This window comes from Haliotis rubra, unplaced genomic scaffold (assembly GCF_003918875.1).
Source record: "Haliotis rubra isolate DU_JTF1 unplaced genomic scaffold, ASM391887v1 Scf186, whole genome shotgun sequence".
NCBI classification, from domain to species: Eukaryota; Metazoa; Mollusca; class Gastropoda; order Lepetellida; family Haliotidae; genus Haliotis; species Haliotis rubra.
The window spans coordinates 1,388,602-1,506,956 of record NW_025765847.1 but is presented as its reverse complement, the minus strand read 5'-3'; the positions used below and the strand labels follow the sequence as shown (position 1 = coordinate 1,506,956).

Below are 118,355 nucleotides of genomic sequence, written 5' to 3'. Positions count from 1 at the left end.
CATGGGTATAAAACAGTACACATTGCAGTCGCCCGAGAGAGTTGTCCCCCTTACATTATAGACTAAACATCGACTATATTTCAAGATCAAACACACTTCAGTCTAAATTATAACCCTATGTTAGTTCTCGCTAGATCAGGACATAGATCTGAGGACGTCCCATGATGGGTCACGTCTGAACGCCCAACCAACCAACCAATAGTGCTATAGTGGCATTTGCAGGTGATCTACGTATTAATTCATATTGGCAGATGTTTCTGACATTTTAAGCCTCGGCATGTATTTATGAGGTACTTTTAATCAGTTATTTTTTTGCAATTGCCTTCTTTATTTCTGCATTTCTCTGTTACAGAGCTGAAAAATGCACCAAGCTGCAAATAGTTAATAAATAAATTGTTTTACTAACAGGAAATGGCAGATCTGTATGCGATAAAACGAAACATATACACCATTCACACATATATTAAGACTATACATTTAAAACACGAAAGATTAAAGCACGGAAATTGAAACGGATACATTGTATATGATACACACACACACACACACACACACACACACACACACACACACACATATATATATAATAACAAAAGTCCATTTATATTGCGAATTCATCCATGCACATGCATGCTCAAAGCGCTGATATTACCCCTGGTCAACGAGTACAGAACACTCCATGTGGAGAATACAACCAGTCGCCTGTCAGGCCTCAAGGTTCAAATTCAGAGGACCATCTAATCACACTAGGGACACACACACACACACACACACACACACACACACACACACACACACATGAAAGAACAAAGAGATTTTATTTCTCATAAAACAGTGTGTGGAGGCGAGTTTGCTTCAGTGATAAATCACGATTTTTTTCTTCACTGGCGAGATTTAAGACGGCGCATGTTTACTGTCGGAGAATTGAACGTTTTGCCCAGAATTGAACGTTTTGCCCAGAATTGAACGTTTTGCCCAGAATTGAACGTTTTGCCCAGAATTGAACGTTTTGCCCAGAATTCGACAGGTTGACAGATTCTAACGTTTGGAGTCAATACTAACGAATTTTCTTGTCCACGTAATTGATATGGCCTTAGCATAATTGAACGCATTTAATCATACCAAGACCGCCATCCTTCATTGGTTTGAGCATAATAACTCTTCTTATTCTATCAGATATTTCTTTCCATACGATTTTTAAAGTATCTGATTAACATCTTTGAGAAAACATCCTGAGGGATTAGGGAGTGTTTAGAATATGTAGTTGTACTTAGATATTGTAAGAAACCCGTGAAGGTCCGGGTTAGAATTGGTCTTCAGTAACCCATGCTTGTCGTACGAGGCGACTAACGGGATCGGGTGGCCAGGCTCGCTGGCTTGGTTAACACATGACATCGGTTCCCAATTGCGCAGATCGATGCTCATGCTGTTGATCACTGGATTGTCTGGTCCAGACTCGATTATTTACAGACCGCCGCCATATAGCTGGAATATTGCTGAGTGTGGCGTAAAACTAAACTCACTCACTAACTAGATATTATAAGGGATTGATAAATATCAATCTTACCAAGTGGATTGATGCGTCTATACAGCCATCGTCTAATATTTGCTTAATTGCAAACAATTCTCGATGAAAAGTTACTTTCTGGTTTCAAGTATTCTACTTTAGCTAAACATTAGATATAGCAACTCTTAATTAAAATTTAAATACATCTATTTGAGTTCTGCATATTTAATCGATGATGGCAAAATACATTTTTTAATCATTTCAGCAGTGTGTGCAAATAAGGAAAATGAGAAAAATCAAAATGAACGAACAACACGTTCCCAAACATTTAGAAACAATCTATATCTGTTTGTATAAGCCAATGAACGCAGATGACTGAGTGACTTTCTATACAGCTGAGGGATCATCTGAAGCGGCCGTAAAACTCCCATACTCTTAGTGCCTCATCACTGCCTCAACAGTGAAAGAGAGGAAGGTCGAAGGGTTCGATCCCGCGTCATACCAAAAGATGTTATGGTCTGTTGACTGCTGAGTACGCAATGGTGAACTAGTGGCACCCATGTGATCTAAAAATGGACTCTTCTAGTTGAAGTAGTTGAAGGACAAAACGATTATTTTTATTTCTGTTACTTATCATTTTCTGATCACAATGAAATGATAATTTATTTATCTTATATCACATCATATCATCACATCATCTTCTAGTTGAAGTAGTTGAAGGACAAAACGATTTTTTTTATTTCTGTTACTTATCATCTTCTGATCACAATGAAATGATAATTTATTTATCTTATATCACATCACATCATCTTCTAGTTGAAGTGGTTAAAGGACAAAAAGAAAGCGAGTAAACAGTCTGATATATGTGTCACGGGATTTGCTGGGAAGTAGGGAGAAGGCAACTGGATAGATCTGGTCCTGTACAAGGCAGTGCAAAACATACACTTGGGTCCAGAGACTAGGGCACACATAACATGTTCCATCCATGTACACTGTTTCGGCCACAGCAAGGATATCCATCATCTCTGCGGTTCGATCCCCGACCGCGTCATACCAAAAGACGTTATAATATGGTACTTGTTGGTCCCTGCTTGGCGCTCGGCATTAATGGGACAACAAGGACTGGTCGGCTCGGAGTCAGTATAATGTGTCTGAGTGGGGTATTCATGCTTCACTGCGGCATGGTATCTCAGTGTGCTAGCATTATAAAACCAGCTTCAGTCTGGGCTAGTACAAGTAGCCGCACATACACATACACACGCATGCACGTCGTCATATGAGCGAAATATTCTCAAGCACGACGTTAAACCCAATTTCACCTCACCTCACCTGTCCACATTCACTTCATCCTGGCGTGTGATGACAAGGTCCAGGGTGTGGCCCCGGGTGTGTAGCCATCGTCACATGCTGAACCGGATTATGTGATTGTAGCAGCCCCAGGAATGTCGTTGCACCATCTTTGTCTCGCATTTCATCAACATGATAGTTAAAATCTCCACAAACAAGTATTTTGCCAGGGAGGTTGATGGCTGTATCCAGTGATTTCGAAAATTAATCGAAACATAAAGGTGTTTTGTTTGGCGGTCTGTATACTGTAAATATGTTGAGAGTCTCTGTATTGGTTGTAATCTTTAGAGCCAAAGGTTCACAAGTGCTCTGACTGTTTGGTACTTGTGCTTTAGTACATTTGATACTGTCTCTATGAATAGCAGGAACCCCATTAAACCCAGGATTAAATTGAATTAGGTGTCATTTTGCTAATTGAGATGTGATCCGTTGGGTCATCTTTTAACCCGGTTTCTGTTAATACCAACATATCAAATGTTTCTATCATGTTTTTAGTTCTAGTGAAATAGAGGTGTAATCTCCATGAATGGATGAATACTGTGTGTTTGTGAAAAGGGTAAACAACAACACATTTATTCAATCATTGTTGATACGACTTAAGAAAAATATATTTCAACGTTTGATGACAAAGTTTTCATCTTAACAGTGCTACAGGGAGACTATTTAAATTCGAAGAAAGAATATTATTTTGAGAAACAGTAAATACATCGTGTAATCGTCATGGAGAAAGATCAACAACATACATTCTTTGAACTGTACAACGTGTTCCGGGAACTGTCTACTAGCGTCAACATCCGGGTCGTGTAGAGCCTGTACACACTGCTTATACCTGTGTTGTTTGTTGACAGGTGTGGCTACAGTCTCAACGTGGAGGCTCGTGCAGGACGCCGGAGATGGCGCCAGTTTCATCACATTATTACCACACCGCTGATTTACAAACGCTTACTTTCCTAAAGATGTACCTTTGGAGGCCTCACAAAAGGAATCACGTTAATTCTTGTGTAAACTTCCTGATTCAAGACTGGTTTTCTCTTCTGAGTCTACTGACAAAATATTGACATCTCCCCGGACACTCACAAAGTATGCAATTACTTGCCTCTGTTACGATGTACATGCTTAAACAATCAAGGCAAAGTAAACAGTCAAGGAGTTAAGAAAGATATATTTATTGAAAAGGGAGTTAACATAAATGAATAATTTTTTCAACTCTCTCAAAGCCTCTTAGGATCTCTCTGAGTATCCGTGGGTGTTCCAAGTGTTACAGTCGTAACTATATCGGGTGGCTTGGCTCGGTCACTTGATAGTATTCCCTTTCCTCGTATCACGTATTCAGTTTAAATGCCGCCATCAAATGGCTGGATGCGGCATTACATCAAACGAAGAAACACGAGATACTCCTTCTACAGGCTTCTGTAGGCTGAGGTGAAGCCGATGGATAGCGCAAACATCGGTGTTAACGTGTTATGCATGTTCTGGATGCATGGTTCACTGTTGGTTTCTTACAGTCTTTAGTTCGGTCCCCGTAACTTGTATCAACTGTCGGCAACTGAAAGTATACACCAACGTTTGGTTACCGTGGCGAAGCAGGAGACGAGCAGCAACTCGATGGCAAAGGACTTCATTTGGATTTGCAGTGTTGCAACGACTGCTAGTAACGTTTCCATAACATTTGCAAAGTTTGTGTCAAATCCAACTTCAAGTGCATATATACTTTCTTTTGCCAGAACAGTTTATAACCAAACATGTGCTTTCCCATATGCTGTATTTAAGTGTTATAAAATTTATGTCAAGTATATGTGAAGAGTCGAATAGCGGCCCTCTGTGCCGGAGCTCCCGATTCATGTCGAGGGCGGATGCAGATTTGTGGAAAGGGAGGGGTGCATTTGGGGATTTAGGAATTCACGATGAGCTATAGACAATATTCTCGACAATATATCACCAAATAAGATGCAATGCTGTTACCGAATGTAGAGATGTGTAGTACGTTTCACAAATATAGGGTTGCAAGGCTGCTCGACACCTCTGACAATAGAGGTGATGACAAATACACAGGGCTTCTCTTTGGACAACTTGATAGGTTAATAGGCTACACAAGCCTTCCTCTTTGACACTGGCGTGGGGCGTGACAGGTAACACAAGTTTTCCAAAACTGTGACAACTTGGGGCATGGCAGGTAAGACAAGTCTACCCTTGGACAACTTGGGGCACGAAAATTATACAAGTCTTTCCCTTGGACAACTTCGGGTATGATAGGTTACACAAGCCCTCCTCTATGACAACGTGGGGCGTGACAGGTAACATAAGCCTTCCTCTAGGACAACTTGGCGCACGAAAATTATACAAGTCTTTCCCTTGGACAACTTGGGGCGTGACAGGTAACGGAAGTCTGTCCCTTGGACGACTTGGGGCGTGACAGGTAACACAAGTCTTTCCCTTGGTTTTACAAGTGCGCCTTACTTGAGGTTGATTGAGGTTGGGGCTGTATAAACTAGGGGTTAAAGGCATGGACGTAATCATTGGGAATCATTTGCAAGAGGAATCATTCTTTGATACTGTTGTTTGTCTAACACTTTGGGAAGAACTGAAAATCATGAAAAAGAAAACCAGTTATTGTTCCTCCCTGTGTTGTTACTCGTACAAGGTTAGACCAAATCTTTCAGAACACCATTCCAGGTATGCTTTAGCTGACACTTTCATTGATCATTCTCTTGACCTGTTAAAATTTTAGTGAGAGGGTACTCAATTTCTGACATTTTAGATGTTGAGGAACCAGTTCTGGGCAGTGGGAAGTTGGTTAAATTCGTATTGAAAACATTGTCCTGAGTTTGGCTCATGAAACTCCTTTAGCAGGTCATCTTGGTGTGAACACAATTTTTGTCCTGTTTCTGTTGGCCTTATTTGCGGCATGGATTTTGCAAAATCTGTCATGGGTATGAAATGGTCGGCAAACCAAATCAGCAAATACCAGTCACACTATTAAAACCTATTCCGCCTTTTGAAGAGCCTCTCACAAGGATCATCACTGGTTGTCCATTGCAGAAAACTAAGTCAGGAAAACCAGTACGTGCGCACTATTATGTGCGCTTCAACAAGGTTACCAGGGCTATTACTCAGGTTTTTATCAAGGCTGTGGGGAAATCCTTCACTATGTTCTGTTGGCCTTTAGAATTCTTAACTTGGATCGTAGCCAATGTGTTAAGAATGGGCTAAAGAAGTTGCGAGAATAGCTAGCCTGTTTATTAAGACTATTCGGAAAGATCAAGGTTCCAGTTTCAGTGGTATTCGAACAGCCTATGCATCAGTTAGGCATAACACAGGTTAAGTCTATAAATGTAGTCCATATCATAATGAATTTCGGGGAGTTGAAAAAAAGATTTCCTACGATTCTTAAGAATATAAGAACTTGCGTTTTTAGACGTAAAAGGATCGGAATGAAGGCGTTCATTTTTTGTGAGAGAGTCAGTTCATAGGTCCTTAGGTTCGAGTCCTCTTGACCATTTTCTCGGCCATACTGTTCGTGGACATTTAAAGCACTTGAAGCTGCAATGGCTATATGAGAAGGCGGGAATGGATTTGTTGGACTATGTTTCGTCATTTTAGACCGTGCTTTTGAAAACCTGTGAAGTTCCTCGGAATAATTTGAAAGGAACCCAGAATAAGATGGGATTTTGAAGCATATCTTATTGAGAAGAAAGTCAGTGCTATTGACTGTCTTGTGCTAACACCAGACTGTGGTACAATGACACAAGTCTGTCATATCAATATGATTAGAAAGAATCATGAACGAAATGACAATGTACCTGTTCAGTGTGTTGCCAATGTTGTTCCTGTAGATAATGTATCAGAGTGTGAAACAGATGAGATATTAGTGAAGTTTCATGATGATGACTATGTCATAGGCCAAGGTCGGGGCCTAGATTTCCGAAGCTCTCTTAGCGCTAAGATAGTCGTAAGTGCCATGCATCTAGCCCCTGGTACAGCAAGTTCAAGCCAAGGCGGAATCACACTCCCCCCAAAGACGAAAGAACTTTCTGGGAATAGTTGTTTACTACCGTAAGTTTGGTCAAGATTTCTCACTTGTGGCAACCCCTCCCACTTATTTCTCACTTGTGGCAACCCCTCCCACTTATTTCTCACTTGTGGCAATCCCTCCCACTTATTTCTCACTTGTGGCAATCCCTCCCACTTATTTCTCACTTGTGGCAATCCCTCCCACTTATTTCTCACTTGTGGCAATCCCTCCCACTTATTTCTCACTTGTGGCAATCCCTCCCACTTATTTCTCACTTGTGGCAATCCCTCCCACTTATTTCTCACTTGTGGCAATCCCTCCCACTTATTTCTCACTTGTGGCAATCCCTCCCACTTATTTCTCACTTGTGGCAATCCCTCCCACTTATTTCTCACTTGTGGCAATCCCTCCCACTTATTTCTCACTTGTGGCAATCCCTCCCACTTATTTCTCACTTGTGGCAATCCCTCCCACTTATTTCTCACTTGTGGCAATCCCTCCCACTTATTTCTCACTTGTGGCAACCCCTCCCACTTATTTCTCACTTGTGGCAACCCCTCCCACTTATTTCTCACTTGTGGCAATCCCTCCCACTTATTTCTCACTTGTGGCAATCCCTCCCACTTATTTCTTACTTGTGGCAATCCCTCCCACTTATTTCTCACTTGTGGCAATCCCTCCCACTTATTTCTCACTTGTGGCAACCCTTCCCCCTTTTTTTCACTTGTGGCACCCCTCCCACTTGTTTCTCACTTGTGGCAATCCCTCCCACTTATTTCTCACTTGTGGCAATCCCTCCCACTTATTTCTCACTTGTGGCAATCCCTCCCACTTATTTCTCACTTGTGGCAACCCTTCCCCCTTTTTTTCACTTGTGGCACCCCTCCCACTTGTTTCTCACTTGTGGCAATCCCTCCCACTTATTTCTGACTTGTGGCAATTCCTCCCACTTATTTCTCACTTGTGGCAATCCTCCCACTTATTTGCTTGGCAAAAGAAAGAAATTTGATTGGGACAGCAATTGTAATTTACAAACATTGTGAGTCTGTTTTCTTTAAGAATTGGAAGTTGTTAAAGTAACATGCTGCAACAGTAGGAACAGTATCAGAATGAATCAAGGTTGGCAGATGGTGTACAAGGTGACTCAAATCCGCCTTCGAGAGTACATTTTACACCACTGTCACCTTGAAACCGAAATATGTCCTGTGTCTGGTCAGTCATCCATATCTATACGGGCAAGCTACATAAGGACCTTGACATTACCCACCCCGGATATACTTCCGGTAAAGCAAGATACGGATGATCATGTTGATGTCACACAATTCGTGAGTACAGTCTTTATTTATAGACTCTTCCACTGGTCAGCAGGAACTGTACTAGTTGTGATATCAAACAAAACTACTAAATCTGAATCTAATATTTGTTTTAATTTACCTTTTATTACCTTTACAATATCTTACATTCCTAAGTTTCTATTACACTAAACCTCTGTCAAACAATCTAACACCCAAATGGTTACCACTAACGAACTATCTCAAGGCTTGCTGCCTTATCAACATATCGAAACGAACTAACTACAATTTCCCTTCGAACTCCACACGTGGCGAAAACGCATGCTTTTTGCATGCTCGAGCTTTCCGCGAAGTAAGTTGTTGTCAGGTGTGTTTTCGCGAACTGTTCGTATGTACATAAACTGAAACCTAATAACCTGTCTGGTTAACAGTAGTGAATAAATCAGTACAACGAATGAACAATACATTTATGTGGACAATCCTTTTGTCCATCCACTCTGTTCGGACCAGATCGTGTAACAGATACGCGTCTCCACTTTAACACTTACAGACAATTTAGTATGTGAATCTCGCTCAACGAGCCCACGCAGCTGAAGTCGGTAGCGCCGGTATGACGTACGTAAGAGATATGAGATGACATCGACGATAGTGTCGAGCATGTTCCGGGATTCCAGTTATTCATACAATAATCTTGTGACGTCATGTTTACTTTACACGTGACGTTATATCTGAGCCCGCGTGAAGTCAGGTCTACTTCATAAGTGACGTTATATCTGCTGCCCACGTGTCGTCATGTCAACTTTCAATGTGACGTTATATCTAACATGTTATATTTGGGATTAAAAATGGCATTGTGTATTTCATGACGTTATATCTGTTGCCCACGTGTCGTCATGTCAACTTTCAATGTGACGTTATATCTGCTGCCCACATGACGTCATGTTTACTTCACACGTGACGTTATATCTGCTGCCCATGTGACGTCATGTTTACTTCACACGTGACGTTATATCTGCTGCCCGCGTGATATATCTGCTGCCCACGTGACGTCATGTTTACTTTACACGTGACGTTATATCTGAGCCCGCGTGAAGTCAGGTCTACTTCATAAGTGACGTTATATCTGCTGCCCACATGACGTCATGTCTACTTCACACGTTACGTTATATCTGCTGCCCACGTGACGTCATGTCTACTTCACACGTGACGTTATATCTGCTGCCCACGAGACGTCATGTTTACTTCACACGTTACGTTATATCTGCTGCCCACGTGACGTCATGTCTACTTCACACGTGACGTTATATCTGCTGCCCACATGTCGTCATGTTTACTTTACACGTGTTGTTTCCCACGTGACGTTACATCTGCATCCCTTGCAAGGAGGTTACATCTGCAAGTGTAAATGTAACGATATCATGAAAGATTTCAATTTAGACTTATTTTATTGGGAAGTTGTCGTTTAATGAGTGGTACGGCTATGATGACGCTTTCAAAATAGCACATTATTATGTTGAATAATTTAGGAGAAAAGAGTTACCTTTATAATGTCCCGGTCCAGTTGTCTGATGGACCAGCGTGAGATTCGAAATTGGGTGAAATCAAAGATCTTATTGATAGATTTGTTGCTGACGATCTGATTGTCATCTAGCAAACGTTGTACCCATTTATTTCATTCTCAATGGGGTTTTTTTTAACCCGACACACATCTGCAGTGAGTGAGTTTAGTTTTACGCCACTTTTAGCAATATTCCAGCAATGTCACGGCGGGGGACAATAGAAATGATCGTGACGAGCGAACGCTTTAACCACAAGGCTACCTCACAGCCCCGCACTCCTCTGTAACAGGCACAATGACGAGAAAGTTAACATTCAGTTAACCAGCTTATAGAGGGTCGGACCCATGTTTCACTTCAGTCGTCTCAAACATACGCTGGAAACTAAGTAGTCAAGTTATATTTCCCATCAATGTAGCGCAGAACTGAGTCGCTTTTCACTTTTGGGGAGACACTTCAGAACGGTGTCCTGCCGAGAAACCGAGTGTCAAAATCGGGGTGAATCTGGGGTTCGAATCCACATTTTGAATGTACAGGGGGTCGCTACCGCCGGGCAGTAGGTGGACAGTGTGAAGTTCGGAGTGGTTGTCACCTGTACACAAGTTTGGCGGTGATGGTTCTCCAGAGAACGGCTCGTGATTTGTCAGTGTTCTATACTCCCAAAGATACCCTGCTGTCGATCGCAGCACTAAATGTTTCACTCCCCTCGGCGTGCCACAGGAAGCCCGGTTTGTAATAGGTGCATTTATGTGCGTGCATCCTTGTTGATTTCACACGCTGAATCATAGACTAGGCAATTTGCAATCCATTGGCACTTGCCTTTTACATAACTCTCGACCTTTCATGGAACTTACGTGGTTTGTCTGAGTTAATGTAGTGAGATAATGGATCAGTTTCACGGGGAGAGTGTTTTGGACAGATCGTGTGGCAGTGGCATCACTCGTGTGAAGACGGATCATTCCTCCACCGTGTGTGTAGTCAGTCATGTACGGATACCTGTTGTCGTATGGGTCCATTTTACCGCATCTAGTATTGTAAACCTGTAGTAGCCTACTACTATCACCTATACTACTGCAACAGGGGCGGTGGGGAAGCCTAGTAGCGACGCAGAGCCATACTCACTCACTCACTCACCCACTCCTGCAACAACTACCCTACCATTAAGATCATCACTACAACTACTACCACCACCTACTACTACAAGCATCACCATCGCGACCACACCCACAGCCACCCCTCTACTACCACTGCTGCTACTGCTGGTGTTGGATTTACAACTACGACCACAGCGTTGACCACTGCTTCAACTGCCGTGACCCAAAAACTACTCGTCTACAACTCCCTCCATGACAACCGTTTGAACTAATTCGGCATACGATCACAAATACGGTGTCAATCGCTTTCAAGAATATCTACACCACAGGGGCGTGTCACGCTTAGATTACTAGGAATTACTAGCTACCCTAGATTACTAGGAATTTGTAGGGTCTATATACCTATATGTCTTTCTAACGCTGTTTCTAAGCGTGACACGCCCCTGTGATCTACACCGTCTTCATATCAAAATTTGCGTAGATCATTGTTACGCAATAAATCACTAAACGGCAAATCCTTAATATTGTATCAACCAGGGACGCTTACTTGGAGAGTTGCGTCTGACGTACTGTTCAAAACCCTACAATTATTACCTTGATACTTAGAACATAATTTGCCCTCGTAAATATATAATAGTAGACTACATGAGTGTGTTATATTGTAGCGGTAGAAGGGTGGAGTTGTATGCGATCATGCTTCAGTTCACCACGCTCGGCATATAATAGCTTACTGTCCCAAGGTAAAGTGCACTTCTCTCACTTCTTAGTGCGACAAGTGTTTGTTGATAATACTTCAACGATAGTATATATTCCTTAATACATCTTTTAACACGAGACCGATACGAATACATTTCTGATATATATTAGGGGAGAAATCAACCAAAGTTATGGTAATGAATTGGGGAACTCAATGTATTATTATTTTTCATATTGCATTCTATCGATTAGGTAATCAAACGCAGCAAGCTTTTTTATCCGAAGCTATTTCAGCACCTAAATCTGTATTCGTATTTAGTGCAGTAATGATTTTAAAACCAACCCATCAAAGGGAGACAATAATCCAGACATTTGATAGAAACCCGCCTCCGATGTTCAGTGATTATGGTGATTATTTTCTCCCTAGTATGATGATGATCGGAATAGGTATGTGATAACTGTTTCCTGGATTGTAACATTTGTTTGATGGCATGTTCCTTATTTTTTGCAGGCATGCCGTTATATGCATTGTGCGAGGCACGCTGATTTATTAGAGCAAAAAATGACTTCGACATTACATGTTGCAGGGACATGATTCTTCTCTCTGCGTGTTCGCCGTTACCTTGTTTTGTAGGTCAGATTTGGCACTCACAAAACTGTGAATACTTTCCGCTACGGTCGGATTATTAGCTGTTTAGTTTTTAAGAATTGGCAAGAATTCGGTATGCAATTTCGTCAGAATTGTCATTGTATCGGAATAAAATCAATATACTTTCATCAAACCGATTTATGACATTGCAATATTCCATGCCGAGACCAGACGTGGAGCAAGCGAGGATCCTACTCACATTTATAAAGAAAGTCGAAATAATGACACAGAACATAACTGACCACAGCTGCTTCACGGGAGGTTAACAAATAGCTCAGATCCAGTCTTAATGGTAATAACATTTTCAAGACTTTTATCAACTCTTACAAATGTCGAATGTCCCAGGTTATGCTGCTCCTGTCCAAGTCAAAATGACATAAGTGAGTCGAGTGTAGAAATGTCAATGGTTGATTTGGGAATATGGAACATAGTGGACAAGAACTGATGGACCATAACTCATGCCTGTTCAGTATAGCCATTGTGGACACAGAATTATCTGTGTAACCTGACAAATCAGATGTGTACTGAGCCCTAAGAACATAATGAACATAGACAGATTTACATACGAGGTGAAACAATCAAGGAAGTAATTTCCCTGTCTGCATATTGATATTCACATCATTGCAACAAGTCATTTTTCAGTCCAAAAATATATATAGTGAAACAAATTCATTGTTTACCCAATGGTACCTGTTTCAAATGCAAACAAATATGATGTCCTCATTTGTTTTACTGAAGATATAAATCTTCCTTGTCAGATGTTATTAGTCTCTCAGCCAACTCAGTTGAAATCACTTGATTGATGATTGGTTCATTACAGCCATTCAATCATCCACAATAAGGTTAAAATCATTTATCATGTTTTCCTGTGATGGTTGTTAATGCATGTAGTTCTTTGTTTTTTATGATGCAAATTGCACTTAAAATTATTATTTCCATTAATTGTGACACCACTAATTTTGATTGTGCTAAAACCTTTGTGTTACTTGACCATAACCTTTCTCCTAGCATCCCTGTGTGTTGTGGTGCCATGCAAAACTCATCTGAATTGAACAGGACATACACTTCATGCTAGTTGTTAAGTTGCAGAGTGTTTTAATGATGGTGTATACATGTTTTTGAATGTTATTTAACATGATCTGTGATGTGTTTTGTTTTTTATCTAATGTATTCTGACGGGAAATCCAGCAACAAGTCTGAAATCCCAGCCTAGGATTTGTTTGGACCAGTAAGCTTAACAAATAATGGTCTACATGATAGCACTGCTGAAAATAATGTGATGAGCCATGTGCAGGCATATGCACTCAGAGGGTTGGACACAAACTGAACTCAACAGAGTGGGGGTCAGTTATAGTTTGGATGACATGCAGACAAAACAGTTTGTTGTTATTGCAGACAGTGACGGAAGCAGTGGTATGAATTGTCTGTATTTACACTCAGTGAAGAAGACCCAAAGAGACTCTCTGTGTCAGTATAGAAGCATGAGATAAATACTTATAGATTAATTCTGATGGGTACAGGATACTACAGTTGACCATGTGTCCAGGACTGGTACTAACATTGGAAGAGGATATTCCTAATATCAGGGCTGTGACATGCAGTACCATTACACGTGTACCACTACTCATGTACCACCACATATATGCTACTATACACGTACCACAACACATGTACCACCACACACGTTCCACCACACTTGCACTACATTACATGTACCACCACATATATGCTACTATACACGTACCACAACACATGTACCACCACACACGTTCCACCACACTTGCACTACATTACATGTACCACCACATATATGCTACTATACACGTACCACAACACATGTACCACCACACACGTTCCACCACACTTGCACTACATTACATGTACCACCACATATTACATGTCTACCGCTACACGTGTAACAGCATTCTATAGTATGTACAATAGCTGTTCAGCTTTCATTATTGCTGCACTTGAGTAAAAAAAATCTTACAGAATTAATTAGCTGTGTATTCCCATGGTTACTGATGATAATGTACTTTGGTATGTAGATTAAATTTGAACTTGAAGGGTTGAACAGTTTCAAAATGTTAATGAACATTTAGTATGCCTCAAGTGACACGAGCGGCATAAGTGTTCAAACACAAGTTGGTAAGGTTTTCACCCGACAAATATGTGCTGTTGCTTAGTTCCTCTTCACTTAAGTCAAATGCTGATGCCATGTTTTCACATGTATATATAAATATTGTGTAATGTCTGTGCCAGAGGTGACTATTTTCACTATTGCAGTTGTAGCCCACACTGATGCCTTACTATTGTGAAAGTACTAAATCTACAAATATTTGTGTTAATTTGAGATTCTGTTTCTTTCAATCTGTGTAGACATGAATGTGTAGCTTCAAGTCGGCTGTGTGCCCCCTGATTGTTAGGTCCTACTCTCCATTGTTTGTTCTCCATCACTTCCAGGAATGAAGTCTGTTAGTTTAACAGGTTTAATAATCAAACAGTTAATTGCTACAAATCATAATCACAAGTTTGCACGAATAATTAAATACCAATAAATCATAACCTGCATATGCCTATTGCATGCATGATTGGTGTAAATCAGTGAGTCGTGGTTATCTACACTATGATCACGGCAGGAATAATGATCAGCTCATGGTGAATCACTGGCAGCTTTATATAATGAATAGTCCGTGCCAAGTCCTCTGGAGTCAACTGGCCTGATCATGGCTCTTCACATCAGTTTCATTAGATATTAGTGTTCCCATTTGGAATATTATTGACTGAGCTATCCACGACCGAACAGAATTTTATTTAACACAGGCATAATACTTTCAACTGGCTAAAGTTGGATCTTGGAAAGAGGACATGGTACTAGTACTATATTATTTCAAACAGACTTAACGGCAGATAACAGTTTGTTTGGTCCTTGCCACTTTGCTGTATATTTTAGTTGTGTAACAAACTATAATTAGTGCTCCCTTTGCGCGTTCATTCTAACAGTACTGGATTATTATGTCAAAGTTGTCTTCATATATGTGTGTTCGTAGAAGGAACAGGTTTAATCAAAACAAAATGAGATCGGTTTGACCGTCTGATCGTTACGAGAGCATATTCTGGTGATGTGAGCGACATTTATCAATCACCCCAGCTCATACTGTGGCACGCAATATGGTTCCATGATGGTTATCCAGCTAGGACGTGGGCTGTGTTATCTATATGGTAATATAAGCAGGAGCTGCAATATTGGGGAGAGGTGGGGTGGCCCAGTGTTCATGTTAGATTCATTGTTTCATGTGAGACGGAACTCCTGTCATGTCTTGATCTCTCGTCGTGGACAGTCCGTGGATACATGTTGTTTGTGTCCCGGTGACTGTAGTTACTCTGTCAGGTTTTTATGGCCATGATTCCCCGCAGGTTCGTAACAATTAACTTCGTATACTTACGTAGCTTCTGAAATGAGAAATGGATTGGAACAAGTAGAAAATAATAGTTATTTTCAAGTTTATGTGTAGCTGTCATGGTTACCAATGTATCGGTTCTGAGAATGCTACAATTTAAAATGGTCTAGAGATAAGTTATGTTCACTTGAATTCCTTTGAAAGAGTGGGGAGGTACTAGGAAACATCTAAATGTCGAACAACTGTGTATGATTTTGTATGTAGGTCAATTATCTTACAAGAATAAACACGGTACGTGCTGCTTACTAATATTACCCTCACAAGATCATATTCATTATGCTCATTCAGGCATGCAGGTGTAGATTGTATAACAGCTGGCAGATGGATATATAAAGCTTACATCAAGGACAAAAAACAGGTGTAGAGTCAGGCGTTTACCTCACCAGGTGAGTGTTTTAAACAAATGCATGTTTGTATTCAACTGTAGTCGGATAACTGATGAGCCACTGTGTTGTACATGTCTTGCATATCTTATATTGTGACACGTTAATTGTACAGCAGTGGTCTTTTTTAGAAAGCAGCAAGGCTCAAAACCATGATGTTAGGATTTATAGATGTAGTATATTATCAGATTCTCCACCCTCCCAGCCACACCCTCCCATTCTCCACCCCCAATCCCCATCCTTTCTGGTGTGGTGCCTGCAGGGTCTACAATGCCACTAGTGAATGCCATGTTTTATCAACACAACCATCTTATTTTTCATCAGTAATTCCCAACTTACGTTTTTGTGGCATTTTAAAAGTTGAGAAGTACAATATTGACTAATCGTTGTCCACTGAACTGTTGTCCCATAGGAAATCGTTTCCTGCTTGACAATGGTACAAGAATCTTTATCGAAACATTGCACTCACAAAATAAAAGAAGTTGTTATCCATAAGGTTTGTCAATATTCATGTTTGCGGTGATTCAATTCAGATTCAATGTTGATAAGCTGTCACCATGAATATGTAAAAATGGTTTTACGGGTGCTGTGGTTATTCAAGCGACAATCGTTATATGTGTCACTCGACCACAGCCAGTCTGACCGCCAACTTTCTCAATGTCAAGTGAAGAAGTCAAATTCCTAACCAAATCTTCCTGAAGATCTATGTACAGTAAGTGTTCATGTGTTAATATTGAGAAGTGTTATCATCACAGACAGGGTGTGCTGGACAGGGTAAGTGCAAGCATTGAGAAATCACGAGTCTGTTCACTGTTAGTTGTATGATCATGTAAAATGAGACCATCATCAGACACCACCCTGTCATAAATTCATTTCCCTTTTTAGGACATAGTGAGTTGATTTTAGATATGAAATGAAAGTTATCTGAGTGGTAACTATCATCCCGCTAGAGGTACACAGTGTCATGATCCTACCATTCTGTTTACTATACACATATATATGACATATAACTAGTTTTACATACCTATATGGCAGTATCTTGGAATAGAGTACATGTTCCAAGTATAAAGTATATTAACCCTCAACCTTTGTTTTTGCCATGCAGATACAGAATGTTACAAGACCACTGTTAGAGTTTGCTAACTGTGTGATGAAGACTTTAGCACCACACACAGATGAAGAGGTTTATCGGAATACCACTGGTCGTTTAGTGTTCACTCAAACTGCTTTAGTGGGATAAGGGGAAAACTATTGGATATTTTGGATTTTTTTTTGTAGAGCAGACTGTCATATTAATCATGTTAACAATGGTCATTATGATAAAAATGTTAAAAGTTGCAGTTTAACTTAAGCTTCAGGTATATCAATGATCTAATATTGTTCAACAACCATCAAATAGCCAACTCCCTTCCAATGATTTACCTACCTGAACTCAGACCGCCTCAACTGTTTCCTGTTCAGATCTATGCATTATGATTCAGAGTGGCAAAAAACTCTCCACTAAGCTGTATGACAAAGGGGATGATTTCAACTCTCCTATAGTCAACTAAACTTCATGTCAAGCAGAATTTCAACAGCTCCAGCCTTTGGTGTGTTAATCACAACTTTCGAGGTACATCCGAGCGTGCTCTTTTCACCAGGGTTTCAATGAATGTCATACTGTTCTTGCTCAGAAGTTGTTTGATCAAGGATACAACATTTCAGCTTTCAAGATGTTTTATGGTAGATATGGGGAGGAAATTTCAAATTTTGATGCATCAGTGACAAAAATGATGTCCAATGCAATTCCCGATTTTGACTTATAAGTTATAACATACATATCAGATCTTTTTCAGGCGAACAGTTGACAAGCCTTTGCATATGTTTATGACAGGTGCCACCGGTGGGGCAGGATACGCTCACCTTTTCGTGAACACCTGGTATCATTACTATTTGATAGTGATTCATAAACACCTGCTCAGTCATCATATCTCATAGTGTCAATCACTGGATTGTCTGGTCCAGATTTGATTGTTTTCAGACAGAGACTGAGTCGTACAGCTGTAATACTGCTGAATGCATCGTCAAACAAACACATACTGATGATGTGGTCAAACTTGTACAATCAACTTTTAGGAGAGATTTATGAAAGTGGAAAGGGTTGCTCTGATTCCATCCACAATTAAGACATTTCCTCATAAATAAGGACCCCAGTTTTGATTGGATTAACTTGGGATCCTTTGATCCAAGTTGTGTGTAAGAGAGACCATTTCTCAGGTGTGTAGGAGCGTGTCACCGTAAGGCATCAGCTGGTCTGTGCAGACTTGGTCTTCTCCATTGATCTTCATGGTTTCATGATGCGAGTTATGAGAGTATTTCATTTATATAAATATGTGACACATTTACTTGCTCAGATTGCACACTGTCTATACATAAATGTTTTAGAAATACAAGTCATGTCTTGAGCCATATGCAATGTACATTGTTTGGCACTTTTCCCATGGTGGATATTGGGACCGCATGGTAATTGGTATTACTAGTGTACTGAAATACGCTTTTCAAACAATATGTATTGCAGTAATCTTTTCTGCCTAGTTGATGTGCATTGAGTGATCGATATAATGAGCAGCAGCCATGTTGTCGAGGTTTGATGACACACACTCAACCATTTTACCAAGAGGCGAAGCCTGTTCACCAAACCCATGTAGTCACCTTATACTAGAAGAACATGTTGCTGGAGACCTAGAACTTAAAATAGCCACTGAGAGACCGTCATAGGTTGGTGGAGGCCATGAAGTTGGAATCTCCACTGAGAGACCGTCATCATAGGTTGGTGGAGACCAATAAGTTGGAATCTCCACTGAGAGACCGTCATAGGTTGGTGGAGGCCATGAAGTTGGAATCTCCACTGAGAGACCATCACAGGTTGGTGGAGGCCATGAAGTTGGAATCTCCACTGAGAGACCATCACAGGTTGGTGGAGACCAATAAGTTGGAATCTCCACTGAGAGACCGTCATAGGTTGGTGGAGGCCATGAAGTTGGAATCTCCACTGAGAGACCGTCATAGGTTGGTGGAGGCCATGAAGTTGGAATCTCCACTGAGAGACCATCACAGGTTGGTGGAGGCCATGAAGTTGGAATCTCCACTGAGAGACCATCACAGGTTGGTGGAGACCAATAAGTTGGAATCTCCACTGAGAGACCGGGCATAGGTTGGTGGAGGCCATGAAGTTGGAATCTCCACTGAGAGACCATCACAGGTTGGTGGAGGCCATGAAGTTGGAATCTCCACTGAGAGACCATCACAGGTTGGTGGAGACCAATAAGTTGGAATCTCCACTGAGAGACCGTCATAGGTTGGTGGAGACCATGAAGTTGGAATCTCCACTGAGAGACCATCACAGGTTGGTGGAGACCAATAAGTTGGAATCTCCACTGAGAGACCGTCATAGGTTGGTGGAGGCCATGAAGTTGGAATCTCCACAGAGAGACCATCATAGGTTGGTGGAGACCAATAAGTTGGAATCTCCACTGAGAGACCATCATAGGTTGGTGGAGACCAATAAGTTGGAATCTCCACTGAGAGACCATCATAGGTTGGTGGAGACCAATAAGTTGGAATCTCCACAGAGAGACCATCATAGGTTGGTGGAGACCAATAAGTTGGAATCTCCACTGAGAGACCATCATAGGTTGGTGGAGACCAATAAGTTGGAATCTCCACTGAGAGACCATCACAGGTTGGTGGAGACCAATAAGTTGGAATCTCCACTGAGAGACCATCATAGGCCATGAAGTTGGAATCTCCACAGAGAGACCATCATAGGTTGGTGGAGACCAATAAGTTGGAATCTCCACTGAGAGACCATCATAGGTTGGTGGAGACCAATAAGTTGGAATCTCCACTGAGAGACCATCATAGGTTGGTGGAGACCAATAAGTTGGAATCTCCACAGAGAGACCATCATAGGTTGGTGGAGACCAATAAGTTGGAATTTCCACAGAGAGACCATCATAGGTTGGTGGAGACCAATAAGTTGGAATCTCCACTGAGAGACCATCATAGGTTGGTGGAGACCAATAAGTTGGAATCTCCACTGAGAGACCATCATGGGTTGGTGGAGGCCATGAAGTTGGAATCTCCACTGAGAGATCATCATAGGTTGGTGGAGACCAATAAGTTGGAATCTCCACAGAGAGACCATCATGGGTTGGTGGAGACCAATAAGTTGGAATCTCCACTGAGACCATCATAGGTTGGTGGAGACCAATAAGTTGGAATCTCCACTGAGACCATAGGTTGGTGGAGACCTATTCAAACCCAGTGTAACAGCAGGGCTATTGAACTAGCTGAGAGCAGCATGAAAGCAGATCACATAGTGGACACACACCTGATGTTTCAGTGGCCACCAGTTCACTGTGTGTAGCCAGTACATGTCAGTATTGCATGTCGTGTAGATACAGGATGTAAGTACAGAATGGTCATTTATCTCAATCAGTTAGACACAATGTTCATAAATGATTATTGTTACATGTATACCAGTTGTGCCACAATCCAGTTTGAAACTATGCAAGGATAATGTATACTATGCATGGTTCCGAAAATTCCACGAGCAAGAGAGGATATTAATACAGTTAGCCAGGGATGGAAATAACCCATTGCCCAACGTCCGAGTCCAGTATTGTTTTCTGTCGGGCAAGCTAATTTGTATATAACGTTGTACCGGTGTCCAGTTGACTTTCCAATGTTAATTATGTTGTTTATTTAAAAGATCAACAAGAAAATAGGCCGGTATAGTGGAAAAATTATCAGGGCAAGTGATTTTATACGTGCCACTGTACCAGAGTACACTAGCAATTTTAAAGTTATTTCCACCCCTGTTAGCATAGATGGGAAATTATTACATTGTTTTTGTTGTATAGTCAATATTGTAAACATTTCTCTCCACAACAAGGAAGATTTTCTAACTTCCTCCACTGATCAATCAAGAGGTTTATAGTAAGTTTCAAATTCCATGTATCAGACATTTATGGTTGTGCAACACATTTACATTTCTTCTTTACTGTTCAGCCACAGGGGATCTGGAATTTGGGTCATTATAGTCGAAAGCCCAAGACTTGTAATATGTCTGCGCATATGGCCATCCATATACTCTTACACTAATAAAAACTGTTGACTGAAAATTTGAAATAATGCCAATATACAGGTTTGTGCTGGTAGACACTAGAGTTGGCACAAACTGCAGTCCTGTAACAAGGTCTTGGTGGTTTCATGTGTTATATAATGCAGATTGTAGTCGCCACGCTTTGGTAAACAGGGATTTGGTTTGAAACCGGTCGCTCACACTGTCACAGAGGAAGGTTATTGTAATTCAGCCAGTGTGGACTTGGGAGTAGAACAGCTCTCAGTTACCCATGAATGTCCTGATACACCTACAAGACGTATATGTGTCACAAGATGTCATGGTGTGATACCTCACTAGGTACTAAATTTAGACTGTTTTTGCATTCTGTTAGGCCATGCATACTCAAGGTTACGTTATCAACATTGATTAGCTGATTAAGGCTTGTTCAAATAGAATCATGATTTAGTCATTTGTATTAGTGGCCGACAGTGAGGTAAAGCGTGTCTCATGAGGAGTTACCTGGACTGGTTATTGAGAAACTTTATGTACACTAGGGTTTCTTAATCCTGATGCAGAGCTTGAACATGGGTTTAGCATAAGGGTCGGTGTATCAGATGAGAGTTTGTGATGCCTGGATACATTGGTGAATCATGTAATCACTGTCAGTGTCAAGGGGTTGTGTAGGATTACTGCTTTCATTGTCGGGCATTGAAACAACTTGCACTCAACTAGTTAATACGGTTTGAGTTCAGGTAAGCGTGATAAGACTACACCAGTTTTTTCATTATCTTAATATACTAAGCACTAAAAAAAACTGCATACAATTTTATCATCATAATTTTACCATAATGGTCAGGTTCTTTTGTCGCTTGTAAATATCATATATCTAGTGTAAATGTTCTTGATCTATTCTGACACAAATTACAGGAAGTCATTTTGTTGAACAAATCATGAAAATATGTGACATTGTTGAATACATATTGAAATTTACCAAATAATTATACAGTTTGATGTCAGGCCTTTAGTTATCGTACCCAGTTTGTTGTCAGGCCTTTGGTTATCATATACAGTTTGATGTCAGGCCTTTGGTTATCATACCCAGTTTGTTGTCAGGCCTTTAGTTATCATACACAGTTTGTTGTCAGGCCTTTGGTTATCATACACAGTTTGATGTCAGGCCTTTGGTTATCATACACAGTTTGTTGTCAGGCCTTTAGTTATCATACACAGTTTGATGTCAGGCCTTTGGTTATCATACCCAGTTTGTTGTCAGGCCTTTAGTTATCATACACAGTTTGTTGTCAGGCCTTTGGTTATCATACACAGTTTGATGTCAGGCCTTTGGTTATCATACACAGTTTGATGTCAAGCCATTGGTTATCATACACAGTTTGTTGTCAAGCCTTTGGTTATCATACACAGTTTGTTGTCAAGCCTTTGGTTATCATACACAATTTGATGTCAGTCCTTTGGTTATCATATACAGTTTGTTGTCAAGCCTTTGGTTATCATACACAGTTTGTTGTCAAGCCTTTGGTTATCATACACAGTTTGATGTCAGGCCTTTGGTTATCATATACAGTTTGTTGTCAAACCTTTGGTTATCATACACAGTTTGTTGTCAAGCCTTTGGTTATCATACACAGTTTGATGTCAAGCCATTGGTTATCATACACAGTTTGTTGTCAAGTCTTTGGTTATCATACACAGTTTGATGTCAAGCCTTTGGTTATCATACACAGTTTGATGTCTAGTCTTTGGTTATCATACACAGTTTGATGTCTAGTCATTGGTTATCATACACAGTTTGATGTCAGGCCTTTAGTTATCATACACAGTTTGATGTCAGGCCTTTGGTTATCATACACAGTTTGATGTCAGGCCTTTAGTTATCGTACACAGTTTGATGTCAGGCCTTTAGTTATCATACACAGTTTGATGTCAGGCCTTTAGTTATCATACCCATTTTGATGTCTAGTCTTTGGTTATCATACACAGTTTGATGTCAGGCCTTTAGTTATCATACACAGTTTGATGTCTAGTCTTTGGTTATCATACCTTTTAGTTATCATACACAGTTTGATGTCAGGCCTTTGGTTATCATACACAGTTTGATGTCAGGCCTTTAGTTATCGTACCTTTAGATTCATCAGTACAGGCCTTTAGTTATCATACACAGATGTCAGGCCTTTAGTCTACCCATTTTGATGTTATCATACACATACCCATTTTGATGTCTAGTCTTTGGTTATCATACACAGTTTGATGTCAGGCCTTTAGTTATCGTACACAGTTTGTTGTCAAGCCTTTGGTTATCGTACACAGTTTGTTGTCAAGCCATTGGTTGTCATACACAGTTTGAAGTCTGAGCCTTGACAGTGTTTTGGTAACAGGTCCTTTTCAACTGCTTGGAGCAAGTTATGACAGAAACTCATGCATATTTAATGATAATGTCACAAAGGGCTTGGAATCAGTGCTGTTGCACAAGGGTATGCCATGATGTTCCCTATGTCCTGCTGTGTGCTTCATTGGACAGTGAAAGGATCATCCTTGATTTCACAAAGGCAGTAAAACTCCTCCATTGTCAGTGTTATTTGCAAGGCGTGTGAGTTGAATATTAACAATATACCTTTTGAATAAGGAATGCTACAACTGATTTAGTTTTCCCCACCGTTTGTGTATTAATATTTTAGCAAGAGTATTTTTAACTAGAAATAAGTTGCAGGTGTAGGAATCATTTCTGAGCCCATGCAGTTAGATATGAATGGGTGACCTGTGTCCAATCACCGGTGCCCAAACTGGGTACCAAATGCAGTGTTGTCAAGGGAAGGGAGAACACCTCCAATGGTTTTATGGGTCCTCATGCAGAAAAATTTGGAACACGTTAAATGAAATAAGGACGTCTGAGGCCGTGATTGTGGTCATTTATTTTCTGAAGTTATTGTGGCTTTATGGCAGTGATTGCTTGAAGTTGTTTTTCTGCTTTCTTGCTGATTCTCCATCTTGATTACATAAGCCTCCCTAGAGAAGAGGACATTGGATGCAACTGGAGAACCGAGACTGTTACTAGGAAATTCCATTTATTTGAATACAAATTCATTACCATGAGCATGTTGCACCCCAAATACCACGTTAAATCTGGATTTTGAAACACAATTCAATCATCTAATTACAAACTTTGCTTATAAACTGTATATCTTGATTTATGTTTTTAATCTATTATATTAAATTTATTCTAAGTGTCCTTCAGTAGTGTTTACAGCACTGTGCCGTCTTTTGGTGCCTGTGTATTTGGGATGGAGTTGCTGGAGAAGGGATAGGGGTGAAACTTAAGCCACATGGTGCAGGGACAAGTATCTCTCTGCGATGGGTCACACTGGGCCACTTTCACATGTACACATAATCTGTGCAGTACGACACATGTAACACAAGCACATGTGAGCCAAGTGGCTCTAGGTCATCATGTTCGAACCACTGCGGTATTTAGATAATCAGGCTGTCAGGTGAATGCTTTTTGTTGGATGCTTGTATCAGACCTGGGAATTTCTTCACACCAGTTGCTGTCCCTGTAAGTTTCACAAAGTCGCCTGTGCATGCACATCTTTGTTAGCCTACTGTATTGTTTATGTATGTTTGTCTGGTGATGCTAATTACTGCGACCATATGGAGACCTTGGAGACTTGACCCTGTCCTAAAATGTCATCACACCGTGGCAGGGAGTTGTTGTCAATTAATCACAGAAATGAGAAGTACTAATTTGGAGGGAAAAGTCATTTTTCTGTGTATTTATTTTTGTAAATTTCAAAATAGAGCTATTTTAAATTTATATGCAGTGTAATTATGACGTCTATATAAAACAGATGTCATAATTCTCTTAGTTGTCAATGTTTCTAGTTTTGTCAGCCCAATACTCTTAGGTGCTCACCTGAGTGGACGACATTTAAGACCTTCATCTATTCAGCAATTCATCCCACATGAAACAGACAGCCATGATGTAACTGGAATAATGTTTAAAGCGGCATTAAATCTAACTTACTTGCTCATGGCACACAAAGATAATATTTGGTGGCCCTGTCATGAAAGTAAATATAGTTGTGATATGTCAGTACAGGCCAGTCATGCAGGTGCTCCCTATACCAGTACAGGCCAGTCATGCAGGTGCTCCTTGTACCAGTACAGGCCAGTCATGCAGGTGCTCCCTATACCAGTACAGGCCAGTCATGCAGGTGCTCCTTGTACCAGTACAGGCCAGTCATGCAGGTGCTCCTTATACCAGGCAGTACAGGCCATTCATGCAGGTGCTCCCTAGTCCAGTGCAGGCCAGTCATGCAGGTGCTCCCTATACCCAGTTATACCAGGTGCTCCTTACAGGAAAGTCATGCAGGTGCTCCTTGTACCAGTACAGGCCATTCATGCAGGTGCTCCCTATACCAGTACAGGCCAGTCATGCAGGTGCTCCCTATACCAGTACAGGCCAGTCATGCAGGTGCTCCTTGTACCAGTACAGGCCAGTCATGCAGGTGCTCCTTATACCAGTACAGGAAAGTCATGCAGGTGCTCCCTATACCAGTACAGGCAAGTCATGCAGGTATTCCCTATACCAGTAAAGGCCAGTCATGCAGGTACTCCTTGTACCAGTACAGGCCAGTCATGCAGGTGCTCCTTGTACCAGTACAGGCAGGTCATGCAGGTGCTCCTTGTACCAGTACAGGCCAGTCATGCAGGTGCTCCCTATACCAGTACAGGCAAGTCATGCAGGTGTTCCCTATACCAGTACAGGCCAGTCATGCAGGTGCTCCCTATATCAGTACAGGCCAGTCATGCAGGTGCTCCCTATACCAGTACAGGCAAGTCATGCAGGTGCTCCCTTGTACCAGTACAGGCCAGTCATGCTCTCTATACCAGTACAGGCAAGTCATGCACGTGCTCCCTATACCAGTACAGGCAAGTCATGCTCTCTATACCAGTACAGGCCATTCATGCAGGTGCTCCCTATACCAGTACAGGCCAGTCATGCAGGTGCTCCTTGTACCAGTACAGGCCAGTCATGCAGGTGCTCCTTGTACCAGTACAGGCAAGTCATGCAGGTGCTCCCTGTACCAGTACAGGCCAGTCATGCAGGTGCTCCCTATACCAGTACAGGCCAGTCATGCAGGTGCTCTCTGTACCAGTACAGACGAGTCATTAGGGCTTAACAGCATAAACGTCAGTGATTTTGTCAAGGCAGCCAGGAAGAATTACTTTACCCAGTGATTACCCTGATGACTTCTGTAATGACAGATGACATGTTAATACTTTCACCTAGGATTACCATGATTACTAGGGTGAAGACTGATCACAGCAATTAGCAACAATAACGCTTATAAACAGGCATGTCATGAATACTCAGATAACTGGTTTGATTAGCATTTCTAACCAGTTAAAAAAATTGCAAACCAGTATTCATTATCCTAATTTAATATCATTTATATATAATAATCATTTGCAGTTACATTCATGAAAGTATTAACATTGTCTGGTACGGATGAAATATTGTTCAATGACCCAGTAAACAACAAACCTAGAGTTTACTACAGCAGTGTAAGACACATATTCCCACGGGTGTTATTGGACCAAGGTTTAAGTCCACACATGTGTGTGTGTATGAAGCAGTTTTCTTATGTTCCCAGCCGTCATAACATCAAACCAAGTATGACCCCCATAACCATAAACTCCAGTGTGTCAGACATGAGTAAGTGAGTTGAACTCCCCCTAGCAGTATATATATATATGTATGTCTGCCAATATTTGAGGAAAGTGAAGTTTGTTTGGTGTGAAACACCGCTCTCAGCAATTCCAGCTGTATGGCGGCTGTCTGTAATTAATCGTGTCTGGATGCAACAATCCAGTGATCAGCAGTATGAGCACCGATTTACACAATTGGGATACAATGACATTTGTCAACCAAGTCAGTGACCACCCAATCGCGATAGTTGCCTCGACAAGCATGTATTGATGAAGACCAATTCTAACCCAGATCTTCATGGGTGAAAGTTATGTAGGTCTTTGATATTCACTATTTGCATATGCAGATAACCATTCCTAATAATGGTTTACATCCTTGTTTCAGATAAGATAACCAGATAACCATCCCAAATGATGGTTTACAGCCTTGTTTCAAATATGATAACCAGATAACCATCCCTGATGTCTGCTTACTTCTTTGTTTCAGATATGATAACCAGATAACCATCCCTGATAATGGTTTACTTCCTTGTTCAGGTATGATAACCTGATAACCATCCCTAATAATGGTTTACTGCCTTGTTTCACATACGATAACCATCCCTAATAATGGTTTACTGCCTTGTTTCACATACGATAACCATCCCTAATAATGGTTTACTGCCTTGTTTCAGATATGATAACCATCCCTAATAATGGTTTACTGCCTTGTTTCAGATATGATAACCATCCCTAATAATGGTTTACTGCCTTGTTTCAGATATGATAACCATCCCTAATAATGGTTTACTGCCTTGTTTCAGATATGATAACCATCCCTAATAATGGTTTACTGCCTTGTTTCAGATATGATAACCATCCCTAATAATGGTTTACTGCCTTGTTTCACATACGATAACCATCCCTAATAATGGTTTACTGCCTTGTTTCAGATATGATAACCAGATAGACCTGGAGGTTACCCATTGTACCGAGTCTGTAAAGATGGGTTGATTGTTCCTGTCAGCGTTCTTGGAGTGTTTGCAGGTAAGAGCTCCAGCCACTGTTGCTGTAATAGGCATCATTATTCTGCAATTACCATCTTTACCCAGGAATTGACCTGGCTTCTTGCCACGTTTGGGACTCCAAGGCACCAACACAGAGGGCCCAAAATGTTTCAGGCTTCACTTGATTTTCTAGAATGTTTAGTAATTTTACTGATACGATCTTATTGTATACACATTCAGGAGCTGTCTGACGAAGAGAACTGGGGATTTTAATGTTAGATGTTAGAAAGTGAACTACTGTCAGTCTGAACTTTGAGTGTACCGTATATGACCGTCTATAAGACGACCCCATGGATAAGACAACCCCCAAACTTGACCCTTAAAATCAGTGTCAAAATGGTATGTTTCGTGCATAAGTCGATCCCCCGCGATGGGGTCCTAATCACGGCAAACACAGACCACAGACAACTGGCAGTTACCAATAATTATAACTTTGGTCCACATTATTCAAAGAATTCACTGTCATATATATTGTGTCTACTCACGGATCGAAACGAAGTGTAGTTGACAGAAAATGCATAATATATTTTGCTTCTCTAAATATCATATTTATTGTAGCAACAAACTGGCTTGCTTATTTTACCCCATTCAACAATCACGAACTGATTACCGCCTCGTTTTCCATTGACTGCTAGTTTACAGTAACATCGGTAAAAATGTGTGAATTTAAATGGCGTCCGTATTTTACCCCATTCCATGTGCGTACCACGTTCATGAGGGTCCGTATAACCTTAGTGTTGATTATATATATTTTACATAAAAACTGTAAATAAAATTACACAATGCTAGGATATATTTTTGGGGGTTAAATAATAGTATTCTGTATTATATTTTACTGACGACTGCGTCAGAATTCATCCCGTTATATTATTGTGCATGTTTGATCTTGTTCGCCGAGAAACGTGTGCAAAAATGCAGCTGATTGCTATTTCCGGCTCAAATACACACGGTAATCTTAATTAATTTATAGAGCAAAAACTGTAACTAAAATTACACAATGCTAGGATATATTTCTTTGGGTTAAATAATGGTATTCTGTATTATATTTTACTGATGATTGCGTCAGAATTCGTCCCGTTACATTATTGTGCATGTTTGAACTTGTTCGCCGGGAAACATGTGCACAGCTGATTGCTATTTCCGGCTTTGTGTACGAGACAAATACGCACGGTAATCTTAGTCCCTGCAAATAATACAATGCCCAGCAAAAACAACTTATACTAGTAACTTAAAAGGTTAATAATCTTGTCTAGTGATGTTTAATTGCAAATTTGACGTCTCTACTGACAAAGTCGTCTTCTGTTGTTTGTTCACACGAAGTGATACGATGTTGTTTTCTTACCCCTGGAAAAAAGTTTGACGAAAGTGTAACCCATGGATAAGACGACCCCCTTCTACAGACTGCTTTTTTTGGTCCTCAAACTTCGGCTTATAGAGACGGTCATATACGGTATTTCTCAACATTATTTTATAGAGATGTCATTTGTATTTTCTATGAAATCTACAGTTTAGATAAACTGAAATATTCAAGTAGCATTACCCTTTTGTAATTGAAATTGTTGGCATCCATTTTGAAAAGAGGAAAGTGCTGACCTGCGTTATGTAACAAACAAATACAAATCAGATGTGTTGTCAGCTATATTTCCCAAGTAGGAGTAATGAGGCAGATTTATTCCATTCAAGACAAAACAAGTTGATGTGTAGAAACTGGATTGGATATCTGGCTCTTTACAGAGAAGTGTGGTGAGGTAGCCTAATTGTTGAAGCTTTAGTTCGGCACGACGGCGTCCCCTGCCGTGATATTGCTGGAATATTGCTAAAAGCAGCGTAAAACTATACTTACTCACTACAAAAAAGGGATAAATTTGGCCATCTATTTGAAACGATCACTTCTGATATTTCTTTTCTTTTCTTGTGTTTCAGTTTACATTAAAGGTATTTCTTCAAACCTTTTCATAAACCTGATAAACCTTTTTCATGGTTTAGATGTAAAAAAAATTATGTTAATGTTTGTAAGTGAAAAGAGTCCATGTCACACTGCCTTTTGCCTTTGAATATATGCTGATGTATCAGCTGTCCAGAAAGGGAGCCATTGTGTTCAACCTGGTGGAGTGCATAATGCTTGCTTGTGTTATTGAATAGATTGAAAGGATATGGGTAACACTGAGAAAGCCGGCATTAAGTGGAATGTGTTATGCCTTTTGTAGAGACCTAGCCGAACACATGTAATGTATCACATAAGCAGCCAGTTGTTAGTTACTTGTTTGGACTGTGATTGACAGTTTGAGTCTGGGTTAAGAAATGCATTGGTAAAAAATGCAATGCCAAAAGATTACTTATTTCATCAAGATCATACTGTCATATAAATTACTTATTATGCAAAGATATTGCTGTCATACAAATTACTCATTATACAAAGATATTTACCCCCCGCCGTGCGTTTAGCACGAAGCGGGGATATAGTATTAGGCTCTGTCCTTCTGTCCGTACGGACGAATTGGAATATCTTAAGAACCGTTCTCTAAATTCTTTTTATATTTGGTACCTAGGTTCATCACAGTATAAGAAAGGTCCAAATCAGGTTTGGTGTCCTTGACCTTCATTTCAAGGTCACAAGGGGACTTTAATGTTTTGGCCTGTTAAACTATCTCAAGAACCGTTGACTGGATTTTGTTCATATTCAATACCAAGCTTTATCTAGGGAAGGCGCAGGGCCCTGTCGATTTTGGTGACCTTCACATAATTTTCAAGGTCATGGCGACACTTTGAAGATTTCAGCATGTAAACCTGCATGTTAAGCTATCTCAAGAACTGTTCACTGGATTTCTTCATATTTGAAACCAAGCTTTATCTAGGGAAGGCGCAGGGCCCAGTCAATTTTGGTGACCTTCACTTAATTTTCAAGGTCACAGAGACACTTTGAAGATTTCAGCATGTTAAATTGCATGTTAAGATAGTCAGCAAGATATTGCAATAAATATTAATTGCATTTTCTTCATATTTGACACCATGCTTCATCCAGGGAAGGCCCAGGGCCCAGTCAATTTTGGTGACCTGCACATAATTTTCAGGGTCAAGACGACACTTTGAAGATTTCAGCTTGTTAACCTGAATTGTCAGCAAGATATTTCAAAAACGGTTCACTGGATTTTCTTCATAGACTTTCAAGACTTCTCTTGAATGTTTTTCAATAAGCAATTTCTTTAGTACTATTTGTGCATATTTCATACACTATGACATTCATGTCAAGATCAAAGTCAGTCTTGAAAACGTGTGTGTTTGAACAACTAAAGAGCCTGATATCAAGAGAGGTTGACTGGTCATGTTTTTGTTGACATTTAACTTCATCTTAAACTTTCATCACTCTATAAGTTTGATTTGATAATTTGCGTCGGGGGATTATGTCACCTTATTGAGAATGCTTGTTCGAACTGCTTCAGTTCAAGATTCTCATCACTGGGCAAGAAAACATGATGGGGTCACATTAGTTACCTCCACTGTACACAGCAATAGTTGCCTTGAAGTTATTGAGGGTTTGAATCCTCCTGTTGAAACTGTCAACCATCTTTGCAGCATCTTAATGACATGAAACAAAAGGAAATATTTTGTTTCTACCTATTAGAAATATCATATTAATTGATCCATATTTTAAGCAAGGTAAACCTTGTGTGTATGTCAAGGGTGCATATGTTTAAAGTATGCCAGATATTAATAAGTTATAGTTTGCGGAGACCTTCACGCTAGTTGAAAGTTGTTGATTGCATCTTCTTCTTCCTACCCACAGAATACCTTTAAGGGAGCTTTGGTCTTCTAGGGAGGAGAAAGTCGGGACATTTTGATAGAAAATGTTGTCATCCATAAAAACTAGAGAAATGTAATTTATATCTAAAATCATAGGTAAAGAAATACGCTGTTTGATGGATAACCTCAACATCCTGAAACTGTTCAGTTCCCTAGAAAATCATGTGGCCAGTTCCCCAAAACAGAAAGATAAATGTACTTGCCATAAGCATAAAAGAACAGAAAAGTACTGTTTGGGTAGATTCCTTTGTGTGTCTGGTTGCTGTGGTGATGAAGGTCCCCTGACTGTAAGTTGTACAGCCTGACTTTGATACTTCTAATAGCCCAGATTCCAGAATCCACATGCAAGATATTGATAGTATTGATGTGACAGGTCAAACACTTCACATTGATTGAGTGGCGACGCAGCTTAAATAAACCTCCTGATACCTTGATGGGTTCTCATGATCACTTGTCCAGTATATGGTCAGTCTCAAGATGTATTGATTTTGGTGGTCAGTGGCTGACTGAGATATTTGCAAGATCAGTGACTTACATATTGAGAAGACTTGTGGCAGCTGCTCTGGCACGGTCTGTGTTAGATTGAACAAGCCTGGCAATGGATTTGGATGAGGAGATGTAATGTTCCTGAATAGCAAATTTAGGACAGGTGATTAATTTGACATTCAATGCTGAGACTAGGGTTATTGTGGATGAGTAGAGCTCGTACAGCAAGAGTAACAGGAATGTGGGAGTTGTGAGTTTTTCAGTGTTATAGTTCCTAAAACATACTGGGGACCTATCGAAATAATTTCCATCTTTTTATCAATTAGTTTTAACGTACATGATGGCAACCAGGATTTAACTTTTGACAAAGAACTTTCCATGTTTTGTCGAACAAATACTTAACTGTCAGTTACCTGGTTATCAGATTGAAATTGTCAAATGCTAGCTGCTGCTGACATTTAAGGTTCCCAAACGGAAGGTGAAGAAGATTGTGCTAAGAATGCAACCTTGCATGGTAACATGGGGCATTGTTCTGATCAGTCACTGGCTTGTCTGGTCTGTACTCAATAGTTCAGTAACTTAGAAAAGTCTGCACTCATACAGCTGAGTATATTGTGTGGAATGTTGACCAACGAACAAACTTGGTGACGCCTGAAGCAATGTTGAAACAAACCATTTCAGACAAGTTCTAAGTTTTTGCAGCTAAGCACAAGGTTTATTATCCCCGCAACTTCGTGTTGGTTTTGATAAAACCATGTAATGTATAGAGCAGTGTACAATCACTGTACAGTCTTTGAACAATCTGGGCACAAGGAAAGGTTTGTTGATCCTACAGGTAATTGTGTGGTGGAGATTAGCCTTGAAGACATCTGTGACATGGGAACAGTAAATCTACTCCAGGTTGCACATGATCAATACCTGACCGTCGCCTGCTTATGTAGGTTCATTTGTCATCGTGAAGTTTTCAGGACAAACATGGTAAGATTCCTTGTTGGACTTGTCTGTTTTGGAGAGGGGAGAGAAACGTATCAGTATGTGCCCAAATCCTTGGAGTAGTAGTTAACCTGGACATGGCTCCTAGCTTCATTTACAGCTGATGTCAGAGTTGTACTGAATATTAGTGGCTGAACTTACTGGACCTTACAGAACTTATAGACTTTTAAATGACTCAGTCTTTGTTAGAGAGACTTAAGCCACAGACTGCTGTACATTACACGTTATTGGGCAGCCTCGGCCGTAGTATATGTATGCTGGGAATTGATCGTTATTTATATTCAAGATAATATTCTCAAAGCTTGAAAGTTTGAGTGTAACTTTCCGATATTGGTGCATGTGCACCTAATCAATTCTCAGTAGTTTTTGGTCAGTAATGGTCATGTGACATCTCACTGCTTCCTTGCCCAGGATAATTAATATCTCATGACCTCATCCATTGCTCTGGACTTCATGGAACCCAACAATTATGGCATCTGCTGAATGGTCTGACTTCAATGAAGTTTCTCTTTAGTGTGAAATGAATTAATTTTTTAATAGTAAATGAGGTAATAATTTCTAATTCCTTTTAAGGCATGAAAAGTAAAGTAACAGTTTCAAATTCCAAACTTGCTGACACTGATAAACATCAAAGATCTCCCTGTTTGTTCCCACATCAAGCTGTTATTGAAACACTATTTATAGAAGTTTAACTCAGTTCCACAAGGCCAAACTGAAACTGTTGTGGTCTCATCATCAGGTCTGTGGTCTGCTATTAATCATGTTATGGGTCTTTAAGTCTACGTTCACCAGATCTTTGATCATACTGGTTTTGTCTGAAATGTGAACTGATGAGCTGGATCACTAGATCAATATGAACGTAGATCTGAAGCAGTGTCAGAAAATTGTTGATATGTTACAATTCAGAGAGTTCTCCCTGTTTGGAAGAAAGTGGGTTTTTTTCACTGGAAAAGACCAAGCTACAACAATCAAACAGAGCATCGCCTCTTGTAGTCATCCAGACAATCACCAGCTTTTGTGTTTCGGTTACTGCTTAAGGTTAGTATGATCTTACCTCTAGAAACTGTAATAAACATTAATCAATACTTGTTGAGAGACATTCAGGGTTGTTTTGACACTTGTGCAGAGAGTCTTATCAGACCAGCTATAGGAGACATAGTCATACAAGTATTACAACTTACAACACAACAAGTGTCCCTCACAGGCTGTCAACATCACAACATTATTGGTAAGTGTGTAGAGTGCAAGATACCCTCAGAAAAGAATAAGGGATGAAAATGTTTACAACCACTTAAACCCTCATTAATGTGGGTTCAAGATCAGAGGCTTTATAGCAGGTAGTACTACGTGTGTAGTTGAGAACACTGTCACAACAGTCGAGTCTGGTAGACGATGTTACTGGTTTGAGGCTATCAAAACAAGGAAGTGGGTGATAAACAAAGTCACCGTAAATTTATTTCTGCCTCTTCTGTTGGCCCACATTCAAAGTGTTAACTTGTTATGGTCTACTTGCTGTCGAACTGGTATTAAGAAATGTGGTCACACAATAGTACATTCTGGTATGCAATTAAGTTGAATCTCCATAATAGTAGTGCACTTTACCATCCATGCATAGACAATCATAGGGGTAGTGACCTGAAATGTTGACACGTTGTTCCTGGTTGTAACCCAGCTATGGTGGGAAGTTTGCTTCCTGTGACAAAACTTGTAGGTAACTCCTCGAAAGTAGTTGTTTTTCATAGTTATCTGTTTGTTGCTGTAGTAGCATGCTGGATGTAAGAAATGACAGGCTCTCTGTCAAATTTTAATGCACTTGTCAGTAGAAAACAGGTATAAGAGGTCAAGAAGTATTTACAATTGTGCCCTGTACTAACCAGCCACTGAAATATACAACCTGCACAATATTAACACAGGTTTATAGACATGCTCAGAGGCTGATATTCACAACCATGCAGCTCGTGTCAGTAGGAATTCACATATTGGAATTGTAGATTTCTCGCTTCACATCAACAAGTCTTACATGTCATGGCTTGTAGATTCGGACTTGTGTTTTACTGATATCAAGATAAGTAAACAGGGTTTTATGCCTTGTAAATTAGTTTTTTCTTTTAAGACTTCCAAGCTGTGTGTTCCATTTCTGGTGTCCCCTGCCGTGATATTGCTGGAATATTGCTAAAAGCGATGTAAAACGATACTCACTCACTCACTCCAAGCTGTGTTAAAATATCTTTTAGTTTCAGAATGCGTTAACTTTCAAAAATTCTGTTTTGAACTAAATAATGATTTTTTTCCCCATTTGCCTTCAAAAGTCACTGGGGCGGTGGGGTAGCCTAGTGGTTAAAGCATTCGCTTGTCACGCCGAAGGTCCGGGTTCGATTCCCCACATGTGTACAATGTGTGAAGCCTACTTTTGGTGTCCCCTGCCATGATATTGCTGGAATATTGTTAAAAGCAGCGTAAAACCAAAGTCACTCACTCACACACTCCAAAGTCACTGAGTTTAGAATTATTGATAAATTCCTGTTTACGTTTGGCTGTTGGGGTACACGTAGACTAACAACTAGTCTCTGAAATGAACATATTTTACAGAAAAATAACTTGCCACATATTCTAGACTTGCATAGGCTTTCGTGGATATATTTGCTTCAGGGTCTGTAAGACAGATTAGTTTACATGTACCTGTTGATTGAAATTGAAACACAAGAGCCTTCAAGAACAATTTTCAAGGGTCCAAGTCCCCACCTCCCCTCATCATTTCAAACACTCGTATACATGTACTGTATACAACTTTGGTCAAGTTGAAGGGGACATTGAGATCCTTCATACTATTCCCTGCTCAAACTTGACACTGAGAGTGGTCCTTGTCATAACCCTAATGTTGAATATGAGCAACTGAGGGGATTCAAGTGTTACTTCACCAGCAAATACATACAGGCCCCCTGACCTGCTGTGTACACATTGATGGCAATTGTGATGGCGTTTCATGGAACAGAAGATATTTTATCTGTATAAATAGTCTAATTTCAACATACACTGATACACTACGTTATTAGAGGAGTCTTTAACTGTGAAGAGGTTAAACAGGTTGAGGGACATCATTGATAATCAGTCTTGGTATTCATTTAAATTTAGATAATATGTTCCCCACTGGTAAGCTACTCCTGGAACATTTTCCAGTTCTGGAGTGATAACAAATAAGTACACCACTAAAATGGTTTAAGTTCTACTTTCCCTTGGAAAACCTGTAATATTAGTCAGTAACTCAGGTTAGAGGGGTAGTCCCAAGCTACAACTTTCTTTTGCTTCGTAAGATTTATCCTCATGCATTTCAATATCCACCATAAATATCTGTTCCTAATCCTGGATTAAGCAAGTTGAGTCATGATTGTGTTTGATTTACAAGGTATGACCACACTAGCAGAGGCATCCTCGCGATAAGTGTTCAGCCCTTATCAGTTGTACACAGTCACGATGAGCTAGGGGACCGACCCGGTGTAGATCATGGTTCAGCATGTAAACATGTACCAGTAGTAAACAGGACAAATTGTTCACTCAAGGATCTCATTTGTTTTGCATATGACAATATCCCACTTTACATGGCATGTCATCATATCAGGATGGTAGCTGCACTGTATGAACTTAGCCTTCAACTGTCAGTGTCCTGTATGTGGGAGGTGTATATGGCCTTCTGAGTGTTTGATTGATTGGATTATTCCAGTCATTTGGTTTTGTGTTTACAAGAAGAAATTTGTACCTTCTCTGCCAAGATGTCCTGCAGGTGATAGTCCATTGCACAAGTGGTGAGGTGGAAATAAGGTGATGTTTATGGTTGTTTATTGGGCATTAAATAAGCTGTGGACTGACGTTGTTTGTTGTTTGTACCGGTAGAGTTCAGTACGGAAAGAATATATCTCTCCGGTATGACGCAGGTTGGTCTCTACTGCACTCCATCTTGACGGCCACTTATGTATGTTGGTTGTAGATATCTGCATGTGTGTATGTACTGTACGAGTGAACATTTACCATCTGGTATGGTTCCAGAGATTCGAATGCTAGCCCAACAGCAATTTGAAGGCTATAATTTATCATATATTTACATTGCACAGCAATGTTAACCTGTTGCAGACCTAAAGATAGAAGCGTCCGTTCACAAGGATATGTCTCTAGTCCTGCTACAAAGTTCCCATTGACCTAAAGATAGAAGCGTCCGTTCACAAGGAAATGCCTCTAGTCCTGCTACAAAGTTCCCATTGACCTAAAGATAGAAGCGTCCGTTCACAAGGAAATGCCTCTAGTCCTGCTACAAAGTTGCCATTGACCTAAAGATAGAAGTGTCTGTTCACAAGGAAATGTCACTAATCCTGCTACAAAGTTGCCATTTACCTAAAGATAAAAGTGTCTGTTCACAAGGAAATTTCACTAATCCTGCTACAAAGTTGCCATTTACCTAAAGATAGAAGTGTCCGTTCACAAGGAAATTTCACTAATCCTGCTACAAAGTCGCCATTTACCTAAAGATAGAAGCCTCCGTTCACAAGGAAATTTCACTAGTCCTGCTACAAAGTTGCCATTTACCAAAGATAGAAGTGTCTGTTCACAAGGAAATGTCTCTAGTCCTGCTACAAAGTTGCCATTTACCTAAAGATAGAAGTGTCTGTTCACAAGGAAATGTCTCTAGTCCTGCTACAAAGTTGCCATTAACCAAAGATAGAAGTGTCCGTTCACAAGGTAATGTCACTAGTTTTGACTGTTCCTGGTCTGGGACTGGCAGAGGGGACTAGCAGACTTAATGTGGAAGAGTTTTAAGAGTTAAGCGAAGTATGGTGATGTGACATCAAGGTACAAGTATGAGGCAGAGATAGAAAATGATGCTTGTCTAATGTCATTGACAAACTGCCCAGTAGGTAAAGTTTTATGTTGGCCAGTTGAAATGTGCAATGTCTAACAAGTTTGCCATATTTTACAATTACAAGGAGTAGTGGACTAAACGTATTGGTGTCTTCAATGTGGACTAGCAGTCTTATGTTAATTTCGGACATTGAGTTTGCTTGATGTTGAAGTCTTATCATGGTGTTGGCATGGTATGAACAAATAGAACTCCAGTGTACAAGAATTGGTTCCATATGTTGCTATGTTAGATGCTTGTTTAGAGGAGATAATGTTGTGACAGTGTGAATGTAACATGGTTTAGACGCTATATTACACCACTATGACACTCTATGTTACATCTTGCTATAAACCTGACGATATGGTGCTTGTTTGTGTCCTGGTGAGTGTTTAAAACCTGTTGCCCAGCTTGTCCGAATGACAAAAGGTCTGCAGTATTGAACAATGTATCCTACCATACTTATTGAACAAGGAGGTACAATGTAAGTGAGATAAGTTAACCAAATACATGCTTACGACAACGAAGGGCAATAGTTCATTGTATGATACAGCGTGCAAGTCATTGTAACAGGTGAAACTGACAAATACAATTAAAATAATTCTGGTAACCATGGTAACTGAATTATCGAAAACATCTGGGTATTGAAAGAGGTCAGGACCATGTGTAACTGCTTGAATATTGATAGAAGTGGCTTGAACCCATACTCCTCACTCACTCAGGTCAATGATTCCTCCTTGAACACATCTCTCAATAGGACATTGATGACATTGACCACAGCCTAAGAGCTTCAAGCCACTGTACAAATAAGACCTGGCTCTGTTTTCAGGCCAGCTGGTAGCTGTCTGATGATGAAGGCTGGATCCAGTACTTGTAGATGTTGTTCTGTCTGACACAGGTTGTCTATGAGGTCACGGATAGTTTTGAAAACTTAACACTTCCTAAACACAAGTTTTCAATGCAACAAATGTTAATTGTTTTTTAAATGAGTTTCTCAGTTTCTATGCGGATGCGTCGATGGCCTTACACTGGTGGAGGAGCTTGTGTTGGTGGTGACAGGATATTTTTACCAACCTGCTGAACATCTGTGTGGTTGTCTTCCTTAGTCAGTGGCTAAAGGGAAGTTCGTTGGCCCAATTAGTTGTCAACAGTTGGTGGTGCATATCATACCTTGGTTTGAGCTGAAAGTAAACCCAATGATGCAGGAATGCCAAATTTACCAAAGGACATGTTACTTTAATACAAATTCGGTCTTTTTTGGGTGAGAAAATAGTTAAAAGTCTTAATACTGACTGAGTTTGGTTTTACGCCGCTTTTAGCAATATTCCAGCAATATCACGGCGGGGGACACCAGAAATGGGCTTCACTCATTGTACCCATGTGGGGATTTGAACCCGGGTCTTCGGCATGACGAGCCAACGCTTTAACCACTAGACTACCCCACCGCCCCTAAGTCTTAATATAATGAAAATGGTAATGACCTCACTTTACACAGACCAACCATAACTGCGGTGTTGATACTGTTTTGTTAAGCAAAACTCTGTGTGTTATAATCTGTGTATACAGTGTATGGTCACATTTTTCAGGAAATCTAATTAATCCAAATAGCTCTGATTAAGACATCCCTTGGAGACACTGAACATTCCTGTAAATACAAAGTATATTTTACTCACATTTATAGTAGTCATCTGTGAGTAAAAGACCGTAACCATAGTAACAAATCAAGGGGGTCAGGGTTGCAATGAAACAGGCCTTTATTACACGTTTGTTTCCACATAGTATTCCATTGTTTTGACTGATTAAATGACAGCTTTGAGAGAATGAGTATCCATAGCAGGCTGCTATGGAATATTTGTACAGCATTATCTAGGAAACACACCAGTTTGTCATGGAAATTGTTTTATACAAAGGATCCCTTGATTTAGAAAATTGGAACTAATTCAAAATATTCACACCGTAACATTGTGTTTATGGCAGTGCTTGCAGGTACTCTATTGGAGGTTGTATTCAAGTCGTTACTGCTTGGAAGTAATGAGCAAACATGGAGTGCTGTTCCCTGCAATAGCTCAGTGTAGGTATGTTCAAAAAGGCCTTCATCTGAAATGTACAGCATTGTTATGTGCACAAAGGAAGAAAGCAGTAATTTGTTCAAGATATGCATATAGTTGATAGTACAGTTGTGTGGAGATGTTGGACTGTACGTCGGTGCACTTTGTACTTCATCACCCTGGAGCTGGTGGTGGTGGTTGTGTGAGAGAATGAATGAAATGAGCATGTGAGTGTATCCTGGTGTATCCGGTAGTTGTGACATGTACAACAGGTAAATATAATATGGGCTAGTAGAGGTATGTACGTCAGTTGTACTTGTCCCTACAGCAAGTAACATCCGTCAGCAGTATTGCGACACTCCGAGGACACTCCATGTCAAGCTGGGAAGGTCTAACAGAGATTAGTCAAGGGTAGGCTGTTTGTGGTGTCATGGTTGGTTGTTGAGAAATGTGTCCTCAATGGATCAACAAACTGATTATTCCATTGATGATTATAATGATTATTTCAACATTTTGTTAGTTAGGTAAGTTTCACGTTTAACAACTAAAATATGAGGTTTGTGTTTCAAACTTATTATATATTTTTGCTGTTAACATTCCAAACATTATAACAGAAATGGAACATAATTTTTTGTATTCACACTGTTTCTTTAAAAAATGTTATCAGATATTAGCAAAAACAACCCACACACATCAAAAGTTCATATGGCTATGTGTGAGTGTTTGATTTTATCTTGTAGATTTTAATCTCTGAAATAGTTGCTGATTCATGACGAGGTTGCCTTTCAGTTTAATCCCAGTGGGGATTTGTTTGACTGAGGTTTCAGGTTCACTTGTGCGATGTCCTCTCTGCTGTCTACTTGTCAGTAATAACTCCGACCCCATCAGGCTGTGTGTAGTACATGGTCTCTTGGGTCAGGGGTGGGGTAGCCTAGTGGTTAAAGCGTTCACTCATCACTCTGAAAACCTGGGTTTGATTCCCCACTTGGGTACAATGTGTGAAGCCCATTTCTGGTGTCCCCTATGTGATATTGCTGAAATATTGCTAAAACAGGGTAAAACTAAACTAACTTACTCACTCACTCACTCTTTGGTCAGGTCGAAAACCCTCCATGTGTCATTTTGTCGGGATAACAAGGGTAGTCACATCTGTGGTCCTTTAGATCACCATGTCAACTGGCAAGCAGGTAGGTGCTCTTGTGATTCTCCAAACAATTGAAATAAAGCTTCATGTACAGCTTTATAGTATGCAGTGTTGAAATTTAGGTTTCTTATGATCAATATCTCCTTAATTTTGGCAGTGTACTTGCCGATTTGTTCCATAGGGTGTTATATTCACTGAGTGGGCTTTATTTATTTTGCCCAAATTCAACATGTTGAACTAAGAAATTGCTTAATACCTTCATAAAAGATAAACAGCTTTAACAGAATGTTTTGTTCATCTCAGTCCAGCAAGCATGTGTTTGTCTTGAAGGCTGATATACACTTGCAGGGTTGTCTTTTACGGGTTCAAGTCCAACATACTTTGCGAATCTGAAATGTTTAATGTTCAGTGCTCAAGAGCTGAGATCACTATGTGACATTTACTTTGTTATCATTGGCAATCTCAACAAAAGTGTAGGTATTTCAGGTGAAAGTGTAGGCGTTACATGGCAACTACCCAGAACTTGGGTATGATAAACAAAGGCCTAGGTTTTTTTGTGAAGTGGGTGAACCGTGCAATCAATGAAAGTTTGAATAATTAGCATATCGCCGTGACTCGCTGTATCTTATATAGTGGTGGTAGGGCAACACTTTACCCACGAAGATCCGTGCTTGACATATGAAGCAGGAGCAGGTGGATACATGTCATCGTATCCCAGAGACTTAGATCGATGCTCATGCTGTTGATCACTGGATTGTCGGGACCAGACTTGATTATTTACAGACCGCCACCATACAGCAGGAGTGTGACATTAAGCAACAAACGAGCAACACCTATTTCCTGTATGGGATATATTTCAGCTATATTGTAATAGTTATCAACATGTGAGGTGCACACTAACAACCCAGTCTGTTACAGGACATTTTTGTGGAGCATGTCCAGTGATTAATGGCTTCCCTTATCTGTGCTGGTGGGTTGGTAGCCTGCCACTGATCCTGTGCTCGCTCAGTCTCAACAGATATGTAAGTGACACAAGTTGTTGTCATGGCTACAGATTAGTGCTTACTGCGTCCCAGATTGGTTGTATGTAGGGGTAGTGTATAGAAAAGTTTGTGTGGTATACAGAAGTGCTTTCTTTACATGAGTTCTCCCAATTCTCACTGGGTTGGCTATCATCACACTGATGCTTCCAGTTGTCAGGGTTAGATGGGTATTGGGTTGTCACTTTGATGCTTCCAGTTGTCAGTGACTGAGATGGGTATTGGGTTGTCACATTGATGCTTCCAGTTGTCAGGGGCTGAGATGGGTATTGGATGGTCACATCGATGCTTCCAGTTGTCAGGGGCTGAGATGGGTATTGGGTTGTCACATTGATGCTTCCAGTTGTCAGTGGCTGAGATAGGTATTGGGTTGTCACTTTGATGCTTCCAGTTGTAAGTTGCTGAGATGGGTATTTGGTTGTCACTTTGATGCTTCCAGTTGTCAGTGGCTGAGATGGGTATTGGGTTGTCACATTGATGCTTCCAGTTGTCAGTGGCTGAGATAGGTATTGGGTTGTCACTTTGATGCTTCCAGTTGTAAGTGGCTGAGATGGGTATTTGGTTGTCACTTTGATGCTTCCAGTTGTCAGTGGCTGAGATGGGTATTGGGTTGTCACATTGATGCTTCCAGTTGTCAGGGGCTGAGATGGGTATTGGGTTGTCACTTTGATGCTTCCAGTTGTCAGGGGCTGAGATGGGTATTGGATGGTCACATTGAAGCTTCCAGTTGTCAGTGGCTGAGATGGGTATTGGGTTGTCACTTTGATGCTTCCAGTTGTCAGTGGCTGAGATAGGTATTGGGTTGTCACATTGATGCTTCCAGTTGTCAGGGCCTGAGTTGGGTATTGGGTTGTCACATTGATGCTTCCAGTTGTAGGGGCTGAGATGGGTATTGGATGGTCACATTGATGCTTCCAGTTGTCAGGGGCTGAGATGGGTATTGGGTTGTCACATTGATGCTTCCAGTTGTCAGGGGCTGAGATGGGTATTGGGTTGTCACATTGATGCTTCCAGTTGTCAGGGCCTGAGTTGGGTATTGGGTTGTCACATTGATGCTTCCAGTTGTAGGGGCTGAGATGGGTATTGGATGGTCACATTGATGCTTCCAGTTGTCAGGGGCTGAGATGGGTATTGGGTTGTCACATTGATGCTTCCAGTTGTCAGGGGCTGAGATGGGTATTGGATGGTCACATTGTTGCTTCCAGTTGTCATTGGCTGAGATGGGTATTGGGTTGTCACATTGATGCTTCCAGTTGTCAGTGGCTAAGATAGGTATTGGGTTGTCACTTTGATGCTTCCAGTTGTCAGTGGCCTGAGATGGGTATTGGTTGGTCACATTGATGCTTCCGGTTGTAAGTGGAGGGCCAAGATGGCCAGTGATAGCATTTTTACCATATTTACAATTATAATCTATTTTAGTGGTTTGTTATAACCTATGAAATGCATAAATGTTGAAATAAAAGAATATACCGGCACACACAAAACAGGTTTATCATAACATGTTATTTTATCAATATTTAATTGTATATTTCTGAACAGAATGTTCCTTCATGTACATCTATGCACTATTGATGGATTTACCTGGTCCAAGGATTACTTTAGACCTTCATATTTCCTTGGCGTATAAAGTAGCCTTGTGATTTGACCTTTTTTATCCTGGTGTGAAGCCAGTAACTGAAAATAGATTGATTATGCAAGATCACGGGCTTGTTATAATGTGCTACCTGCCCGGCTATAATGTATTACCTGTGTATGATGTTAGAATACATCAGCGAGAGTGGGCAGTACTACAGGAATACGTATTGACTTTGAGGACAATGCAGTTGTTGGAACAGGCAGTCCAAACACTGGTGGGGGTACGAACAACTCCCAGGTGTAAGGTGTAGTTTTGCATGCATGTGGCTTTGTGTTTGTGTAAAAGTCTGTCGACATGCTTGGTTGGAGTGACTTAACATGGATGAACACATGGGCAGGGTGTGGGTATGTTTCTGCAGCTCCTTTCAGCTATATGCAGGTATATGCCACTGGTATATGTTTCTTCAATCAATGATATACTTTGTGTATGCTATCTGTCTGTTGTACTTTTTATAAACTTATGCTTTATTTAGGGAAATATAAAACAATGCCCAGTAAAGCAGAAAATGCAACTGAAATGGTAAGTCATTATTTGTTATGATGGCATATTGCAAATTTCACATTTAGTACACAAAATAGTTGTTTTTGTCCTGAAACGTATTCACCAAGTAAAGGTTTCTATATAACTTTTAGTTGTTTATGTGTGTGTGTACATTTGTGCACACATGTAGCGTGTGCATGCAAGCGTTCTTGCGTGCGTTCGTTCATGCGTGAGTTCGTGCGCGCACTTTCCTAGTAATCTGATTCTGATCCAACCAGACCTTTTTAACGTAATCCCCTTCATGGTCAACCACCAGTTATATCTTTTATCGTCTTTTACTATGATACAAATGGGGTTCTTATGCTACCCTTCTACTCTCCTAGGAAACCCTTGATCCACACAATCCACTGGCAGACGCTGACCTTATATACAGAAGCCAAATCATGTATGCTCCATGATCGGTCAGAAGGAACGGAGAAGGATAGTTCTCCATTACTCAATTTCTTGTAGTATATGTTGCTGGGGTCACTGTTTTTTTAGACAGAATGTTGCTGGGGTCACTGTTATTTTAAACAGAATGTTGCTGGGGTCACTGTTTCTTAGACAGAATGTTGCTGGGGTCACTGTTATTTTAGACAGAATGTTGCTGGGGTCACTGTTTTTCAGACAGAATGTTGCTGGGGTCACTGTTTTTCAGACAGAATGTTGCTGGGGTCACTGTTATTTTAGACAGAATGTTGCTGGGGTCACTGTTTCTTAGACAGAATGTTGCTGGGGTCACAGTTATTTTAGACAGAATGTTGCTGGGGTCACTTTTTTAGACAATGTTGCTGGGGTCATTGTTTTTTAGACAATGTTGCTGGGGTTGCTGTTATTTTAGACAGAATGTTGCTGGGGTTACTGTTTATCAGACAGAATGTTGCTGGGGTCACTGTTTTTTAGACAATGTTGCTGGGGTCATTGTTTTTTAGACAGAATGTTGCTGGGGTCACTGGGTTTTAGACAGCATGTTGCTGGGGTTACTGTTTTTTAGACAGCATCTTGCTGGGTTCACTGTTTTTTTTAACAGAATGTTGCTGGAGTCACTGTTTTCCTGACAGAATGTTCCTGGGGTCACTGTGTCCAGACATCTGTTTTTTACGGTTGCTGTGACCAGGCAGCATGTTGTAGGGTCTCAGTGTCGACCCAGACAGCTTGTTGCCAAAGGGTTTCTGTGCCAAGACAGCAGATTACTGCGCTGCGGTGTCAAAGCTGGATGTTGCTGGGGTCAATGTGTGTCCAGACAGCAGATTTTAGGGTCGGTGTGTCCAGACAGCTTCTTGCTTGGCTCAGTGTCAAGACCGCAGGTTTGTAGGGTCACAGTGTACAGACAGCAGTTTTGTTTTGTCCAACCACTTGATATTCTTGTAAGATGCCATGGTGTTTTTATAATAGCTTAATGATTTTCAGGAAAACAGGAAAGATGTTAAAAGTCTCTGTAAAATAGTGGAGTAGTATTTATTTGTTCTGGTAAACTTTAGTAAATGAATGCCTCCTGTTTCGACAGGTGTTTTTTAAATAGAAGATTTCAGTCCTTATATACAGTTTGCCCCCAAAATGTCTACTTTCCTTAGCATGGCTGTTCATTTTCATTGCTCATCATTTTGTCACTGTTATTAGCAGAGCTTTCCAGAGTAATCACTGGATTATCTGGTCTGGTTTGTCTCTTTACAGCCTGTTGCCATATAGTAGGGTGTGTTGAGTGCTGCAGAACAACCATCACCTCATCCACTCTTCTGCTTTTGGTTTTAATGCTCTGATGATGTAGGGAGTGTGAGGTGTGAAATTAGGTGGCAGCTGTCGTGTAGTGGACTCGTTAGCGGACCCAGGCCACACTGTCCCTGACATACCAGCTCTGAAGGTGTTCCCACACACCTGGTGTCACTCCAAGTAGCTACTACATCAGAGGAATATGTGGCTTTCATGTGTTGTACAACGGGTTAAACATGCAGGACATGAAACTTTCTTGTAAGATTGTTTTTCATTTTGCTACATTTGCCTTTGTTTCCTCTGTTTTGTGGCCTTGAAGGAGGAAAGCTGAGTCACGTGTAGTTCCCACTATCATGGCTCATGCCTGTCTTCAGCCTTCAAAATAGCTCTAGTCTGCTAGCCAGAGACAACAAAATCGTGCTGACAACAGTTAGAATCTAATGACGGTCCCCATTGACCAATAGTGTTTCAGAGCCACTAGTTCTGAATGAATTCCAAATGCTTAAATTTTCTACGAACACAAACTGAACAAAGCCTACAGAAAAAATAGACGTAGTAAACAAAAGTGACAAAACTCTTTCCACTTCCATAAGAAATCTGTGCTTGAGTCCATACAGAATTCCAACTATTGTTTGTTTGTTTGTTTGTTTAATGCTGCATTCAGCAATATGATCTGTATGATGATGGTCTGAGACCAGATAGTCCAGTGATTGACATCCCTATGCTTGTCTTAGATAACTAACAATATGTAGATATTGATATGGTAAGTCATTATACAACACTGACAGTACTTTTGGTCTCTGTGTTCATCTGGCAGCAGTGAGACTACCTGTAATCAGGTTAGTTCTGATTCCAGTGGGCCAACCATGTTGTGCTCATGCTGTCCTGAACCACTTGCTTATAATGGGTTCACAGCTCACAACTGCCCTGTGATATATTGCTTTGTATGTCATTGCTGCACTGTGATATATTGCTTTGTATATCATTGCTGCCCTGTGATATATTACTTGTTTATCATTGTTTCCCAAACCTCATCTATGATATACTGTGGACCTTCTGTGAAACAGCAATAAATATACCATTTTTCCTTAAATAGTGTGCCATGTTGTCCCCTAAACATAGCTGTATGAACTGTTACACTGTAGTCTTATCAGCAATCTACTTGTGATTCGGACTGCAAGTGCTGGATCAAGATCTAAATGGGTGACATCTTTCCACCCGGATTTACATATTGGTACATTTAGGTCGAAATGCAATGGTAGGCTCACTAAGGCAATATGAAAGTAATGAGTGTTCTGTGCTTTTCTGTAGCTGCTGTATTCATCACTACAGTCGCAGCATAGAGAATGGCGCTGTTTTCTGTCTGTCATTAAACCTGTTTGTGAAACATGTATCCAACAGATTGATGTTGGAGCCAGATGTTGGCAGTGTATCAGGCTGGGGGACCAGCTGGTATTTATGGAGTCATCCATTTCATCCAGCATGTCATACTGACTGATACTGAGCTGGATGTGGAGGGTCCTGGTGTCATACTCACAAGCAATTGACTCGGCAACAATGGGCTCAATGGAGCATTAAACCAGCCAAACATCTTCACACATAGCAGTAGGTTATATAACACATGGACCGGCCATGGCACTTCCAGGTGAAGGTTCCTTCGGGGATTTGGTGCCTCCTGTTTTCACCACCATGTCACTATGTGACACAAAGAGGAATAAGATTAACTCTGTTTTCATTCAGTTTTCATATTTTCCAGTGGTTTGTCGTGTTTGTAGTGTATGTTTCAACAGTTGGTTATATGTTTGAAGTGGGAAACAGTCATGCTTGGGAAACTAATCCTTTAGGGAAACCTGATCACTTCCTTAAGTTTACCACAACAATGGTGATGTGTCATGTGCTGTCAGGGTAGTGCTTTATGGTTTCCTCCCTCAAACTAACTGCAGGTGTGTGTTTATGTAAAGCACTGGTATTTGAAAAGAAAGACAGTGACTGAGCTGATGGACTGTGACAACATGGTGAGTTGATGGACTGTGACAACATGGTGAGTTGATGGACTGTGACAACATGGTGAGTTGATGGACTGTGACAACATGGTGAGTTGATGGACTGTGACAACATGGTGAGTTGATGGACTGACAGCATGGTGAGTTGATGGACTGTGACAACATGGTGAGTTGAAGGACTGTGACAGCATGGTGAGTTGAAGGACTGTGACAGCATGGTGAGTTGATGGACTGTGACAACATGGTGAGTTGATGGACCGTGACAGCATGGTGAGTTGATGGACTGTGACAGCATGGTGAGTTGATGGACTGTGACAGCATGGTGAGTTGATGGACTGTGACAGCATGGTGAGTTGATGGACTGTGACAGCATGGTGAGTTGAAGGACCGTGACAGCATGGTGAGTTGATGGGCTGTGACAACATGGTGAGTTGATGGACTGTGACAACATGGTGAGTTGATGGACTGTGACAACATGGTGAGTTGATGGACTGTGACAACATGGTGAGTTGATGGACTGTGACAACATGGTGAGTTGATGGACTGTGAGCATGGTGAGCTGATGGACTTTGAAAACTCTGTGCCCTAATGCTATCAATTTTAGTTTCGTTGAGAATTATATGGTTTTATCTTTTACTTAAATCCCTGTTCCATTGTGGAGAAACATATTTTTTGGTATGGATGAATCATTTGTTTGTCAAAGTTGACATCATAATAATATTTTCAACACTACACAGTCAGTAAGGTAGTAAGGTGTATGCATTCCTGAAGTATTTTCAAGTATTCAAATCTTCATACAGAGGCAACCTTAATTCAGCATGTATGTATGGAAAATCTAACTAAATATGTGTGATTGATAATCTGTGAATGACCTGTGAGTAGTTGAAAATGAGGTCACAAACCATTCCCCGGGTATGTTTTTATGGATTTTGTGGATATACATGTATAATGTTGGAACATGTGTAACATGCTGCTTAGACTCTATAGGCAATCTCCTGGACTGGACTTCATTTCACTACAATAGATACATCACGTTGGCAGTTCACTAGACATCTGTCACAAACATTAAATAGCTGCTTGATGAAAGTCGTCATCCATCATATCTAGCTGATGTATTGCTGATTCAGTGTAAGCTGTTTAGACATTGATGAATTTACAGTGGTTCATCTTTGCATACAAAAATACATTATTTTTTCGAAAAATATATCTTTCCTATGTCATCAGAAATGATAGATGATCAACACCTGGATACTTAGTCAGAATTAGATGGCATGAGGGCTGCTTCTAGTGCTTCATGGACAATGCTTCCTTATTTGGAAAGTTGCCAGTGTCATGGAGGTATTAATATGTCCTGACTGGGATATAAACAGCTGATCATCCCAAGCTGCCCGACTTCTACAAGTGGTCAATTCCTGTACACTGTTGGTCATGTGTGTTCTTGGCTTGGTGATACATTGTGTTATTTGAAGCTGTCAGTGATAACTGAAATCACACACACAAGTACACAGACAGGCTAAATTCACATAGGAGGAAATGAGGCCTATAGTACGATGAAAGTACAACACACCTGCAAAATGTCAGTGAGTGCCATTTCTCCTATGCCTGAAGATCATTTTCACCTGTTCTAAACTTTGCCAAACATTTTCATAAAGGTCTTGATGTTTCAGTAAGTGTTTTTAGAACTGCTACCAGTCCTTGATGTCTCCCTCGTACATAATTGTCCAGCAGTCTCTGAATAAATACTGACATGAAAACTTACTTCTTGTGTCATCCAATTCCTATTCCAAATCCATATTGCTGGCAACTGATACCCAGTTTGTATCTTCAGCATTACTGTAAGTTTGCAGCCTAATGTAACAGTGCCTGGTGTAATCTGTGGTTGTTCCACCTAATCCAGTGCTATATAGTCCACATGTTGGTGTAGATGCACATGGCATAGCAACAACATTCTTTTTAGGGTATCAATTACTCCATCCATTCTTTTGTAAAAATTTAATGAATTTAGTGTTAATAATTTTCAAATTGTGCCACCCCAAACTTTGTGTCAACATAAAATGATTGAGTATTGAGTGACCATTTGCCAGTCCAGCCATGCTGTGAGAATGCGACCTGTGAAGGTGCGGGTTAGAATATTGATCTTCAGTAACCCATGCTTGTTGTAAGAGGTGATTAATGGGATCAGGTGGTCAGGCTTGCTGACTTGGTTGACACATGTCATCAGTTCCCCATTGCGCAGATCGATGCTCATGCTGTTCATCACAGGATTGTCTGGTCCAGACTCAATTATTTACAGACCGCCACCATATAGCTGGAATATTGCTGAGTGCGGCGTAAAACTAAACTCACTCACTGTGAGAATGCAACAATAATGCTGAGCTGTGGGTATGCAAGTTGGAGGCATCAAGATGACGATCAAGGTTCACAGAAATCAAAATATTTGCTGTGTTGGAACTAAGAATGAACGTCTCAAGGTGTCATAACCCTAATGTTACAACATGAAAGAATTAGTGGTGAATAGAGTCAGGAAATACTGCATGAGACTTGTAGGTCCCCAGTTTACACCCCTAGTTTGTGGTACTATGGTGGTGGGTGGGGTTTATTACATGAATATGCATCAGGAAGAGCAGGGTTGGGTTTGTTTAGTTGTTGTTAATAGGTTTTGTTTATAGCACTGAGCAGTTTCCGTCACTGAAACTGACTGGAATACCCTTACAATCGTGAAGATCTGGCATAACTTGCGTTATTCTGGCACTGATCGTGTATCAGTGTGTCATCAGTTAAATATCACCGTGAATGATGTAATATGTCAATATGTGAGGCATGTACTTCCCCGGTGTATTGATGGACCACATGGTTGGTGCTTGGCGGAAGTGACATTTACACACAAATCTCGTCTGCAGGAGCTGCTGGGAACACAGTCAGGCATTTTCTTACATTGTTATTGGTGTGCAAGTTATGTCATTATTTGTATATTTTCGGGCACAGATTTTCTGTTTGAAAAAATATTTGTTTAAATGTGTATCCTCTCGTTTCCCTTCCAGTGCTGGTGCATATGTTTCACAACAAACCCATGTATTAGAGTTGTTTTCACTTGTATTTATCACAAAATAATAAATACAATTATCATGTTTCCTTTTTGAACAGGAATAATGGGTCAGCATGATTTGAGTGACTTTTTAAGCTGATGGGTACACTCATGTGTTTTTGAGAAACAGTTGTTTAAAAAGTCCAATATAAGTACATTCCTTGTGTTACCTTGAAGTACAATAGAACTAGGAGTGTCAGGTTGCTGAAATAGCCTTCTTTTTTTTGTTGTCGAAAACAAAAGAGTTAGAAACTGCAAATCACTGCTCATTGAGTTGGCTGCAGCTCTTGTGTGTGCCACAGCTCTGCTCACTTGTTGGGAGAAACCTGTTGATAAATCCAAAGAACAATAAAAATTTGTTTTCATATTTTGTTGCGAAGCCTTGGCGGCTGCCACCGACTGGTTTAAATAAATATTTTGACCCTCAAACATGCCGCTGATGTCAGAGGTTAGAGGTCAAGGGTAGCTGAATATTTCCTCCTACGATTTTGTTTGTCTACTATTTGCACAACCTGCGTAAGATAAGACTATCGTCAGTTGTATATGGGAACTACAGCAAATGGGCTCCACTTAGAGACATAGGAGCCAGCTTTTGTATGGTTTGACCACAGATATGTTTTTGTCATCAACAGGTGAAGTTGCAATCACGAAGTCGTCACATCTAACCCGCTCTGTGACTGGAAACACGTAAATTTCTCTTCATGTACACAGGGAGAATCCACCAGCCGTAGTTCAGGTAGGTGATGGTGCATACTGCAGTTACATGGGTTCTACATGCTTATATACTGGGTTACACGTGCTTATATACTGGGTTACACCTGCTTATATACTGGGTTACACGTGCTTATATACTGGGTTACACGTGCTTATATACTGGGTTACACGTGCTTATATACTGGGTTACACATGCTTATATACTGGGTTACACATGCTTATATACTGGGTTACACGTGCTTATATACTGGGTTACATGCTTATATACTGGGTTATACATGCTTATATACTGGGTTACACGTGCTTATATACTGGGTTACACATGCTTATATACTGGGTTACACGTGCTTATATACTGGGTTACACGTGCTTATATACTGGGTTACACATGCTTATATACTGGGTTACACATGCTTATATACTGGGTTACACATGCTTATATACTGGGTTACCGCGTGCTTATATACTGGGTTATACATGCTCATATACTGGGTTACACATGCTTATATACTGGGTTACACATGCTTATATACTGGGTGACATGCTTATATACTGGGTTACACATGCTTATATACTGGGTTATACATGCTTATATACTGGGTTATACATGCTTATATACTGGGTTACACATGCTTATATACTGGGTTACACATGCTTATATACTGGGTTATACATGCTTATATACTGGGTTACACATGCTTATATACTGGGTTACACATGCTTATATACTGGGTTATACATGCATATATACTGGGATATACATGCTTATATACTGGGTTACACATGCTTATATACCGGGTTATACATGCTTATATACTGGGTTATACATGCTTATATACTGGGTTACACATGCTTATATACCGGGTTATACATGCTTATATACTGGGTTATACATGCTTATATACTGGGTTACACATGCTTATATACCGGGTTATACATGCTTATATACTGGGATATACATGCTTATATACTGGGTTACACATGCTTATATACTGGGTTACACATGCTTATATGCTGGGTTACATGCTCATATACTGGGTTACACATGCTTATATACTGGGTTACACATGCTTATATACTGGGTTACACATGCTTATATACTGGGTTACACATGCTTATATACTGGGTTACACATGCTTATATACTGGGTTACACATGCTTATATACTGGGTTATACATGCTTATATACTGGGTAACACATACTTATATAATGGGTGACACATGCTTATATACTGGGTTACACATGCTTATATACTGGGTGACACATGCTTATATACTGGCTTATACATGCTTATATACTGGGTTACACATGCTTATATACTGGGTTACACATGCTTATATACTGGGTTATACATGCTTATATACTGGGTAACACATACTTATATAATGGTTGACACATGCTTATATACTGGGTTGCACATTCTTATATACTGGGTAACACATACTTATATACTGGGTTATACATGCTTATATACTGGGTGACACATGCTTATATACTGGGTTATACATGCTTATATACTGGGTAACACATACTTATATACTGGGTTACACATGCTTATATACTGGGTTACACATGCTTATATACTGGGTTACACATGCTCATATACTGGGTTACACATGCTTATATACTGGGTTACACATGCTTATATACTGGGTTATACATGCTTATATACTGGGTTACACATGCTTATATACTGGGTTATACATGCTTATATACTGGGTTACACATGCTTATATACTGGGTTACACATGCTTATATACTGGGTTATACATGCTTATATACTGGGTTATACATGCTTATATACTGGGTGACATGCTTATATACTGGGTTACACATGCTTATATACTGGGTTATACATGCTTATATACTGGGTTACATGCTTATATACTGGGTTACACATGCTTATATACTGGGTTACACATGCTTATATACTGGGTTACACATGCTTATATACTGCTTATATACTGGGTTACACATGCTTATATACTGGGTTACATGCTTATATACTTATATACTGGGTTACACATGCTTATATACTGGGTTACACATGCTTATGCTTATATACTGGGTTACATGCTTATATACTGGGTTACACATGCTTATATACTGGGTTACACATGCTTATATACTGGGTTACACATGCTTATATACTGGGTTACACATGCTTATATACTGGGTTACACATGCTTATATACTGGGTTACACATGCTTATATACTGGGTTACACATGCTTATATACTGGGTTACACATGCTTATATACTGGGTTACACATGCTTATATACTGGGTTACACATGCTTATATACTGGGTTACACATGCTTATATACTGGGTTACACATGCTTATATACTGGGTTACATGCTTATATACTGGGTTACACATGCTTATATACTGGGTTACACATGCTTATATACTGGGTTACACATGCTTATATACTGGGTTACACATGCTTATATACTGGGTTACACATGCTTATATACTGGGTTATACATGCTTATATACTGGGTTACACACATATATGCTGCATTATATACTGGGTTACACATGCTTATATACTGGGTTACACATGCTTATATACTGGGTTACACATGCTTATATACTGGGTTACATGCTTATATACTGGGTTACACATGCTTATATACTGGGTTACACATGCTTATATACTGGGTTACACATGCTTATATACTGGGTTACACATGCTTATATACTGGGTTACACATGCTTATATACTGGGTTACACACATGCTTATATACTGGGTTACACATGCTTATATACTGGGTTACACATGCTTATATACTGGGTTACACATGCTTATATACTGGGTTACACATGCTTATATACTGGGTTACACATGCTTATATACTGGGTTACACATGCTTATATACTGGTTACACATGCTTATATACTGGGTTACACATGCTTATATACTGGGTTACACATGCTTATATACTGGGTTACACATGCTTACTTATGTTACTGGGTTACACATGCTTATATACTGGGTTACACATGCTTATATATGCACACATGCTTATATACTGGGTTACACATGCTTATATACTGGGTTACACATGCTTATATACTGGGTTACACATGCTTATATACTGGGTTACACATGCTTATATACTGGGTTACACATGCTTATATACTGGGTTACACATGCTTATATACTGGGTTACACATGCTTATATACTGGGTTACACATGCTTATATACTGGGTTACACATGCTTATATACTGGGTTACACATGCTTATATACTGGGTTACACATGCTTATATACTGGGTTACACATGCTTATATACTGGGTTACACATGCTTATATACTGGGTTACACATGCTTATATACTGGGTTACACATGCTTATATACTGGGTTACACATGCTTATATACTGGGTTACACATGCTTATATACTGGGTTAGGTTATACATGCTTATATACTGGGTTACACATGCTTATATACTGGGTTACACATGCTTATATACTGGGTTACACATGCTTATATACTGGGTTACATATATACTGGGTTATATGCTTATATACTGGGTTACACATGCTTATATACTGGGTTACACATGCTTATATACTGGGTTACACATGCTTATATACTGGGTTACACATGCTTATATACTGGGTTACACATGCTTATATACTGGGTTACATGCTTATATACTGGGTTACACATGCTTATATACTGGGTTACACATGCTTATATACATGCTGGGTTACACATGCTTATATACTGGGTTACACATGCTTATATACTGGGTTACACATGCTTATATACTGGGTTACACATGCTTATATACTGGGTTATACATGCTTATATACTGGGTTATACATACTTATATACTGGGTTACACATGCTTATATACTGGGTTACACATGCTTATATACTGGGTTATACATACTTATATACTGGGTTACACATGCTTATATGCTGGGTTACACATGCTTATATACTGGGTTACACATGCTTATATACTGGGTTACACATACTTATATACTGGGTTACACATGCTTATATGCTGGGTTACACATGCTTGTATACTGGGTTACACATGCTTATATACTGGATGAAGCATACATATTGCATGTTGAAGTTGTGTGAAATTGTTACATTCTGGGTAAAACATGCATGTTGTAGTGGTGTGAAAGCACGTTGCAAATGAAAAGCCAAATAAGGGTCCCAAAGAGCACCCAAAGCACACCCTTCTTGTCCAGTGTTTCTGTAACACTTTAAGACTGACTTCTTACAGTTGAGCAAATTGTTAGGACAGAAAATTATTGTCTAATCACCTCCGTCTTTAGTCATTAATTTCTATGGGAATTCCAGGATAGAATAGGTCCCAGTAGCCTACGCTTGTCTTTCTATGGGAATTCCAGGGTAGAATAGGTCCCAGTAGCTTGAAGCTTTGCTTGTCTTTCTATGGGAATTCCAGGGTAGAATAGGTCCCAGTAGCCTATGCTTGTCTTCTATGGGACTCCAGGGTAGGTCCCAGTAGCCTATGCATGTCTTTCTATGGAATTCCAGGGTAGAATAGGTCCCAGTAGCCTATGCTTGTCTTTCTATGGGACTCCAGGGTAGAATAGGTCCCAGTAGCCTATGCTTGTCTTTCTATGGGAATTCCAGGGTAGAATAGGTCCCAGTAGCCTATGCTTGTCTTTCTATGGGACTCCAGGGTAGAATAGGTCCCAGTAGCCTATGCTTGTCTTTCTATGGGACTCCAGGGTAGAATAGGTCCCAGTAGCCTATGCTTGTCTTTCTATGGTGATTTTAGTATGGAATGAATCCCTTATAATTTAGGTCCATAGTGTTTGTCTTGCCATGAGTATTCCAGATTAGATAAGGTCCCCTGTAGATTATGCTTGTCCTATGACTCAAGTTGCCTGTGGTTACCAGTCACAGTGTACAGCAGCACAGACAGCTGCAATAATTCACTGTTGTGTAATACTTGTAAGGCAAGGGACTCCCATGCCTCTGTTCACCTATCAGGGGAAGGCTACCTGTTCAGGCAGTAATGAGGCTTCGTTGAGTCTGTTAATGTAAGGCAGTGGTGTATGTCGCTGATCATGTTGTGTACCCTCTTGAAGTGGAACAGCTCCGGTAACAGGGCACACATGAACTATGGTACTTGTGCACTGTAAGCCACAGGACAAACAGATATCTCTTTCATGGGTTCAACACCTCATAATGATCTGCTGACTGTGCAGTTTATTTTATCGCTTTATTTTCTAAATCACTAATCTTTAATTCTAATCCAGTAGTGTTCCTTGTGATGTTTGCACAGATGGTTACTAAGCTATCCCTTGCACAGATTTGTATTGATGGGTAGGTATGTGGCATGTTACACCATTATGATGACACGGTCATACACCTTACACCATTACAATGACATGGTCATACACCTTACACCATTACGATGACACAGTTATACACCTTACACCATTATGATGACACGGTCATATACCTTACACAAGTATGATGAATCGATCATACACCTTACACAATTATGATGACACAGTCATACACCTTACACCATTACAATGACACGGTCATACACCTTACACCATTACGATCACACAGTCATACACCTTACACCATTATGATGACACAGTCATACACCTTACACCATTATGATGACACGGTCATATACCTTACACAAGTATGATGAATCGATCATACACCTTACACCATTATGATGACACAGTTATACACCTTACACCATTATGATGACACGGTCATACACCTTACACATTATGATGACACGATCATACACCTTACACCATTATGATGACACAGTCATATACCTTACACCATTATGATGAATCGATCATACACCTTACACCATTATGATGACACGGTCATACACCTTACACCATTATGATGACACAGTCATACACCTTACACCATTATGATGACACAATTACACACCTTACACACATTATGATGAATGATGATCATACACCTTACACCATTACAATGAATGATCATACACCTTACACCATTATGATGACATGGATCACCTTTTACACCATTATGATGACACAGTCATACACCTTACACCATTATGATGACACGATCATATACCTTACACAAGTATGATGAATCGATCATACACCTTACACCATTATGATGACACGATCATACACCTTACACCATTATGATGACACAGTTATACACCTTACACCATTATGATGACACGGTCATATACCTTACACAAGTATGATGAATCGATCATACACCTTACACCATTATGATGACACAGTCATACACCTTACACCATTATGACGACATATACGATCATACACCACCTTACACCATTATGATGACACGGTCATACACCTTACACCATTATGACACGATCTTACACCTTACATCGTTACGATGACACGGTCACACCTTACACCCTTATGATGACACGATCACACACCTTACACCCTTATGATGGCCGATCTCACAGCTTACACTGTTACGATGACACGATCACACACTTTACACCATTACGATGACACGATCACACACCTTACACCCTTATGATGACACAATCACACCTTACACCATTACAATGACATTGTCACACCTTACACCATTACGATGACACGATGACACACCTTACACTGTTACGATGACACGATCACACAGCTTACACCGTTACAATGACACACCTTACACCATTATGATGCCACGGTCACCCACCTTACACCATTACGATGACACGATGACACACCTTACACTGTTATGATGACACGATCACACAGCTTACACCATTACGATGACACGATCACACACCTTACACCGTTATGATGACACGATCATACACGTTATACCGTTACGATGACACGGTCACACCTTACACCATTACGATGACACGATCACATCTGACACCATTATGACATGGTCATACACCTTACACCATTATGATGACACAGTCATACACCTTACACCATTATGATGACACAGTCATACACCTTACACCATTACGATGACATAGTCACACCTTACACCATTACAATGACATGGTCACACTTTACACCTAATATTAACATTGAATGTGATGCTATGAATACTTTATTCACAAAACTGAAGAGAAACAGTAGCACAACATGACCACAACAAAGAACAAACCCTCCTTGGTGGAACTAGGGACCACATTGTGCAGAATCGCAAGCCTGACACTGAGAAGTATGGACATTGGTTTGAAGCTGACGACAATAGGGGGTTGATGCGCTACATCCCGATATAAAATTTTCAAGATTAGACTCATAGTGCTGAAAAACATTATGTACCAAAGCCTGTTCGTCTCCCCACGCCGCCATCTTTGACGATTTTCATGCCGTTTCGGGATGCTATGACTGCTGTTTTGGGATGTTGTGACTGCCATTTTGTATGCTCTGCCACCGTTCTCGAGCGCTTTTGCAGCTGATACGCAAGTTTTGTTTCCATTCTAAACAATTAATTTTCCATTACAGATGCATTTGTTTCGGTTTTAGAGGATATTGTTGCAGTTTGGGAAGTTTATTTTCCTATTTTGGTGATTTTTGTTCTGGTTTGGTGTATATGAGTTCAGTTTTGAGGATTTGTTCACTGTTTGTATGGTAGGCCTGTATTAAAAAATGACCAATAGCCACAAGACATTTCATTCAAGTCGGTGGTTGACTTATTACACGCATGATCATGCCTAGTTTGATAAGTTCCTGTAATAGACTGATTATTGTTTGTGTATGATCATCGATCAAACTTGCGTTGTCACCGAGCTGCAACATGGCAGTTTTAAGTATTGGGAGTCTAGATACATATGAGGTCAAAGGTGAAAGGTGATAGGACAGATTGATAATTTTTCTGGCAACTCGCTAGTGGAGTGTCTTATCTTGCTGTTGACAGGTGTGACTTATAATGTAATTTATTTTGCAAAATCGGCAGGGTTTAAATTGGTAGGGGATTTCAGTGCAGGGTACATATCTCAACAGTCGGTTGTCATCACAGCTAGTTGTAAGTATTGTGTTATTGTGCTGAATAGTAATTGTTCCGTTGCATAGGATAAATTGATGTTTGTTTTTAATATTGTAAGTTATGGTTATTTGTGTTCAACATTTCATAAAAAAATTGTTGATAAATCATTTATTGCTTATGTGAATTTGTGAAACTGTATTCTTAATTCGCAGATTTTGAATTTTTGAAATGCAGCTACGATATTTATTTGGAAAGAATTATGTGTTGCACATACTGAAGAATTAAAGTCTATTTATTGTTCTATGAATATAAATCTAAATTAAGCAGTCATATTTTTGTCTTATTTATCCAATGCATGGAAATGAATTTGTTTGTTTAAAAGTGATTGTAATATTCCAAGGTAATTTTTATTTTTGACTTTATTTTTAACCTTAACTTTTGATTCTTGGCAAAGATATGACCATTACGTACATGTTTATCACTGACTACGTTTAAGATTTTAGTTCTTATGATTAAACTTCCTTCAAACAAGCAGGTAACTCTGCTGGCTTGGATTGCCCATCTCGGTATGCGAAGTAGTTGGCCTGCTGTTGTAGCAACTGTTTGCCTGTCTGAAGAGTTGACTGCATGGACCTAGACATCAGGCGCAGTGATTTAGTGGATTGTATATCATCAGCTCCATCACTGTGTGGATCGATGCTCATGATGTCTCTCACTAGGTTGTCTGGACTCATTCACAGACTGGTGCTGTATTGCAGGACTAAATCGCTTAGTGTGGCATTAAACAAAAAATCATATTCTAGCTGAAATTCTTTTTATTTCAAGATCTAGTTTATGGAAGTCACTTTATAGAACCACATATCAACCAAAAAAATCTGAAAGATAAGAACTACAATCAGTCACACGTCTTTGTGAAAGAAAAGTATGAATAATGCTTAGAAATAGTTTCTGTTCACTGAAGTGCAGTTCTTGTGGTGAATTCTAAGGGTAAAAAGAATGGGTTTACTCAAGGAAAACTGAGGGATTTTTTAGACTTCAGCCACCACAGACCCATGTCTACCCCAAGTCAACCTCGTGATCAGACAGGTGCACTCTCTGAACACTGTCACCTGTGATTAACGCTCACTGTGTGTAGCACTCACTCCCTAGGGTTTTAACACTGCTGGCTGCACAAGGCGTCTTATATATACCCTGTTGAAGACAGGACACCTCATGATCTGTATGGAAGACATGATGTACTGATTACAATCTCCTGTCTATAACCGGCCTCACAATTGTGTGTGTCTCTTTAATTTAACTTTGCCATTATTCAAGATACGTGATATGAATTTAGGAGTAATTTGATGTCTTTTTTTTTTTAAAACAGTTCAAGCTTTTGGCTCTGATTATTCTTTAGGAATTTTACAAAACTGCATACATCCATTACAGCTTTTCATTTTGATTATGTTGAGAAAAATTGTCTTGAGATTGCTACATTATCATTAGTCACTCATTCATATCGGTCAGTAGGGCTGCTGGATGGCATTTCATATTGTGAGTGAGTGAGTGAGGAATTAGATGTTTTTTTCAGTCTTGGCTTGATGTCCCCTGAGTTTTACTATGGATTCCCAACTAAATACAATCTGGAAAATCAGTTCAATTTGGAGTTTTAAAAAGTTATTATTTCTTAAAATATAAAATTAACATTGCATTCTATGCAGCTAAGAACTTTTCTACTTGGTACTGTTGTTTCAAAATCTTGAACATTAATCATAACTAAATTATATAAACGTGAATTATGATAATTCCTTAATACAAGCTGCTTAAATTACTTGTAACAAATCAGTACCCTTTACTTGACATATCATCCAGTTGATGGAGGGGCAGTGGGGTAACATAGTGCTGAAAGCATTAGGTTCAATTTCCCACATGGGTACAATATGTGAAGCCCATTTCTGGTCTCCCCAGCCATGATGTTGCTGGAATATTGCTAAAAGCGGCATAAAACCATACTTACTCCAATGTAATTGTTAGTGAAGAAGTGTGACTATTCAAATTAATAACCATTTTCTTAACACAAGATAAAAGTGTAAATTACGATACATTCATATGATTCCATGCTGTAGATATTTCACTTTAGTTATGTATGGCCAGTAAAATTAAAACTTGTCCTGGACTTTCATATGTCAGTGAGGATAGTCAGCAATCATGTATCAAATTCAGCAGACATTGTTGTTTTTTTCTGAGTCTAGGAATGTCTTTCGAGGAAAGAGGTGTGGTTGGCAGCATGTGTGTAGGAACTGCTTTGTCTCATGTCAGATTGAGTATAATATCTTCATCCTGGCTATCACATGACATGAAAATGGGAATGGGTTTTCCCAGCCATCAGGGGAATCCCCTGACATCCTGACACATCATCTGTTTTAGCAGTCATGTATAGAGTGTTCAAGTGCGTGAATGAGTCAGCTCTATAACCAGCATTACATGTACGTGAAACAATGTAGCAGAGGTAGCAGTATGATTTCCTTGTAGACAAGGTTATGGATCGTGGATAGGAAGGTTTGAATCTCCAAACTCTTGAAGACCGTTCATGCTTTGGGTAGGTTGTCATCGAGAGATGATAACTGGTGGTGAGTCTTGTGTGGAGATTTCATTGTCTACTATTAAATGTTATCAGTAAACAATAGTGGACAACAGTATATGTACTGGATAAGTAGTGTAGGTTTAATCATTGCTGGTTGTTTCTAATGGTTTCTCAGGGTCTGGTTTTCCCATATCTGGTGATTGATACATGCAACAAGAAAAGCCTTCAAAAGGCAATGTTGGTGGCACCTGAGTAAATTAAGAAATTTAGTGAGATGGACGTGAGATGATTTGGAGGGAAAAAGCTGTTTTCAAGAGCATCTCGATGACCATACCTCTGTCTATTAGAGACTGGCTTCTATAGAGATCGGTACTCACATCGCAAATACGGTACTCTCATCTCCAGTATGGCATTTCATATCAACCTGATCAATCTTAGGTCTTGTCATGTCTACCCATGTCTTAGCTAAGATACATAGCACTCACATACACGAATGCTATGAAGCACCTCTATAGGCTGCAGTGGAGGAAATCCGTTGTTGCACTTTCGCACACCCGTTACGATTATTGTGCACGGAAAACTTATATGAATGACTTCTTTGTACTTATACCTACAAGTGCACCCTATTTTCATTATCAAAATATCCAGAGGTTAATATTTGCAAGCCATCAAACATCTCAGTCGACCTCTTGCATGTGATGTGAGCGGTACCATTTTGAATCACGTGACGTGAACACGGCTCTCGAACTGATTGTCGGAAACCAGTCAGCCTTTCGCTAGGGTGCTACTAAAATGGAATGGATTTTCCAATTCTGTAATTAGAAATTGTGCACTGAACTAGTACAAGTGTTCTCTATTACATGTAAAATTGTTTTGAATTTAAAGTATATCAGTTTATTAACATTTTGATAAGTAAAAACTCAAAATGTGTTTAAAATACAGATTTATAGAAAACTTGATTTCCGCATTAAGGCAGGACAATTATTTCGGATTTCCCACATGGTCATGTGGCTCCTTAGTTGAATTTTCTGCAGCAATGCTCATTGGTCATTTGGAATTTGCAAAATCCAAAGAGACTACTGGTAAGTATCATTGGCTGAAAGTTCATTTTGAAAATTCCAAGTGTATATATAGAGAGAAATTTCACCTGAGAGACAAATTGTGCCTACATCCAATAAGTCCCCAGATACTTGTCATGAGAGCAGACCACAGGGAGTGGGATGGTCAGACCGAGGGAAGGGTGTGATTGTGTCGTGTGGACCACTTCTATTCTGCTGATGGTTTGAGATTGTACAGGGACCCATAAATTTTAATAGGGAAATAGTTACATATCAGTAGACATTCTTAGTTACTTACCAGCTTAAGTGCTACAGCACTTTACATACTTACATTGTTTTATTGCCAATTGTTGAAAGGAATGTGTAGAAGAAAGGTGAGCTTTGTTCGAGATTTCAAGTGACCCTTTAATGCAATCAGAGTTCTGTAAATAACAACAGTGTAGGTGTGCTCTGACACACTACAAACAGTATTGTGTTGCCTTAATGCCCTTGGATAAAAAACTCAGTAAGAACCAGTTTCATATTTCTGTTTACAATAGAAGTACAAAGGAGGTCAGCTTTCCTTTTAGGTTGTGTCAAGATGTCACGCACAGGTTGTATCAAAATGTCACGCACAGAACTGAGGGAATACCAGCTGATAACTTTTCTATCCTTATAATTATTCTATTAATTACTTGCTTTCACGTTTCATGTGTCTGTCATTTACATTTATCTTGGTGTACAGGATTTCACAAGAAATAAATCAGTGGAGGGAACTTAAAGAAAGTTCCACTGTAACTGGTACAATCTTTACAGCCAATTAGCAGATACTACAACTGACATTTTGATTTGGAGAAGGCAAAGCCTCTCATAAATCACCATGTTACATTGTATATGGATCTTTCCTCCACAAATGACAACATAAAATAATTTTTTTATAAAATGTAAGATACCTTAAAAGTGAGACATTTCCATATACTGATTTAAGAAAAAAGAGTGTATATTTGAAATCAGGTACTGGTAGGATGTATATTTTGATGGAACATAAGATTCCAAATTCAGTTCCCTGAGATGGTCACAAAGTTGGATCGGAGTTATGCTGGTCATTGTGCTGGATCAGCGTTATTGTAGTCACTGAGCTGAATTGCAGTTATGATGCCACAATGTTTAATTCGAGTTATATTGGTCACAGTGTTGAAATGGAGTTATGTTGGTCACAGTGTTGAAATGGAGTTATGTTGGTCACAGTGTTGAATTGGAGTTATGTTGGTCACAGTGTTGAAATGTTGGTCACAGTGTTGAAATGGAGTTATGTTGGTCACAGTGTTGAAATGGAGTTATGTTGGTCACAGTGTTGATATGGAGTTATGTTGGTCACAGTGTTGAAATGGAGTTATGTTGGTCACAGTGTTGAAATGGAGTTATGTTGGTCACAGTGTTGAAATAGAGTTATGTTGGTCACAGGAGTTATGGATTGGTCACAGTGTTGAAATAGAGTGTTGGTCACAGTTGGTCAGTGTATGGAGTTATATTGGTCACAGTGTTGAAATGGTCACAGTGTTGAAATGAGTTATGTTGGTCACGGTGTTGAAATGAGTTATGTTGGTCACAACCTTTATGTCAACACGCTTGTAGAGTGTTTATGGGGGCATTCACCCGCCAGTCTTGTTGACCCTGTCACCCTCGTCCTCCTTACTACTCACTCAGTCACTCAGTAAAAACTCTGGTGTTTGAGCTTTAGATCTGTGTGATATAGCTTTCAGGTAGTAATGTGCACAGTTGTATGTTCATGTACTGTTTGCCTTGCAGCTTATGTCTGCTACTGATCTCGAGGAAGCAAACTGAAAACTTGATAAACATTTAAACAGTACCTTTCAACTAAAGAATCAGGATATATGATCAGGATATTGCTGTTGAATAACATCCAGTATGAAAAAACTGTGGAATCAAGTTCTATATATGTCAGGAGTTTGCAGCTGTTCGCTTGCCCGTGTAGAGTTGCGTTCCTTAGTTAAAGGCCCTTTGCCGAGTAGACCAACGTTATTATCTTATGCCTGGCGATGTCATACCAAATGACATTAGAAGATTGTACACGTGGTTAACCTGTCTGGCATTTAAGGGGATAAAACAAGGAATGGATGGCTCAGTCAGTATCTCTGTTAGTGTGTAGCATGGTATCTCTCACACTTGCATGTTGATGTAGAAGTACAGTGGACGGCTCAGTCAGTATCTCTGTTAGTGTGTAGCATGGTATCTCTCACACTTGCATGTTGATGTAGAAGTACAGTGGACGGCTCAGTCAGTATCTCTGTTAGTGTGTAGCATGGTATCTCTCACACTTGCATGTTGATGTAGAAGTACAGTGGTGACCTTCATCGTGATGGTCGACCCCGTTTCACCTGTCCTGAAGAGCTATTCAGTCTTGAAGATAATGGAAATTGATTATTCCTGTGAAATAATATTTCAGATACAATTTCTTTAAATCTTTGTATAATGTTAACAAACGATTGCTATTTTTAGCTTATTTCATGAGACAGTACACACTGATGATATGAAACCAACCATACAGTGAAAGAGTTGGAATGGTAAATCATCAAATACAGGTGTGTCATGGTCAGATTTTGTAGTTTCTGCCGCCATGTTTGTTGTTGTCTTTTTGGTCATTTGATTTGATGGGGCGGTGGGGTAGCCCAGTGGTTAAAGCGTTCGCTCGTCATGCTGAAGACCTGGGTTCGATTCCCCACATGGGAACAATGTGTGAAGCCCATTTGTGGGGTCCCCTGCCGTGCTAAAAGCTATATTCCTAAAAGCGGCGTAAAACCATACTCACTCACACACTTATATGATTTGATATGAAGGATGTTCAGATAACCTAGAAATATACACATGTGGTGATTCAAAGTCTTTGAAGTTTTCACAATCCAACACAAGTGACCATCAAGTATACTTATTAGCTCCATATCTCCTTAAGGAAAGTATATTTCGTCAGTGCATGTGGAATTATGGGATATTAAAGACATTAAAGAGCAATGTGAGTCCTACTGATTTCTCCAAGAGCCATGTTAACAGTTACACCAAGCACCATGTTGGGTGCTGGACTGTGATAGTATCCTACTTATCTGCTCCTACAACCTATATACCACTGGGTGTCGTAAAGCTATTGGATGACGTAACAGCTGGCAGTAGAACTAGCTGGACTGTGATAGTATCCTACTTATCTGCTCCTACAACCTATATACCACTGGGTGTCATAAAGCTATTGGATGACGTAACAGCTGGCAGTAGAACTAGCTGGACTGTGATAGTATCCTACTTATCTGCTCCTACAACCTATATACCACTGGGTGTCGTAAAGCTATTGGATGACGTAACAGCTGGCAGTAGAACTAGCTGGACTGTGATAGTATCCTACTTATCTGCTCCTACAACCTATATACCACTGGGTGTCATAAAGCTATTGGATGACGTAACAGCTGGCAGTAGAACTAGCTGGACTGTGATAGTATCCTACTTATCTGCTCCTACAACCTATATACCACTGGGTGTCATAAAGCTATTGGATGACGTAACAGCTGGCAGTAGAACTAGCTGGACTGTGATAGTATCCTACTTATCTGCTCCTACAACCTATATACCACTGGGTGTCATAAAGCTATTGGATGATGTAACAGCTGGCAGTAGAACTAGCTGGACTGTGATAGTATCCTACTTATCTGCTCCTACAACCTATATACCACTGGGTGTCATAAAGCTATTGGATGATGTAACAGCTGGCAGTAGAACTAGCTGGACTGTGATAGTATCCTACTTATCTGCTCCTACAACCTATATACCACTGGGTGTCATAAAGCTATTGGATGATGTAACAGCTGGCAGTAGAACTAGCTGGACTGTGATAGTATCCTACTTATCTGCTCCTACAACCTATATACCACTGGGTGTCGTAAAGCTATTGGATGATGTAACAGCTGGCAGTAGAACTAGCTGGACTGTGATAGTATCCTACTTATCTGCTCCTACAACCTATATACCACTGGGTGTCGTAAAGCTATTGGATGACGTAACAGCTGGCAGTAGAACTAGCTGGACTGTGATAGTATCCTACTTATCTGCTCACAACCTATATACTAGGTTGGATGGCTTTACCTGGCTGTGTATGGGGATCACACTGTTAGAGTCTGCTCATGTCCAAGGTCACCTGGACAAGTGCTTCTTTCATGGTGCCAGACTGTTATGCCGCTTTGTCATAAGAAATGGATTCTAGAATATTTCTGAACCTGCTTAGAGTCCAGCGTCAAGCTCTATTCAAGTCAGCAACACATTGCAGTAAACAGATTGGCATTAACAATTTCCAAATTCATGTTGTTATCTTATATTGAGATGACTTGTATTTCACTGATAACTGGACCAATAAACAGTGCGAGGCCAATAAAGAGGAAGGAATATTTTTAACAATACGACTGATTGCACATCATCATCTCTGAGTCACATTTGTGCTTGAAATGAAACGTTCTGAATCATCACTATTTGACAGTAATTTCATTAACCATACTTGCCAATAATATGGTTAGAATCATACAATGGACGAGCAGACATATGAGTTTTCTTAGCAATAGAGAAACAATTTCGTAGGTTATATTTTTAGAAAACTAGGTAACCGTAAAGACACTTTGTGGGTGCCCTGTGTCCAAAATAACCAAAGCATGTGATCCAGAGAATATTCACTGGTGCCCCGTGTCCAACAATAACCCAGCCATGTGATCCAGAGAATATTCACTGGTGCCCTGTGTCCAACAATAACCAAACCATGTGATCCAGAGAATATTCACTGTTGCCCTGTGTCCAACAATAACCCAGCTATCCAGAGAATATTCACTGTGATCCAGAGAATCCATTCACTGGTGCCCTGTGTCCAACAATAACCAAACCATGTGATCCAGAGAATATTCACTGGTGCCCTGTGTCCAACAATAACCAAACCATGTGATCCAGAGAATATTCACTGGTGCCCTGTGTCCAACAATAGCCCAGCCATGTGATCCAGAGAATATTCACTGGTGCCCTGTGTCCAACAATAACCAAACCATGTGATCCAGAGAATATTCACTGTTGCCCTGTGTCCAACAATAACCCAGCTATGTGATCCAGAGAATATTCACTGGTGCCCTGTGTCCAACAATAACCAAACCATGTGATCCAGAGAGATATTCACTGGTGCCCTGTGTCCAACAATAACCAAACCATGTGATCCAGAGAATATTCACTGGTGCCCTGTGTGATCCAGAGAATATTCACTGGTGCCCTGTGTCCAACAATAACCAAACCATGTGATCCAGAGAATATTCACTGGTGCCCTGTGTCCAACAATAACCAAACCATGTGATCCAGAGAATATTCACTGGTGCCCTGTGTCCAACAATAACCCAGCCATGTGATCCAGAGAATATTCACTGGTGCCCTGTGTCCAACAATAACCCAACCATGTGATCCAGAGAATATTCACTGGTGCCCTGTGTCCAACAATAACCCAGCCATGTGATCCAGAGAATATTCACTGGTGCCCTGTGTCCAACAATAACCCAGCCATGTGATCCAGAGAATATTCACTGGTGCCCTGTGTCCAACAATAACCCAGCCATGTGATCCAGAGAATATTCACTGGTGCCCTGTGTCCAACAATAACCAAACCATGTGATCCAGAGAATATTCACTGGTGCCCTGTGTCCAACAATAACCAAACCATGTGATCCAGAGAATATTCACTGGTGCCCTGTGTCCAACAATAACCCAGCCATGTGATCCAGAGAATATTCACTGGTGCCCTGTGTCCAACAATAACCCAGCCATGTGATCCAGAGAATATTCACTGGTGCCCTGTGTCCAACAATAACCCAGCCATGTGATCCAGAGAATATTCACTGGTGCCCTGTGTCCAACAATAACCCAGCCATGTGATCCAGAGAATATTCACTGGTGCCCTGTGTCCAACAATAACCAAATCATGTGATCCAGAGAATATTCACTGGTGCCCTGTGTCCAACAATAGCCCAGCCATGTGATCCAGAGAATATTCACTGGTGCCCTGTGTCCAACAATAACCCAGCCATGTGATCCAGAGAATATTCACTGGTGCCCTGTGTCCAACAATAACCAAACCATGTGATCCAGAGAATATTCACTGGTGCCCTGTGTCCAACAATAACCCAGCCATGTGATCCAGAGAATATTCACTGGTGCCCTGTGTCCAACAATAACCAAGCCATGTGATCCAGAGAATATTCACTGGTGCCCTGTGTCCAACAATAACCCAACCATGTGATCCAGAGAATATTCACTGGTGCCCTGTGTCCAACAATAACCAAACCATGTGATCCAGAGAATATTCACTGGTGCCCTGTGTCCAACAATAACCAGCCATGTGATCCAGAAATATTCACTGGTGCCCTGTGTCCAACACTAACCCAGCCATGTGATCCAGAGAATATTCACTGGTGCCCTGTGTCCAACACTAACCCAGCCATGTGATCCAGAGAATATTCACTGGTGCCCTGTGTCCAACACTAACCCAGCCATGTGATCCAGAAAATATTCACTGGTGCCCTGTGTCCAACACTAACCCAGCCATGTGATCCAGAGAATATTCACTGGTGCCCTGTGTCCAACAATAACCAAACATGTGATCCAGAGAATATTCACTGGTGCCCTGTGTCCAACAATAACACAGCCATGTGATCCAGAGATTATTCACTGGTGCCCTGTGTCCAACACTAACCAAACATGTGATCCGGAGAATATTCTCTGGTGTACAGGTAGTTAACTGTGTTAAGTAAACATTTTGGGAGATTGATCAACCTGTGATTTACTGTACCAAACATAAGTAAACATCATTGTTTAAGACGTATTGGACCAGTTGTCAGTTTGTGACAGCTTGTAAGTGTCAGGACCAGGGACGAAACCTGTTTCACAATGATACAACCTGGTGGATTTCTACTAGGGAGTAACCGCCTCCGTGGTGTAGTGGTTAGAGCGTCCGCCCAGAGAGTGGAAGGTCGCGGGTTCGATCCCCGACCGCGTCATACCGAAAGACGTTAAAATATGGTACTTGTTGGTCCCTGCCTGGCTCTCGACATTAATGGGTACAACAAGGACTGGTCGGCTCGGAGTCAGTATAATGTGTCTGAGTGGGGTATTCATGCTTCACTGCGGCGTGGTATCTCAGTGGGCTAGCACTATAAAACCAGCTTCAGTCTGGGCTAGTACAAGCAGCCGCACATACACATACACACGCATGCACGTCGTCATATAAGCGAAATATTCTCAAGCACGACGTTAAACCCAATTTCACCTCACCTCACCTCTACTAGGGAGTATGTGTACATTGTACCACGGTTATGTTTGCTCAATTCTTTTTTATATGTTCCTGAAAGAACATAGATTGAATTATACGTAACAAGTTCTGCTCATTACGAAATGCAGTGTTGACACATGTTTGCTGAACTGAGATCTTGCACCATGCAGCACTGTCTATTGTATTATGTTTAGTGTGTCGTCTTGCTGGAGTCTCATTAACTGTATCCGGGTTTGGTAGGCCATGTCCCTTCGTGAAGTGTTCCCAGTGAAGGTGCGGGGGGGAGGTTACAGTTGCTGCTGCATACACTGTCTGACACAGGGGCCGGGGGCCACCATCACTGTGACGCCACAGATTGACACACTGTTTTGATTTGCCCCCACCTCCAGTCATCTCCAACTGCGTATCAGACTGTATCATGCTGTACAGGTTCATGTATCTTGTAGAATGAATATTGAATGATATCTTGTTTTCGTAGTTGTAAAAAGTCGCTGACATTTCCACAGTATGTAATATGCAGTGAAACAATTTAGTCTTCCAACTTGCCTCAGTATTATCAGAATTGGCTGACTGTTTTTATTATTGGAATAGTAATATGTTTATATCAGTGCCCTGTCCATTACATGGAGAAAGTTGTAAGCATGTGTCATGTATTCCAGTGGGAGGCTCAACCTGATCGGGTGACCTCCAGGCCTTGACTATAATGGCGCTGACAGCTGCACACATCACAAAATGCACTTGCTGTTGTTTCCTGATGTGTTCATGATTATCATGAACACCCTGCTTTGTGAACATTATGACCTTGGATTGTGGAATTCTAAGTGATATGTGGACAAACTGGAATACGACTAGAATTTTCAAGATTGATAATTTTGTGTGGATATCAAGAAATCATGTATTAGATCACAGAATTGTAGCTAAACAGAACATCAAACGACTCGTGCAACCCATGCTTGTCGACCCGTGAAGATCCGGGGTAGAATAGGTCTTCAGCAACCCATGCTTCCACAAAAGGCGACTATGCTTGTCATAAGAGGCGACTAACGGGATCGGGTGGTCAGGCTCACTGACTTGGTTGCCACATGTCATCGGTTCCCAATTACGCAGATCGATGCTTATGCTGTTGATCACTGGATTGTCTGGTCCAGACTCAATTATTTACAGACTGACACCACATAGCGGTAATATTGCTGAGTGCGGCGTAAAACTAAACTCACTCACTCACTCAGAACATCAAATCATCACTTCTGAATACATCAACAGAGATACATCATATTCTTGGTGGAAACACACACAGTTCATTACATTCAAATCATCACTTCTGAATCACCACCAAATTCCAACTGAATACATCAACAGAGATACAGCATATTCTTGGTGGAAATACACGCAATGACATATTGGTCACTGTGTCACTGCTTATGTAAGTAACTCACAAACAATTCATTCTCTCAAACCTTGGTGACCAAACATTGCCATACTTATATATTCCATACTTGTTTCATTTCCTTCAGAAGATAGTTTGTGGTGAGAGGCCACCAAATGGATCAGGTGGTCAGCCTCACTGATATGTTTGACACATGCCATCCTATCCCAATGGCTCATGCTGTTGATCACTGGATTGTCTGGTCCAGACACGATTATTTACAGACCATATGGCTGGAATAGTGCGGAGTGCAGCTTTAAACAACAAACAATATAAAAACTGAAATCAGAAGGCAGTTCTCCCCTGCCTAGTATGCATTGTCATTATATCTATAATTTCTCTTCAATAATTATGATGTTAACATGGTGAGATAAGTTTCTGTATTCCTTGACATTGTGTTTGTGTTGCTAAGTACAATAAACTTAGATTGGACAAACTAGTACCTGGGAGCTAGCAGAATGTTATATGTTTTCTGTTGTCAACATGAGATCATTCCATAAATGTCTGGTGGAAGTGTCTCTGTGGGGAATAGCCTTGTGGTTAAAGTGTTTGCTTGTCATCCCTAAGACTAGAGTTTCATCCCCACATGGTTCGTGTGTAAACCCCCTTTCTTATGTCCCATTATTGTTTCCTGGGGATGTTAAAGCAGGCTCCCTCTGTGTTTCAGACTGCACCAGCTGACAGACAATGGCTCACCGAGGGAAGAAAGAGGAGGTAAGACCATAGTGTACTCCCCTCTATATGTTCATCTTCAGGCATATCACACAGTCCATTCTGGAGTATTATTGTTCCAGTATCAAAAGGACAGGAAACTTTGGAATCCTAGGCAAGGAACAAGTGTACTCTAGTTACAAATATAATGTGAAGTGTATGTTTTTGTTTAGATGGGAGAGTAACATTTTGACATGAAGCTTAGAAATTGAACAAAATCAAGAAATAGAACTTATGTTCGTCAGATGACTGGTAGATATCATCTTGTATCACATGGCAGTCATGCTATATCTAGGATATATATCAGGTATCTCACTGTGGCAGTCGTGCTGTATATTATATGTATATCATGACAGGCGTAATGCTACAGCCTATGTTAAACATGTCAAAGTAATCTCAATTAATGGATTTCATCATACGATCTGTTGACTTGAGGAATAATGGATGCCAAGCTTACTTGTGATGAGATATAACTAACAGTAGAGTGGATGGTGATATCTACCAGGCGTAATGGCTATTTGACGAGGTTGACAGATGGTTTATATTATAAATAGATCTCCTGAAACCATAAGGAAATGAAAAGTACTGTTATCACAGTCAATCATAGACTTTCACAAGTCACCACGCAGGATATTCTTGGTTTAAACCACGATTCCTGTGCTTTATATAATCAAAACAAGTTTTTCCTATGCTGTCTTGACTTAACAATTATACAGATAAACTTATTATACATTGAAGGTCTTACCATAGAGTAAAGCCTTGGAGCAAGGCTAAGTCAAAGAAGCAATGTCTTTTTAAATGTGCTCATGTACTAAGAATAACTAACAACGATTATAAGGAAGATACTAAAATAGAAACAGTCATAGAAAGATCTTATCTAACCATGTTTTAGACGGATAACAATTACGTGTGCACATTTGCTTCATGCACAGTCTAACACACTGTAGTATGTTGGCGTTAAAAGGGAAACTATCAATGTATTCCTTTTACACTGAAGATCTGACAAACACTATAAGGTCAGACAAGGTATCCAGTACCTCACACCTGTCACTAAGGGGATTTAAGGTCAGGATAGGTATCCCCTACCTCACACCTGTCACTAAGGGGATTTAAGGTCAGAATAGGTATCCCCTACCTCACACCTGTCACTAAGGGGATTTAAGGTCAGAATAGGGTATCCGTACCTCACACCTGTCACTAAAGAGTTCACACCTGTCACTACGGTCAGAATAGGTATCCCCCTACCTCACACCTGTCACTCAGGGATTTAAGGTCAGGATAGGTATCCCCTACCTCACACCTGTCACTAAGGGGATTTAAGGTCAGAATAGGTATCCAGTACCTCACACCTGTCACTAAGGGGATTTAAGGTCAGGATAGGTATCCCCTACCTCACACCTGTCACTAAGGGGATTTAAGGTCAGAATAGGTATCCCCTACCTCACACCTGTCACTAAGGGGATTTAAGGTCAGAATAGGTATCCGGTACCTCACACCTGTCACTAAGGGGATTTAAGGTCAGAATAGGTATCCAGTACCTCACACCTGTCTCTCAGGGGATTTAAGGTCAGGATAGGTATCCCCTACCTCACACCTGTCACTAAGGGGATTTAAGGTCAGAATAGGTATCCAGTACCTCACACCTGTCACTAAGTGGATTTAAGGTCAGAATAGGTATCCAGTACCTCACACCTGTCACTAAGGGGATTTAAGGTCAGATTAGGTATCCAGTACCTCACCCCTGTTTCACTAAGGGGATTTAAGGTCAGCATAGGTATCCAGTACCTCACACCTGTCACTAAGGTGATTTAAGGTCAGAATAGGTATCCAGTACCTCACCCCTGTTTCACTAAGGGGATTTAATGTCAGGATAGGTATCCCCTACCTCACACCTGTCACTAAGGTGATTTAAGGTCAGCATAGGTATCCAGTACCTCACACAGGTGTGACTTAGAAGATCCCTTAATCAAACATTAATGATTGAGTGTCACCATCATCATAAATCATCATCATCATCATCATCATCATCATCAAGGCAAATTTACAGACTTACCTTACAGGAAATAACCCGATTTCATTGTTGGTACAGTGGGTGTCGGCTGTATCTAAGGAAACGGTTACATGATTTGTTTTCAGGATCCGGACTGGATGGGTGACGGTGATGTCACCGCCTCCGACACGGTAACCATTGCTTGTGTTGACTTGGTTCTTCATGCTTGAACCTTGGTGCACTACCATTGCATGTCTAAATATTGTTTGAACATTACGTTTACTAATTCAGCATTGCACATAATGTTCAGTACATTTCTTTTTCATTTGAGATTTTTTTTTTGTGCAGTGCAAATGTTTTGTTGTTTGAAGTTCTTCCAGCACTTCAGTTTATTTTACTTAGACTAGAGTTCACAGTATGTGTGAGTGAGTATAGACACCAGACATCATCTTCAAACATTGTACCCCTGTGGAGAATAGAACCCAGGCCTTAGGTGTGATGGACAAGTGCTATAACCATTAGGCTATCCCTACCGACCAAGCATCCCTATATCAAGCATGATGGCACATGAATGTGAAGGATTGTGTATACCAACCCACTGATATACGACTGGCTATTACTGATACTATCTGTTCCATGTATTACCTGAACACAGTGATGACTGCTTTTACCAGGTACTTCTTCAAAGGCCACTCACTTGGTACGACCAAGTAGCAGGATATTACTGTCATGCATATTCCTGTAACAAACTGGTTTAAGGCTATAGTTGGACTGTTTGTAACCATTCCTTTCAAGCCCTGCATGTGGAAAAAAGGTTAGTTATTGTTTGTGTTGTTGTATATGCTGCAGCATTTATGAGGCATGCTGAAAACATGGGCTGACCTTTCATCTATTGAGTGATAATGTACAATATGAATGCTGCATCTTACTTAAGATGTAATATCAGACTGCAGTCATCATCAGTCGGGAGCTGTGTTGATGTTTTAGTTTTGGAAGAGATTAGTCCTGTGAGGTAATGGTACTAATAGTAGACACGACTTCTCACTGTGTCCAGTGGTCAGTAAACCATGCAGTGACATCTGGTGTTTAGAGGTATGAGAAATAGTTTCTATAACTGCTTTGACAGACTTTGTACAACTGCTTCTCACTGTGTTGTTCCATGCTGTCATTAAACACCTGGTGTTTTGTTAACAGAAAAAATAGTTTCTATGACTGCTTGACAGACTTTTTACGACGACTTCTCACTGTGTTGTGTCAACATCCACCCCACTGTTGTCACTAAACCTGGCTGAGTAATGCCTGAGATGATGCTGTAACACGTGATAATTAAACATGATATAACACATTATATTAAATGTATCATTGATATAACGCATACAGTTGATATGACACTGATATAATGCTTAAAACATTATGTATCACATTATGTATCACATTATGTATCACATGTAACATATCACTGATATAACTGATACATGATACAACATATGATGTAACGCCTATAACACCTTATATATCCATGATACTAGACCTGATGTACCACTGATGTGAGACAAGCTTAACACATACCACTGCTATAACACCTGATATAACCTCATGTACCACCTGTAAGGTGTTAGCTGGAGTGATATTGTAAAGATGTCCTGACACCTATCCGCATGGCACACATCCATGGGTGACACAGTCACATGACTGATGTCATGTCATCATGTCCTGATTAGATCTATGCTTTCATGTCAGTCACTTGATTGTCTGGTCCAGATTTGATGACAGATTACTGTTTATATACAGCTGGAATATTGCTGAGTGCAGTAACACAGCATACAAACAAGCCACTAATTTCATGTTATTCTTTTCCCGTTAGCCAATCAGGGCATGTTAGATGAGCAGAATGGTGGACATGTAGGAAGCAATTTTGTTTATACAATTGATATAGAATCTATCTGAATCTGTGCTGTATGGTGGGGGGAAAGTACCCAGTACCTGTTGCTTTTCTCCAAACTTAACTGGACAGACACATGATAGGACTCAATTGCACAACTACACGTTTTAGAAAGTCCATTACTGGTAGGATCAATGGCTGCTGGATGTGAGTTAAAAATTCCATAATCCTTTTTACAAACTGACCTATATGACATTATAGCCACAAATCTGTTTGCTTTTGTCATCACACTTGGAAATCCCTTAGATTTTCATCACATGTGAGATATTCACTATAGGCTTTAAGGGAATCCTATATTGAACTTTTCTAGTGCAGCAATTCTTCTGCAGGTATGAGCAAGGGGTTTATGTTCACCATTCATGAAAGTTAACTTAAATCTTCTAAATGTGTGATGTCAGACTGTATGATATATTGTGACAGTGGTATCAGGATCTGTAAGTATCCTGGCAAAGTGTATCCAATGTACAACTGATTATGTTTGATGACATGTCGGATGTCATACTGGGCATACCAGCTACTGGTCTTGAACAGTGTGCTCATCTGTCAAAATATTTAGCTAGTGTGACATGGGTGAACGGTGACTTTTGACATTTTTGACATTATGTTATGTGAAAATAATATGCAAATGTTAAGGGGAAATGTTTAGCTGTGACCCAACCCTGAGTACAGTTTAGAAGCTTTCACCTTTTCCTTAATATAGACACAGCTCTTAATAGAAGCATGGCCCTGAATGGGGGCCTTGCCCTTTTCAGAGAGACACTTCCCTTAGAACCTCAGCCCTTAGTTGAGGCTATATGCTTGTCAGTGCGTACTGTAGAATGTCCAGTAAGATGTCTCATGTCTTCTGCAGCACACAACTGACGAAGCCATCCCCCTGACCCGGGATGATGATGAGGCAATCGTGTGGACGCCTGAAGTGTTCCCGAGCGACTCCGCCCTTGGGAACGTCAGCAATGGGGACCAGGAGTATGAGACTGAGGCAGCACAGTCGGTCCGGGATCCACAGTTATCGTTTATCCGTGAGATGGACCGTGGTGAATGTGTCTCTCACCTCTCCTTCCTTCATGACGAGGTGGAGAAGATGTTTGTGATGCCGAAGAGGTTTGACATCGATGAGTTGTCCTCGTCAAATGTTGTCCCCGACAGAAACCGTCGACCCAGCGAGGTGACAGTCACAGACAGGCACTTTGATGAACATGACTATGCAGGTAGGCAGGGAGCCAACACCCATTTTACTTCTTGCATGTACAGGGGTCACTATAGAGCAGACGTCTGAGGTACTGCACATGTCGGTACAGAGTTGTGTCCCCTTGTTGTCCAGAACCTCCAGGCTGTGTTTATCTATATTCAGTTTGTGGAATGAATAAGTTTAATTCTGTTTGATGATGTATCAATATATTGTCAATATGTTGTTGTTTCCATTTTGGACTTCTGAATCTTAACTGATACACTGTAACAACATCAACAGTGTTAATGAATAAATTACGCTGCCATGTTATGATATGTTCTTGCTGAGACACTTGATAGTTGTGCCGAATTAATTAAATGTCTCTGTGATGAAACTAAAATAATTTTGATTGTGACATCAGACAACACTTCTCACTTATTTACTTCTGTGTTTCTCTCCAGTCCACCGACGACTGTCCTTTCCCCACACGCATCAGCCATTGCGCTCGCTCTCCAATAAGTCTCTCAAGACACTCAAACCATCAAAAGTCAAGAAAAAGAAGAAAAAGAAGAAGAAAAAGATGCGGAGCTTCCCGTCGAAGGGTGCACTGAAGTCGCCTCCAATTCCAGAGGAAATTGAGGATGAAGATGATGATGAAGATGATGAGGTATGCTGGAATCATATGACCAGTTGATGTGAATAGCTGCAAGATACCTGATGCAGTGTTAGACAGTAATCACTCACTCACCTGGCTGTAATATGCTGACAGTGGCAGTGAAGGAAACTCACTCATGTCCAAGATCACTAGAAATCAGCTCTAAAATGATTCATTATCTGTTTCTGTAGACGGATGAATCGGATGACATGGACATCGAGGAGGAGAGGGAGGAGGAGGGAGAGTTTGTGGGGGGGCGGAGCACCTGACCAAGACCGACACCGCAACGTCTCAGTCCCGAGCATCTCTGTAGGCTTCTTCATCGGAGAAGATGATGAAGAGACTTCACCCTCTGAGGAAGTCAAGGGTTTTCCAAGTGACTCGAAGCCATCATCTTCAGCAAGAGTCAAGCATGAAGGGTCCGAGGAACCAGTGACTTCAGCAATGCATGGGTCTGTTAGTGACGAGCCGCAAGTATCCCAGCATGCAGCTAGCTTACATATACCACACGGAGGGGGTGGGTCTCGTTCGCGGAAGGACAGTGCCCCACAGGTCAAGTTTTTACTGGGTAAGGAATTGGTGTTATGTGTGATTCAGGCTTAATCCACTCACTCACTTCTGGTTAACTGTAAGTGATGCTTTCATTAACTTCTAATGTAAAGATAATTCAAAAAGTGTATGTACTGAAAAGAAAATGAAAAAATTGAGTGTATAAGTTAGTGTGTATTTGATTTTAGCTCTTGAATTGTCATAATGTCAAAAAATGTCCTTGCTTAAACTGTAATAGTTAAGGGCAAAACTATATTTGATGGCACTACACCTTAGGGGGCAACAAATTATACTTCTTGACACACTCATTTAGGGACATTAGATTTCTGGGGGTGTGCCAAGGATTTTGTCAAAAGGAATAAATTGTTTCAGGAAAACAAACAGACTTCGAAAACCTAATTTTAATTGAGACTGTTGAAAGGAAACTAAATTGTTTGCTGTATAATTAATGGCTAATCTCTTATATAGTCCTCTCTCCCATCCTTCAGGTGGTGATAGCAGTGAGGTTAGCCTGGCTGAAAAGGAGGAGCCGGTGTGGGTGCCTCAATCTCCCAACGGGGACGTGACAGATGGGGGTGCTCCTCATGCATCACAGTGAGTTGTCTCCCCTTGTGGAAGCTGCAGCAGTAGAACCCAGTGTTGATCCTGCCACTGCTTCCACCCACTGTCTTCATAGTTTGCCTGTGTGTGAACACAGATTCTGTCTTCCACAAAATACCTGACTGTGGTGTAGGGAAATAATAAAACATTCACATCAGACCGGAAGTCAAATGACAGGTGGAAATTATGATGTATAGACTGTTCAGTATGCCATCATTAGCACAGGCAACTGTGTATGAAAGTCTTTGAATGGCATTTAGAAGTGATACACATCAGGAAGAGAGTTTTTATGGATGTCAACTTCTTTCTTACGATGAACACAGCGTTTAGAAGTATGGAGGTCAACTTAGAATATACTCAGAAACATTGTGTTCCTCGTAATAAAAAAGGTGACATCCATAAAACTCTCTTCCTTATGTGCATGAAAGTGTTGTTAATCCTGACACATTACTTTATAGACATCTCTCTAGCCAGGACTATTAGCTGTATATTGGGTCCTCCAAAACAGCAATACTTCAAAATGAAACAAATTTTGTGAATTCCCAACTTTCTATAGTAACAAGAGTGTCAGCAATGTTGCTTGTCCCGTGTCTGACACCCACCTGACTACAGATTGTGCCCGACATGGGTTGGATATGCATGCTATTTGCATACTTTTACAACCTTCTCTGTAAACAGTGTGTATGTATGAACCATTCATGATTTCAGTCAGAAGAAAGAATTATAAGTGTTGACAATCCCTGTGTCCTATATGAATGTGTTGTCTCCAATCTCCGTATCTCCGTACAGGTCGGACAGCAAGCTGGGGAAACAGAAACACAGAAAGCACCACCATGAGCACTTCCGTAAGGAACATCTCATTATGAGACGCCAGCGTGGATCGGAAGTCCACCTGGACAACATGGACAAGCTGAAGAGGTCGCCCACAGAAACAGAAGAGGCCATGTTGCTTCAAAAGGCCGACCTGGACAATTTGGCCAGTAAGACTATACAGGCAGGCAATCCGCTTTAAGGACACTTCTTATGATTTTTGTTTTATATACATATATATACTTGTGTCATGTGTTTGGTCTTCTTTGCAGTCTTTGTGAGGGACTCCGAGTAAGTCTGACACTATGGCAGTGTTGTGTGGAGAATGGTATACTAGGATGGTATGGACTGATGCAAGATTGATTTGCAGCCATAACTTTGTAACCAGTTATTAAGCATGTATCCCTTTCTGTAAGTCTTCTGTCTAGGTGTTAGTGTAGTGACAGGGCGAAGTCTTGGTTCAAGGAAGACTCACACTTATTGCATAACCAGTGTTAAGTTAAGGCAACTGATGAGACATATTAATGCAAACATTTTGGAAACATTGGCAGGAAAATTCTTGTGTATTTTCTTAATGCAATGGTAAAGGTGTTCTTTTGACGGAAGTTGATTTATTGGGTTGTGTGTGCCAGTAGGTATGGTAGAGGTACTGCACTATGGTCGCCGTCTTAACTCTTCCAGGTCACAGATTCGAGGATGTGCGGGGCATCAGACGGCATAAGATCAACCGTCATCGCAATGCGATGCACTCAATCGTGCACATCAGCAAGCTGGCCAAGGAGAAGAAGCTGCATAAACCCAAGAAGATTGACCACAGTCCTCATGAGGTAGGTTGGGAGAGGACACCGAGGTTGGGGGAAAGAAACATGTTACATATTGGCCCTCTAGATCCCATGTGTGTTGGCCAGGAGTTTTCAGGTGCTGCATTCCTTTGGGCATAGTGGATTTGTGGTGTCTACTGCAGGTGTTTGTGAGATTATGTGTAAGTGTTGTGTCTGCCCCAGGTGTTCGTGGAGCTGGACAAGCTGCATGTGGGCCCTGACCCTGACATGGAGTGGGAGTGGAGGGAGAAGGCTCGATGGATCAAGTTTGAGGAGGATGTTGAAGAGGGAGCTGAGAGGTGGGGTAAACCCCATGTGGCCTCTCTGTCCTTCCATAGTCTCCTGGAACTCAGGAGGGGTCTGGAACATGGTATGTATTGCAGGAGCCCTTCCAACTGGTGTAGTTGTCATAATGCAGTGCCATAACAGTAATATTGCCATTGCTAATCTGTTGTATTAGTGGGTCCGGGTAAGAATATTGATCTTCAGTAACCCATGCTTGTCGTAAGAGGCGACTAACGGGATCGGGTGGTCAGGCTCGCTGACTTGGTTGACACATGCTTAGATCATTGCTCATGCTGTTGATCACTGGATAGTCTGGTCCAGACTCGATTATTTACAGACCACCGCCATATAGCTGGAGTGTTGCTGAGTGCGGCGTAAAACTAAACTCACTCACTCACTGTTGTATGAGCGTGGTATAACAGCTATATTGCCACATCTTATCTGTTGTATTACTGTGGCAAAACAGCAATATTGCCATGCCATAGCTGGTGTATATATAGTAACGAGCAGAAAAATGCGACACAAAACTTTATTCTGTAGACTCGATCCTACTATCAAAAAAGCCGAAAAATACATTGTTTTAAGCCGCCAGTAGCTTGCCTCGTTGGTATGGAATTATCTCCCTTGGGTTCAGGGATGGCTTGATCACGTGACCTCGTTGTTAGCATACGATACCGAAGCTTTGCCATGACGTTACAAAACAACAGAAATCGACTCTTGGCATATTATGAAGCAGGTATTACATCCTGACTTGTAAAACTGACGGGATTGCATCGGGCCTCTGTTTACCGAAATTTGAAGAAATTTGACGCAGGGTTAGGGACAGAGCGACAGGATGGACCAGGACGTCGTGCTACTCTTGGGGCAAATGACAGACGACGTATCGTGCGTCTCGCGGTGGCGAGGACTACATAGACAATTTGATTGACAGCATGGGACAACCCGTATTCAGCAGTGCATCGAGAGAAACGGTGGACTAACAGACTATTGACTTGCATAAATGTAAACTTCAGTATCCAGAGTGGATGTATGAAAAATATTACTGAATTTATCAGTAAATAAATTTTGAAACTACGTCTGTGAAAAGTCGCATTTTTTCTGCTCGTTACTGTATGTGGCATAATGGCAATGTTGCCATTGCATAGTTATATAACTGTGGCATAGTGGCATTATTACTGTGGCGTAAATGCTGTATTGTCAAGGCATAGTTATGTTACTGTGGCATTATTACTGTGGCATAACAGCTGTATTGTTAAGGCATAGTTATGTTACTGTGGCATTATTACTGTGGCATAACAGCTGTATTGTCAAGGCATAGTTATATTACTGTGGCATTATTACTGTGGCATAACAGCTGTATTGTTAAGGCATAGTTATGTTACTGTGGCATAACAGCTGTATTGTCAAGGCATAGTTATATTACTGTGGCATAACAGCATATTGTCACATAGTGGCATTATTACTGTGGCATAACAGCTGTATTGTCATTGCATAGTTATATTACTGTGGCATTGTATTGTCACATAGTTATGTTACTGTGTCGTAACAGGTGTATTGTCAAGGCATAGTTATATTACTGTGGCGTAACAGGTGTATTGTCAAGGCATAGTTATGTTACTGTGGCGTAACAGCTGTATTGTCAAGGCATAGTTATGTTACTGTGGCGTAACAGGTGTATTGTCAAGGCATAGTTATGTTACTGTGTCGTAACAGCTGTATTGTCAAGGCATAGTTATGTTACTGTGGCATAGTGGCATTATTACTGTGGCAAAACAGCTGTATTGTCAAGGTATAGTTATGTTACTGTGGCATAGTGGCATTATTACTGTGGCGAAACAGCTGTATTGTCAAGGCATAGTTATGTTACTGTGGCATAGTGGCATTATTACTGTGGCGAAACAGCTGTATTGTCAAGGCATAGTTATGTTACTGTGGCATAATGTCAATATTTCCATTCCTTATATTTTTTATTGCAGTGGCATAACAGCAATATTGTATTGTTGCAGTCTAGATGTAATGTTACCCTGATGTTGATATGTCCATTGAAAGTTGATTCAAGCATAGGAATAGAAAATGAAAACCATTTCTTATTGTTATGTTTATAAAAGATGTAAACTCCTTAAAAATACTAATTGTTTTGAAGTATGCATAAGTTTCGTTTGGAAAAGGTTTGTTGCCCAAGGTTCATTACAAGAAAGGCCTAAATATATCCACAATGCATGTACCATTAGAGATGCTTCGATGGTACTTATTGCCAGTACTGCTTCATGAATATATACAATAATATTGGCCTTTCTTCATTGCACATATATTTCCATGGCATAGCGGTAATATTGCTATGACTTGGCTGTAATCAACTGAACTTCGGCTTAGTTCTGCCACGCTGTATATGTTTCTTCCAGGCACCATGCTCCTTGACCTTGATGCCAGTGACCTTCAGACCATTATCCACCGGGTCGTGGAAAACATGACAATCACTGACCAGATCCGAGAGCAGGACAAGGGGAGACTAATCCGCACACTCCTCCTGAAACACAAGTAAGTCCATGGCTGGCATGGTCAAGCCTGGGGTAAATGTCCTCATAAAGGTCATGTGTATCAGTTTCATTCTGCAAATCTTTTCCTCGTGTAATATTGTGCATAATATAACTTTTCAACTGTCGTTCTGCTTAGTTCTTCAATACTCACAGCTATAAACCTTATTTGTGCATTTTACCGAGTCCTTGAGGAAGCCACTACGCCGGTGTTGTATTGTGTGATGTAAACGTATAACCTTGTGGTCATATTTGATGCTTGCTTCCAGTACCAGTAGTTGTAATGTAATCAGGCATGATAGTGTCTTCATATCATCAAAACATCACTAGCTCACACAATACATCTCATCTCATTCATCATGTCAGTCATACCTCTGATTCTCAATTCATACCACCCCCAGTCACTGACCCCATCTCACGTGTATCCACTCTCCCAGTTACACTGTGACATTTACACGACCAAGTAAAGCTCTAAGATTGCCAGATCAAATGACTAGGGCAGTGAATTGAATTATGGGTAGCCTCACTAACTTGTATCCTTGAACATCGGGAAATCCACTCTTGACTTTATGTTCTTAAAATCTGGAGTAAACATGACCAGCGAGTTTAGTGAAATAAATAAATGATAAATACATCAGCATTATTATGATTTTTCTAACATGAATTGTTTAGTTATATGTAAGATGTAGAAACTATGCTGATCAATTCCATATGAAGACATTCAGTTTGATCCTGTATTGAGGAAGTGTGAAAACAATAGAAACACTTGACATCAAGAGATTAGTTGTGGAAGTCTGTACAAGCTGCCGATGAAGGGAAGCAGTGGGTGGTGCTACCTGTGGTATAACTGAGTGTGCCAGTATTGTTATCATGTCCCAGGATGAGGGGGTACATATGTGTATTGTTATCATGTCCCAGGATGAGGGGGTACATGTCTGTATTGTTATCATGTCCCAGGATGAGGGGGTACATGTCTGTATTGTTATCATGTCCCAGGATGAGGGGGTACATGTCTGTATTGTTATCATGTCCCAGGATGAAGGGGTACATGTCTGTATTGTTATCATGTCCCAGGATGAGGGGGTACATATCAGTATTGTTATCATGTCCCAGGATGAGGGGGTACATGTTTGTATTGTTGTCATGTCCCAGGATGAGGGGGTACGTGTCAGTATTGTTATCATGTCCCAGGATGAGGGGGTACATGTCAGTATTGTTATCATGTCCCAGGATGAGGGGGTATAGTCTGTATTGTTATCATGTCCCAGGATGAGGGGGTACATATCAGTATTGTTATCATGTCCCAGGATGAGGGGTACATGTTTGTATTGTTGTCATGTCCCAGGATGAGGGGTACGTGTCAGTATTGTTATCATGTCCCAGGCTGAGGGGTACATGTCAGTATTGTTATCATGTCCCAGGATGAGGGGTACATGTCTGTATTGTTATCATGTCCCAGGATGAGGGGGTACATATCAGTATTGTTATCATGTCCCAGGATGAGGGGGTACATATCAGTATTGTTATCATGTCCCAGGCTGAGGGGGTACATGTCAGTATTGTTATCATGTCCCAGGATGAGGGGGTACATGTCTGTATTGTTATCATGTCCCAGGATGAGGGGGTACATATCAGTATTGTTATCATGTCCCAGGATGAGGGGTACATGTCTGTATTGTTATCATGTCCCAGGATGAGGGGGTACATGTCTGTATTGTTATCATGTCCCAGGATGAGGGGGTACATGTCTGTATTGTTATATGTCCCAGGATGAGGGGGTACATGTCAGTATTGTTATCATGTCCCAGGATGAGGGGGTACATATCAGTATTGTTATCATGTCCCAGGATGAGGGGGTACATGTCAGTATTGTTATCATGTCCCAGGATGAGGGGGTACATGTCAGTATTGTTATCATGTCCCAGGATGAGGGGGTACATGTCAGTATTGTTATCATGTCCCAGGATGAAGGGGTACATGTCTGTATTGTTATCATGTCCCAGGATGAGGGGGTACATGTCTGTATTGTTATCATGTCCCAGGATGAGGGGGTACATGTCTGTGCGGGACACTATCATTGAGTGGAGAGGGTAATGTATACACAATTTATGGCTGTTGCCACAGGTTCAGTTTATGTTTGTTTTCTGTTTGTTAGTGTTGACAATTTGTTATCCAATACCCATATTTACTCGGGTACTATATTTCTGAAAACCCATGAGGGATTCCAGATTAGACCAGGGTTCCCAGCAACAACTGCTGGTCTTCAGACACAACCATAGGGGTGGTCAAGTGACTTGGTATCTGGGGTTCAGGGCTCACTATATTGATCACTATTCATCGGGCCCAAACTCAATTATTTACATGCCACTGTCATATGCCTAGAATATTGATAAGTTCAGAATTTAACAACAAAACCACTTGGATTAGTTTTTTCTTCCTGTCAATATGGACGTGTGGTGCAACAATAATGCCATCTTTGCAACTCACTCATCTTGTGGGTAGTTGCAGCCATGTTTTCATGGCCAAGTTTCATGCTGTTCGAATGTCTAAGAGACACGTTTCATACTTTTATGAATATGAGAAGGAGGTATGACAGATTTAACAAAACTGACTTGAGCTTACATCTTGAGACGACAGAGTAGATAAAGACTCCCCAGTATCTAAACAGCCTCACTGACTCTAGATTCCTGCTACATCTGCTTGGGATATCTTAACATTGTTTGACAATGGTCAGAAAGGAATGTAATCATAATGAATATCTTATGTATTTGTATACCATGTATGAAGAGAAAGAAATTATTGCTATACTTCCAGTCTATGACATTGTCAAAGTGATGTTCTATGAGAGGTCTCACCTGACTGGGGTAAACGCCCCAGTGAGATTATGTCATGGTGTGTTGTCTGTTGTTCATCTATAGGCTGGTCACAAACAGTTCATAGAAATAACTGAACAAATCTGTGAGAAACCATCACATACTGGTCAGATTATCTTAGTTTGAGACATGTAGACTCTGTTAATGTTTCCATGCACAGGTGAAATTTTTAAACTTATCCTATCTCACGACTTGCACCTCTCTCTCTTGCTTCGACTTTTAGTGGAACGACTGTAAATTTTTTCCATAGGCCTCCTTGTCCATTCGCCCGTGCCCTCCATGCTGCTCTCCTTAATTAGCTTCCTACCAGTAGTTCCTAATAAAGCTTGCAGCATGCTCCACTAATTGCCCATGTGACTACCTTGAATGATCATTCTCTTTCTTGTCGAACGACTGTGTGGACGTGCTGTATATTAGGGACATTATTTCACCCTAACATCATGGGGAAACTGATAATCAGTCAAGGAAAAGGAAAGTTTGTGCTCAATGCAAGATGAATTATTCCTCCCTCAACCCTCACTTGTCTTGCAGTAACTGTATTGGACAATGTAACTGGAACAAACGATGTGGCAAGTGTAATTCACTAAAAGATGAGGATTTTAAGGCCTACCTTCGTGTTTGCTCCTGGAGAATCGCCGATAGGGACAGGAAATCAACAGAATCTGATCCCATTCCCGCCAAGCGTATCAAGTTACAGCGACAGAAAATCGTACCTTCACGCAAGAGAGCGACGTCTGTGGTTCAAGAGGATTTTATGGACGCTTCATCAGATTCTTACTTATCTGAGGACGTTCGGCACCTATTACGTACGCATCAATTACCTCCTTCAATAACGTCAGATCACTCGCGGGTGGTTGTGATCGATAAATCTTCGTTGCCTGTCCCATCTACACTACCAGGGGACCTTAGATCGACACTATCATCATCCAGATCATCGGTACTTATCCCCTTGACTGTCTCGGTTTGTTTGGAGCCTGGCCAACCACGTTCAACCATCCAACTGTCTCCCCACAGTTCATTGAACCTGACGGAGCTGGCAACAACAGTGTCGCCGGGAGACGTTCATCATGAATCAACACTTCAGGTTTCGTCACCTAATCGCCGATCCAGATCACCACATCATTCTAGATCACCTTCACGATCCAGATCACCATCACAAGCCCAATCTAGATCACCGTGCCGATCAAGATCACCTGATCAGTCCAGATCACCTAACCGATCCAGATCACCAAACGGGTCCAGATCAAAACTTTGAATCAGATCACCTAGCGGATCCAGATCACCAAACCGATCCAGAGCACAACATCGAAGTAGATCATCGGACCGATCCAGATCACAACTTCGAATCAGATCACCGGAAACCGATCCAGATCACAACCTCGAATCAGATCACCGGACCGATCTAGGTCACCTAACCGATCCAGATCACAACATCGAAGTAGATTGCCAGACCGATCCAAATCACCGAACCGATCCAGATCACAACATCAAAGTAGATCACCTAACCGATCCAGATCACCAAATCAAAGCAGATCACAACTGCAAACCAGATCACCTTATAGATCCAGATCACGATCACAGTTTCCAGTTTGTGCGTCGAATCGATCCAGATCACTTTACAAATCCAGATCATCTTACGAACCCAGGTCACCTATACGATCTAGATCACCTTACAGAGCCATTGACCAATCGGGATCACAGTACAGATCCACATCTCATGGCCAATGCTATTCAGATGGTCGAACCAGAGCTCCAATCAGAACCAGATCACCAACTAGAACTACAGCGACCCGGACTAGTTCTTCATATCATACCGGATCACCTAGCCACACTTGGGAATCCAGATCACCGGCTTACCAACCTACTTCGGTACTTACCACGTCGAGATCTCGATACAGTTCCTCTGACCGACATTCAGGTGATCATTGCTCTGATACCACTAATAGGCCTACAGTCTCTTATGATGTTCCGTCTACAGGCTCTGAGAACCCTTCGACTCACTCTAGGATCATCGCTGAGTCATGGGAACCTGATAACAATCCCACTCCTACAGCGACTCCGGATCTAAATATGATGATCAGGGCCATAACCTGAGCCTGGAACCAAATACAGCCTTCTACTAGAGCCCATCCGGCTTCGGTAGCTCCTGGCTCTTCATCTGGTCCACCTCCTGAGATTGATCCAGTCCAAATAGCCATGCCTGCATCTCCCACTCACTCTGAGTTATCTACCCCTGGGGGTAGCTTTGCAGTACTCTGGTACTCCTTAGGATTGTTGAGAAGCTCCAACTTCCCTTGAGTACTTCAGCAGATGACCTCGATCACTCTTATACTTTTAGGAACCTGGATTGGTCTACCATCACCCTACCACCTCGACCTTGTATTCTAAAATTATCCAGTACACTAAATGATGGTTTCAAGAGCCTGAAACGCTTTAAGGATGGATTCTCTGCTCCCAGATATAATCCTTCTACCTCTCATGTCCACGGCCTAACAAAAATCTCTACGGCTCCAACAGTTGATGAGGATATTGGAACCCTGTGTGGCAAATGAGCTGCTTCGCCCTCCTTATTGAGGACCGAGAGTTGGCTCACATGGATTCAGCCGTGAGAAAGACGTTGCCATCTATTAGTTGTGTCGATGCTTTTAACACTGCTCTGCTGGAGCATACTTCCTCTGATCAAGACGCTTACATCCGATGATGCATGACTTTAGCGCTGGACCAGTTCCAAATTATCCTGGATCAGTTGTCTCTTTAAAACAGAACTGTTTCGCCAGCCTTGGTTTACTGACTCCCTCTTCAATGGTAGCATCCAAGAAGTATCTAATAAAGTTGATAAAGAAACCCACTTTCAAGTCTCGATTGAACTGTTAAAGATACAGAAGTCACAGCTCCAGGACTCATTAAAATAGCGTCGAACTGCACAGTTCACCCCTACCAATCCGGATTTACGCAATCTTTTTCGTGGCGCATCCACTCAAGGCCGTGGCAGAGGAAACAGATCTGGCCGTGGTGGTTCCTCCCGTCGCCCCCTCCAGGACCAACTCTGGTCCAGGGACCAGCGCCGGGAAGCAGTGACGGCTTGAGACAATCGCATGACTGGGACCTCCCGCCCCCAGGTGTTTCGATTTACAACACTCTGGTAGGCGGGAGATTGCAGAATCTGCTACAATGGGCGATCGGGTTCTTCCATTTCATCGACTCACTCAACATCGTAGCCAGAGCCAGACACATTCCCGGGTTAAAAAATGTGATTGCCGATGCCTTGTCCCGATCCAACCGACCGTCCCCGACAGAGTGGAAGTTACTGCCCCGGATCTTTCAGTCGATGATCTACCCGTTATCACGGCCTCAAATAGATCTGTTCTCCACAAGGTTCAACAACCAACTTCCAAAGTTTGTATCACCAATCCCAGACTCCTTGGCGTGGGACCTCGACGCGTTGGCAATATCATGGCAGGGTCTCCCCCCTCCAGCTCTGCCACCAAAAGTAATACAGAAACTATTGGCCACCAGCAACATACCACTGCTTTTGGTCGCACCCTTCTGGCCAGCGAGCAGTTGGTTTGTCAACCTCGGCTCAGGTCGTTGCCGAGTTTCTCCAGCATCTCCGCACTACTAAGAAACTCAAGGGTACTACGTTAGCTACCTACTTAGCCGCCATTAACTCCGTTTTGGCTACCACCACGGGGACGAAGATTTCCACTGTTCCCGAGTTGCAGAGTCTAGTACGATCCTATAGAATCTCTGACCAGTCCAGGAAGTTCAGACCTCCGGCCCGGGATTTGTCTTTCGTCCTTCGTCATATGATTTCTACAGATTATGAACCTTTAGAAGACAAGGACTTCGAACAAGTGACATTCAAGACATTCTTCCTGGTAGCTTTGGCTACCGCTGCTCATATATCTGAACTGCATGCTCTTGATGTCAATCGGGTGCGGTTCGAGCGGAAGAAGCATGGCAAGGCTTTCCTGGGTCTCCGCTGGGACTTCATTGCGAAAAACCAACTGCCAGGGCAACCGGACCAGATGTTTACCATTCCCCCGTTGTCCACCATTCTTGGGCCTGATGATAATGACGATTTGACACTCTGCCCTGTTAGGGCTCTACACGTTTACCTTGCTGCATCCAAGGATCGTCGACGGCTACGGAAGCGCTTCTTCATACCCTTGTCAAACGCTTCAAGAACTGAGGTTTCCCGGACCACATTGGCCTTCTGGATGCGTGCCACGATCCTGCGAGCCTACACCTTTGCAGGGTTGCCTCCTCCAGCCGCTTCCAATCCTCATGAGACTCGTGCACTAGCCTCGATGATGGCCATCCATAGCAACTGTTCCTTGACCGCTATCATGGAAGGTTGCTTCTGGCGTTCTGATACAGTCTTCTCTTCACATTACCTGCGAGACCTGTCTGTCACGGATGTCCAGGGACTACACCAGTTCGGACCTCTTGTACTGGCTCAGCAGTTTACATCAGCCCAACAACGCAGATGAGGGACAGTTCCGCATTCGCGTTACTACTTCCTTGTATATACTGAATAAAAGTTGAACTCGATCTCAACATTTTGTTCTCATTATATGGGTTTAAGAACTACTTCACTTGGCCTCCATACCAAGGCATCGGAATATGGCCACCTAGCGTGGCCCTATGGACCTGAGGCACAATCAGTATGATGATGCAGAGGTGTTCGACATTCACGCTCATGGACCTCTACTCCTCCGAGCAATTACGTCAGTGAAGTGTGACACTCCCAAATTCCAGTGGATTTCGTTGCGTTCTGCCTCCAAAGTTACAGGGCACATCCTTTGACTAAGCTTAGGCAAAGGAGTGAGGGTCAATTTGATGCTGTCCGGAACTGAACGTTAAACCTTGGAGATGCCGAGTTGTGTTTCTCTTTCACCCGCCTAGGTCGGTGTCTGGGGGGCGAGGCTTACTTGCCGAGTTGCGTCCCTTGTCTTGTACAAAGTTGCGGCCGAACACCACATTGCTCGGGAACACCCTTCTCCGTGGGAATCGTTTTTCTTAGTAAGCCAAGGGGTTCCGGAGAACTCACTACAAGCATAGGAGTTGCATGCATGCGTAACAGGCCTCCCTTGTACATCGCTATCTACGGTTGTCATCAATCCACACAGCTCCAAGACCAGCTGTTCGCACTGTCCAGACAGAAGGGTAATCTGCGGCCCGCAGTCCAACCGTGGGATAAGTGCAAGTCGTGAGATAGGATAAGTTTAAAAATTTGGAAATTTTAATATAAATTGTATATTTGTATACTTATCCTATCTCACGCAATGGATGCCCGCCCGGCCTCCCCACTACTCAGATTACAACGTTGGCTCCAAGATGAGAATGATCATTCAAGGTAGTCACGTGGGCAATTAGTGGAGCATGCTGCAAGCTTTATTAGGAACTAGGAAGCTAGTTAAGGAGAGCAGCATGGAGTGCACGGGCGAATGGACAAGGAGGCGTATGGAAAACGTTTACAGTCGTTCCACTAAAAGTCGAAGCAAGAGAGAGAGGTGCAAGTCGTGAGATAGGATAAGTATATAAATATACAATTTATATTAAAATTTCCAATATTGTTACATCTGGTCATATTTCTTGACCAAGGAATCAGTGTATGTCAACACTGTCCTGAGAAGTAATTCTAATTCAGGTAGATAACTGTGACCTATACTTCTATGGAAGACGCTTTCAGTTTTCGCATGTCTGTCATTTCAAGAATTTCATCCATGTGTACTTTCATGCATTCCTTCAAATTCATAAATAATATCAATCAAGCTATCAAAGAATTTTTTAGATAACGGCTTCCAATTCTGGTTCTTCCTGATAATGGTCTCGGTTTAACAGAACAATACCTGAGCTAGTGGGTTTAAACAAAGTGGAGAACATCTGAGGCTTTAAGTACTTGAACCTTGCTCGGTGAGCTAGAGAGTTTGATGGCTCCACATTTTTCATCTTGTTTTGCTTATTTGTATTATTTGAACATTTACTGCCCTGCTTTGACTTTACTATGTTGTCATTCACTATTAACTTCATTCCTTGTAACACCATTTGATTTCAGGCATGTTAGTGAACGCAGCACGTTTCTGCCCCGAAACGTGTCTTATTCCAACCTTGTGGGGTTGGATACATCCAGGTTTGCTATACTTCTTGACATTGTATATGATCTTTTATCACCCACCCCAACAGTTTCTGCTGGCTTGTGCCCCACGAAGATCTGGGTTACAATGGGTCTTCACATATCCTTGCTTGTAACCACTAACGAAATTGTGTGGTCAGACGCAGTCACTTACTGTAGTTTATACATGTCATCATATCACAGTTGTGTGGATTGATGCTCATGATGTCAATCACTGGATTGTCTGGTTCAGACTGATTGCAACATGAAGCAACATGATGGCAACAGAGCAGCACCTGACTACAGCATCAGAAACACAGGAACAGCTAAAGTAGCCAGGGTAGTCAATGCACAGGGCTTTGATATTCAACCAACTCTTTCAAATGGTCAGATTTCAAGACGTTAAAAAACCTTTCCAGAAATTGCGTGAATGTTTTGATGTTATGTTTACAAAACAAGTTGTTGGTTATATGTTTCCTCAAACATCAGTGAAACAAAAATTACACGGGAATGTTTTGGCGTCATGTCAGATGACTGAGATGATTGGATAAACAGACAAAATGCAGTTATAAATCAACTGCCAGTATGGAGATTATGTACTAGTTGGTTTGAGATTTATCAGTATCAGATGATATATTATTTCAACTTATGTGATAAACTATTGTGTAATTAGTAATTGAAAACTAATGTAAACTTAACTGATTCAGCAATAATGTATGTAAGGCATGAATGTTTTGTATTCTTGGGTAGAGTTATTGAAAACTAATGTACATGTATTTGTGGTTTGTTTGCGCATGATTTGTGACGTTAATGACGTGATGTGTTGTCCCCTGCCGTCATATTGTCTGGGAATTTCTAAACAAGACATACAAACTCCCACCTGCTGAAGTACTGCTTTGATTCAATATCAACCTCTTGAATCAAGAAGCTCCTGTTGTCTGTTTTGTCAATTCTGTGACATAAGCTGCTGTCAAGGGTTCACTGTTGCACAGGCATTGGCCAGAAAACGCTCTTGCACAGGCTCTTAAATGTTCACTGTCTCAGACTTGTCAAAGGTTTGCTGTGGGACAGGATTGTCTTATCCGGTCGCTGTGGTACAGAACCATGCCAAGGCTTTGCCATGGCGCTGACTGTTGTCAAGGTCGTTCTCTAACACAGTCTGTTGTCAAGGTCCTTTTGTAACACAGTCTGTTGTCAAGGTCCTTTTGTAACACAGTCAAGTTTTACTTGGCACAGACTGTTGTCAAGGTCGCTCTGTACACAATCTGTTGTCAATCTTTTATTGTGGCACAGACTGTTGTCAAGGGAATCCTGTAACAGAAGCTGTTGTCAAGGTTGCTCTGTACACGATCTGTTGTCAATCTTTTATTGTGGCACAGACTGTTGTCAAGGGAATCCTGTAACAAGCTGTTGTCAAGGTTGCTCTGTACACGATCTGTTGTCAATCTTTTATTGTGGCAGAGACTGTTGTCAAGGTTGCTCTGTACACGATCTGTTGTCAATCTTTTATTGTGGCACAGACTGTTGTCAAGGTTGCTCTGTACACGATCTGTTGTCAATCTTTTATTGTGGCACGGACTGTTGTCAAGGTCGCTCTGTACACGATCTGTTGTCAGTCTTTTATTGTGGCAGAGACTGTTGTCAAGGTTGCTCTGTACACGATCTGTTGTCAATATTTTATTGTGGCACAGACTGTTGTCAAGGGAATCCTGTAACACAAGCTGTTGTCAAGGTCACTCTGTACACGATCTGTTGTCAATCTTTTATTGTGGCACAGACTGTTGTCAAGGGAATCCTGTAACACAAGCTGTTGTCAAGGATTTACTGTGGCACAGGCCCGGTGCTGTGAAGGAAATCCTGTAACACAGGCTTTGGTAAGGATTTAGTATGGCAACAGCTCTTGCCAAGGCCTTGGTGTTTTCCAGGGATGCCTGTAGCACGGGTAGTTGTCAAGGGTTGTTTAACATGTATGTCTTTTCGTATTATATGAATGGCTATGCCTGCGGATTGTGTAGTGTACTGGTGAATGCAGACATTCTATATCTGTGTTGGATTGTGACTCACATCTAGACAAGAGAACTCTGCAGTAATTACGACACAAACTGATACTTGCTGTGATCATCTTAAGAATCTTCAATACACTTACCTAAATATGGTCACTGAAGATATGGCATGTTCTTTTTCAAATTATACATGTATTGTATTTGTTTTGTGAAGAATTTTCCTTTACTTAAGGAATTATGACCCTTACAATGTGTTTTGTGGAGTGTCAGTTTGTTAGTTCTGACTTCCGAGTTCTCTCATAGTTGTTTACGCCAACTGTAGTTACAGCTTGATTCTTCTCAGTCGTGTGTTTGATGTTTCTGCAAGGGATTTGTTTGAGAATTCTGATTTTGCCAACAACGGATTGTTCTATAAAGAAATGTTGTGAAATAGTCAGTCATATTTGATTGACATGTGTCAGACAATGTCAGGAAACAAGCTGTGCCTGCTTTACTAATCCCAACTTTCAGTTGTAGATTGTGTAACACATTGCCACTAATTTTATATTTCCTTCAACGTTTTACAGCAGTTTGCTTCATATAAAACAGAAACTGGTGCAATGACAACAAACTTCAAACTTTGACAAACAGAACCGTTTTGTGTGTGCCCCTTAACACGTTTCCATTTAGTTTTGAGAGTTGGTGCAAATACACCATGCAATCAATTCTTCAAAATGGGCCTCTGAATCTGATGGTACTGCTATTGTCTATTGGTAACGCATTGTCTGATTAAACAAGCTTGATATGCTTATAGTCTGATCTTTTATCTTCACTCTATAAAATGATCCAAGTTTTCATCATTTACTGATGTTAGAGTTTTCAAGGAAATACAAAACAAGGAGAATGGACAACAACCTTTATTTTTGTCACCAACTGTTACTTCCAGTTGTTTTACCAGTGAAACACTATTGTCACTTTGTCTCCTGAATGGAGTTCCTTCCCTGCACAACATTGTTTTACTGAGGAGTATTTATATATTTCATTATTAGATTCTTTGTCGAAACCAACTCGCACATATTTTGATTTCTGCATTATAGATTCCCTTTTGGTTTATTTTGCTTTATTACATAATTTTTCCAAATATATGTTATATTATACTTGGTGAAGGAAGCAGGGGAGGATTAACTTGTAACAACACATGGTGTTTTGTCAGTTTTCTGACTAATTGATCAAGTGCTCTGTTAATGTGTATCATTTCATTTACCATTTCATGAAATTCATTGGTTCACCAGTATTATTCACCAGTATTATTCACTAGTATTATTCACCAGCTCTACCATTACACTGAGTATTAACAAGTTAGTGTTGATCATCTGGTCCGTGTTGGTTTCCGACATATTCTTTATTGAAGTTTAGAAGTGATAGTTACACATGAACTGACTGTAGCTCCTTGTTAACCGACATATGGTCCTAACTAGTTACTTGGTTCATATGATCCCAGTTTACAGTCTGTGATCCTAGTGTTAGCCAGAGTCAGCCAGTGTGGAGCAGCTGTTGATTCACAACTCATGTATGCATGTCTGACCTGATCCTAGTTACCGTGATCCCGGTCAGTTCTTGAGTGTATAGTCAGTCATGTGTCTCCATTTCACGTGTAGCCATCTTACCCACCTTCTACAAATTCAGATAAAGGCGATCATGTTTATGATTTTGAAATTGACCAAGGGATTAAATATATTCAGCCTTGCCATTGTCCAACCATTATCTTCATACTGAGTAATTAAAACTTGTTGACTGTAGACATGCAGCGTACTGTTGTACCAACACATTGTATGTTTTTTTCATCTGATGGCCCCCAAATGTTATAAAATGTTAAAATATTTTATCAGCCTCATGTTTCTGAAAAGCCTGTATACAAATTTTAGTATCAACACAAAATTAAATAAAGTGGAACAAATCAGGGAGGAGTTTCTTTCAACTGTACTTTATTTCCACTGGCAACCACATTGCTAGGAAAAAACATCTAGAAAGCAGCTTATGAGAGGCGATGTTTGTTGGGTGTACAGATTGGGTACAGGTTATGGAGACACTGGGTATGTGTTGTGCATGCGAGTGTCAGGACTATGCATGCCGACTGACATGAATCATGCATAGTGGACTCTGTGTTACGTTGTTTAGTGTCAGCGTAGAAGTATACTTCATCACTATGTGTCATCATTCATTACTTCCTCAGTGTGACTCACACACTCACTCATTGTTGTTTATTTTGCTATAGTTAACATTTGGAATGATATTTTCTTTGCTGTTATGTATTTCACTGGTCAGGTTAATTGAATAGTAGGCACTTCAGTGACATTCAACCCTTCCCTCCATGTATTTGACCAACTGGTCTTCTCCACCTGTATTGGTAAGTCAGTAGTGGAGTAGACAGTAGACAGATCAAGGGAGCATGTATAAAGTAGACAACCTGTGTTCATCCTTTACTGGAATCAGCTGTGGAGATTGTATGAAAGTAAAAACTTATTTAGTAGATGTGGAGCATTTGGATTTCGTAGTAAACAATTTCCTTTCATCTTTGTTCCCTTATTGTTTTCTGTCATATACCTTTGAAATAAGAGGGAATGCTCACATTAATATAAGAGATTTCATGACTCTAAAATCCAGCTGCTCATATTAGAGTAACCATGTCAGAGTTATTGTGCTAAATGTTTACGTGTTGCTGTAATGTTCTCTCCATGGCCACTTTCCAGGCATTATCACCAGCGCCGGAAGTCAATGATTCCAAACTTGTCCCAGGCTAGCTTCGGGAACATTGGGTCAAGTGTGGACCTCAAGAAGCTGAATGAGGAGTACCAAGGCAGCACTCCACACCACGAGGCTGCCAAGCTGGAGATGGTGAAGGTCGACGTGGACAACAACATGGTGAGGAGCTTGCCATGTGATTTTTGTATTAAATGGGCTGAAAAAAAGAAACATTCCTGCTGAACATTTTACACACACAACTGTCTGATCTAACCCAACTTGCACTGGGATCATTGCCCAAGACTGGTTATCATTTTCTATACACGTCTTTTCTTTGAGAGAAGCAGATAATTTTCAGCTATGACATCCAGAATTTCAAGCAAATGTTCCAGTAATTGACAGCCTTAATGGAAGAAAGGGTGTGTTAACTTCATGCATGGAAAGTCAAGGTCAGACTAGGTCACCAAGACTGTTCAGACGTGATGTAATGTTCAACTGATGTAAAAATGAATATGTTTGTTTGTTTCAGACTGATGGGGTACACATAGGAATCTCTGCTGCCGAGCCAAAGCGTAATGTGCAGGACATTATGCGGCGAATTCCTGCAGGCGCAGAAGCCAGCATTGTGCTAGTTGGTAACGTCGACTTCCTGGAGAAACCGGCAGTGGCCTTTGTTCGTCTAGAACAGGGTCAGGTACTGGACAACCTCACAGAGGTGCCACTGCCTACTCGCCTCGTCATCATCCTCCTTGGTCCGGAGAGTGCCATGGACTATCACGAAGTGGGTCGGTCCATTTCTACACTCATGGCCAATCAGGTGAGTACGTCTTGTTGGTGGGTCCATTTCTACACTTATGGCCAATCAGGTGAGTATGTGTTGTTGGTGGGCCCATTTCTACACTCATGGCCAATCAGGTGAGTATGTCTTGTTGGTGGGTCCATTTCTACACTCATGGCCAATCAGGTGAGTATGTCTTGTTGGTGGGTCCATTTCTACACTCATGGCCAATCAGGTGAGTACATCTTGTTGGTTGGTCCATTTCTACACTCATGGCCAATCAGGTGAGTATGTCTTGTTGGTTGGCCCACTTCTACACTCATGGCCAATCAGGTGAGTATGTCCTGTTGGTGGGTCCATTTCTACGCTCCTGGCCAATCAGGTGAGTACGTCTTGTTGATGGGTCCATTTCTACGCTCATGGCCAATCAGGTGAGTATGTCTTGTTGGTGGGTCCATTTCTACACTCATGGCCAATCAGGTGAGTATGTCTTGTTGATGGGTCCATTTCTACGCTCCTGGCCAATCAGGTGAGTATGTCTTGTTGGTGGGTCCATTTCTACGCTCCTGGCCAATCAGGTGAGTGAATCTAGTTGATGGGCCCATTTCTATGCTACGTTTGTGTGTGGCTGGCACAATTCCAATGAAAATAAGGAAGAAAATATCAGTGATGAAAATGGTTCCGATATATCCATGTATCTACCAAGCACCTGTTACTCCCAGCATGTAAATGGCTGATTTGTCTCTCACTTCCAGAGTTTCCATGAAGTGGCTTACAAAGCTGATTCGAGGGAACAACTTCTACATGCCATCAACAGTTTCCTGGATGACTCCATAGTGCTGCCCCCTGGTGACTGGGACCAGAAGACGCTGCTGCCAATCATGGACATGGCCCGGAAACGTGCTAACCTTCGACATCGCAAGAAGAAAAAACTTGAGGAACAAACAAGTATGTTGGAAGTACTTACTAAAACTAATTGATCAGAACAAAACTATTACTGTCTGTAATTAAGGATTTACGTCAAGGGTCCTTGTTACCATACTGTCAGAAATGAAGGATTCAGAATTATTTAGATCCTCTTGAAATAGTTTCCTACACTTAACATTGTATGACCATATGTGTGTCTCCAAGTACACCTCATCCCGGCATATTACCATGTGATCATGTGTGTGACACTCACTGTACACCTTGACTGTACGCAGACAATCTCAACCCCAGCATATTATCATATGATCATGTGTGTGACACTCACTGTACACCCTGACTGTACACAGACAATCTCGACCCCAGCATATTATCATGTGATCATGTGTGTGACACTCACTGTACACCCTGACTGTACATAGACAATCTTGACCCCAGCATATTATCATGTGATCATGTGTGTGACGCTCACTGTACACCTTGACTGTACACAGACAATCTCAACCCCAGCATATTATCATGTGATCATGTGTGTGACACTCACTGTACACCCTGACTGTACACAGACAATCTCGACCCCAGCATATTATCATGTGATCATGTGTGTGACTGTACACCCTGCTCACTGTACACCCTGACTGTGACATGCTGACAATCTCAACCCCAGCATATTATCATGTGATCATGTGTGTGACACTCACTGTACACCCTGACTGTACACAGACAATCTCGACCCCAGCATATTATCATGTGATCATGTGTGTGACACTGTACACCCTGACTGTACGCTGACAATCAACACACTCACTGTACACCCTGACTGTACACAGACAATCTCGACCCCAGCATATTATCATGTGATTATGTGTGTGACACTCACTGTACACCCTGACTGTACACAGACAATCTCTACCCCAGCATATTATCATGTAAATTGTGTGTGACACTCACTGTACACCCTGACTGTACGCAGACAATCTCAACCCCAGCATATTATCATGTGATTATGTGTGTGACACTCACTGTACACCCTGACTGTACACAGACAATCTCAACCCCAGCATATTATCGAGTGATGATGTGTGTGACGCTGACTGTACGCAGACAATCTCGACCCCAGCATATTATCAAGTGATCATGTGTGTGACGTTCACTGTACACCCTGACTGTACGCAGACAATCTCAACCCCAGCATTACCATTACCATGTGATCATGTACACCCTGTGTACGACACTCACTGTACACCCTGACTGTACTCTGACAATCTCAACCCCAGCATATTATCATGTGATCCTGTGTGTGACACCCACTGTACACCCTGACTGTACACAGACAATCTCGACCCCAGCATATTATCATGTGATCATGTGTGTGCCTATCTTTGTACACTGACTGTACACAGACAATCTGTGACAATGTGTGACCATGTGCGCCTCTCTGCAGCCCTGCTGGACAAGGAACACAAGAAGATCCCCACAGACCCCCTACTGCGGACTGGCTGTTTGTTTGGCGGTCTCATCAACGACATCAAGCGGCGCTACCCTCACTACGTCAGTGACCTGCGAGACTCCATCAACCTCCAGTGCCTCATGGCACTCGTCTTCATCTTCTTTGCCTGTTTTTCTCCATGTATAGCCTTCGGTGGAATTCTCAGTAAGATATGCCATGTTTATTTATAAGTTGATTGCCTTGTAGAAGCTGTGAAGCTTTTGACTTAGCAATACACATCTACCGCAATGTTGTTTTACCTGCAGTCAGAGTATCACATTTTGACTTCATGTACTGTTATTCTTATAAGAAGAAACTAACTTGGACTGGATGTCAGACTTGGTGACTGAGATGATTGTTAGTCACACCAACAGTTTTGACTCACAATATCAACCACTAGTTAGTCTTGACCGATATAGTTACAGGCTGCTGTGATTTGACTACTGTTGACTGCAGTTTAAGACAACAAATGTGAGTCTTAATTACAAGAAGTTGACGTTTGTGTTGACCAAGTTCATTTGAAATCAGTTATTACCTGTAGCCACGTTGACATCAATTGTTGCTACCTGTAGCCACGTTGACATCAATAGTTGCTAACTGTAGCCACGTTGACATCAATTGTTGCTACCTGTAGCCACGTTGACATCAATTGTTGCTACCTGTAGCCACATTGACATCAATAGTTGCTAACTGTAGCCACGTTGACATCAATTGTTGATATCTGTAGCCACGTTGACATCAATTGTTGCTATCTGTAGCCACATTGACATTATACAATTATTGACTTCTAGTGAGGTGATCCAATGATTTATCGACCTTGGACATGTGATATTCACCTCGGCTTTGCCTCAGTGAATATCAAATGTCCAAGGTCGATAAATCATTGGATCGTCCGAACTGAAGTCAATAATTGTTTTATTATATGACAAAAGTACTGAATACCTGTTCTTCTGTGACGTAGAAGAGACTCAATATAAGCTGGAATAGGCTTACAGCTAACAGAGGCAGTATTAGTAAATGAAAGCAATTTTTTCATGAAGATAGGCTTTTTTTTTGGCACTTGCCATTGCCCTTCTGGTGTGCATGCATCTTTTTCCTTCAGTAGACGATTTATTTCCTCTTCTGACACAGTCATGAATCTTCGCAGTGTTGTGTCGTCTGCCATTTTGATACAGATGGGACAGAACTCTAAACCAACACAGTCACAGGGACAAAGCGATGCCTATCGCTTCCTTATGTAGCGTTACGCACGCAATGCGGAGTTCACAGCTGGAATATCCCAAATCTATTTTTAGCCACGGGAGGTGCTTGGATTGTTATATCATCCTCGCTTGACGTGGCGAGGTTGACATCGCTTAGCGTCACAGCTGACGTGACCAAGTGGGCCGATCAGAAAGGCGGAAATCTACCCGTCATATAATGATAAACAATGTTGCTGGTAGGTATCCAGTATTCTGTAGGTGTACCCCCATCAATTGTTGTTGCAGGTGAGAAGACCAAAGGCATGATGGGAGTCAGTGAGACGGTGGTGAGCACCTCGCTGTGTGGCATTGTGTTTGGCTTGTTCTGTGGGCAGCCGCTGCTGATTGTGGGGGCCACTGGCCCAGTGCTGGTGTTTGAACAATCACTGTATAAGGTAAGAATTGCTTCTGTATCTAGGATTCCAAACTCAGGCAAATGTTTATTATTTTATTGTTTTGATCCAATTTGGGAGTGCTAACTTTAACAGTGCATTCCATGCCAGAATGTACATTATAACCTCTTCCTCTTTATTGTACTGATTCCTGGTATCAGTGAAATACAATTCACCTCTACCAGGCCGTAACATAAGTGTGCCTATGTCAACATGAACAGGGAAAGCTTTTCCAAAGTTTTAATGTGCAACTGTCATTGCTGCAGTGTGAAGGCTGAGGATCTGCCACTGATAAAACCATGGTAACTTTACATCTGTCACCAGTCTGTGCTGTCACCAGTAGTCAATAGCTGATTATCATGCCAACTTGAGCATAATTTTATTCTACTGATTCACTTAAACCGATCAGTCGTTTGTTTCAGCATCACACTGATGTCAAATATTTACAGTTCAGGTCAGTTTAGTTCCAGTCAGTCAAGCAATCATGCTATCTACTTGCAGTTCTGTGATGCCAATGACATTGAGTTTCTGTCATTCCGGTGCTGGATCGGCATGTGGGTGTGTATCATCACCTCGGTAACGGTGGCACTAGAAGGAAGCTTCCTCATCCGCTACGTCACACGTTTCACTGAAGAGATATTTGCCATTCTCATTTCGCTCATCTTCATCTACGAGGCTATCAAGAAACTTGATAAGGTGAGTGTGGGTGGCTCCAGTTGAGAGCTTGGTTTAGAAAGTCCTAGATGAAGTGAGTGTGGATGGCTCCAGTTGAGAGCTTGGTTTAGAAAGTCCTGGATGAAGTGAGTGTGGATGGCTCCAGATGAGAGCTTGGTTTAGAAAGTCCTGGATGAAGTGAGTGTGGGTGGCTCCAGTTGAGAGCTTGGTTTAGAAAGTCCTAGATGAAGTGAGTGTGGATGGCTCCAGTTGAGAGCTTGGTTTAGAAAGTCCTAGATGAAGTGAATGTGGATGGCTCCAGTTGAGAGCTTGGTTTAGAAAGTCCTAGATGAAGTGAGTGTGGATGGCACAAGTTGAGAGCTTGGTTTAGAAAGTCCTGGATGAAGTGAGTGTGGATGGCACCAGTTGAGAGCTTGGTTTTGTTCATTCTTTCTTTCTGGTCTTGTTAGTGAATTAATATCAACTAATTATCCCCAACTAATTTTGCGGTGGATATTAAAATGGACTCCGTCCGTCCGTGCACATTTGTCTTTTCCGAAGCAGAACTCTCAAAACGTTCAATATTTCTTCACCAAACTTGGCACATACATGGATCTGGTGGTGTACTGGTGCCTTTTGGTAGTTTTGGAATTCTGAATTAAATATTTTTGGTGTTTCCATGGCAACAAGTTTGACTTTGACTGAAATTGGTGGTAGTGCTCTTTTCCAGAGCAGAACTCTAAAACCGTTCACTATTTCATCACCAAACTTGGCACATAGATAGATCTGGTGGTGTACTGGTGCCTTTTGGTAGTTTTGGAATTCTGAATAAAACATTTTTGGCGTTTACATGGCAACAAGTTCGACTTTGACTGAAATTGGTGGTAGTGCTTTTTCCGGAGAAGAACTCTAAAACCGTTCAATATTTCTTCACCAAACTTGGCACATAGATAGATCTGGTGGTGTACTTGTGCCTTTTGGTAGTTTTGGAATTCTGAATAAAATATTTTTGGCTTTTCCATGGCAACAAGTTTGACTTAGCCTGAAATTGGTGGTAGTGCTCTTTTCCGAGACAGAACTCTAAAACCATTCCATATGTCTTCACCAAACTTGGCACATAGATAGATCTGGTGGTGTACTTGTGCCTTTTGGTAGTTTTGGAATTCTGAATAAAATATTTTTGGCTTTTCCATGGCAACAAGTTTGACTTAGACTGAAATTGGTGATAGTGCTCCTTTCTGGAGCAGAACTTTCAAAACCTTTCAATACTCTCCTTCCACTTTTCTAGATACACACCTAAATATTTGACATAATCATAACTCGTAGACATAATCATGAAAAGTATTTTGCCATTGCGGGGGATATTGATGACTGTGTCTTCTTGTTAAACTTGTTTATCTTGTCCATAGCCCGCGTTTAGGCAATGGTTACCAGCAACCTATGCTTGAAGGAGGCAAATAGACAGATCCCGTGGTCATATATCTTCGGAATTTAGTCTCTTAGGACACTGATGATCTTAAATTTTCCTGATATTAAGTCAGATAGTAAGTCTGTTCCAAACCTGCTTATCTTCAGGCCACCGTTATGAAGCTTGAATGTTGATGAGTACACCCCTCTACAATGAACACAAACAAACTTTTTATGACATCACCCAACTTTACCATGTCACTCTGTGTCATGTTGATGATGATGATGATGATATCTATTTCAGACTTTCACCTACCATCCTCTGAATGCTGTGTTCTGCCCCAATGACACGGAGCATGCCGTTGACAGTAGTAATTACCCTGACCTGTACCGCAACATCACCAACTTCACTGACATCACCAACATCACCAGCAACAACAACACCAACAACAACACCAGCCCAGCATATGATTCGGATGACCATCATGAAAGGCGCAATGAACCAAACACCGCTCTCCTCACAACCATCTTGGTGCTCGGGACTTTCCTCATAGCCTATTTCCTGAGAATCTTCAGGAACAGCAAATTCTTAGGCAGGAGTGTGAGTATACACGTCACATGTATCCATTCTCTACAGTTGCCATCTGTAAGTTAGTCTGATTTCAGGAGCCCAGTACAGTACTGTTGGCTTAATGAAGACTTCTTTGTTAATGCTAATTTATCCTTGTGGATAGAGATCTACAATATTTGAAGTTTTGACATCTTTTTTGGCATCGCTTTGTGTTGTCGACGTCTTTTTGGAATCACTTAGAATTGTTTACGTCACAGTCTATCCTTCTGTAGGTTTGTAGTCCATAAATATGATGTAAGCTCCATGTATGTGTTGTGTTTGTAGGTGCTGTAGTGGTGATTATTTTGTTACAGGCTCGTCGAGCTCTTGGAGATTTCGGAATCCTGATCGCCCTCGTCCTCATGGTCCTGCTTGACTACTCACTTCAAGACACCTACACTCAGGTCAGTAGAAGACCAGGTCACCTGAATCCTGCCCAGTGTGGTTCCTGAGTTCCCCATACTTGTAGTCTTGGTGATGGTGGGGATTGTGGGGCACATCAGTCACCCTGCACACCATGCCTGTGTACCTGGTGGGGATTCTGGGGCACATCAGTCACCCTGCACACCATGCTTGTGTACTCTGGTGGGGATTCTGGGGCATATCAGCCACCCTGTACACCATGCTTGTGTACCTGGTGGGGATTCTGGGGCACATCAGCCACCCTGTACACCATGCTTGTGTACCTGGTGGAGATTCTGGGGCACATCAGTCCACCCTGTACACCATGCTTGTGTACCTGGTGGGGATTCTGGGGCACATCAGCCACCCTGTACACCATGCTTGTGTACCTGGTGGGGATTGTGGGGCACATCAGTCACCCTGTACACCATGCTTGTGTACCTGGTGGGGATTCTGGGGCACATCAGCCACCCTGTACACCATGCTTGTGTACCTGGTGGGGATTCTGGGACACATCAGCCACCCTGTACACCATGCTTGTGTACCTGGTGGGGGATTCTGGGGCATCAGTCAGTCACCCTGTACACCATGCTTGTGTACCTGGTGGGGATTCTGGGGCACATCAGCCACCCTGTACACCATGCTTGTGTACCTGGTGGGTATTCTGGGGCACATCAGTCACCCTGTACACCATGCTTGTGTACTCTGGTGGAGATTCTGGGGCACATCAGCCACTCTGTACACCATGCTTGTGTACCTGGTGGGGATTCTGGGGCACATCAGTCACCCTGTACACCATGCTTGTGTACCTGGTGGGGATTCTGGGGCACATCAGTCACCCTGTACACCATGCCTGTGTACCTGGTGGGGATTCTGGGGCACATCAGTCACCCTGTACACCATGCTTGTGTCCCAGGTGGAGATTCTGGGGCACATCAGTCACCCTGTACACCATGTTTGTGTACCTGGTGGGGATTCTGGGGCACATCAGTCACCCTGTACACCATGCTTGTGTACTCTGGTGGAGATTCTGGGACACATCAGTAACCCTGTACACCATGCTTGTGTACCTGGTGCAGTTTCTGGGACACATCAGTCACCCTGTACACCATGCTTGTGTACCTGGTGGAGATTCTGGGACACATCAGTCACCCTGTACACCATGCTTGTGTACCTGGTGGGGATTCTGGGGCACATCAGTCACCCTGTACACCATGCTTGTGTACCTGGTGGGGATTCTGGGCACATCAGTCACCCTGTACACCATGCTTGTGTACCTGGTGGGGATTCTGGGGCACATCAGTCACCCTGTACACCATGCTTGTGTACCTGGTGGGGATTCTGGGGCACACATCAGTCACCCTGTACACCACCATGCTTGTGTACCTGGTGGGGATTCTGGGACACATCAGTCACCCTGTACACCATGCTTGTGTACCTGGTGGGGATTCTGGGACACATCAGTCACCCTGTACACCATGCTTGTGTACCTGGTGGGGATTCTGGGACACATCAGTCACCCTGTACACCATGCTTGTGTACCTGGTGGGGATTCTGGGGCACATCAGTCACCCTGTACACCATGCCTGTGTACCTGGTGGGGATTCTGGGGCACATCAGTCACCCTGTACACCATGCTTGTGTACCTGGTGGGGATTCTGTGGCACATCAGTCACCCTGTACACCATGCTTGTGTACCTGGTGGGTATTCTGGGACACATCAGCCACCCTGTACACCATGCTTGTGTACCTGGTGGGGATTCTGAAGTAGGTTACCCGTGAATGCCCAGGGTAGAATATTGATCTTCAATAACCCATGCTTGTTGTAAGAAGCGACTAATGGGATCGGGTGTTAAGGCTCGCTGACTTGGTTGACACATGTTATCGGTTCCCAGATGTGCAGAACGATGCTCATGCTGTTGATCACTGGATTGTCTGGTCCAGACTTGATTATTTACAGACCGCCGCCATATAGCTGGAATATTGCTGAGTGCTGCGTAAAACTACACTCACTCACTCTGGGGTACGTCAGGCACCTTCTCAATACCAATAACCTCATTTTAATCTCTTGCTTAAATCAGGCATCCATACCATTGATGATTTTCAGTGTTGAATTTGTATCTTGATGAGATTCATTACAGTTATACTTTGACTCAACTGTTCAATGAATGTTTACAGAAACTGGAAATCCAGGATTCTCTCAGTCCCACATCCAAGAAGCGGTATGGCTGGTTTGTCAACCCGATGGGGAGCAAGAATAACATGGAAGTATGGATGGTGTTTGCAGCCATAATCCCTGCCTTCCTCATCTTCATCTTGCTTTTCATGGAGATACAGCTCACTGAGTGAGTCAAAGTTGCACACACGCTACACACAGACTACACACAGACTACACACACAGATGTATAGCTGTCTTGTGATGCTGACCTTTTAATGATTGTGACCTTGAAATCTTGAAAATTAGGACTCATAGATATATTTTGAAGATAATTCAGTTATTAACACAAAATTAATCTTGAAACCTTTTCTTTATGTCGAGTTCTCTCAAGTTGGTTTTAAATTACTATTGATGATATTTCAGTTATGAACACGTAATGAATCTTAAAACTTTTCCTTTTATGTCAAGCTCTCTCAATTTGGTTAAAACCACTATTATTCTGTTAATGTTGGAAAATGTCTCTTTAATGCTAATTTTCTAAAACTGTGCTCTTTAAGGGTTTGAACAAGGTGCACTCTGAACATACTGAAAACCTGCAGTTAGTCATCAGGTGATATGTGAAAGATATCCTTGAACATGAAACCAACATTTCTCTGTGCCTGTGCAAGTTATTCATCTTGTTTAAAAATGAAACAGTTCACATTGTTCACAATTTTAGGGTCATCCTTAATAAGAAAGACAGAAAGCTGAGGAAGGGGCGCGGATTCCACTTGGATCAGTTTATCATGGGCGTGCTAACATTTGTGTGTGGCCTGCTTGGACTGCCTTGGATGTGCGCTGCCACAGTTCGCACTGTTGCTCACACATCCGCCCTCAGTGTCTTCTCCAGCACACACGCCCCTGGAGAGAAGCCCAAGCTGCTGTATGTTATTGAGCAGAGACTTACCAATGTCATGGTCAGCTTACTTATAGGTGAGCATAGCAATATAGATGTTGTCAATTTTCTGGGTATTCCAGTAGAGCTGAATTAGCACTTGGGTACAGTATGCATTCGTCTTTGTCCTTCTGGTGTTTCTCGGTGACAGAGGCAGGTTGATTCAACTGATAAATCATTGTGAAAATCCCTAAAAGTTGAAAACTGAAAACTACCTGCATTCTCTACACAATTTTCGGCAAATTCCATTTAACGAATTCAAATTGATGTGTGTGGGTTTTGAGGGGTTCTCACTGTACTTATGTTCCATGGTTACAGGTGTTACCCTGTTCATGGGACCCCTGCTGCGAGCTATCCCTGTGGCCGTCCTTTTTGGGGTATTCCTCTATTTGGGGGTGTCCTCCCTCAATGGTGTGCAGTTCTTCCAGAGGATCAAACTGCTCTTCATGCCAGTCAAGCATCATCCAGAGTTTGGCTTTGTGCGCAGGGTGAGTATGTTATTATTATTATGTTATTATGTTATTATATGATATTTATATAGCGCACATATCCAGGCAACTAGTGCTTGCTCAAGGCGCTGGTATTTTTTCCCTTGATCATTGGATGTCAGTTTCAACGGTACATTGTGTTATCAATCTCAACTCCCTGGGGAGTATACAACTCTTGGCGCACCGAGTTATTGTGGCTTTCTCATCCTAACGAGGTACCCATTCACAGCTGGGTGGACTGGGACACATAGTCACAGTACTTTGTCCAAGTTCACTGCACGTTGCTGTGCCCGCAACTAGGTGTTTGCACGTATTCATCTGGCCAGCATCTGGTCATATACCAACGGATTCATGGGTTCTTTTAAGTGCACAGGGTTGTGTACTGTACACTAGGGGTTGTGACAACACTGAAAGAGTCTGCACACAAAGTTGAATCCAAGGTTTTTACACCCGGTCACAGGTGTGCTTGATCCCGACACCTCAACCTCGCTGGATCACTAGCCTGGTGACTTAGCCAGCTCGCCCACCGCTCCCCATAACATGTCTGGACATTTGTAGTGATTTCCATAATTTTGAAGGCAGGGAATAGTAGAAGCAGAGTTTTGTGCAAAATAATCATTGGAATCAGGGATGTTTGGTGATGGATGGGCACTCTGTGATGGTGACTAGAGTTTTACTATTGCTGTGTATTCTGGCTGTGGACTCAGTGATATAAACTAATGGTTTAACTATTTCTGTCTTTGAGGTATGAACGTTGTAATGTAGACTAATGGTTTAACTATTGCTGTGTTTGAGGTCCAGAAGTTGTAATGTAGACTAATGGTTTAACTATTTCTGTGTTCGAGGTCTGGAAGTTGTAATATAGACTAATGGTTTAACTATTTATTGCTGTGTTCGAGATCCAGAGGTTGTAATATAGACTAATGGTTTAACTATTGCTGTGTTCGAGGTCCGGAAGTTGTAATATAGACTAATGGTTTAACTATTGCTGTGTTCGAGGTCCAGAAGTTGTAATGTAGACTAATGGTTTAACTATTGCTGTGTTCGAGGTCTGGAAGTTGTAATGTAGACTAATGGTTTAACTATTTCTGTCTTTGTAGTACGAACATTGTAATATAGACTAATGGTTTAACTATTTCTGTGTTCGAGGTCCAGAAGTTGTAATGTAGACTAAAGGTTTAACTATTTCTGTGTTCGAGGTCCAGAAGTTGTAATATAGACTAATGGTTTAACTATTGCTGTGTTCGAAGTCCGGAAGTGTAATATAGACTAATGGTTTAACTATTGCTGTGTTCGAGGTACGAACGTTGTAATATAGACTAATGGTTTAACTATTGGTGTGTTCGAGGTCCAGAAGTTGTAATGTAGACTAATGGTTTAACTATTTCTGTGTTCGAGGTCAGGAAGTTGTAATGTAGACTAATGGTTTAACTATTTCTGTCTTTGTAGTACGAACATTGTAATATAGACTAATGGTTTAACTATTTCTGTGTTCGAGGTCCAGAAGTTGTAATGTAGACTAATGGTTTAACTATTTCTGTGTTCGAGGTCCAGAAGTTGTAATATAGACTAATGGTTTAACTATTGCTGTGTTCAAGGTCCGGAAGTGTAATATAGACTAATGGTTTAACTATTGCTGTGTTCGAGGTCCAGAAGTTGTAATGTAGACTAATGGTTTAACTATTGCTGTGTTCGAGGTCCAGAAGTTGTAATGTAGACTAATGGTTTAACTATTGCTGTGTTTGAGGTATGAACGTTGTAATGTAGACTAATGGTTTAACTATTGGTGTGTTTGAGGTCCAGAAGTTGTAATGTAGACTAATGGTTTAACTATTTCTGTCTTTGAGGTACGAACGTTGTAATATAGATTAATGGTTTAACCATTTCTGTGTTCGAGGTCCAGAAGTTGTAATATAGACTAATGGTTTAACTATTTCTGTGTTCGAGGTCCGGAAGTTGTAATATAGACTAATGGTTTAACTATTTCTGTGTTCGAGGTCCGGACGTTGTAATGTAGACTAATGGTTTAACTATTGCTGTGTTTCGAGGTCCAGAAATTTGTAATGTAGACTAATGGTTTAACTATTGCTGTGTTCGAGGTCCAGAAATTTGTAATGTAGACTAATGCCATTAATTGTCCCCCGCCGCAACGCGGAACGGGGACTATGTATTCAGCGGTGTCCGTAGTTCCGTACGTCCCGATTCTTGTTAACGCGATATCTCATGAACTGTTGTACCCAATGTCTTCAAATTTGGTGACAGCCTACATTGGGGGATAACGCAGACACCAGTAAATTTGGGTGACCTTGACGGTATTTTCAAGGTCACCACGACACTTTGACCACTTTTCAAACTCTTGTTAACGAGATATCTCATGAACTGTTGTACCCAATGTCTTCAAATTTGGTGACAGCCTACATTGGGGGATTACCCAGACACTACTCGACTTGGGTGATCTTGACCTTATTTTAAGGTCACCACGACACTTTGACCAGTTTTGAAACTCTTGTTAACAAGATATCTCATTAACTGTTGTACCCAATGTCTTCAAATTTGGTGACAGCCTTCATTGGGGGATTACACAGACACCACTTCATTTTTGTGACCGTGACCTTATTTTCAAGGCCACCATGACACTTTGAACACTTTTCAAACTTATTTAAACGTGATATCTCATAAAACATTGCACCCAGTGTTTTCAGTTATGTTGACAGCCTACATTGGGTGATTATGCAGACACCAGTCATTTCAGGCATCTTGTATGTGACATAAAAATAAAAAGTAGTAAATATAGATATTCCTTTCTTTAGCGGCGGGGGACATTGCCATATCAGTGGCAAACACTTGTTATTGATGCGTTCGAGGTCCGGAAGTTGTATTATAGACTAATGCCTGTTATTATTGATTCTAATGGCGGACTCGGTAACAGAGATTGATGGCTTTAGCTATATATAACTGTGTTCTAGGACTTTGTGAGGGAGGCTGATGGTTTAACTATTGTTGAGTTCTAGGTGCAGCAGACTTAAAAAGTGATGGAGGCTGATGGTTTAACTATTCTGTGTTCTAGGTGCGGACCCTGAAGATGCACATCTTCACCGTTATCCAGCTTGTGTGTCTGGTCATCCTGTGGGTCATCAAGTCCACTCAGGGTGCTCTCGCCTTCCCATTCGTCCTCCTGTTGCTGATACCGCTGCGTCTTCAGATCATGAGTCGTTTCTTCAACAAACAGGAGCTACACGAGGTATGCCACATTATCATGACTTCTACCATGACACTGAATAATGCTTCACTGCTTAAATTTCTTTTCATACCTCTTAATATAGCCTTCTTGCACAAAAATATGTTTGAATACATTACTGTGTTTCATATTGATCCGTAAAGAGAGCATCCTGTATCAAATAAAGAATAATGAGCACTGAATCTACAACAGAGGTGCCCTCAACAGTGAAAACAGGTTCTCCTCTGTCTCCTGCCACAGCTGTAGGGGTGGTGGGGTAGCCTAGTGGTTAAAGCGTTGGCTCTTCACACCGAAATCCCAGGTTTGATTCCCCACATGGGTACAATATGTGAAGCCCATTTTTGGTGTCCCTCGCTGTGATATTGCTGGAATATTGCTAAAGGTGTGGTAAAACCATACTCACTGACTCCCACAGCTGTAGATGCTACGATGTTACACAAGGTCACCGTGTAAGAAGTCCTATCCTGCATCACAAGGTGGCTGTAATATTACTGGGGTGGGTTCACTCAGCCCACTGACTCTGTTTTGAACTTGTCGGCCAACATTATCACTGTTCTCTCTTGTTGTTCCAGTTGGATAAAGAAGAGGACGAGTCTGATGATGATGAGGATGAACCTGACTTTTACAACCAGGTTCACATGCCAATATAACAGCACATCTTGTATCCATCCAAGCAATACCAACAAATTGCAGCTGGAGTAGAATCTCCTGGATTACCTGAAATCCATCCACCAATCAAATATAAACCCATCCTTCCAGCCTTCACCATACAATTCTTGTAAATGCCAGGTTTGTCTACTGTGATCATCCAGCCAGGTGGTCAGCTGCCAATACAAGGCTGTCATTGAATGGGATTTATACTATAACTAGTATTAAAACACCAATATGTTGTGTGCAAGTAGGGAATAAAACTTTGACATCATAATGTCTGGAAGCCCTTGGGTTACACTTCATGAAGACCTAAAAAATGTGTAAAACATGCAAAACCATCCTTCCAAGAACGTTTGGTTCAGTTCGTCTCAAGGCTCTACCGCTAATTTGTTAAGGATGTATCATGTTGAAGACAGCAAACTGTTGGCACCTCCAACACTGACAGGCTGAGGAGGATTCAGATACTCACGATGTGTGTGGAATCTCTGTAAGATGGAGGACTTGGAAACCATTGTATGTTAATGATTTCAGTTTTGTTCTTGTTCCTGGATGAATTCTTCGAATCAATGGATTTTATGCTAACAAATGGCATGGCTGCATTATAAATGGTGCTAATTTACTTAGTTGAACCTAATTCTTTGATAATTTGCTTCCTGTTGCTGTGGCCTTTCGGGTTTGAAAGCTTTAACTGATTCAGATTTCTTAAACTTTTGTTCTGTCTGTGTTGTTGTGTGGGTTCGATTTTGAAATACAACAAAACCGAACCTTTGACATTGATGAAAGATCCTATTTATATATCAATGTTTATGATGACTATTTATTTTTCTTTCCATATTTAAACAAATATATTGTTATTGTTGTTGATTACCGTCAGTTGAAGAAACAATAAGTGCTTTATGTATGTGTTGGTGTGGATGGATGCCTGTTGCAATCTGGGACATCACCACGTCAATATATGGACCAGATAAAAGAATCACGGACGACAACCCACAACCTATTTAGAATGAAACATTCATACAAGTTGAATGGAGAAGATGTATTTGCCTTGTTGTGACTGCTTGATGCACGCTGTACAGAGGGCTGTGATCGGGACAGAATTCTCCACGGAAGCTGGACATGTGTGTTTGTCATTGCCCTGGTTCATCCGTGTCTGCTAGTGAATACGCTGACAGCCATTGGTGTGTTTTCATATATAATCAAATGCTGTTGTGTTTTGAGAAGTGTGGGAGGTAGATGATACAAGGAGTCTGTCGGAACTCAGCTTGAAGAGTAACAGTTGAGGGGAGCCTAAAATCTGTGGTAATGCCTGATAATAGGGCAACAATGTTGTGGCAACCATGGATGAGTGGAGCTTTAGAGCTGTGAATTGTTTCTGTTATATTTTGTGTCCATTAGACAAGATGTGTTTGTGTCTTCAGTTTGAGCTTAGCTGTATGGCCAGACAGACAACTGCCTGCCTTTTGTATGGCTAGATGCACAACCATGTGTCTGTTGTTTGGCTTGAAGGGTTGAAGGGACAACAAAATAGCAAATAATTGAAGTGTGTGCCTCCTAACTAGATGAAGCAAGTTAGTGAAGTGCCATAAAAATGTTTGCAGGTGCTTGCTCAACCAATCAACAATATGATTGTGATAGTGAGTGCGTGAAAGAGACTACATTGTTGGTTTCATGTACACTTAGAGCTTCATGGACTCCCTGTGGTGTATGTTGACACTCTGTGACGTATGTGGAGGCTCTGTGACGTATGTGGAGGCTCTGTGACGTATGTGGAGGCTCTGTGACGTATGTGGAGGCTCTGTGACGTATGTGGAGGCTCTGTGACGTATGTGGAGGCTCTGTGACGTATGTGGAGGCTCTGTGACGTATGTGGAGGCTCTGTGACGTGATCTGGAGGCTCTGTGGACGATGTGGAGGCTCTGTGACGATCTGGAGGCTCTGTGACGTATGTGGAGGCTCTGTGACGTATCTGGAGGCTCTGTGACGTATGTGGAGGCTCTGTGACGTATGTGGAGGCTCTGTGACGTATGTGAAGGCTCTGTGACGTATGTGGAGGCTCTGTGACGTATGTGGAGGCTCTGTGACATATCTGGAGGCTCTGTGACGTATGTGGAGGCTCTGTGACGTATGTGGAGGCTCTGTGACGTATGTGGAGGCTCTGTGACGTATGTGAAGGCTCTGTGACGTATCTGGAGGCTCTGTGACGTATGTGGAGGCTCTGTGACGTATGTGGAGGCTCTGTGACGTATGTGGAGGCTCTGTGACGTATGTGGAGGCTCTGTGACGTATGTGGAGGCTCTGTGACGTATGTGGAGGCTCTGTGACGTATGTGGAGGCTCTGTGGACGTATCATGGAGGCTCTGTGACGTATGTGGAGGCTCTGTGGACGCATGTGGAGGCTCTGTGAAGTATGTGGAGGCTCTGTGACGTATGTGGAGGCTCTGTGAAGTATATGGAGGCTCTGTGACGTATGTGGAGGCTCTGTGACGTATGTGGAGGCTCTGTGACGTATGTGGAGGCTCTGTGACGTATGTGGAGGCTCTGTGAAGTATGTGGAGGCTCTGTGACGTATCTGGAGGCTCTGTGAAGTATGTGGAGGCTCTGTGACGTATATGGAGGCTCTGTGACGTATGTGGAGGCTCTGTGACGTATATGGAGGCTCTGTGACATATGTGGACAGTTAGAATGAAACCTTGTGGCCTCTCCATGGTATATGTTGTAATGGACAGTGTGTATGAGAGTGATGACAGTACAGACACAGCCATGCATCACCTGGGAGTATCCATTGTCTACTTTTATACTTATGTAGATGACTGAAAGTTGTACATGATGAACGAGTGACTTATAGAGCATTTTAGTCATCATCATCAACATCATCATCATCATCATCATCATCATCATCATCATCATCATAACCATTACATATATTTCTTAGCATAAACCAGTGAGTAGAGTATGTTGATTTTAAATCAGCTACACCTCTCAGTGGAGAATATAAGTATTGTGTAAAATATGTCAACAATCCATGCTGGAGTCTTGGGACTCACATATTTTAAGATTATTTTTTGTCATTTTCATTCATATTTGTCATCCAATGGATGATGAAAACATGATATGAACCATCCAGTTGTCAACGATACCTTCATAGATTATTTTAGATATTTATTGGCATATATAATTGTATTTGTTTGAGTTGCTATATTTCTACATTGATGATGTCACCACAGCATGTGAGCTATCACGCCTCATGGTTCCGCCTTCCACTAGGGTTGCTTTCAGTTAGCCGGTGATTGTTTTTACACTAGAACTGACCTGTAGGCCAATATAGATACATTTCCAATCAACTTCACGTTTGAGGACACAAAGATCAGACCGGGTAAATATTCTGGTTTTGATCATTGTGATAAATTGGAGCAAATTTATGAAAATGTTTGAACATAATTTCATCCTCTTGTTACCAATGATTGGCTGATTATCCAGCGAGCAGTGTTTATAAGGATATATACACCACTAAGTTGTTAGTGATGTGTGTGAGGATAGACAGCTAGAGCTCATGTTCTAACATCTTCAAGAATATAACCATCATGTCACACATTGTTATATGGCCTTGGTATACAGTATTGCTATATACCGCTTGGGTATATGGCCAGCCATATAGCACTATAGTGTAGGTTGATGAACCCTGGATATATGGCCTTGTTATGTCATCGAGTATATACCTTGTCTGTAAAGAAATATGTTTGGGTTCAATAGTCATGATTGATGTACTTATTCTGGCCAACTTAAGTCAAAAGCTTTATACATTTCTGTTCATAATCATTGTTTTTGTTTGTATGTATGTACATATGTAAACAAACACCAGGAGAGAACTGATTGACAGACAAACAGATACTTCAAATATTTCAGAATGAATCTGCTTTCGAAAGGTCAAATTGTTTACATTATTATATGAAATTCTGTATAGAAGTATAGTATACGAGTAAAGAAGCTAGGATAGCAGTAAAGAATATAGTATTCTAGTATGGAATCTAGTATTCTAGTATAGTAGTTATTATAACAGTTACAGATGAATAAGGTCAGGAGGTGTTACTCTTGTGTAATGCTACTGAACAGGTCTTTAAGGAAATCAGAAGGGAACTCGGTGATATAGGAGACATGCATGCTGATGGCAGATGATTGTTTTAAAATTGTTTTTAAATTATAAGCTGCATTTTTCAGCTTACATATGTATAGGGAAGAAATCCATTGTACAGTTCTATATATATAAGTAAAAGCCAACCTGTGTGTAATTATGAATCCATGTCATGTGCTATTTTTGTACGTTATTTGTGTTGCATCAGTTATTCTTCAGAATAGGTTTTGCTGTTTGTGTTTCCTGTTAACCCTTTAGCTTCTGTTACTATGCAGTGTCAAGGAGGATACCATCAGTGAGTTTACAGGGAGTGTGTGATTGGGAACTGAGCAGGGAGACGGTTAAGTATAACACTTGTCAGACATTGTGCATCACGTACTGGTATATCAGACAAACGTTCTCCAAGTCATGGCAAGGCTTTGACTTCTTTCTCAAATGTGTATGGTGTATATTGGTGGGGAGGCGAGTAATTACACAGGGAAGTGGCCCAACTTCCACACATGGCGCTAATTCCGACATCTATAGCGTTACATGTAAGTGGTTCCTAGATCGTGGTGCTTTGTTCCGTTTGTAAATTACAAATGTTGACCAACAGACTATATTCATTTTGCAACAGTCACCTTTATCATGTGGTTGTAAGAATTAATTATGTTTGTAAATTTGGAATTCTGGAGTTTTCTTCAGTGATCAGGAATTTTGTGTGTAATTTAAGTTACACATGACATGCGTTAAGTGACCTTATCTTTACATTATATTTGGTTACATTATTTTGTCAGCTTAAACAGCAAAATATTTTTATTTTAACTTGGTGACA

At 41.2% G+C, this 118,355-nt stretch overlaps 3 protein-coding genes and 1 long non-coding RNA gene across 4 annotated transcripts; 2 read left to right on the top strand and 2 right to left on the bottom strand.

The window, feature by feature from the left end:
* The first annotated feature begins 11,867 nt into the window (after positions 1 to 11,867).
* Positions 11,868 to 115,299, top strand: LOC124273928 (anion exchange protein 2-like). Its single transcript, XM_046709271.1, has 28 exons — positions 11,868 to 11,951; positions 27,761 to 27,854; positions 51,857 to 51,960; positions 72,934 to 72,980; positions 75,114 to 75,158; positions 77,760 to 78,117; positions 78,539 to 78,744; positions 78,847 to 78,851; positions 78,924 to 79,300; positions 79,770 to 79,875; positions 80,671 to 80,861; positions 81,373 to 81,518; positions 81,696 to 81,882; positions 84,200 to 84,335; positions 93,266 to 93,340; positions 98,055 to 98,226; positions 98,576 to 98,863; positions 99,580 to 99,772; positions 101,193 to 101,402; positions 102,725 to 102,873; positions 103,372 to 103,566; positions 105,236 to 105,532; positions 105,856 to 105,945; positions 108,122 to 108,288; positions 108,820 to 109,073; positions 109,354 to 109,523; positions 112,591 to 112,764; positions 113,334 to 115,299. Exons 4-28 carry the CDS (start codon positions 72,954 to 72,956, stop codon positions 113,409 to 113,411), a joined length of 4,296 nt encoding a protein of 1,431 aa, XP_046565227.1. The 5' UTR covers positions 11,868 to 11,951; positions 27,761 to 27,854; positions 51,857 to 51,960; positions 72,934 to 72,953; the 3' UTR covers positions 113,412 to 115,299.
* LOC124273929 (putative cell agglutination protein pfl3) lies at positions 38,865 to 46,274 on the bottom strand. Its single transcript, XM_046709272.1, has 3 exons — positions 46,150 to 46,274; positions 42,457 to 43,342; positions 38,865 to 38,942 (listed from the first exon to the last, which is right to left on the bottom strand). Exons 1-3 carry the CDS (start codon positions 46,272 to 46,274, stop codon positions 38,865 to 38,867), a joined length of 1,089 nt encoding a protein of 362 aa, XP_046565228.1.
* LOC124273962 lies at positions 93,347 to 94,686 on the top strand. The gene is made up of 2 exons (XR_006897796.1): positions 93,347 to 94,521; positions 94,571 to 94,686. It is a non-coding gene; the product is annotated as an uncharacterized LOC124273962 (long non-coding RNA).
* LOC124273927 (mucin-2-like) lies at positions 115,089 to 116,117 on the bottom strand. The gene has a single exon (XM_046709270.1). It carries the CDS (start codon positions 116,115 to 116,117, stop codon positions 115,089 to 115,091), a length of 1,029 nt encoding a protein of 342 aa, XP_046565226.1.
* Positions 116,118 to 118,355: the final 2,238 nt, after the last annotated feature.

Bases quoted from the DNA above. Each gene is read 5' to 3' on its own strand.
- LOC124273927 (XM_046709270.1), bottom strand. From the start codon at position 116,117: ATGGAGAGGCCACAAGGTTTCATTCTAACTGTCCACATATGTCACAGA.
- LOC124273929 (XM_046709272.1), bottom strand. From the start codon at position 46,274: ATGTCAGGGACAGTGTGGCCTGGGTCCGCTAACGAGTCCACTACACGA. The intron at 43,343-46,149 runs GTGATGGTTGTT...TACCCATCTCAG, and splicing joins AAAGCAGAAGAGTGGATGAG to CCCCTACAACTGGAAGCATC. The intron at 38,943-42,456 runs GTGACAACCCAA...GTGACCTCATAG, and splicing joins TGACAACTGGAAGCATCAAA to ACAACCTGTGTCAGACAGAA.
- LOC124273928 (XM_046709271.1), top strand. From the start codon at position 72,954: ATGGCTCACCGAGGGAAGAAAGAGGAG. The intron at 103,567-105,235 runs GTGAGTGTGGGT...TATCTATTTCAG, and splicing joins CTATCAAGAAACTTGATAAG to ACTTTCACCTACCATCCTCT. The intron at 105,533-105,855 runs GTGAGTATACAC...ATTTTGTTACAG, and splicing joins GCAAATTCTTAGGCAGGAGT to GCTCGTCGAGCTCTTGGAGA.